This window comes from Lactuca virosa, chromosome 6 (assembly GCF_052849685.1).
Source record: "Lactuca virosa cultivar CGN04683 chromosome 6, Lactuca_virosa_CGN04683_v6, whole genome shotgun sequence".
Lineage (NCBI taxonomy): Eukaryota > Viridiplantae > Streptophyta > Magnoliopsida > Asterales > Asteraceae > Lactuca > Lactuca virosa.
Window position 1 is genome coordinate 230,990,205 of NC_136431.1, and position 144,179 is coordinate 231,134,383.

General features: G+C 38.9%; 1 non-coding gene across 1 annotated transcript; it reads left to right on the plus strand.

Moving 5' to 3' along the window:
- The first annotated feature begins 90,284 nt into the window (after nucleotides 1-90,284).
- Nucleotides 90,285-90,391, plus strand: LOC145122958 (small nucleolar RNA R71). Its single transcript, XR_013714841.1, has one exon. It is a non-coding gene; the product is annotated as a small nucleolar RNA R71 (small nucleolar RNA).
- Nucleotides 90,392-144,179: the final 53,788 nt, after the last annotated feature.

The window sequence follows — 144,179 nt, forward strand, 5'->3', positions numbered from 1 at the left end:
TTGTCATACCGAGATCTCTTGTGCTCGATTTTGGTCAATAGAGGTCAATCGTGCTCACGGCCACTTCAAAGTCAAATTGATGCAGGATTTTGTCATGGCTGCTATACCGATAATCCAAACGACTAAGTTTGTGATGTCTGACCCCAGGAATTTCACATTTATCGGGTCCATTCCGAAGGAAATGTTTGTGAAGGTTCCTCAAGATAATGTGATTGTGAACGAATATCGGAAGTTACCTTCATATGGTGTTCGTCCAATGCCGGATGAGTTACGAAAATTGATTACTGAGGGAAACAAACCGAAGAGGGGAGGCAACCGAAAAGCAAAAGATGCTCCATCTGAAACAGTTAAATCCCCAAATAAAATCAAGAAGCAAGCTAAGAAACCAAGATCTCCATCTCCGGTTGCTCAGGAGGACTCGGAATCAAGAACTGTCACAGAAATTCGAGAGGATGCTACAATTCAGCATGCAGAAGAAGCCACTGTTGCTACTTCGGAACCAACTCCTACTAAATCAATTCTGAAGGTATCATCTCCAATTCCTTTTTCTGTTCCTCTTACAGATGCCTTTCAGATAAGCACTCCACCATCCTCACCCATCACAACTACCATTCCGATATCCTCCATCCCTTCATTACCACCAAAGATTTCTATTGGAATTTCACTTCCTCAGATCTCTGTCCCTCTATCCTCTCCCATTTTTACAGATTCTACTACTCTTCCTACTTCATCTGTTACTAGTGTTGGATTAGGTGTCAAAGCCCATAACTATAATTGGTATGTACTTGACCCGAGAGTAGCATGGTCCATTTGGGTTGCATATCATCAGGACAATTTGTTAGGATGGACTTTTGAGAAAAGTTTATTTATGATTTATTAATATATTATAAGTTCTAATATATTAATATGAAATCATATGATTTAATTAGTATTGATCAAGAATTAGTTTGGAACTAATTTAGTGATCAAAAGAGACTAATTAAATCAATGGGGACTAATTGTGTAAATTAGTTATATTAAATGTGTTGGGCCATTGATCCATGTTGGACTAAGTTTATGTATGGATACATAAAGAGTTGGGCCACATGAACCATGGATCATAAATCCATGGGTATGGGTTAGGGTTAACCCATGACCTTTGGAATACCATATATAAATATGTTACTCCATAACCAAAATCACCACTTATGCTCTTGGAGTTCATATGGACGGTTTTGGTGTATAAAGATTCTCTCTCAAAATGTCATCCTTTGTCCATGGTGTGTTGTGATTCCATTTGAGGCATCCACACTATTGGTGCTAAGTTCTTAAAGGCCAAATACATCAAGGATAGCAAGCTACATAAAGAGGTAAACTCCTAACTAGTGTTTTATGTTGTTTATATCATTTGTATGCTAGTTGTAGGCTTAAAGATTTGGAAACAATATTGCATGTATAATTAGAGAAAACATAGATCCAAAGCTTTTAGGGTTGTATGTGCACCATAGGATGTTGTAGTATACTAAAACCCAACAGTGGTATCAGAGCCTAGGGTTATTTTCCATCATACTTGATGCTACTTGTTTTCAAAGCTTGAAAAAATCGTTTTTTTTGGATTCTGCCTGATGACCACGAGGTGGTCAAAATTACCACGAGGTGGTGACGGGTCTGGCAGATTTTTGGATTTCTTGGCTTAATTTGGATTTGGATTATTACTATAAAACTTTTTCTTGATAAAAATTCAATTTTATGTTGTGAAAATAATTATCCTCATCGAAATAAAAGATAATTGTCATAGTTTCAAGATTTTATTAGTTTATGTAATAGACTAATTTCTTGTAAAATAGTTGATATGAATTATCTTGTTATTATGAGTTTAATCTAGATGATGGAAAATTTATTTGATTATTATGTTAATTGAAATATTTGATCTTAATGGTTTTTATGAACTCCATAACTTGTCCTCAAGTTATGGAAAATGAAGAGTTTTTTCTTTTAAAAGTTCATTTAGATTCATAGGTTATGAAAAAATGAAATGTCTAATTTTAATGTCATCATAAAATAGTTTTATGTCTTCCATAACTTGTCCTCAAGTTATGGAACTTGAAAAGTCTTCCATAAAAACCATATTAAACTCGTAAGTAAAGGAAACCAAGAGTTTTTGAATTGTTCAAAACTTACCCTCAAGTTTTGAAATTTGTAAAGTCACCCCCCATGTATACTTTAATTCCAACCCTTAGAATTTTAAAAGTTTAAAATTCAACCCTTATACTATTATAATATTGTAGGTTTAATATTTATATGTACGTATAAGAGTAAGTCAGTCTTACCGCTAGTATGCCTCATTCACAAAGCCGGTCTATAAGGGGGGTATGTCACACCCCCAAACCGGAAAGGGGTGAAACGTTCGGGGGTGGATGACGTCATATGTAGTATCACAACAATTGCATCGTAGTAATCATAGTAAACACAACCATAACATTAAATACATACATGAAAAGGTATTTACATCTGTTTGATTTTTGTTCTTATACATCAAAGCATAAACAAAAGAAATATACGTGACTCTATACGCTCCGTCTTCTCAAAACTCCAGGAAGTACCTGTCTACTGATTTACTGAGAATACAAGTAGTTTTGAAAGAGTATCAGCATAAAGCTGGTGAGTTCATAAGCGAGGTTTTTGTAATGAAAACCTGTTGATGACTCTTTTAAAATGTTCGCATGTTTCTAAGAAAATCCAATATTTTCTATAGTAAAAGTGTGATAATATCAGTTCTATCTATGACTACTCAGTTCTTGCTAGCCATGTATAAACCAATATCGAACAGACAGTTGACTATGTGGATCTGACCTAAGCCCACAACCAAACAAGGTACAGGAAATAAGGCGGAAACCACACATTCCACAGTCTATCGAGTATTCTCCATACGTAGCCCTGATGCTTAAACTAAGGAATTATAGATTTAACTATGAATGTTTGTTACTGTATACTGTTGTTGTATAGGAAAACGTTAGTTTGTATGTCTGGTTAATATTAATCGTAGTATGCGTGTATTCTTTTACAAAAACCTTTGTATAGTATGTTCTGTTTGAAAACCCTGACTACCATCAGTATGTATAGTAGTTTCATTACTTCAAATAAAACTAATAAAGAATGAAATCCCGTAAACAAAGGTTAATTTATACTATTGTGTGTCGTATAACCAGGCTTGATATGACCTAGTGACCTTTACGACGTTCTTCAAGTGTCGGTTAAATGACATTTGTCACCCCAGACATGCCTGTCTAACTGTAACTAGCAGATCAGGTGTGGGATTGTCACTCCCGAATAGATCTATTCGCAAATCTCACGCTCTCCCTCCAGGAAACTCTGGTTATACTATGATAGGATTTAATTCAGTATACCTAAGGGTACAGTTTGAAGTAGAGTCTCACAATTCTGTATAATCTAGTTTACGTGTAATTCTGTATTGTTCTCTTGTATTTGAATCGGTTGTGTACTGTATAAGGTAATAATTATACTTAAATAATTATTAAATGTTGTACTCTTGTAGTAATGTATATCATAAACTAAATCTGTCATAGTTTATATATTTACCCATGTATGTAATCTGAATTGGTAAAAGCTATGTATTGAATTCCCCAAACTATACCCATTATAGTTTCCTTGAAATGTTAAGTACTTGGTTTGTGAATTGTTTTGAAAATTATGCAATTAGGTTTCCAAGGTAAAAGTGTCCCTTATGCTCAACATAGTACAAAAGGGATAGAATATCTAAACATTTTATAAAACGTGGAAATCATTTGACTGTATCAATTGCATAAGTTTTAAACTTGTTAAAATCGTTTGTGTTTGGCTTGTATTCCCCCCTGAAAACATTAAAAATCATAAAAGCGTAGGGGTATGAACTCGCTGTTAGTTGCGTACAAGTGTCGAATCAACGAACTGGAATGAAGACCCTCGAGTTGTAGTTTGTGGCACTAAACGGAATCCTAATAACAATTAAATACATATATGTATCTAAATTAGCGATTTCGTTAAATAAAGTGTTAGAAAAACACTTGCTTTCAGTTAAGGAATGTTACCGAGACTTGATTGAATCGAGGAAAGTGGGTTTTTAGTCTAATGCACCACTTAGGAAGTGTTTACGGCCGTGAAGGGAGTTTACGGCCGTGAACGGGCTTTACGGCCGTGAATGGTCTACGGCCGTGAACTGCCACTCGAAGGGTGTACGGCCTTTGAAGGTTTGAAGTGTGTACGGCCGTGAACTGGTGTACGGTCAATGAAGATTTGCAGACTTGAAGGGTGTACGGCCGTACACTCAAGAACAAGGTTGCTGGAATCGATGAAAAACGTGTTCTAGATGCTCCAAATAAACTCCCAATGACGATTCTTGATTATTTTTGGAAGGATAAGGGTGTTTTAGGGGTGTACGGTCAAGAGTTTAGAGAGAAAATGAGAGAGTGTTCGGCCAGAAAAGTGTAAATGAGGGGTAGGGTCTCGTATTTATAGGGGTTTTCATGGTCGGTGGTGGGGTCCACCTAACGTTGGCCGTAAATGAGGGTACGGTCATACACGGGTTTACGACCGTAAACTCACATAGGCCGAGAACCGTTTCATTTTTCAAGAATATTTGGGTTTTTCGCACGATTTTGGTTCCGACTCGTATAAAAATTTAATTATATAAAACTAGATGATTTTCTAAACTAAGAAGTTTGACGGAAACTTAATAAAATTCAAATTTTATTAACGGAAATCGGTTAATAGGAACGGAAAAAAGGTTCGGGTTGTCACATCATCCCCCCGTTAGAGGGAATTTCGTCCCGAAATTAGGACACATAATACAAATCATGGACTCGGAAATAGATGAGAGTACTTCTGTTTCATTGAATTTTCGCGCTCCCAAGTGAATTCAGGTCCCCGCTTGGCATTCCATCGAACCTTCACTATCGGGATACGGCTTTGTTTCTTTCGTTTGACTTCCCGATCCATGATTTCTACGGGTTCTTCTACGAAGGGTAAGTTGTCGTCTAGTTCGATCTCATCGAGGGGTATCACAAGTGTATCATTGGACAGACACTTGTTTAGGTTCAACACGTGGAAGACGGGATGTACGTTGTTAAGTTCTCGTAGTAGGCGAAGTTTGTATGCTACGGGACCGATCCTAGCGAGGATCTCGAATGGTCCTATGTATCTTGGATTCACCTTTCCACGCTTTCCGAAGCGTATCATTCCTTTCCAGGGTGAGACCTTCAAAAGAACACGGTCACCAACCTAGAACTCCAAGGGTTTTCATCTCTTATCAGCGTAGCTCTTTTGTCTATCTCTTGAAGCCTTTAGTCGTTCCCAGATTTGTACAATCTTTTCAGTCGTCTCTCGGATGATTTCTGGGCCTGTGAGAGTGCTATCGGGGACTTGACCCTTGACTAGCTGCGTGTCACCCACCTCAGCCCAACACAGAGGGGATTTGCACTTACGGCCATAGAGGGCTTCGAACGGCGCAACCTTGATGCTGGTATGGTAGCTGTTGTTGTAGGAAAATTCGACCAAGGGCAAATGAGTGTCCCACGACATGCCAAATTCAATGACGCAGGCTCTCAACATATCTTCCAATGTTTAAATGGTTCTCTCACTCTACCCATCTATCTTTGGATGGTAAGCAGTGCTCATATCCAACTTAGTTCCAAGAGCCTTCTGCAGTGACTACTAAAATCTCGAGGTGAACCTGCTATCTCGATCGGAGATAATAGATACATGCACACCATGAAGGCGGACTATCTCTCGAATGTAGATTCGTGACACTCTCTCCATTTTGAAGTTTTCTTTAATTGGCAGGAAGTGGGCGGATTTAGTTAGTCGGTCGACAATTACCCAGATGGCATCGTACCCACTCGGAGACCTGGGTAACTTAGTGATGAAATCCATCGTAATCCTTTCCCACTTCCACTCAGGTATTTCTGGCTGCTGGAGTAGACCTGAGGGCTTTTGATATTCCACCTTCACCTTGGCACAAGTCAGGCACTTGCCCACGAAGGTAGCGATCTTTGCTTTCATGTTCGGCCACCAATAGAGCTGTTTAAGATCGAGATACATCTTATCTGAACCTGGGTGAACGGAGTATCTAGTCTTGTGAGCTTCGTTCATGACAACCTCCCTGTAACCACCTTACTTCGGGGTCCAGATCTGGGTCATGAAATAGTAAACTCCGTCTCCCTTGACCTCTAAGTTCTTTCCCGTTCCCCTCAAGGCTTCGTCCGACACGTTTTCTGGTTTTAGGGCTTCCAACTGATCCTCTTTGATTTGAGTGGATAGATGGGAATGGATGGTCATTGTCAGTACCTTCACTCTACAACCTGAATACTCTTTTCGGTTGAGGGCATCCGCTACCACATTGTCCTTGCCGAGATGGTAGCGTATTTCGCACTCATAATCACTGAGTAGCTCTACCCATCGCCGTTGTCACATGTTCAACTCTTTCTGATCGAAGATATGTTGTAGGCTCTTATGGTCGGTGAAGACAGTGCACTTGGTTCCGTAGAGATAATGTCTCCAAATCTTTAACGCAAAGACCACTGCTCCCAACTCTAGATCGTGAGTTGTGTAATTGACTTCGTGTATTTTCAGCTGTCTCGAGGCATAGGCAATAACCTTTCCTCGCTGCATGAGCATACGGCCTAAGCCCTGATTGGATGCATCACAGTATACAACGAAATCCTCCGTCCCTTCGGGCAGAGACAAGATAGGTGCGGTGTATAGGGCTTGCTTCAATTTTTGAAACGCAATGTCTTTCTTTTCTCCCCAACAAAAGGGTATACCTTTCTGAGTCAGGGTGGTGAGAGGATTAGCAATTCTTGAGAAATTCTGGATAAACCTGCGATAATAGCCAGCGAGACCCAAGAATTGACGAATTTATGTGGGCGTGTTCGGTGCTGACCAATTCTCAATCGCTTTGATCTTGGAAGGGTCCACGTATATGCCTTCCTCGCTAACCACGTGACCAAGGAAAGTTACCCTTCTGATCCATAATTCGCACTTTGAAAACTTTGCATAGAGTTTCTCCGCCCTTAGTGTTTCTAGCACTAGTCTCAAGTGTTGTCTATGATCTTCCTCTCTTCGGGAATAGACAAGTATATCATCAATGAACACTATCACGAACTTGTCTAGGAAAGGGCGGAACACCCAATTCATCAAATCCATGAATACCGCCGGTGCGTTGGTTAGACTAAAGGGCATTACTACAAACTCGTAGTGTCCATAACGAGTTCGGAATGCTGTCTTGGGAACATCATTCTCATGAACTCGCAACTGATGGTACCCTGATCTTAGGTCTATTTTGTGAAGTAACTGGCTCCCTGAAGTTGATCGAAGAGTTCGTCGATTCTGAGTAAGGGATAACGGTTCTTGATGGTGAGCTTGTTCAGTTCTCGATAATCAATGCACATCCGAAAGGATCCATCCTTATTTTTCACGAATAAGATGGGGGCTCCCCAGGGTGAGGAACTTGGTCTTATGAATCCTTTGCTGAGTAACTCATTGAGCTGGCTGGATAACTCTTCCATTTCTGCCGGCGCTAAACGGTATGGGGATTTAGCTACAGGAGTGGCTCTGAGGATTAAGTCGATACATAACTCGACTTGGCGCTTGGGAGGGATTTCTGGAAGATATTCGGGGAAAACATCAGGAAATTTGCAGACTTCGGGGATGCTCTCGAGGTCCTTAACTTCCTGCTTTTCGTTAACGACATGAGCTAGGAATGCATGGCACTCCTTTCGCAGATATTTCTGGGCTTGAATGCAGGAAATGATACGAAGGTTTGAGCTGAGTTCATCACCGTAAACTATGAGAGCTTCTCTCGAGGGCAGATTGAGGCGAATGTCTTTTTCAAAACAAAGGATATCGGCCTGATTGGGGCTCAACCAATCCGTACCAATGATGACATCGAAGCTTTTTATGGAAACCGGCATAAGGTCGATTGGGAAGGAATGATCGTTTAGGGTAAGGGTACAGCCTATGAATATGTCGTTAGTGCTCTCTTTCTTTCCGTTAGCCATCTCGACGGTAAATGTTTCGGTTAAAGGTTGGGATTTACACTTGAGTAGATGTTTGAATGCATGACTAACTGTCACAACTGGCAAAATTAGGCTAAGATGAGAATTCATGAGCAATATAATCTCCTTGTATAAGCCCAAAAGACGATCCAGTAAGCCAAATCCAATCATTTTGGGCCTTAGCCCAAGAATTGTTGGTCCAAATCCCTTATTGGACCAAGACTTCCTTATTAGGCCCTATTGGGCCGATAATTTCCCCTCTTGGTCTTGTTGGGCCGAACACACCTCAATGAGCCTTGTTAGGTCGAAAAACCTCTTATGGATGCTCCTATTGGGCCGAAGACCCTAAATGGGCCAAGCTAAAACCCGAGAACCCTTTCTTTTGGGCCACTCTCTTTGGGCCGATCGGTTAGCCCATTTAATTAAATAAAAAAAACAGAGTTGACTTTTGTTGCCACCTCCATATTATACTCCATGTATCTAGACTATTGTCTCACATACACCCAAGCAATTATTTTACATGTATCCATGCATATAGATCTCTTAACCACCATGTAATACTTCCATTCTCTCCCTCTCTCCTCCTTATCTTGGCCGAATTCACCACTCTCCCTCACCACCATTTTTCATTACAAAGTTCATTTATCTCCTCTCAATTCTCAAAGAATTCCTTCATTACACTACCCCAAAATCGTGAGTTGTGTGTGTGATTTCAAGAGGATTTTTCTTCAAGTTTCCCTCCCTTGAACACCCATATTTTCAAGATCTCTCCAAGTTGTTCAAGCTAGACTCAAAGCTTCTTCTTCATCTCCTTCTACACTTAGAAAATCCCCAAGGTGAGTTCATACCCCCTATTTTCAGTTTTTACTTTGTTTTGGGGGAGAATACAAGTTGTCTTGTGTAGATCTATGTGTATATGCATGACTATGTGTGTTTTACATGATTTATTTGGTGATTATGTGTTGCTTACCTCATATCTAAAAATATGTTAAGAATATGAAGTTTACCACTTGGATCTTCATAAAAATCTTGATAAAAGTATGTGTTATCACATAAAATACATTTAAATTAGTAGATCTGGGATTTATACACTTAAAATAGTAAAAATGAGTGTGGTGTTCCAAGATCTATACACTAAACTCATAAATCAGCCCCTCATAGAAAAGTTTTGCTCCAATCTCGAACTGTTTTGACCACCTAAATTATAATATTTTTTCAAAACTGTTTTACATGCAAAAAGTTCAGGTTTATACCTTCAAAATGACTACTCTCACGTTTTCATACGATTTTTCTACAATTTTTGGCGAATTTTACAAAACTGCCTATCAGATTTGAAATAATTTCGGACCAGCCTGTTAAGGTGAGCAATTTCACACTTGTTAGAAGCAATTAAAAATTATTAGAAAAAATTGTGAACAAAGCAGACAAAATTTTCAAACTTCCAGAATTTACGGATCCAAATTTCGACTTACGATGATTTTTCTACTAATTTTCCAAAAACTAGGTCCGAAAAGCTCAAAACCAGAAAAATGTGTATTTTCACAACAATCAAACCAAAAATGGTATTTTTGACAAAAATGTGTTAAAAATGTTATTTTACCAAAAATTAGTCATAAAACCAAGTTTTGAACATAATGGAGACTAAAGTGTTATTTTTACTAAGATTGGGCCTTAATTGTAAATTTTTGACTTATTGGGCCAAGAGTATCATTTTTTACAAAAGTGGTCCTTCTAACACCATTTGGCAAATATTTGATATAAAACGAACATAACAATAAGAAAATGGGTTAAACACGGTAATTACTTTCGTATTGGACCTGAAAATAATATACAAGTTTAGTGGGCCTTAGTTGTCCCTTTACAAGTATATTGGGTCTTGATATACTCATTCACTTTTGGGCCTGAAATAGAATATACATGTTTAGTGGGCTTTAGTGTGCTTTTACATGCTTAGTGGGCCTTAGTGTCCCTTTGCGTGTTTAGTGGTCCTTAGTGTCCTTTTACATGTCTATTGGGCCTGGAATTTACATTACATGTCATTTGGACCCTTGATGTCCATTTACATGTCAATGATTCCAAAAATTTATTAATTATGTTTAATAGTGTAATTCCATATTCGCGTAAGTTTTGGTAAAGACTCTAGTGAGATTTTTCGGTTGACACCTATCGAGTGTACGATCGTAGCCTGTAGTTATAGCCAGAGTCTCCTGGAGGGAGAGCGGGAGTTTGTGTATATATCTATACAGGGGTGACACCCCACACCTGAGCTGTTCGCTACAGTTAGACTAGGCCAGTCTAGGGTGACAAACTTTTATCTTATGATTCTTCGGCGTTTATTAAACGTCACGACAGGTAAATTTGTCATTATTATATATGGTTATAGCGACTCACTTAGAGAATAACTCCATTATAAATTTACGGAATACTTCATCAATGTCACATAGTCTTTGGCGATTAAGACTGCTTCGGTTTTTTTTATAATCAGGAAATATCGGATTTTCTGGAGAAAACATTTAACTAAACAATATCTTCTACTCATATCGGAAAATATAGGATTTTCGGGAATGTACTTTTTATACCTTGACACACATGCATTAATATAAGATCGAACACAATCTTCATAACTCATTTTTTTTAGAAAATATCGGATTTTCTGGTGTTACAAAACTATACAAAACTGTTTACTTAAACATGCTTATGAACTCACCAACATTATATATGTTGACCCTTTTCAAATTAACTTGTATTCTTAGGAGACCGTTAAACAGGTGGACTTAAAGAATTTGACAACTTTTTGTACTTGTTTTGCTATTATATACATTCTGTGTTGGCATGTAACTTATAACCCACTACTCGATGTAAGAAATGATGGTTGTAATTTTGAATGTATGATGATGGTGTTTGTTACGTTTCATTTATATTCATTGTGATGATATACAATTGATAGTCACACGAGCCCTCGGACGATTCTGCCGTCCGGTTCGAGAGTGTGACCCTAACAAAACTCTTCTCCGCACCATAATCGAAAAGAATGCATGCATAAGAGTTGTCAAGGAGGAATGTACCCATAACAACGGTGGGATAAGCAAATGATTCCTCCTGGCCCATCGCTAGTACTCTCCATGTGTTGCCAGCTGTTGTTGCCTTGGGGCAATTCCTTTTGAAGTGCCCAACCTCCCCACAGCCATAACAGGCTTGACCAGCGCCCGCTCCAGGAGCCTGATTGGTTAGTTGGACTGGTGTTTTGTAGAATCAAGCTGTGTGTGCCTTCTTACCACAGCTGTTGCACAACAACTCCCGGCACTGCCCATGATGATGGAAGTTTCACTTGTCACACCTTGGAAGGGTACCAGCATACCTACTGGCAGGTGCTTGGGTGGTTGGAACAGTAGCAGGAGTAGTAGCAGCGTGGACTGCCATTGTTTGTTGTTTCTTGGAGGGCTCCTACGAAGACTGCCCCTTTCGTTTGTTCCAAAACTTTTTCTTCCCACTACTCGCCTTTGGTGGTTCAGGAACGGCTGTTACTTCATCAAGATCAACCCCGTGATCTATCAGGGTCAGTGCCAGGCACTTGGCGCTGTCAAAAGTAGAAGGCGTAGCAGCCAAGACATTCCCTTGAGTTGGGGGCGTCAATCCCCAAATGTACCTATCTATCTTTTTGCTTTCTGGGGTGACCATTCCCGGACATAGAAGAGACAGATCGCAGAATCTAGTTGTGTAAGCGGCAATGTTGGAACCCTTCATCTTCAGGTTCCAGAGCTCGTGATCTAACTTCTGCATCTCGCCCCTTGTGCAGTACTCAGCAAGCATGAGTTCTTTTAAACTTTCCCAACCCATGGCATTCGTTACCGGCAGGGTTAGGGATTTGACTCGACCATTCCACCAGGTTAGCGCTCTGTCGGTGAAGGTGCAGGCTGCGAATTTCACCTTGTTTGCCTCGAAACAAGCGCAAATTTTGAAAATGGATTCGATCTTCTCGAACCATTGGGTTAAGGCAATGACTCCTCCATTTCCGTCGAAGGATTTGGGTTTCACATTCATGAAATCCTTATAGGAACACTCCTTTTGATGTCCCTGATCGCCAAGATTCTGGGGATGAGTACCACCTCCGGATCCGCTAGCCCCACTGGGGTTCATTTGCGCCATTGTTGCAGTTACGGCAGTTGTAACTGTTGCCTGGAACATGACAGGATCGAACTGAGGAGGTGGTGGCGGCGGAGGGTCGTTATTCTTCCTGCTGGGTCTCTTTCTGGGAGCCATATTTTTCTAAAAATAATCAGGAAGAATAGGATGGTAAGTCCCCTAGATCTAAAATCAAGAGATATGAAACAAGATATATCTCAGCCTCATAGATAAAGTGTTCTACTAAGCGATAAACAGAGAATGGTTACCAATGCAAGTAAACTTATCGCTAGGAAGAAATAAGTAGCAACACTTGGAATGAATCTCTATACTGTATTCGGCTCTAGCTAAAATACTCCTATTGTATTTTAAGTTGTATGTCCTGTTCTATCGATATCTTGATGTATATAGCTTGGAAAGTTTTAGGCTTGCTGCAACGCCATGATCACTCCCAGACACATGTTGGTCATGTCTCAAATAAATATAGTTGATCAGGCTATATTGATCCTAGACATGATTACATAACGATCCAGGTTTAACCGCAGTGTCCAACATCCAAATACTTTTGTTTTGTTTTACTTATGATATTGTTTCTGGTACCTATGTATACTTGTATACTTCTTATAAAATACTTAAATTTTAAAAGTATACTTTTAGTTCAGAGCACTTCGGCCCCTTAGTGTTTATGGTTGTATACCATGTAAGGTTTGGTATACTTAGTTCACTATAAACAAGAGCTCTTATACCAATCTGTCACACCCCCAAACCGGAACGACGGAAACGTTCGGGAGTGGATGACGTCATATGTAGTATCACAACAATTGCATCATAGTAAACACAACCATTACATTTAATACATACATGAAAAGGTATTTACATCTGTTTGATTTTTGTTCTTATACATCAAAAGCATAATCAAAAGAAATAGACGTGACTTTATACACTCCGTCTTCTCAAAACTCCAGGAGGTACCTGTCTACTGATTTCCTGAGAATACAAGCAGTTTTGAAAGAGTATCAACATAAAGCTGGAGAGTTCATAAGCGATGTTTTTGTAATGAAAACCTGTTGATGACTCTGTAAAAATGTTTGCATGTTTCTAAGAAAATCCAATATTTTCTATAGTAAAAGTGTGATAATATCAGTTCTATCTATGACTACTCAGTTCTTGCTAGCCATGTATAAACCAATATCGAACAGACAGTTGACTATGTGGATCTGACCTAAGCCCACAACCAAACAAGGAACAAGAAATAAGGCGGAAACCACACATTCCACAGTCTATCGAGTATTCTCCATACGTAGCCCTGATGCTTAAACTAAGGAATTATAGATTTAACTATGAATGTTTGTTACTGTATCCTATTGTAGTATAGGAAAATGTTAGTTTGTATGTATGGTTACTATTAATCGTAGTATGCATGTATTCTTGTACAAAAACCTTTGTATAGTATGTTCTATTTGAAAACCCTGGCTACCATCAGTATGTATAGTAGTTTCATTACTTAAAATAAAACTAATAAAGAATAAAATCCCATAAACAAAGGTTAATTTATACTATTGTGAGTCGTATAACCATGCTTGATATGACCTAGTGACCTTTACGACGTTCTTCAAGTGTCGGTTAAATGACATTTGTCACCCCAGGCATGTCTGCCTAACTGTAGCTAGCAGTTCAGGTGTGGGATTGTCAGTCCCGAATAGATCTATTCACAAATCTCACGCTCTCCTTCCAGGAAACGCTGGTTATACTATGATAGGATCTAATTAAGTACACCTAAGGGTACAATTTTGAAGTAGAGTCTCATCATTCTGTATAATCTAGTTTACGTGTAATTTTGTATTGTTCTCTTGTATTTGAATCCATTGTATACTGTATAAGGTAATAATTATACTTAAATAATTATTAAATTCTGTACTCTTGTAGTAATGTATATCATAAACTAAATCTGTCATAGTTTATATATTTACCCATGTATCTAATCTGAATCGGTAAATGCTATGTATTGAATTCCCCAAACTATACCCATTATAGTTGTTGGATTAATGTCTAAGTCCATAACTATAATTGGTAAGACTTGACCCGACCCGGCATGGTCCATTTGGGTTGCATGGCATCATGCATTTGGATAGACTATAATGAGAGAAATAACACTTAAGGTTGGTTAATATATTATAAGTTCTAATATATTAATAAGGTTATTTAATTAGTATTGATCAAGAATTAATTTGGAATTAATTAAGTGATCAAAAGGAGACTAATTAAATATATGGGTTGATTGTGTAAATCATTCATTCTTATATATGTGGGCTTGTGATCCAAGATTCCTTATGTTGGACTAAGTCCATGGGGTGACCCATGGATACTCCATGGAGGTTAAAATCCATGGAGCATAAGGAATGCGTAAAGTTATGAGTTACATGGTGTAACCCTAATAGCCACCATATAAAAGAATCCCATGGCTCAAGAAATCGTGCACTAATGTGTGAGTGTGAGGGCTAGACGATTTCAAGGAGTGTTCAAGTTTCTCTCAAGTTATTCCAAGTGTATTTGGTGTTGTGTGAACCATTTGAGGTGTCACACTTGGGGCACTAGGCACTCAAGCTTCATGAAGACATTCTACATCAAAGAGGTATGTATTCTATCTTGTTATATTTATTATTTTGTATGCTAGATTAGGATAATACTTTGGATGTTCATAATTGTATGTATAATAGAGAAAACATAGATCCAGGGTATTTAGGGTTGCATGTACACTTAGGAGTGTTAGAATGCTCATAACCCAACAGTGGTATCATAGCCTAGGCTTGTTTTCTTGTTATACTTGCAAAAGTAGCTGAAAAAATCGAGTTGGATGCATATATTCGATTGTTTTGGCTGGAATTGGACTAGGAACATTACCCTAAGATGTTTTTGGACTTATAAACTTGTTTTTGATGTGGTAATGTTCATGCTAATCCAATTTCTAAGATAATTGTCATAATTTCAAGATTTGTATTAGTTTGTATGTTCATGCTAATTTCTTGAAGATTGATGATTTGAATTATCTTGTTCTTATGAGGTTCTTAGATTAATAGAAAAGTTGTGTGAAATAGTTGTTTTCAATCCATTTTAATCTAAGAGTTGATTCCAATGTGTGTTTTTGTAACTTGTCCTTAAGTTATATGAAAAGTCACATTTAAGAATCATAAAACTCATAAAAGTTGGCAAAGGTTACAAAATGAAGAGTCTAGTTGTAATTAAATGGTTTTATGACTCCATAACTTGTCCTCAAGTTATGGAGGTTCAAGAGTCTCTTCATTAAATTAAAAAAAAAGTGTAACCTTAATTAGTTCCATAAGTTACAATAAAAAAAGTTATTTTTTTATTAATTAGTTTAAAGTAGTTTTAATTAAAACTACTTTAAACTCATAAGTTATGGAATTAATTAGTTTTGAATAGTTTCAAAACATGCCCTCAAGTTTTGGAATTTGAAAAGTTTTCACTTATGAATACTTTAATTCCAAGTTAGCCCTTAGAATTTTAAAAGTTAAAATTCAACCCTTATACTTTATAATATTATAAGTTAATAATATTTATATATATGTATAAGAGTAAAGTCAGTCTTACCCTTAGTAGGCCTCATTCACGAAGCCGGTCTATAAGGGGGGTATAAGGTTACTGCCTATAAAATGGCAGTTTAATGGGTGTCCACTCTCACCCACCGCTTCCTTGACTGGTGGAGGGTCGTTAGCCGAACGGGTAGGACAAGGACTATAATTCTCCTTTCATTAAAAGTATTAATGATAAATACTAAGTAACTAAACTCTTATTAATACCCAATCTTAGTTACTTAGGAAAATGTGAATTTGGTGCTAACCCATGAAATTACACTTTGCACTTTGCTTAAGTCGTTAGTGGAGCGTGTGTGGTTAACCGGCACACTAACCTGGACTTAACAAGGTAGGCAAAGGGTAACTTAATATTTATCATAGTATCGGTGGAGCGTGTGTGGTTAACCGGCACACTGATTAAGGGGTAAATATTAAGAGTACCAAGTATATTTGCATGTTTATTCACACCTTGTTTTGTGATCCTCGGCATCCCAGTCACAAAACCTGAAGGGCACACTTTCAAATCCAATTAAAACCTAATAAATTATTTCGTTTTTCATGGTGGAATTTGGTGAATCGTCATTCACCTACCTTCAAATATTTTATAGCTTGGATTACGGCATCCCTCTTCTAAGTTATAAAATAGTTTGTTGGGTCCTAGCCTTAATATTTCATATTGGGTGTCATATTAAGGACTTTAAATCAACTATCTTGAATATCTCCCAAAAAGATGTCTGGTCTAGACATTTATGATCTTCCCAAATCTCTTGAAACAAACTTTCCTAAATGAAGATGATGTCCCATGGATATCATACTTCTTTCACCTCCTCCAATTATTCTCCCTAACCCACAAGTTCCTAAAAAGTTTAAGGTCACTCAAGCCCTATTGGCAAGGCAAGGTCTAGGTGTGATCACATCTTGGAGATGTAGTCACATATTGACAAGCCGGGAGAGTTGGGTGTCAAAGTCTTGAGAAAGTTGGTGGCTCAACTACTTTCTAAGTCACATAGTGAGTTCTTTTGGGAATCCTATGAAACAGACTAAGACAAGACCCTTAATGATCTTATCTACCCTTCTATTATATAAGAAGTCTTCCCCGGTCGGGAATCAATCATACTACGATCGTCAAATCCTACGCTGTCAATAGAACTGTTGCTAAGATCAACTTCCTAAAACGCTATGGACATTGACAATGATGACATTGGATATCCAGTAAAGCTCTCTCTTCCCAATGGAAAGGGATCGGCCATAGTCAACTCGGTTGACCCAATGGTAAAGAGAGAGGCGAAGTCTGAGATAGTCCCATTATCAAGGGTCCATAGGTAACTATTGCCAAAGGAAGGGGCATTGCTTACGAAGCTGCCAAATTTACCTAAGGATGTTAAAGTCAATAAGTTTGGCTCTACTTCAGGTAAAGTCCATTGTCTAACTCTATTAAGTACATGCTGATTCTGATCGCGAAGATGGATTTCAATCGCATGGTTCGGTGATCAGAATTTTGGGCTATTGCTTAAGAGTTATGATATTTATATTGCTTAGGAATAGATAACAACAAGGTTTTCATATGGATTGTAAGGATAAGTTTTTCCGCAAAGTTTTAAAATAAAAGAAAAAAGTTTTGATTTTATTTATTTTAAGTATCCTTACAATGGCATTTGTGAAAAGTTGTTGCTTATAAGATTCCATTGATAGCAATATTGGAAAAATGGATTTGATTCTTTCGGTTGTGGTAGTGTCTAATATTACCAAATAAGGAAAGATTCTCATCACCCAAGGTTCAATTGGACCGAAACTTGGAATCATGCAAGTTGTATAGTATGATGAATGAGAACTTTCAGCTTGGAAAATTAAGACTAATTCCTTATGTGAATAAGTGAAGGACTAAAGGGATCGAGTACACATTCTTGTGCACTGGTCATGTCCACCACAAAGCTCGTTAAGACTATTTGATTTACTAAAGTTTAGTAAATATGGTTATACTTACAAGTTTAAGTATAATTCTGAAACATTGGAAAAGTCTCAATGTATGGCAGAACGAATGGGAAGAATCAAATTAGGCAGAAAGATAAAAGTTTCTCAAATCTGAAAAGATGGGAGAGTACTTTAGTATCATGTTTGTGGTCATCTTAAGGATTTAGAAATCATATCACAATTAGTCCTCTAAAGGTAATCTTAGTGCATTCTTATGACTAAGAAGATGAGTCATGAATTGTTGAAATGGTTAGATCAGGAAGATGAGTCATACTTCGTTCCAAAACAATTCTTAGAGTCATACTCCAAGATTGTAACTTGAGTGATATATCTTAAAGAAAGGTTTAAAACACTTGTCAAATGTAAGAGTAAAAGTGTCCTACTCTTGTACATTTGAAATTGGTAAGTTGTGATGTTTTGGATAAAACAAAGACCAACTAAGGCCAATTGTGTGAATTGTTTGTTTTGATAAAGAATCCGCACTATCTCTTGAATATTTGGCAAGATAGTCTTATATGTCAAGAGGATAGTGGGAGTCTTAAAGATCCTAAAAAGAATTTCAAGAACTAATCAAGAATAAAACCTGAGGTTCTTCACTAGCACACGACTTGAGGTTTATAACCTACCATGTTGACATATTCTGTGCCCATTCCAGTTAAAGTTGGCTTTGCATAGGAGTTCTGAAAGTTCTCAATTGGTTGCATAACAACTTGGAAGCAATGGCAGGCCCTGTACTGCCAGGTGGCAAGAATTTAAGATTGCACAAGTTTAATCAATATGAGTTTGGATTTGTCACTAACCTTGTCTTGTGATTATGGTTTTGACAAATTCACATGGATAAGAACACATACACTATTAAATCTAAGTGTCATAAGGTTTCTCTCCGATTCATGAAAATGATGGTGAGGAAACACTTTCACTAAGTAGATTTTAGCTAGATAGCAATTGTGATATTTGCATTCTCAAAGTCGTTAGTGGAGCGTGTGTGGTTTACGGGCACACTAACATGGACTTGTGAGAAGTGGCAAAGGTCTAAACAATTGAGACTATGATTACGGCATCCCTTTTCATAGTTCTAAAATTGTTTAGACACACATGTGAGCTATCTAAGAGAGGTGTATGATTTTGATAAAGTTTTATCAAAACAATCTAGTATCAGAAATCTGAACTTTGGTAAGAAAGTCAGCTGATTTCTGAGTACATGTCAAAGCTAGTGGGAGCATAAGTGTTATGCTAATAATCATCATGTTAGTGGGAGCATGATAATTATGACAAATGTTGCAAGTTAGCAATGTTAATTATAGAAAACAAAAGTTTCAATTCGTGAGGTTGCAGGGGTTGAAAAAGTTGTTTTGCTATAATTAAGGGAGAGGAAATTATACTTCATTTCAATTCTAAAAGCTTAGATTGAGATTTTAATCGTATTTAATCAAGGATATATATATGAATTTCATGTTGGAATGGCTCAACATAAGGAAATTCTATATATGGGTCCATTATTTGCCTTCTAAAATTCGATTATGATTACGACATCCCTTTTCATAATCTGAATTTTGAGAACTTGGCAAATTGAAATGGAAATATTATAGCAAAAGACTGGTTTAGTCTTTATGTGAGACATCATGAATCGTGTCCCATATGCTTCGGATATAGGATCGATTACATGTGCTATATTCATCCTTTCTAAAAATTTCCAAATGCCTGGGGCATTATGAAGGGAAAAGGTCTAGAATTGGATATGACTAAAATGATTAAGCAATTGTCGAGGACAATCTAAGGTTTACCAAAGATTCGTTGCTCAAGGACAGTTGGAAGTATAAGGTTAATTATGGAAGGACCATATTGACATAATCTGTAAGGAGGCAACTCTTGTTCAGAAGTGATAGTCAAAATGGAATATGGAAATGTTTCAAAGTTAGAAATTATTCAATCTGTGTAAGATTAGGAAACTTAATGAAAGAAGGATGTTTCCAAGGAGCTGATCTCCTTTGGAATGCTCTGTAATGATTGTTGTCAAGTCTTTCTGACTTCGTGCATAATCATTAAGAGGATCAATGCATATAAGTTTAGAATCTAACAGATTTCAGTAAATGGCATGAATTTGGAATTCTTGCATTTGCAATAAGGATTTGGGACTGTGAAAAGAGGATCATTGGAGTGATGTTCAATTGATCTATTTTACAAAGTAAAGATCATAGACAAACATAGTATGCATACTTGGTGTATGGCATGACTAGTGTTTAGAAAACATAGTGTACATGCTTGGAGCATGGGACAACTATTGTTTTAAATTCAAGTATAAAGTTGATAAAACCGAAACAATGAATAATGAGTAATCAGTATGGTGATAAATAAAAGTGTTTATTTATATTCATAGGGTTTGATACCATATTTGACTCATTTATTCTTGTGTTTCACTTTGCATGTTTTGACTTCCAGAATAACTAAGTCGCTCTTCCTGAATGATTAAGTTATTCAAACCATCCACAGTCGGTCATATGTTGGAAGTAGATATGAATCAAGACTGTCATGGGTTGGTTTGTAGAAGTCCAAGTTGGTGGACAAAGTGGTGCTACAACACTCATGAGTGCTCATAAGTTCTGAGTATTGGATTCAACCCGCGCTCATTTGAATCACTTCATGGATTTTATCACGAGTGATCATGAGACGATAATATCTTATATTCTTCAAACCTAGAGATATGAGTTGTTACTATGAGTTGGTTATACATTGATTGCACGAAAACGTATTGGTAACTCGATGTTATAAAACGTGCCTTTGTGTATGATTCAACAAGTAGTAGAACAAGCCATATGAGTCGAAGTTTATCCATTCCTTTTACCTTCGGGATAAAAGCGATATATGTGGGCCCCTCGATGATTTAAAGATGATACATGTGAGTGCTTGGCCAAGCCAGGACTGATTTGATTTGTTCAATCAGTCAGTCATCATGAATCGGAAATCGGGAAACAACAAATGGACAGAGAGAATGATTGATAATCCATGTCTCAGTCCATATGATATCTAGAATGGAGGAATATATGATCCCTTATCTAATGGACAAGTCATTGACAAAGGTCAGAGTTCATCGACAAGGTCAGAGTTCGACAGAAGCTTTTGAGAGCTACGATTGCTGATCGGTTCCTGAAGTCATACGCAATAATAGTTTTAGACTTATCCAAGTGGGAGACTGTTGGATTAATGTCTAAGTCTATAACTATAATTGGTAAGACTTGACCCGACCCGACATGGTCCATTTGGGTTGCATGGCATCATGCATTTGGATAGACTATAATGAGAGAAATAACACTTAAGGTTGGTTAATATATTATAAGTTCTAATATATTAATAAGGTTATTTAATTAGTATTGATCAAGAATTAATTTGGAATTAATTAAGTGATCAAAAGGAGACTAATTAAATATATGGGTTGATTGCGTAAATCATTCATTGTTATATATGTGGGCTTGTGATCCAAGATTCCTTATGTTGGACTAAGTCCATGGGGTGACCCATGGATACTCCATGGAGGTTAAAATCCATGGAGCATAAGGAATGCGTAAAGTTATGAGTTACATGGTGTAACCCTAATAGCCACCATATAAAAGAATCCCATGGCTCAAGAAATCGTGCACTAATGTGTGAGTGTGAGGGCTAGACGATTTCAAGGAGTGTTCAAGTTTCTCTCAAGTTATTCCAAGTGTATTTGGTGTTGTGTGAACCATTTGAGGTGTCACACTTGGGGCACTAGGCACTCAAGCTTCATGAAGACATTCTACATCAAAGAGGTATGTATTCTATCTTGTTATATTTATTATTTTGTATGCTAGATTAGGATAATACCTTGGATGTTCATAATTGTATGTATAATAGAGAAAACATAGATCCAAGGTATTTAGGGTTGCATGTACACTTAGGAGTGTTAGAATGCTCATAACCCAACAATAGTTTGCTTGAAATGTTAAGTACTTGGTTTGTGAATTGTTCTGAAAATTATGCAATTAGGTTTCCAAGGTAAAAGTGTCCCTTATGCTCAACATACTACAAAAGGGATAGAATATCTAAACATTTTATAAAACGTGGGAATCGTTTAACTATATCAAATGGATAAGTTTTAAACTTGTTAAAATCATTTGTGTTTGGCTTGTATTCCCCCCCCCCCCCCCTGAAAACATTAAAAATCATAAAAGCGTAGGGGCATGAACTCACTGTTAGTTGCGTACAAGTGTCGAATCAACGCACTGGAATGACGACGCTCGAGTTGTAGTGTGTGGCACTTAACGGAATCCTAATAACAATTAAATACATATATGTATCTAAATTAGCGATTTCGTTAGATAAAGTGTTAGAAAAACACTTGCTTTTAGTTAAGGAATGTTACCGGGACTTGATTGAATCGAGGAAAGTGGGTTTTCAGTCTAATGCACCACTTAGGAACTGTTTACGGCCGTGAATGGGGTTTATGGCAGTGAAGGGAGTTTACGGCCGTGAACGGGCTTTTACGGCCATGAACGGTCTATGGTCGTGAACTGCCTCTCGAAGGGTGTACGGCCTTTGAAGGTTTAAAGTGTGTACGACCGTGAACTGGTGTACGGTCAATGAAGATTTGCAGACTTGAAGGGTGTACGGTCGTACACTCAAGAACAAGGGTGCTGGAATCGATGAAAAACGTGTTCTAGATGCTCCAAATCAACTCCCAATGACGATTCTTGATGATTTTCGGAAGGATAAGGGTGTTTTAGGGGTGTACGGTCAAGAGTTTAGAGAGAGAAGGAGAGAGTGTTCGGTCATAAAAGTGTAAATGAGGGGTAGGGTCTCGTATTTATATGGGTTTTTGTGGTCGGTGGTGGGGTCCACCCAACGTTGGCCGTAAACGAGTGTACGGCCGTACACGGGTTTACGGCCGTAAACTCACATAGGCCGAGAACCGTTTGATTTTTCAAAAAGATTCGGGTTTTTCGCACGATTTTGGTTCTGAATCGTATAAAAATTTAATTATATAAAACTAGATGATTTTCTAAACTAAGAAGTTTGGTGGGAACTTAATAAAATTCAAATTTTATTAACAGAAATCGGTTAATAGAAACGGAAAAAAGGTTCGGGTTTGTCACAGGGTATAAGGTTACTGCCTATAAAATGGCAGTTTAATGGGTGTCCACTCTCACCCACCGCTTCCTTGACTGGTGGAGGGTCGTTAGCCGAACGGGTAGGATAGGACATTAATTCTACCTTCATTAAAAGTATAATGATAAATATAAAGTAACTAAACTTTATTAAATTCCCAATCTTAGTTACTTTAGGAAAATGTGAATTTGGTGCTAACCCATGAAATTTCACTTTGCACCTTGTTAAGTCGTTAGTGGAGCGTGTGTGGTTAATCGGCAAACTAATCTGGTACTGACAATGTGTGGCAAAGGGTAGCTTGATGTTAATCATAGATTAATGGAGCGTGTGTGGTTAACGGGACATTGATTAGGTGGTTGTAACATTAAGTGTACCAAGTAAATTTGCATGGTTATTCACTCCTTGTTTGTGATCCTCGGCATCCCAGTCACAAGCTTGAAGGGCACAATCGAGATTTAAACATGCCATTGAATAGTTCAATGAATCTCAAAAGATCTAGGAGTTTCAATTCATTTAAAACATCATGTTAAATTTCATTTTTCATGGTGGAAATTGGTAAATCGTCATTTACCTACCTTCAAATATTTTGTAGCTTGGATTACGACATCCCTTTTCCAAGTTATAAAATATTGTGTTGGGTCCTAGCCTTAATATTTCATATTGGGTGTTATATTAACGGCTTAAATAAACTAAACTTGAACTTCTCCCTCATAGATGTCTAGTTATGACAACTATGGTCTTCCTTATCCTTTTGGATAAAGCTTTCCTAATGAAGATGATATCCCAAATGGAAATCAAGGTGAAAGATTAATCCATTTGTTGTGCATTAATGGAACTGGAAATCATACTTTACTTCCTCCACCTCCTCCAATTATTCTCCCTAACCCACAAGTTCTTGAAAAGTTCAAGGTCACTCAATCCCTATTGGCAAGCATTGTCTATATGTACTCACATCTTGGAGATGAAGTCTCTTATTGACAAGCTGGGAGAGTTGGGTGTCGAAGTCTAAAGGAAGTTGACTGTTGACTGGGTTCTTCAATCACTCTCCGAGTCATATAGTGAGTTCTTTAAAGGACTACTATGTGACAGACCACGACATGACCCTTCTCGATCTTACCTATTTGCTTGTTGTTGCTGAATCAACAATGATTTGGGGCTTTGGTAAAGCAAATTTGATTGGAAGATCTACTTTCCAAACTTACATGGACATTGACAATGGAAAAATTGGAAGTCCAGAAAAGTCTTCTCTTCCCAATGGAAAGGGATCGACCATTGTCAACCCGGTTGACCAAATGGTAAAGAGAAAGGCTAAGTCTGAGATAGTACCATGTACCATTACCAAAGAGTCCATATGTGTCTATTTGCAAAAGGAATGGGCATTGGTTGCGAAGCTGCCCTATTTACCTGAAAGTTCACTAGGATGGTAAAAGTCAATAAATTTGACTATGCTTCAGGTAAAGTCCACTATCTAACTCTATTAAGTTCCTATTTGGAGATTCTTATTACATGATGTGACTAGGTCGCATTTTGATGTTTTGTAGAATCGAAAAAGGAGAGGAAGCTTAGAAGAAGAGTATGCTGAATCTGATAGCGAAGATGGATTTCGATCGCATGATTCGAAGATCAGATTTGTGAGCTGCTGCTTAAGAGTTATGATAGATTGCTTAGGAATAGATAACAACATATTTTCACTTGTATTTGCGTTGTAAGGATAAGTTTTCCGCAATTTTTATAAATAAAGAAAAATTTTGAAATTTATCTTATTTTTAAAATTTCCTTACAATGGCATTTGTGAAAAATTGTTGCTTATATGTTTCCATTGATAGCAATATTGGAATATGAATTTGATTCTTTCGTTTGTGGTAGTGTCAGAATTTACCAAATAAGGAAAGATTCTCATCACCCAAGTTTCAGTTGGATAGAAACGTGGAATCATGCAACTTGTATTGTGTGATGAATCAGAACCCTTAGCTTTGGGAAATTAAGACTAATTCTTTGTTCACATGTATATGTGAGTGAAGTGAAGGACTAGGGGATCGGGCACACTGGGTGTGCGCTGGTCAGGTCCGCCACAAAGAACGATAAGACTATTCGTCATGATTTACTAAAGTTTAGTAAATATGGTTATGCTTACTAGTTTAAGTATCATCCTGAAACATTGGAAAAGGGTCAATGTATGATATGACGAGTGAGAAGAATCAAATTAGTTAGAAAGATAAAAGTTTCTCCAATCTGAAAAGATGGGAGAGTACTTCAGTATCATATTTTATTATCATCTTAATGATTATGAAAAACCATATCACAATTGATACTCTAAGGACATCTTAGTGCATTTGTTTGACTAAGAAGAGGAATCGTGAATTGTTGAAATGGTTAAATCAAAAGATGAATCATACTTCGTTCCAAAATTGAGTCTTAGAGTAACACTCCAAGATCGAGCCTTGAGTGACATAATGTTAAGAATGTTTAAAACACTTATCAAATGTAGAGTAAAATGTTTTCTACTATTGTACATTTGAAATTGGTGAGTTGTGATGTTTTGGATAAAACAAAGACCAACTAAGGCCAATTGTGTGAAGTGTTTGTCTTGATAAGAATCCGCACTAACTCTTGAATATTTGCTTTGTCAAGGAATGGTTCTTGACAAGAGAATCTTATATGTCAAGAGGTCAGTGGGAGTCTTAAAGATCTTGCAAAGTTTCAAGAACTAATCAAGGGTATTGTTTATCACTAGCACACAACTTGAGTTTTATACCCTATCGTGTTGACATATTCCTGTTTCTGTGCCCATTCCAGTTAAAGTTGACTATGCATGTGAGTTCTATAAGTTCTCATTTGTTTGCATAACTACTTGGAAGCAATGGTAGGCCCTTGTGCTGTCAGGTGGCAAGAAGTTAAGATTGAACAAGTTCAGTCCATATGAGTTTGGATTTGTCACTAACCTCCTCTTGTGGTTATGTTTTTGACAAATTCACATCGATAGGAACACATACACCATAAAATCTAAGTGTCATAAGGTTTCTCTTCAATTCATGAAAATGATGGTGAGGAAACGCTTTCACTAAGTAGATTTTAAGGAGATAGAAATTGCAATATTTGCATTCCCAAATTCAATTATGATTACGACATCCCTTTTCATAATTCGAATTATGAGCAATGGCAAAGGTCTAAACATTTGAGACTATGATTATGACATCCCTTTTCATAGTTCTAAAATTGATATACACACATGTGAGTTATCTAAGGAAAGGTGTATGATTTTGGGAAGCTTAGATAAAGTCTTATCGAAGCATCTCGTATCAAAAACCTGAACTTTGGTAATGAAAGTCAATAAAATATTGATTTCTAGAAGTCCAGTTGATTTCTGGATACATGTCAAAACTAGTGGGAGAATAAGTGCTATGTTGATAAGAATATAATTATCATGTTAGTGGGAGCATGATTATTATGTTAAGTGTTCCAAGTTAGCAATGTTAATTATAGAAAACAAAAGTTTCAATTTGCAAAGTTGCAGGGTTTGAAAAGTTGTTTTGCTATAATTAAGGGAGAGGAAATTATACTTCATTTCAATTCTAAAAGCTTAAATTGAGATTTTAATCGAATTTAGTCAAGTATATATATGAATGTTATGTTGAAATAGTTCAACATAAGGAAATTCGATATATGGAAATATTAATTGCGTTCCCAATATTCGATTATGATTACGGCATCCCTCTTCATAGTCCGAATTTTGAGAACATGGCTAATAGAAAAAAATATAGCAAAAGACTGGTCTAGGATCACGTCTTTATGTGAGACATTATGAATCGTATCCCATATGATTCGGGTATAGGATTGATTGCATATGTTATAATATTTCTATGTGTTCTGAATTTTCCAAATGCCTAGGGCATTAAGAGGGAAAAAGGACCAGAACTGTATATGACTAAAATGATTAAGCAATTGTCGAGGACAATCTGAGGCTTACCAAAGATTAGTTACTCATGGACAGTTGGAAGTATAGTGTTAATTTTGGAAGGACCATATTGACATATTCTAAAAAGAGGCAACTCTTGTTCAGAAGTGATAGTCAAAATGGGAATATGGAAATGTTTCCATAAGTGGAAGTTATTCTTTAAATTTGTGTAAGATTATAAAACTTAATGCAAGAAGGATGTTCAAAGGAATGTACTTTGAATGTGAGACTTCGTTTCCATGGAATTGCTCTCCATTGGAATACTTTGTAATGTCTGTTGCCAAGTCTTTGTGACTTTTTTGCATATTCATTACAAGAGGATCATTGCATATAAGTTTAGAATCTAACAGATTGGCAAAGAATCTTGAATTGTTACATTTGTCATAAGGATTTGGAATTGTGAAATGAGCATCATTGAAATGTTTTCAATTGATTTATTCCACAAAGAAAGGACCATAGGTAAACATAGTGAGCATGCTTGTAGCATGGGACAACTATTGTCTTAGTTCAAGTATTAAGTTGATTATTTTAAACATTATACAATGAATAATGAGTAATCAATATGGCTCAAAAGTTTTGGGGCCATATAGGAATAGTATTATTCTTGTGTTTCACTTTACATGTTTTGACTTCCCGAATAACTAGGTTATTCAAACCGTCCACAGTCGATCATACTTTGGAAGTAGGTATTAAGGCAAGACTGTCATGAATAGGTCTGTAGTATGTCTAGATGTTTTAGACATAGCTGCAGTATTCATGAGTGCTCCTGGAATAAGATTCGAGTATTGGATTAAACCCACGCTCATTTGAATCACTTCATGGATTTTATCACGAGTGATCATGAGACGATAATATCTTATATTCTTCAAACGGAGACGTGTGAGTTGTAGTTGCGAGTCGATTGCACATTGACATATGTAAACGCACCAGTAACATGGATGTTATAAAACATCTCGTTGTGTGTATTTTGATGAGTGAGTACAAGCGAGCATTTGGGTCGAAGTTTATCCGTTCCTTTTACCCCATGTGGATTAGAGCGATATTTGTGGGCCCCTCGATGATTTAGTGATGACAACCCTAAGTGCTCGGCCGATTCTGGACTGATTTGATTTGTTCAATTAGTCGGTCGTCATAAATCAGAAATCGGGAAACAACAGATGGACAGAGAGAATGATTATAATCCATGTCTCAGTCCATATGATATCTAGAATGGAGGAACATATAATACCTTATTTAATGGACGTCATTGACTAGGTCAGAGTTTGGCAACGACTTTTAAAAGCTACGATTGCTAGTCGGGGTTTTGGAGTCATACTTGCAATAACAGTTTTCAGACTTATCCAAGTGGGAGACTGTTGGATTAGGTGTCTAAGATCATAACTATAATTGGTATGTACTTGACCCGAGAGTACCATGGTCCATTTGGGTTGCATATCATCAGGACAATTTGTTAGGGTGGACATTTGACAAAAGGTTATTTATGATTTATTAATATATTATAAGTTCTAATATATTAATAGGAAATCATATGATTTAATTAGTATTGATCAAGAGTTAGTTTGGAACTAATTTAGTGATCAAAAGAGACTAATTAAATCAATGGGGACTAATTGTGTAAATTAGTTATATTTATAAGTGTTGGGCCATTGATCCATGTTGGACTAAGTTTATGTATGGATACATAAAGATTGGGGCCACATGAACCATGGATCATAAATCCATGGGTATGGGTTAGGGTTAACCCATGACCTTGGGAATCCCACATATAAATATGTTACTCCATAGCCAAAATCACCACTTATGTTCTTGGAGTTCATATGGACGGTTTTGGTGTATGAAGATTCTCTCTCAAAATGTCATCCTTTGTCCATGGTGTGTTGTGTTTCCATTTGAGGCATCCACACTATTGGTGATAAGTTCTTAAAGGCCAAATACATCAAGGATAGCAAGCTACATAAAGAGGTAAACTCCTAACTAGTGTTTTATGTTGTTTATATCATTTGTATGCTAGTTCTAGGCTTAAAGCTTTGGAAACAATATTGCATGTATAATTAGAGAAAACATAGATCCAAAGCTTTTAGGGTTGTATGTGCACCATAGGATGTTGTAGTATACTAAAACCCAACAACTAGTACACCAGAAGTCCCTGTTACCAAGTCCGTTTCGGAGGAGGTACATACTTCTGGCATTCATGTCAACGCATCTGATACGGGGGCAAATGTCAACATTGGTGTCACTTCTGCACAGGAACTCCTCCCACTTCTCCTTTCAATGAGGCAGAAGATATTTTACATGGAAATGATCAGGAGCTCATGTCGGAGTTTGTGTTCAACCCCTTTACCATCAACCTCAACAGTGATGAGGATGATGCCCCCATGACCAAAGGGCAGTTTAAGCAGCTTAATGAAAAATTGGATTCTCTCTTAGAGTCTTCGAAATCTTCATCTTCATCCAACTGTGAGTACATGTTGACAACTCACAAATCCACTGTGGAGATGTTAACAAAAGAAAACGCCAAAGTACTTGAAGATTTTTCCAAGGCAATTAAAGCTTCCAAGCAGACCCTTTCCGAAATGACCATAAAGTCATAGAAGGATTTCACACTTCTTTACAAGCTGAGAAGGAGGCACTCTCAGTTGTACGTTCTACAATTAAATTCAATAATGCTGAACTCAACGCATCTGTTCTCACTAAGATTGAAAAGCTGCAGGAGGATTTGGCAACAGAAAAGAAGATCATGGATGATTTGGCTGAGAAAACTCAGAAGGCCAAGGTCCTTTCTGTCAAATTGAAGAATGATACCAAGCACATTGATGATCTTGAGACTGAGAAAACCATTATCAAAAGTTGTGTTTCTGAAATAAATCAATATCTGCTAAGGCTTATGGAGACTCGTGACTCTTTGTTCACGGTCTCAGTTCGACAACACCTCTCAGACAAACTTCAACCAGTCTTTGCAATACTTAATTAAATTCAAGGTGTTTCGGGAAGCGGATATCTTCCGAAACAAGGGGGAGACAAAGAACCTCAGCTAAATAAAGAGCCTCAACCAATGAAAAAGACTAAAGAGGAAGAACAAAAACCGAAGACTCAAACTGATCAGAAGGGTAATGAAGCTTATGCATCAAAAGGAAAAGAGAAAATGGTTGATGAAGAAGAAGAAGAAGAGCTTTCTGAATCTGAGAAGCTTGTGAGAAAGAAGCGTGACAAAGAACTTGATGATCTTCTGAATCTTCGAAAAGATTTAGAAGCACAAGAAGCAGAGGTTAAGAATGCGAAGATTATTCCTAAAACTCAGAAGACACTCTTTCCTCCATGGTCGATGGAACAAATTCAGAAAGAGGCCATTAACGAACCGAGCATCTATTCGCTTGAGCCTTCGATCTCATTTGATCTGAATAATGATGTGGAATCTCAACTTGATTTTACCATCACACCCAGGGCCATTCTGTATCGTTGCTTTGAGAAAATTGAAAAGTCTTAGATCTTAGATAGTGTTGTTAATCAAAACCTCTTCTCTTTCTATTCGAAGTATGCCAAGCCTCAGTACAAGACTTGGAGTTTGAATAAAATACGTGCTTTCAGACTCAAATCGCATGTTCAGACTGAAGACTTTCTAAACATTCAGTTCAAGGGGTTCAGGGGAGCTGATCAAATCGTGGACGAGCTTACTCTACCAGAATTGCCTTTCATGAATCCATACGATTGGATCTCATTGTTCTTGATTTTGATGAAGGATGAACAGATATGCGAGCCTATTGTTGCACATTTGAAGAGGATTATCATCTGCTACATTCATGAGATTGCGAAGATGGATGTAGACATAGCGTATGTTCTGAAGAAAAGGCCGATTTTGAAGCTAGAAGAGGAACCAAAGGACCTTCACAAGCTAAAGGTTGGAAAAATCCGAAAGGAGTAATGGAGTGTATTGTATAACCGGAAGGAAGGTAAAACATTTCAAAATAGCATGTTCTTTTACGAGACAAACCTTTGTACTCTTCTTCTAGTCTAAAGACTATTCTTTCCATGACTGAAGCTTATAACGCGAACTCTGCTGCTGATCTGGAGTGATTTTCGGATATGATCAAAGGGTACCTAGTTGTCCGAAACACTCTTCTGAATTTGATGTCGAAGCTGTTTAACGTGGAAAAGCAAAGACGGCCTTGAACACTCCTTCTGAATTTGACACAAAGGGGGAGATTTTTGGGTTTAATAGTATTGTGTAAAATGTTTGCATATTATAGTTTATTTTATTCCGGTTTGGGCCTGTCCGTTCTTGGTTTAGCTTTCTAGTCTAAGCCTATATATAGTGCATGCATGTAACATTAGGGTTAGCGTTTTTCAACCCTAATTGGCGTTAGTATGCTCATACAGAGAAGTTCTTGAGAACTCTTCTAGATTAGATTAATCAAAGCAATAGGCACACTTTTGATCTTCATTGTTGTCTTTAATTCACATCATTATTATAGAATCTATCGATCTTAATTATTATTCTCATAATTGGTATATTAAGGTTCATGATAGTGTTGTCGTTCATAGTATGTTACATTCAAAGTATATGACATATATCCTTTAAGTTGCATGTTCCCTTAAGTGTTAAATGAAATTCTGCTTTGAAACATATAAAACCCATCAGTTTTAAACTATCAACTAATCACTAAAACTAATGTCATCTCTTAGCCCAATTCTCCTAACATGCATGATGTGTTTGACCTTGCTCAATGTGTTACTAAAAGGATCAGTAGGATTATCTTGTAATGATATTCCATTCACTAATAGATACCCATCTTCAAATCTATGTCAGATATAATGGGATTTTCTCTCGATATTCTAGGACCTTCCATGATATGTCGAATCTTTGGTTAAAACAACCACACCTTCATTTTCACAAAGGAGTTCCATTGTTTCCTCAATAGTCGGAATGACCCCAAGATACCCGATGAAATTCTTCAACCAAGTTACTTCCTTCAACGATTGACTCGCTGCAATGTATTTTGAATCACAAGTAGAACCAGCCATCGATTTCTACTTCGAACTCTTCAAGTTACCGCTCCACCATTCAATAAGAATACCGAGCCAGATTGAGAAAAAAAGTTTGTAACGACCCAATTTTTCAAAAGAAATTTTTCATTTTAAATTAGCCAAAACACTTTTCCATAAACCTCGAAATCCAAATACAATTGTTTTCAAAATTCATAACAACTACATTTTTATTTCAAAACATCAGAGTGTCCCATAAAACGTCCGAGAGAGAGTGAACATCGCGCCATCAAGCCTTGCCCTTGCCCTTGGGCTCAGATGTACCTGAAACAAATCCACAAACTGTAAGCTAATGCTTAGTGAGTCCCCCAGAGCATACTCCACACACAAACCACATAACACATATCATATTAGCTACAAAGCTACATATGTCACATAAGCCATGCATACTAACATATAAGGATGTCGTGGGCTCCTCCCAGGGTCTTGTACCTTCATGCCATGGGCTCTACCACATGGTCTTATATCCAACTGCTACGGGCTCCGCCGGGGTCTTCCATGCAATAACATACATAATCACTAGCATATCATATATCATAGAACTAGCTATCATACTACATAACTCATACATAAACATACAAGGAGGTCGTGGGCTCCTACCAAGGTCTTATACCATCATGCTATGTGCTCCCCCATGGTCTTTACCTAGGAATGCCACGGGCTCCCCTACATGGTCTTATATCCAACTGCCACGAGCTCCCTCCGCGGTCTGCCATGCAAATATCACATAATCATTAGAATACCACTTAGCATAAATCTAACTATCATACCACATATCTCTATTACAGCTAGTGTACCACATATCATAATATGGGTCGTCCTTGGTGCCGTAGACCCATTGGTATGGTGAGAAGACTCACCTTTCGTGTGTTGAACTGTCAAGCTAAGATCAGATATATCCCACACACTGCTCCTCCTCAACTGCCTATAACCAACATGTGATTAACTTGTCATGATCCCGGAATACCGTAAATACCCTCAAAGTCAACCCTGGTCAACCCTGGTCAAAGTCAAGGTCAACAGTCCATGTTGACCTCAACTCATCGAGTGCATCCAACAACTCTTCGAGTTAGCTATATGACTTGTCAACTCGCCAAGTTACCTTTTCAACTCGTCGAGTTCCTCCCGAGTCCATTCCATGGAATCCCGCATCAACTCCCCGAGTCATCCTAATGACTCTTCGAGTTCATCAACTATCCAGAAAACCAATAATTCATTCAGACCAAATCCTAATCCTTCACTGCACCCAGTCAGAACTTGAAAACGGGCAAACCCTACCCCGACTCGTCGAGTCAGCTAAGGACTCGACGAGTTCCTTCAGTCCCTTTCATGTTCAGCCCTTTTCAGTGGGATCTATGATCCCAAACTTCAGATCCAACGTCCCCTAGTGCAGATACCACGTAAACTTGCAAACTTTACGTGCATGTAAGGTCCTCAAAGGCTATAACATCAAAACAAGGCTTCCTACAAGGTTTTAGTGCATGGAAAGTGGCTAAGCTACATAAAATGAGCAACTTTATATCATTAGGGACCTAAAGAGGTCTTGATCTAGAACCATATCCTTGTGATAAGTCCAGATCCGAGTTTAACTCCATTTTGCACCAAAAATGGCCATTTACTTCCAAGAAGAGGGATCTAAGCAACTAGAGATCAAGGTAACGACTTTATACCTCAAGATGATGGCCAATACAGAGTAGATGTCAGTTCTACTGCTTCTCTCCTTACTCCTTATTCTTCAAGCTCTAAAATCCTTCACAAATACACCAAAATTGCTCACAAAAGCTCTTTCTCTCACTCAAGAAGATGCAAGGTCCAACTAGGATTTTCTCTGGCTAATAGGGTGGTAAGGGAGGTCACAAGAGGCGGATTATGTTCCTTAAATAGGGTGCAAACCCTAAAAATTAGGGTTTCTCTTTAGAGCTCCTACTCGTCGAGTCGGGGCCTTCCGACTCGTCGAGTAGAATCCAAATCCTGCGTCCTCATAATAGTTTCTACTCGACGAGTTGGAGCTCCCTAACTCCCCGAGTCCAAGCACAAAACCCTAGAATTTAGATAAATTAAATAATACCTGGAACAGGTGTTACAAGTCTCCCCCACTTGAACTAGACCTCGTCCTCGAAGTCTGTTGGCCCAAACAAGTCTGGGTAGTGATCTCGCATCTCATCCTCCGGCTCCCAAGTCCACTCGGAGCCCCTGCGGTGCTGCTATTGCACCTTCACCAGCTTCACTTCCTTGTTCCGAAGAACCTTGGTCTTCCTATCTAAGATTGCAACTGGCCTCTCAATGTAGTTCAGGCTCTCATCCACCAGAATGTCGTCCAGAGAAATGACTGCGGCCTCGTCAGTGACACACTTCCGAAGCTGTGACACATGGAAAGTGTTGTGAATCTCGCTAAGCTCATCCGACAGATCCAAGCGATAGGCCACCTTGCCCACCCGGGCCAAAAGCCTGAATGGTGCTATATATTGGGGCCCTAGCTTGCCCCTCTTCCGAAACATGATGACTCGCTTCCATGGTGACACCTTTAGTAACACAAAGTCCCCCACCTGGAACTCAAGGTGCGATCGCTACCAGTCAGAATAACTTTTCTGACGGCTCTGCACCTGTTGTCCAACCTCGCCCCAACAAACCGGGGTCCTACACCTCCGACCATACAACATCTCAAACGGGGGTCGGTCGATACTGGCATGGTAACTGTTATTATATGAAAACTCTGCCAGTGGAAGGTACGTATCCCAACTCCCTCCAAAATCCAACACACATGCCCGCAGCATATCCTCAAGTGTCTTCATCGTCCTCTCACTCCGGCCATCTGTCTGGGGTGGTACGCCGTGCTAAAATGCAATTGAGTGCCCTGTTCCTCGTGGAACTTCTTCCAGGACCTAGATGTAAACCGAACATCCCTGTCAGAGACTACCGACACTGGCACCCTGTGTCTAGCCACCACCTCTCGCATATAAATATCAGCCAACTTCTCAGCGAATATACTCTCAGAGATCGGAATAAAGTGGGAACTCTTTGTCAATCTATCCACAATCACCCATATGGCGTCCACACCCCTCGTCGTCCTCGGTAACTTCGTGATGAAGGCCATAGTGATCTCTTACCACTTCCACATGGGAATGGGTAGCGGATGAACCTTGCCATGAGGCCGCTGATGCTCGGCCTTGAACTTCCTGCAGGTCAAGCACCGCTCCACAAACCAAGCGATCTCCCGATTCATGCAGGGCCACCAATAACTCAGTATCAAATCTCTATACATTTTCGTAGCCCCCAGATGTATAGAGAACTTGCACTTGTGTGCCTCCTCCAATATCTTTTGTCTCACTCCTCCAGTCACCGTACCCACACCCGGCCAGACTGTGTCAGAACGCCACGACTATACTTAACAAACAAAGGATATTGTCCCCGAATCCGCTCTATCTTGCAATTCTCCTTCTTCACCCCCTCGACCTGAGCCTCCTTGATCATATCCAACAATGAGGAGATCACCTTCATCCTCAAACAAACGTTCCCAATCGGGGAACCTGCCACCTTGTTGCTGAAAGCATCGGCCAGCACGTTGGCCTTCCCTGGATGGTATAGGACCTCATAATCACAGTCCTTCAGCACGTCCAACCATCTCCTCTGTCGCATGTTGAGGTTCTGCTGATCCATCAAATACTTCAAACTCTTGTGATCAGTATAGATGGTGCACCACACTCCATACAAGTTGTGCCTCCAAATCTTGAGGGCAAACACCACTGCCCCCAATTCCAGGTTGTGAGTGGGGTAATTCCCCTCATGAGGCTTCGATTGCCTCGAGGCGTAAGCCATCACATGCCCCCTCTGCATCAGTACCACACCTAACCGTGAGATCGAGGCATCGCAATACACGACTAAATCATTCAACCCCTCAGGTAGTAATAGAATCAGAGCCTCACATAACCTCCGTCTCAGGGTCTCAAAAGCCAACCAATGATCTGTAGCCCATCAAAATGTCACATTCTTCTTGGTCAAGCGGGTCAAAGACACACCAATCTTGGAGAAATCCTGGATGAATCTCCGATAATAGCCCGCTAGACCCAAGAAGCTACGGATCTAGGATGCATTCTTCGGTACTTCCCACCGCATCACTGCCTCAACCTTGGTTGGATCAACCGAAATTCCTTCTTGGTTGATGATATGCCCCAAAAATTTTACCTCCCGCAGCTAGAAATTGCACTTGGAGAACTTGGCATACAGCCTCTCCGCCCTCAGGGTCTCTAATACCTCTCTTAGATGCTGCTCATGCTGCTCCTTGGTCTTAGAATAGCCCAGGATATCATCAATAAAAAAGATCACCGACCGATCAAGCATCGGTCTACACACTCTGTTCATGAGATCCATGAACGCTGCTGGGCATTGGTGAGCCCAAATGGCATCACCACAAACTCATAGTGCCCATACCGAGTCCTGAAAGCTGTCTTCGATATATCCTCATCCCGAATCCTCATCTGATGGTATCCCGACCGAAGATCAATCTTGGAAAACCAAGACACACCCTGCAGCTAATCGAATAAATCATCGATCCTCGATAACGGATAACGGTTCTTCACCGTTAGTTTGTTCAGCTCTCGATAATCAATACAAATCCTGTGTGACCCATCCTTCTTTTTCACGAACAGGATCAGAGCTCCCCACGAGGAACTACTTGGTCGGATAAACCCCCGGTCTAGCAGCTCCTGAAGCTGCATAGATAGCTCCTGCATCTCAGGAGGTGCTAGCCGGTACGGTGCCCTTCCTATCGGTGCGGCACCCGACACTAAATAAATGTGAAACTCCACTTGCCTCTCCGGAGGCACTCCTGGTAACTCCTCGAGAAAGACATCTCGAAATTGCTGTACCATAGGCACACTGCCCACATCTGTCGTAGTCTCAACCCTCGTATCCGATATATAAGCCAGAAATCCCATACATCCCTGCTGTAGAAATCGCCTAGCCTCGCAGCTGAATAGAGGGTTGGTCCATGCGAGGCCCTCTCACCGTGAATAACCAGTTCTCCCCCACTTGGGGTTCGAACCCTCACCAACTGGCGCTCGCTATCGATCATGGCACCATTCGCCCCTAACCAGTCCATCCCGACAATCATCTTCAGCCCTCGCAACGGTATGGGGACTAGATCAACACGAAACCTCTTCCCAAGCACATTCATGATATAGTCCTGATACACCCTCGCAACACTCACAGTGTGGTCATCCACAATCTCCACCTCATGCGGGGAATCCAATGTTCCCGGCGCATCCCGAAACTTCTTGCTAAGCGCAAGAGACACAAACGATCGGGTAGCTCCCGAATCGAACAAAACATTAGCCGACATACCATTGACCAAAAAGGTCCCTATACAAGCACAATGTACACATAAGCAATGCAAATAAACATAGAGTAGAGGAGAATAAACACGTACCAGCCACAACGTCTGGCGCTGCCGTAGCCTCCTTGGTAGTCAACTGAAATGCATGGCTCTTCACCACTGGAGCATCCTCCTTAGCAGGGTGGCCATCAGTAATCCTCATCATGGAGGGCGCAGGCGCCGCCACTGCTCCACCGCTACCTGCAATTTCGCGCAATCAGCCTTTTCTATGGCCAGTCTGGTTGCAGTGGAAACATATCAGGCCCTTCTTCGGGCAATCCCTGCTCAAGTGACCTTGCTGGCCACATGCGTAAAATCCTGAGCCTGCTATCCGACAGGCCCTACTATGAGACTTACCGCACCTGGCACACCGGCCCCGGCCCTGCTGGCCCCTACTGGAAGTATCTGAGGTCTTTGGCTTTTTATCCTGGCCAACCGCTGCCTGTACCTGCTCCGGCTTCCGCTTGGTGCAGAAATCCAGCTCCATCTCCACCTCATGGGCCTTCTCCACAATCTCATTCAGGGTTTTACACCCTGTAAAGCTCACAAATTCGCGGATATCATCCCTCACCATGGAATGATATCTCGTCCTCCGCATGTCCTCATCGCTAGCATACCATGGGATCAACAATGCTCGCTCCCGAAACTTGGCGGTGATCTCCGCCACAGTCTCGGTGGTTTGCTAGAGCTCTTGGAACTCCCTCAGCAACCGATGCACCTCAATAGCAGGTGAAAACTGCAAATCAAGTCGCCGAACAAACTCGGGCCATGTCATCTCAGCCACACCGGCTGCTCCCACCTGACTAGTCACCTCGCCCCACCAGTCTCAGGCTCTGTCTCTTAGCATACAAGAAGCGAAACCCACCTTTGCCGCATCCGGGCAAGAACTCGTGTGTTGGGTGTTATTGATATCCGCCACCCAGCGTCGGCTAACAATAGGGTCCCTTACCCCTAAAAACTCCAGCGCTATGCACGCCTTGAACTCCCGGAATGAGGGAGTTCGGGCCCCGACCTGGGCCGCAACAATCTCGGCTATGAATGACCTGAGCCTCTCCTCCATAATGTCCAGCATGCCCTCCTTGACCGTCCTAAAGATCGTTGGGGTTGCGTCAAGGATTCCCTTTGTCACCTCGGCTGCAATGAGCTCGCGCAGCCTCTCATCAATGGGCTCAGTACCGCTGCCCGATCCGGATCCAGATCCTGATCCTGATCCCCCTGATCCAAATCGTGTCACCGCCATGTTGAACTGAAATGTCATAAATCATCATGCCCTCCTTGACCGTCCTAAAGATCACTGGGGTAGCGTCAAGGATTCCCTTCGTCACCTCGGCTGCAATGAGCTCGCCCAGCCTCTCATCAATGGGATCAGTACCGCTGCCCGACCCGGATCCAGATCCTGATCATGATCCCCCTGCTCCAAATCGTGTCACCGCCATGATGAACTGAAATGTCATAAATCATAACGATCAGGATATCTATATAGGGGATCTTCCCACACCGGTTCTCCTTAGAGCTGTCAGATCTAACATTGGTTCGGGTACAGGTCATGTGCTTTCAGTAGTACGGGCCCAATACTACCTTCCACACCTACCTGTACCTTCCCCTAAGCTCTACCTGATAACTTCAATTCGTCCGAAAATAAATCATATCCCACAGACTACCACATAACCCAAATCCCAGGCTATCTTAAGATTTGTTCTACCCACATCAATCAAACAATTCATAACAGGTTGCCTTTATGCATGCAATTTATACACATAAAAGGATCAAATAGACTTTCAAATAATAGATTCTACCCTAGGACCACAACCAAACGAGGAACAAGAAATAAGGCCAAATCAATCATTCTAAGGCTATAAGCTCCTAACCGTATACAATTTTAAAAGCATCCACACAATAAGATCCATACGATTATCATAGCTCAAATATCACTATAACATGGCTAGCATATTGGGGAACTACTTACTTGGCTCGGATGATCATGCGCTTTGCACTCTCCCCGTTTCCAGTCTCAAAAGTTTTTAACTTTTATTTTTGAAACCAATTTTACCATTTCCTTAGTTTGAGTCCTGACACACCCGAGAGTGTGCCCAAATCCCTCAAACCAAGGCTCTGATACCAACTTGTAACAACCTAATTTTTCAAAAGAAAATTTTCATTTTCAAAGGAATATAAATATCCTAGTCCAAAGGAATATAAATATCCTAGTCCAAACAAAGCAGGAAATGAAATTATGTTGCTAGTCATATCAGAAGAATAACAACAATTTAATAAATCAACCCTAACATCACTATCAAACAAAAGTACATAAGTTCTAATCTTGGTAACTAGCAATGAATGACTATTCTCCATGATCAGGTTCAATCTTCCATACTCGACATCCTCACTTCTTTTTAAACCATGCATATCAGTGCCATTGTAAAAACCACATCTCGTATTAAAGGGCCAAGTAGTAGCACCTTATGTGTTATTTATATGGATAGTCTACATAAATGATGAAGAACCATATGGCTTGATCTTTCCTTATTTATAGTCTTGCAGGTATTTTGGCCAACATCTTTTCCAATGCCCATTTCGCCACAATGAGAGCAAGTGGCATCTTTAGGATCAATGACAACTGGAACATCAAAGTTGGATTTTCCCTTTGACCTACTACTAGACGCTACAACATGGGCTTTCCCTTTCCAATTGGGTTGGTCATTTTCCTTCTTTTTCTTTCCTTTGCGATGATTGACAGCCAGGACAAGATCGGCTGTTCTAGTAGGGATATGAGACTTTTTCATGCACACCACAGCAATTTGAAACAACTTATGGAGTTGAATCAATGTCATTTTTGCGTTGTTCAGGGAATAGGTCAAGATGAACTGATCAGAACTAGTAGGTAAAGACTTTTGGACCATGTTAATGGCCTACTCCTTATCGAGTATTAAGTTTCTCCAGACTTTCCACATGCCTCGGCATCTTTTGTACATGTGCACATACATAATATCCTTCCTTGAGCTTACATCTCGTTAAGGACTTGATGACTTCATATTGTTCTTGTCTTCCCTTGTTGTGGAACATTTTAACAAGAGCCAAGTTCATTGTGTATGACCAGTAGTACTTATAGGACTTTTTAGGCCTGGTACCATAGTTGCAATCATGATGCAAACGAACTTGGTGGCATCATCAACATGTTTTTTTATGAAGAGCTAGTTCTTCAGGAGTAGCAGTCAATTCATTGATCTTGGGAATACGGATATCGAGAAAATATTCCTTGTTCTCATAACAAATAATCATCTTCAACTTGCGCATCCAGTCCATTTAGTTTGGACCAGTGAGCTTTTCCTTTAAACAGAATCGATAAGAGAATGAAGTTTGAAATTGGAGTAGAATTTTGAGTAACAGAAGCATCACCATCTCTAGCCATCTATAGTAAAAGAGAAATTTTAGTTTGTTGATTAATCCTTAATATTTTAACCCAAATTAATATTCAACACTAGGATCCAAAATGCAATTCGAAATGAGAAGATGGATGTCGTAATCTAATTCAGAATTTATTAAGGTAGGTAAGGCACATTACCAATTTCATTCTAGTATGAAATTCCTAGATCTTTTGAGATTCATTGAATCTTATCAAAAACATGTTTAATCTCTGATTATTCTATTCTATTTGTTACTAGGATGATCACAAACAAGATGTGAATCACCATGCAAACCAGCATAACACACTCGAGGTCATTTTAATATCACATTCATGTGTCGGTTAACCATGCTCGCTCCATCAACAATTTGATTTTCGAGTTGTGCCACAATTTCATATTTCTAGTCCCAAATTAATGTGTCCATTAACCACACACGCTCCCCTAATGACTCATAAAGAAACGATGCACGTTTTCATGGATCAGCATCCATTTCACATTTTTTTTAAAAGTAACTAGATTCAGATTATGTAAAGGTTCTATTACTTTATTTATTATACTTATAATATTATTTATTTCCTATCAATACCATTCGGCTAACGACCCTCTACTATACAAAGAAATGGTGGGTGAAAAGGACACTCACTGAACATTCATTTTATAGGCGTTCCCTTATACCTCTCTTAGAGTGCGGCTTCGTGAACGATGCCTACTATTGAATTGACTGACTTAGTTATACGTATAGTATTAAAGTCATATATATATATATAGGCGTTCCCTTATACCTCTCTTAGAGTGCGGCTTCATGAACGATGCCTACTATTGAATTGACTGACTTAGTTATACGTATAGTATTAAAGTCATATATATATATATATATATATATATATATATATATATATATATATATATATATATATATATATATATATATATATAGAGTGTATTTTCAATAATTCAAAATTTCAAGGTTTAAATTTAATTATCCGAATTAACTGTTATTTAATCAATCCTTTAAACCCTTTTTATGATTTATTTTTATCTTTTAATTAACCACTTAATTAAATTATTTAATCAATATGGATCTAATTTTATATCTTTTGATTCACCCAACATTATTGAAATCAGATTTTAACAATTAAAACATCATATAATGACCAAAATAAACCCTACAATCAAATTAGTCAAGCAAAACACCAAAAAGTGAAATTCTCAAAAAGCATGACGTGCCTTACCATTTATTTTTATTTTTTATTTTTTTTTGAGTTTCATCTATTATGCACTTTTCATTTTAAGACATGGCTCTAATACCACACATGGAATTTATAGGTTACAAGTTCTATGTACATGTGGAAAAATAACTTAAACACTTAAGGGTACATGCAACCTAATGGATCTAGGTCTTTACACATTAATAGCAACATTCTATGAAACTATAAAACCCTATGTTATAAACGAAAGTTGCTAGTTGGGGTTAGATACCTTTGATATTGTTATAACAAACAATAACCTTAATTCCCTTGTATAATTTCAAAAAACTTAGCACCAAAACTATGATGCATATAATGGCTCACACCCGAACCCTAGAAACTAGAAGACAATTGAAGAGAGAGGTGTAACATTCATAAAATTCCAAAAAAATTTAAACTTTTTCAAACCAACCAAAATCATAATTGTTTATATCGTAGTTTTCAAAACATGTTCATGATCAGAGTTATTTCCAAAATCACAAAAAACATAACATGAGGAGGTGCACGATTACTCATTCGCCTTTCCGTGATCCTCTGAGGTACCTGAAGCATAATCCAAAACTGTAAGCCCAAAGCTTAGTGAGTTTTCCCCTAAAGTACCAACACAACACCAAACCAGAATAATACAATAAACAGCATGCATACAGAGCCTTCAATCTGACTGGAACGCCCCACCGGCCTACAGTCTATCTGGTATGCTCACAGAACCTTCAGCATGACTGGTACGCCACTTCGGGCCTTTAGCCTATCTGGAACGTTCTCCAGGCCTTCGGCCTGACTGGTACGCCCCACTAGCTTTCAGTCTATCCGGGATGCCCTAGGTCTGATGGCCTTCAGCACAAAGCGGGTCCGCCTCAACTCAACCACTCATACCCCGTGTCGACACACACGCATACACACACACACACACACACACACACATATATATATATATATATATATATATATATATATATATATATATATATATATATATATATATATATATATATATATATATAACAGATAATCATGCAGTTAACCAGCCAATAACAAATAGACAGATCTTACAGATCACTAAGCATAACATCATCCTATCTACCAGGATACAGATCTAACATATCACTATAATGCACAATCATGCAATAACAAGGATAACCATCCAAAGGGGCCACCTTTGGGTCCTTCAACCCAAAAGTACAGTGAGGAACACTCACCTCACAATGATGAATTGCACAGAAAACCTCCAGCTGCTGGCCCACTAAAATCCCGAACTATCACAACAAATAAACATCCAGTTAACAATTGAATTACCATCCTCGACTAATGACCCAAACTTAAGGTAAATGGCCACTTTACCCAATCCATAATTGGGCTAAGACCCAAGCCCAATTCTTGATCCAAAAGCCCAAAATTATACAGGGCCCATCATTGGCCCAGTTTTCCAAATTGGGCCCAAACTTCCTATTGGGCCTTATCCTAAGGTCTAACTCTTGACTTGGCCCAAAACACTCATATTCAAGTAGATCAATAAGGGCCCAAGCATTCAAGCCCAAAAGGTGGCCCGAAACTCGAAGCCCAAACTCTAAAATCCAACAGAAGGCATACGTGGGTCGTACTCATTCGGTACGCAGGGCGTACACCGAGCCTAGCATTGACCCATAACGGTGTGGCTGACCGAGTATGCGGGGCGTACTCCTCCTTTCGAGGCGCGTACCCTCGCAGATCCAAAAGTCCCATTTTGTGCTTAATGGCTTAAGTACTTAAGCCCAAACATCAGATCCATGGTCCAAATGCACCATAGAGTCATAAAGTCTCCAACTTTATGACTTTACACGTCCAAAAGTTCTTAATACAAGGTCTTAATCCATTAAGACCCTTCTACCAAATGTATGGGACACTTCTACCTATTGGGACCTCATTTTTATGATTAAAGACCCCTCCAAGGGTCTGAAAGGATGACTCAAAACATCCTGAACATGCCATGCTCAAGATGGAGCATTTGGGACCAAAAAGAAGCATAAAAAGAGCCCAACAAGAGATCTATCAATTAAACCATAAAGATATGAACTTTATACCTTTAGATGATGGAGAAGGAAGCCAAACTCCCAGATCCAAACCTTGCTTCAAGTTTCCAACCTTCTTGATGCACTTCCTTTGTCTCTAAATCACCAAGAATATACTTTAGAGCTCTCACTCTCACTCAAGGGGGCTAGGGTTTTGCATAAACAACTCTAGGACTTGGAGGCTGAAAAGATAAGGGCAAGTGGTCTATAATGATGTTTAAATACTCCTCAAACCCTAAAATTTAGGGTTTCACCCGGACACTTGTACGCCCAGCGTACATATGTGTACGCCCAACATACTAGGGCATGCCCTAGTACGCTTATCGTACTCACATGTAAGCTCAGCGTACACCTCCTGCCCCAAAATTTACCATTTTGCCACTAGGGCTTCTTAGGGCTAATTCCAACCAAATCCAAGGACCAAAAAGACATAATTAAAAACCAAGGGAAGGATTTGAAAATGCCTGAAATCCAGGATGTTACAAGAGGAGGGAGAGAGGATTTTTGGAATTCTCTTGGTCACAAGTGTAGGCAGAAAATAGAAGGGTTAGAACCCTTTATATAGTTGCATGGAAATTCTAGAAATTCTAACGTACCAAAAATACCAGTTAAATTTTCATTTTTAAACCATCAATCCATGTAACCAATTGTTCCAAAAACCAATCAAAGTAAAAGGTATCTTTCAATCATCAAAGTAAAACAATAATAATTAGTGTGGAAAATCCATCACAGGATGCTATGCAGTCAAGCTGGGATATTCCCATTGGAACTAGAAGTACCTGAAAAGGTTTAAACCACAAAACCATAAGCACAAAGCTTAATGAGTTCCCTAAAATACCAAATACTGTACGTAACATCGATCCCCGCCCACATATCTGGCACCGCCCATCATAACGGGCCCCGCCCAACATACAAACGGGCCGATACCAACATACTAATGGGCCCAGCCTAGCACACAATGCAAGAGTCACACAGACAGATAACATCCTACACAGTATAGTGAGAAGAGTCACCTTGCTGACGTATTCAACAACTAACAACACTCACGGCCAAGGAACAGGTGCTACACACCTCATAAAAAACCATTCCAGGTAATCCCTTAGTCTACCTTCTAAAACTAGAAATTTCACCAAAAGTCAATCCATGCCAAAATCCAACCGTCAAAGTCAAGTCAACAATCAACATCACCAACAACCGATACTCACGTCGCGACCAACCCATGGTCACGTCGTGACTAACAACTCAACCCTGATCCAAAGAATCTGTATTCAAACAACTCAACCGCGATCAATACCATTGTCACGTAGTGATCGCCATCCCTTCACATCATGACAAAGTCCATCCAAAATAATTGGGAAAACTCATTGTCACGTCTTGACCCACATATGTTCATGTCGTGATTACAGCAAATTTGGACAACATAATGCTTTATGCCCCTAATCCATTAAGCCATCCATTCCAACATTCCAAAGGACCTTCTTAATCCAAAAAGAAATTAAAAAGGGATGCCTTGTAGACATACATGTCCAACACATGTCTTGATCTCATACTAGGTCAAAATGATGCAGAAATGGAACCAAAAATCACATGAATGTCTTCATAACTTAGCTAAACTTCAGATCCAACAAAGACAACCCTAAAGTGACCTCAAGGACCCATAAACATGCAAACTTTATGGAATTCTTCCATACAAACTCCCACAACATGAAGAAAAAGGGACAAGAAGCCTTGATCTAGAAGCTAACAACCTAAAGTTTGGATCTTGAACACTTACAATGGTCCAAAAATGGCTTAAATACACACTCCAAGCTTGCTAAGAGAATCTCAACACGGCAAGCACTTCTTTTTTCCTTCCAAGAGCACCAAAACACCAAGAATAAGTTCACAAATGAAGATGAGGGTATTAGGGTTTTCTTCAAGGTTCTATAGGGTGATGGAGACTATAAATGAAGCCATAAATCCAAGATTATGGGTTTAAATATGAAGGAAACCCAAAAAGATCATGGGCTTGGGCTGTAGCCATAGTCACATCATGACCATGCTCATCTTACGTCGTGACATCTTTCCGGATACGTGTTCTTATCCTGGACACGTCACATCGTGACTTCCCTATGGTCACGTCGTGACACATAGTTTTTCCAAAAAACCATTCCTTTGACTCCTTTATTCCCTACGCTGATCCATTTTGGAAGACGGGTGTTACAAATCTCCCCCACTTAAGCTCGACTTCGTCCTCAAAATCATTCCTTGCAACTTACTCTACTACACCATCCGACCTTATCTGAACTACCTGAATCAAAAACGTAACTGAGAAATCACCTTAATCAGATGACCACCTTTCGATACTACTACATGACCGAATATTAGCAGAAATCACGCGTCTCCGAAGGAACGGACATTCTTGTGCGTTACCATCCAACAAGGAGAAGGTCTGACTACTATGCCCATAATTTGAAAACTTAAGCCATGCCTGACTTCCACACAAACAGAAATATTCAAGCTGCACTCATAATGACTCTAATCCGCAACCTGAACCGACCAAACCCCTCTGACCCTTCATTATCTCACTAATAACTGAGAAACAAGATCCTTGACTATTCGCCGTTGCCGACAACCTTGCCCTCAAATACGAAGGCGGCTCCCAACATGAGCCCCAACCATTGATGCTACCCCAAAAACATGCATTACGTCTTGCTGAGCAAAAGTACGCATATGCGATCTATCTCCCTAGTTCCACGCTGACCCTCTAATACACTAGAATACAGAATCCCAAACTGATTGCTGATCCTGACTACGCCACACACGGTCGCACCTCAAGACTCCAACCAAGAGTCCAGCTGACAAAGGCTATCCTAGCTTAACCGTTATCATGGCTCAGACAATATACTTCGCAACTCGGGAACCTATCAATCTAACTATAGAAACCATGTCCTAAAACCGAGGATCATCCCCTTGACATACTTACCCCTAGTCCCTGACTAGGATCACTACCAAAACACGCAAAATAAATTCTCAGAACATCCCGATCATGGATTTCAACAAATTTCAATACAAATTCATACCCAAAAGACACCGTATACACACTTGACTTTCTGCAAAGTCAACATTAGCCCACTGCTTTCGTGAGCATAATATCGGTCAATGAAAGAATCTCACATTGCATCCAAAATGCCATGCCAACCCAAGTGTACAACCACCAAGCAAATCCTTCAATAAATTTACCACGAACTTCTAGGTCTGAAGTTTAAAGATCAATATTCAACATTGGTAACCAGACTCCTACTAAACGTCACTCAAGAAAATGGGGGGAGGGGGTCCACAAATACATACATTCAACAAGTGCCCTCTGCTGTACAACTAGTTCTTCCCTCCAAAACAAAATTTTCTATCTCCATTATCCACCCAGCTGGTCAGAAAGCCTCCCAACCACCAAAATGTTCTAACACCCAGCCATGCCAAAAACTAACTATCTGAGACCAAATAGTCTCAAACATATGACTACCGGGTCCAACCGACATGATTCATACACTCACTGGTTCAAGATACGCCGTGACATCATCTAATTCACTAGAATGAGAAGATCATAAAAGATACTGATCTTCCCATCATTCCAATACTAGACTGGAGACTCACAACCAACAACACATGCCCTGAGCATAACCTCGAACGTCTGAATGGTCCGCTCACTCAAGATAACATAACCAGATGGGCCTCTCCCACGGGTGTCACCCAAGCTAACATAACCATACGGGCTTCGCCCACAATCAAGAGTTATACAAACCTAAACATCACCACAACTCTAATAGACCTCATGCCTTAACACAGAGCGGCAAAACAACAATAATGGGTCCAGCTCAACCCAAGCTAATGTTGTAATCCTCCCACAGTCTTACCATCACCATCGTTTTAGCCTAAATCATCCAAATGGATGCTACAACTATTTTGTAGTACTACAACACTCCGAAGATTGCCATGGTCCCACCCCATGGTTTTGCCAACAATCCAAGAATTTTCCAACCAAAATAAGCACGAGCTAGAACCCTATCTTGCTTGAACCAATCAAAAATTTGGGCCGCGCTTCGACCCTAAAGCCTTACTTAGACCAAAAACAGGTGGAGACGTTTCCATACAACCCTCAACCTGAACCTAGACAAGAACCCATAATATGTAGTTGTCGATGCTTCATATCTTCAGACAAGACAACTTGATTCCTCAACATTCTCTCCCCTGATTACAACTTACCAATGAACATTATTCCTGGCATAAGCTTCGACTCAACCCACAACCAGAACTAGCTCTCCTCTTGCACTTAGATATGAAACTCCAAGTTGACATGCACTTAGAAATATTCCCATTAATCCAAAACGATTTCCCCCACTTGGATTCAGCTACACCTTGACAATAGTATAACAATTTAATTTTTCAATCCAACGTGAATCTCACGACTTTTAATCTTACATCTACAACTGACATTACTTAGCATTATAGAATCCGATGCGTCCCTTGATCAATGTTGATGCAACATTCGAGCTCCAATTATTGTTGAACAATTTCCATCTGAAAGTGCATCAATTAGGCCCTGAAGTTGGTTGATAAATCAACGACAACTCTTTCTCTACCAGAGATAGCGTTCGGTACAACAGGATAACCAACCCTTCAACGAACATCCAACCTGAGTGACTCAAGCATCTTCTAACCTAATATTCGGTGTTATAGAAATGAACAACTGGTCACAATGATATCTTCGCCTAACAGCTTCCGATGCTAGGACCACACACACATTCGTGAAGGCATGATCCTAACAGCAACTGACCCTACACTCACGGTCTGACCAATAATTTATTAACTCGCAACCATGAATGATGTTGACTAATCTCGAATCTAAAAAAATCTAATGCACTTCCACTACAACTTCCTCGGATTCATTGCACTAAAACCATAAATATCAATGTGGCAGCTGATCCTCCAAGCAGAACACCCAGTCCTCCCCCAAATAGGGCTCAATCAATCATTAGCCAACATCTACGACGTCGAAGTCTAAAACCGGCTCATCTAAATATCCTCTAAACATGGATCTCGGTATGCAGAATGGCATATAACAACACCACACTTGGTAATAACTAGACAATCGTAAATAAACCCTGAGCCTTAGGTGGAGACTTAACACCTCGAATAATACGTCACTTACACGTAATCACATAATCATAAATAATAAAATAAAGAAGGAAATGAATACAATACGTACCGGCAACAACATCTGGCGGAAGCTGGGCCTCCTTGGCCGGCAAGTAAAATGATCGGCTCCTCGCCACTGGAGCCTCCACCCTGCCCACGTGGTCATGAGTAATCCTCAGTGTAGCTGGAGTAGGTGCCCTCACCGTTCCACACGTCAATCACCGTTCCACAAATCAGACTCAATCCCTGAGGACAATCCCTGCTGAAATGACCAGTCTGGCCACAATTGAAGCATGTCCCCCCCTTATCACTGCAACTCCCCTTACAAGACCTCCCACACTTAGTACAATGACCTCGGCCCTGATGGACCCTCGATTGTGAATCGATAGTCCTAGGTCTCTTTTCCTAGCCCACCACTATCAGTACCTACTCTGGCTTGCACTTCGTATGAAGCTCTAACTCAATCTCCCGTTCCCGTGCTCTAACAATCATGTCTTCCAGGTTCTTGCAGCCCGACATTCTCACAAACTTCTGAATGTCATTTCTGAGCATTTTTTGGTACCTCGTCTTCTCATCTCCTCATCAGCAGCATACTACAGAACAAGAAAGCCTCTCTCCCTGAACTTAACGGTGATTTCTGCCACAGTCTCTATAGTCTAGCAAAGGTCCTTAAACTCCCTCGCCAAATGTTGCACCTCTATAGTGAGTGCGAACTCAGCCCTGAATCTTGTCACAAAATTAGTCCAAGACATGGCCGCCACGACCTCAACTCCAAAATAGTGACCAACCTCCTCCCAGCAGTTGCGGTCTCCATCCTTAGAAGGCAATATTAAAATACCACATTTGATCCCTTAGGTCAGAAACTAATCCACTGAGTATTCTCTATGTTAGCAATCCATTGTCTACTAGCAATAAGGTCCTTTTTCATGAAAAACTCTTGGGCACCACAAGCCTTGAACTCCGAAAAGAGAGAGTCTGAGCCCCGACATGACATGCTGTAATCTCTAGATGAAAATCCCCAAGTCTCTCATCAAGCAGCTCCATGATCCCTTCCTTGATAGCACCAAACATCACAGGAGTCGCATCCAAAATACTGAGAGTGATCTCATACGTAACAAACTCACGTATCCTCTCATAAATCGGCTTAGCAAAAAAGCCTAAAGCTGAACCAAAACCTCATCCTCTAATGCTCATCACCATGCTGAAAAAGGAACAATACAAATGATCAAAACATACTCCAATGAATCCTTATTCTATAGGCTTCTTAGAATCCTTGTTACTTTCCTTGAGTCGAGTACGGATTTTGTGCTATTAGTAGTATGAGCCAAATACAACCTTCCACACCTCTCTATACTTTCCTTAAGAATCATCCTGAATCCTCTAAGTCAGCTCCTTATAAAAATACTCCCAAAATCTGCTAAGCAGCACACCATTCGCACTAAAGAACTTCGTAGGTTCTCTTAGCATTCCCCACCTTACCTTGCCATCAGCTGCTGAAAGACTCCTACTAATGTCATTTAACTACTTAATGAATGAAATTACATCCAACAAAACTTAAATAATCTTTTGACTAAAAGACCCAATGCTACAACGATTGGACTCAGACAAGAGATGCATAAAGTTATTTAACCTTTACAACACATAATTTAACGTATTCATCTAATAGTTAACCCACACCAATATGAGCCCTATAAAGCACAAAGCAAGGAACATTCAAGCAGTAAAACCCTATAAGACACATACATTAAAAGACATATTTCCTAATAGCCATCACTCCTAATAGGAATTCTAGCATGCAACCCTAAACAGATCCTTAGTCTAACTTCTAGCATGAAAAACATTCTAGAACACATATAACATATCAACATGTGTGGCTATTCTATGAATCACTTACTTGAGCTCGACTGATTGCACACATCACACCTTTTCTTTGTAAAAATCTTTTTAGAAAATTTATTTTCTGTAGAAAAGATTATGAATTCCTCAGTTTGAGTTCAGACACACCCGAAAGTGTGCCTGAATCCCTCAAACAAAGGCTCTGATACCAACCTTTAATGTCCCAAAAAGTACTAATAAAATTTTCACTTTTAAAACATCAATCCATACAACCAATTGATCCAACACCAATTAAACCACAAAACCGTAAGCACAAAGCTAAGTGAGTTCCCTAAAATACCACATACCATACACAACTTTGGGCCCCGCCCATCATAACGGGCCCTGTCTAGCATACAAACGGGCCCCACCTAGCATATAAGCAGTCCCAGCCCAACATACAAATGGGCCCAGCCTAGCATACAAATGGGCTTATCCCAGTACCCAATGCAAGAGTCACAAAGACGGCTAGCATCCTACATAATATAGTCAGAAGACTCACCTTGTCTACATAATCAATATCTAATGACTCTAACATCCAATGAATGGGTGTTACACACTTCCAAACAAATTATTCAAGTTAAACCCTTAGTCTACCTTCTAAAACTAGAAATTTGACCAAAAGTCAACGGTCAAAGTCAAAGTCAACAGTCAACATCACCAACAGCCGATACTCACATCGTGACCAGCCCATGGTCACATCGTGACTAACAACTCATCCCCGATCCAAAGAGTCCATATTCAAACAACTCAGCACGCGATCGAAACCGTTATCACGTCGTGATGGTCATGCCCTCACATCGTGACAGAGTCCATCCAGGCTTCTTGGTGGTATCGTGGGTGTTTTTGGTGGTAAGTTTTATGTGCTTGAGTAGAAAGAGATAGTGGTGGTGCCTTGTTCTACAGAGGCGTCACCTTTGCCGTTTACAGGTTCACTCTTTGTTGATCTTGATTTCGGTTTTGTGTTTGGGGGTGCGCTGGGCTCACCTGGAGGTTCTTTCCAGCCTGAGAAGCCTTCCTCGATTGATGAAATAGGAACTTCGTCTCACTCCTTGTCTTTCGGGGCCTATGCTCCGGGCTGGGCGATTACTAGGGATTCCTTACTATCGGAAGACACCGCCGCCCAGGAGTGGAGTAGTTATGCTCATCCCCTCGGCTATAATGAGTTCTCTTGCGGGTCAGTCAAGCGCTCGTATGGCCGATGACCTTTGTTATGACGCGGCTCTGACTTTATGCCTTATGGTTGTTGCTGCCGACCGCGGTTGCCGCGCTGACATGAATGAGAAGTAGTTGAAAGCATTGTAAGGTTCCATGGCAAGCATGAGGGAGGAAATCCATGATATAGAGACTGAGCGCCAACTCCTTTCTGAGCAGAACTGTATTGTGGCCTTCGAGAAGGCCGCTTTGGACGATCATGTGGCCACTTTGGACGACCAAACAGAGCGACTCGAAAGCCAAGTGATTTCTTTTACTCGAGAGAAAGGTGTGCTAGCAAGTGATTTTGTCCAGGTACAACGTCAACTGGCCCGTGTTCGTGTTGATGGTGTTGTCGCTCGAGGTGGTTTGCAATGGCTGCTGGATAAGGGGGTGGTTCGCGTAATTGATAAAGTTATCGAGAGCACGGAATTTGCCAAAGGGATCCAGGGTGTTTGTGAGGCATGTGATGTCCTTGTGTTTAAAAAGAGGTAGCAACTAAGTGGTTGTTCCGCAAGTGCCGGTGAACCTGAAGTTCCAGATCCTGGTCATGTCGCGAGAAGTGTTGAAGGGGTGGATGTTGCTTTATCGTCCCTTGCTGAGACGGATTTCTCGGGCCTATTTCGCTTGGGGAAGCTAGATTATGACGGCTTCCACCAGTTTTGTCGCAGGCCGAGTCCGGGAGGTTCTTCCTCAGACTCCGAGGGCTGATTTGTGTTTGGCCATTTTGTTCGTTCTGTAATGTAGTTTCCTTTATGTGTATAGTAAAAAACACTGGTTGTTAATAACCATAAACAGTGCATTTTGATTTGTATTTGGCATGGAAGTGTTCTCTTCCCCTTTTTTTGTGTATGTATACACATATTTTGAATTGTCCTTTGGTATCTTTAAGGACAGGCTATTCGACGTTTCTGCTATAATTCTTTTCTGCACACTCCCTTGTTCTAGGGTTTGCGTTAATCGGCTAAGGTGTGTTTTAGACGTCGTATAGCTGCTACTATTAAGCCATATTCCGTTGACTTGTATGTTTAATTAGGCTTATTATGTTAAGCTATGAAATGTTAGTCAATGCTGTTGACTTTATTGTATAGTTTAGCTACCAATACATTGGCCGAGATTGTCACCTCAAGACCTTTTATTGTTCAATTTTCAGGGGAAAGGTTATGAATCTTTCAGAACCCCTTGTTCCATGTCAATAATTGGGATTTATACATTCTCAGCTCTGAGATGTTATTGGCACATTATAGGTAAATATTATGACTCTTTTAAGACCTACGGTTGCATCCTTGCATAGATTTTGCTCAAGTAGCGTAGGTGATCAGCCTTTGTTGCATCTTGGAAAATATGCACAACCTCTATACTTTGTGTTTTTGCAATTGGTTAAACAGAATTCTGGAAAGCTCTTTCAATATGTAAGTTATATTATATCTAGAAAGAAAAAGAAAGAAATGAGACAATAGACCCTGAATGTCTAAGTGTCAGTGCGTATGCCCGGTCTTCGCTTCGGCACCTGGAGTATGGTTATCTTGTGCTGAGTTTGACCATACTCCTTTTTCTAAGCCTCCGCTTTATTTTTTGATTGAGTGCTCTGCTATGTCTACCTCATTGCGGTTGTGTCTCTTTGCCTCATCTGCTGCAAGTGCTTATTGATAGGCCGGGGTTTCCTGTCGTTTCTACCATCAGTGCCCACCGTGAGAGAGCTGAATTTTGATGTTCATACTTTGGAGTTGCTTGAACTTTCCCTTCTTCTCGACACAGTGCAAGATGCAACCGTGGGAAGTACCTCCCTACCACCTGGTGAGAGTACCACCCGCGCTTTCTTGCGTGCCTATCAACCTTACGCTTCACACTATTGCTTGGGATGTCGTTTGGCGCATCAGAGGCGCTTGTTGGTTTTCTTCTATAGGAAGGCTTGTGTGGTAGAATGATTGGCACTCTTCCTCTAGTTTTGGTGCTCCTGGTGCTTATCTCCTTCATTCCACGAGATTTTGGTTCATGTTCTGTATCGGCCAAAATGTGCTTTGAATCTCGAATCGCTCTTTGGATGGGCATGGCTCGGCCGTCGACTGTGGGCCAGGCTGGTGCCCTCGCCTGCGAGTAGGCACTTTTCTGGCTTGCGATTTTCGCTTCATACTCTTGCTAATTAATCCTTAGGTCAATGCTTGTCTCCTTCTGTGGGAGAGACGTTGTGAGTCAGTTGAATACATCTCTTTGTCTTTTCCAGGGCTCGTGGGTCAGCGCTCGTGCTGCTGCAGTTCTCCGTTGTGGATCTTCCACCTTCTGGCAACTTTCGCTTCGATGCGATTGGGTTTGTTGCTTTGTTTCTCGCTGGGTAATGCGTCTGTTAACTGGCTTGGTTGCTAGTACCGTTGTTGACACATAACTCATACTGAATTTGAGAATATCGTGGAGAGTAGAAGGAATTGCTTGTAGCTGGAAAAGTGTTGGTTAGCCTAGTAAAATATTGTGTTCAGTCGGTCGATCAATAATCAAGAATTCCGGCACCCTTGTTATCTGTGTTGCCCCATTATGACCGATCAATGTAAACGGGAGCTTGACTGTTCCTGTTGGCCAGATGTCGTGACCGGTGAACCCAACTAGCGGTCCCTGGCGTGGTGGTCGGAGGTGATTTTTCCATTCAATTGGTAACTACCGGAGGCAGTGTTCGTAGATCATGTTGACCCTACTTCCGTTATGGATGTGTACTTGTTGAACACGGTTTCGGCTAGTGAAGCCGATGATGTGCAATGGGTCATTTGGATCTCAGTGTTCTGGCCTGGGATCATTCATTGAAAATGCTATGTTGAGTTTTTTTTTATGATATACCTCTGCGCCTACATGCTGGTTCTGGTGATTGCTGCATGGGTGGCGCGCGGTAATGGTGAGTATCTTTGCCCGCCGGTCTTGGTCTTTTCTGCCATCCTTTTGGTTTTTGAGTTGGTGCTTATCCTCATCAAATTTTTCCCGGAGGTCCTTTGCTATGTCGACTACGTTCCCCACTAGTTGTTTCTCATCGATCTCCAACTTCAATATCGTGCACTCGTTGGTATCATGCGTTTTGCTTTTATGATACTCACAGAACTTGGTCTTGTCTTTGTTCTCCTTTGTTGGAGTCTTATTGATTGCATGGACATCGTTATGACCACTCCTGCTATCATCCATGTTGAATGGTCTATACCTCCGTGACATGTGTCTGGAATGGAGGTTGTGTCTCTGTTGGTTTCCATCTTGCCTCTCTTATTGGGTTGTGCTCCGCCGGGACACCATTTCCTCCTGTTTGAGATATGCGTTAGCTACAGCTTTGAGATTGGCTTCCTTTCGCTCATCCCCTTCGATTTGTCGCAGGTATTTTTCCACACAGAACTTGAGTTCGTCCCTGGATCTAGGAACTATTCTTTGCATCTTCCTCGATAGGGGCCCAGGAAGCAGACCTTGGGCGAAGGCGCCTGTCACCAGGAACTCTTCATGTCCTGGGACATTCAAGGTGGCTAGCATGAATCGGTCATAATAGTCACGGATCGATTCTCCTTCTTTTTGCTTGCACGCCATCACTGAGTTGGCGTCCCCTTTTCCTTTCCTCAATTGCATGAAGTTGTTGAGGAAATGGTATTTCAGCTGCTCAAAACTCGAGATACTACCCGGCCTTAGAGGTTTGAACCACTTACCTGCGTTTCCTATTAAGGTACAGGGGAACTATGTGAAGGTGAAGCGACGGTCCATCTTAAGAGAAGTCATCGTCCATTCATAGGTGTCGATATAGTCATCTGGGTCTGTAGTGTCGTCGTACTTTGGAATGTTTGGTATCATCGCAGTGTGCAGGATCTCATACTGCAAGAGTTCATGGCTGAAATTGGAGCTTACGCTTCGCATGGGATTATCCATGTATGAGTACGGCATACCACCATAAGCCATGTGTTGTTGCATCTGGTAGGGGCTCGCGTACATCTGGTTATGCATGGCCGCCTGCGAGATGTACGTTTGATATTGCGGTAGGTTTGGTGGAAATCCAAAGTGTTGGATTGCGTATTGCCCTGCCGGGGGAGCCATGTATGAGATTTCTCCTATGTACCGTTGTGTGTACGGGCTGAACGGTTGAGCGGCTGCCATGAGGGGGTTGAATTCAGATGCTACTGAGAACTGAACACCGGATCCATAAGAGTTGGATCCCTGACTGGTCGAGGTCTGCACACTTGTTAGTTGCGGCAGAGATAGTGCAGGGATTGAACCTTGGGTCTGTTGTACAAGCTGGTTGAAGATTGGCGGTTGTTGTACGAATAGCGGCGCATGAGGTAACCTTGCCATGATGGCGTGTGGGTGGATCATCGGGGGATATTGTGGTTGCGGCGGAATAGTGTGAGGGATCCAGGTTCCAGCGCCGGAAGTCTGCGGGAAGGATTGTTGTTGCGAAATGGGTATCTCTGTTTGTTGCATTGCGATGATTTGTGGAGTTGTGGTTACGATTGCCACTTGTGGAGTTGAGCTAGCTGTTGGGCGCCATAGACCAGCTATGTAAGTTTCCACCGTTTCAGCTACAGAGCTGGGTGGTGTTTGTGAGACCGGTGTGCGGTTTGAAACATGTTCTTCCTGAACGGAAGTTTTCCCGCCATCTAGTGACTGCATTGGACGCAACGGACTTCTCTCCGTTGTTCCTTATGTCACTGGGATGTCGCCTACCATCGTTGCTTTCTGGGTTTGCTTCGTGGATGTATTGTTCGAGAGATACGCCCTGATGGCGCCAAATGTTGTGATATGTTGGAGAGGGTTGAGTTTGGATTGTAGATGATATCCGTGCCAGTTTCTTCACCTGATATCACAGTAAAAAAGAGTGAGATGATCGTTAGTCGACGTCCGGGAGGAATTCCTGGGACGAAGCTCCGACAACCAAGTTAGTATGAGGTCTAAGAGAGGTAAGGATAGATCACAGGAAAAAGAGTTATGTCCCCTTCTTTGTGAGGAAGAAGGATCCTTTTATACCTGTTTAAGAGGCGTGTGCCCGTCAACTGATTCTGTTGAGCATTCCCTCGTGAGGTGCGACGTGGCAGAACCATACTGGAGGATCCCCCATCACGTCTTTTGCCTCGTCCCCTCATTGGCTAGAGGGGAATATTTTAATTATTATGAAGATCGTGGCTATCGTCGGAAGGGCAAGTGGAACTCTCTGATTGGTCCCACGTTTGCCAGGGTGTAATTCCTTGGAGAAGAGATTATGACGCGACTCTGCACCTTAACTGCCACACCAGTGATCTTCATGTTGGCGAAGGCCCGACCTTGGCACTGGACTGGGTCCGACTGGGTTCTGACCAAGCCAATCCCGATGTTAGTTTGACTGCTCCTTTTTTGACGTTCTCCCTGAGGGATACGTTGACACCTTGTAACTCTAATTAATTCCAATTGACCCAAAATTAATTCCAATTTAATTCTAAATTAATTATAATCAATTTCTAATTAATTTATTAACCCTACTAAATTAACAATTAATAAATCATTTCCTTTTCCTACAAATATCATTATATATAAATTCTAGTTATGAGGGCAACCTAAAAAGGACATTGCTTTTAAATAAGAGAATGTATAAAATTAGCTACGACCTTTGTAAGGTCGAACCTTATAATCTGATGGGTCAGACACTATCACACACTGACCGCCAATGTCAGTGCGTTCCTATGAAGACCAACGTTAGTGTGTAACCTTTATACAATTTAGCTTGCATTTGTAGTTATAGTAACTTTAGCTATTAGATGACGAATTTGATATCTTTGTGATTAGGATCAGTCTATATTATAGGTTAGATACAATCTCATTAATATAAGGATTTTTGTAATTATCTTTCTATGTATTCTTGTAATAAGGTTTAACTGTAGTATCGCTTTGTGTGTTGCTTTGTGCTGCTCTGTGCATCTATGCTCTTGGTGAAAAGTTTTCTCAGTGAAAACCATCTTTGTGATAATATTTTTTCTTCATTGTAACTTGTTTGTATCCGATCAAACGAACCTACAAGGGGTATCAGAGCAGGTTTTCTCATACATTTAAGTTGTCATGTCCTCACCGTATAAATATAAATCCTCTTTGATTGTTTCATTTATTCTTTTCTTCTTTCAAATTTTTTCATGTACTATGTTTCTTGAATTAGATGTGAAAGTTAATTCTAATCTGCAACTCTACTCTATGATACAAGGATTAAACCATCTCATGTTGAGGAGTCACTCACTGTCACTGATTCATGTTGATTTCAACTCAGCGTGATTGAGATATCATATTTCTTTCCTACAAGTCTTCTTTAAAGAACTTGACGACTCAATGTGAAATACCACACACTGATGAATGTTTGATCGTCTGTGCCAATGGATAGACTATGTACTATAGTTTATCACACGCACCAACCCATTCTTACCATACTTTCTTCTTTAAAGTTTCATGATTCAGTTTATGATACAAGAAACTGTTGAAAACTTGACAAATCTGCGTTGATGGGTATATTCAAAAATTAGTTTCAAAAACAAAAGATTTATGTAATGGAAGACTTATAATTTTGAATAACATAAAAAAGTTAATCCCAACAAGGATCATGTTGCAAGTTATACAAAGATTTAAACATCAACCAAAGAAGAGATGACAAAATAACAACCTTTGTATTTCCTTAGGTCCTCTTCGGAGGCTTGGAAGTTGATGAATAATGATGAACTTAAGAGACACCAACAATGAATCAACTTGATGTAGAATGCTAGTTCTTTTGTATAAAACTCCTAATCTCTTAAGATTTATGTTCCTACCAAAATAAGAACATAAAGAGAGCATAAGCAAGTATGAAAGACTCAAAGTCTTGAAGAAAGTGGAGAGATTAACATGCTAGAAGCATGTTACATTGGTAAACGTCTAGCAACATTTCACTGCCCATGACAAAATATGACTTTGTGTCATTCTATCAATGCCCGATTCCCAAAAAGATTCAGGTTACAATTGGTGTATATAAGGTAATTTTATCACTTATCCCTTTGTCACAGACATCATGTTAAACATGAGACATGGATCGCAATCAATCTCATATGGTGTTCAACTTTTGGTAAGGCACCTTAGATGTCTAACTCTTAAGACATAAGAGGAACAAATCCCATCTTGACTATATAATCCTCTTGCATATTTCATACCATACCTGAAAATGGATTTTATAACTGCCCGGTTAAGGACCAACGTTTGACCATATCTAAGCACAGTCCTCGCTACACGTAAGTCCCACTATGTATCTTAGGTGTTAAGAATACAAATATAGTACCTTTTAATCAAGTATCATTCACGATAGCGATCCATGAGATGATCTTGATGCGGTTCAGTTTAATACCAGTTCTCTGACAAGTACTTACGAAACTTGGTTACAACCCATTGCCTACCTTCATCTGGTGAAATTCAACTAATCCAACTCATATTAGTCTTACTTCATAATTGCTACCACAACTATAACCGACTATGAAACCTTAGAATAATAAGATTATTTATGGATTAAACATGTAAATATTGAACACAAAAAGTATTGATGTTATGATCATATCCCAGTATATCAAAACACTATATAATAGTCGTTGTTACAATGTTCCAATATCCAAATACTAAATCCAAACCAAAAACCCATTTCTAGAATAATAAAGTCATATAGTTGAAGTGTGACCATTCATACTTAGCTCAGAAGAAGGACTTTATTAATGGGTTCGACTAAACTTAATTTGTGTGAATTCTGCGAATACTATCATCTCAATATTTGACTTTACTCTTGGTATAGTTAAATATATTGGACTATATGATTGGTGTTATTTCGTAACATAGATTCTCTTAGCTCGATTAAGTATACTCTCAAAATCGCAAAGATTTCAATGTGATCCCGGAATGGCTGAGATCAACATAGTTTTTCAATGAACTCATTCATCCAATCATATTAGATTTCAACTTCAAAAGTAATGCATTCTTATTTTGTTGTAGATTCTGTCATTTTGTTTTGCTTCAACCTCAATCCAACTAATCTTACTCTTTATCCCACAATTAATTCATAATCCAATTATAATTCATAAGTATATACATTCTTTTGGAAATCAGAATCTTATGTAGCTCTTTACATGAAGATTATATTCTAAACTATACATTCCCTTAGTGCTTCTAAAGTACTATTAGAATGTTCCTATAGTTATCCGGTGACTTAACCATGTATTTAATTGGCATGTTATGATATGCTCATAGCATGATCATATACCAGGTCTTATGCATAATATGGTATAAATGATGGATTCATTTGTAATCAAATCGACTCATTTCAGCTAGTTCAAACCTATAAGGTAGATCCTTTTGAGGTTGGATCAAACTTAATGCCATGTGACAATACCAAGATTCCTACAAAGGAATTTTGTATCTTGATCCCTTTCAATATATTGTCCATATATGAATAAGGATATAAAACTTTTAATATTCATTTTATCTATCTTTATACATTTTACATTCCAAGAATATACCTTGTTGTCAAACCCCCAAACCGGAATGGCGGAAACGTTCAGGGGCGGAGGACTCATGTTTAGTATCACAAGACATGCATCATAGTAATCAAAGTAATAAACAACCATTTCATTAGAAAGAAAGTGTTTACAAAGTATGTGATTCACATAACATAGACTACAAGGTAAATAACAAACAAGACATGAAGCTATTATGCTCCATCTTCTGAATCCCAGTGCGCGTACCTGTCTACTGGTTTCCTAAGAATACAAGTTATTTTGAAAGAGTAGATCAGCATTTAAGCTGGTGAGTTCATAAGTATTTTAGTGATGTAAAGTAAGTTGAAAGTTCTTTTTAGAAAAGTTCGCATGTTCCTCCAGAAGATCCTATATCTTCTGAAATGATGAAAGTTAAGTAACAATGGCTCTACAATCCTTTCTATGAGTGCTAAATGGATACAAGTTATATATAAAACCCAGAGTAAACAAATAATCAGTTGTGTGAATCTGCCCTAAGCCCACAACCAAAAAAGGAACAGGAAGTAGGGCGGAAATCACACATCCCATGGTTTGTTAGATCTTCGTTATATATAACCCGGGCGCATTCATTTGGTACTCACGGAGTTAACTGTAATAGATCCTTTATATTTGAAGAAAACATTCTTTAAGAATAAATCTTACTTCTTTAGTAAAAATGGCAATCACAATAGTTACTTCTATAATCACTTAGTTTACACTAGTTATATATAATCTAATACCGAACGGATAGTTAATTGTGTGAATCTGCCCTAAGCCCACAACCAAACAAGGAACACGAAGTAAGGCAGAAATCACACATCCAACTACCTATCAGATATTAATGATATATAACCCTTGTGTATAAACTATGGTATTATAGAACTAACCACTTAAGATCCTTCACGTTATACTGGTTTTATTAAATGGATTAAACCTTTTACTGATAAGTTTCTAGTTTAGTTTACTCAATGTTCTATTGTTTGGACGACTACTAGAAGTAATGATATTCTGTACTCTTAACGCCTCAGTCGACACTATTGCGAGTTTTGTATATTTTTGTGTGTTTTATTTATTATTGTCCTGAACTTTACCAATGTCCCCTTTGTAAATGATTACATCTTGATAGTTTGTAATATCACCTCGTGCTTTCTAACTCTGGTACGTGTAATCGTACCTTTGTTGGTGCTACCCGGTAAGATATGTTAGTATGTAATATCACCTCGTGCTTGCTAACTCTGGTACGTGTAATCGTACCTTTTTTGGTGCAAATCCGGTAAGATATATTAGTATGTAATATCACCTCGTGCTTGCTAACTCTGGTACGTGCAATCGTACCTTTGTTGGTGCAAACCCGGTAAGATATATTAGTATGTAATATCACCTCGTGCTCGCTAACTCTGGTACGTGTAATCGTACCTTTGTTGGTGCAAACTCGGTAAGATATGTTATTACCTTAAGTTGTTGTAAACAATGAGTTAAGGTTACGATGTCTTCCTAGGATACTAGGGATATCGTATAAGTGTGTAAATCAACGCGAAAATTTTTTGCTGACACATCCCTAAACCCAATTCTTGAATGTACTGAGCTTAGAACCCTTAAACAGACTCTAAACAATGCTAACTGATAGCTGAAATGAGTCTGACACACGGTTGAATTGAATGGCTGGACTTACGAGGCAAAAATTTTTGGGTTGTCACATCATCCCCCCGTTAAATGGATTTTCGTCCCGAAATTAGAGTTTAACCAATATTCATGGATGAGGTGGAAGGTACGGATACTCATGATTCATCCGATTCACTCGATTTCTAGGGAAATCAAGTCCTCAGAATATACGTTAGAAGGCTTTCGCCACGAGGTATGGTTTCATTTTCGTTCTTTGGGCTCCACTGACTAGGGTTTCCAAGGGTTTCCTTCACTGAACTGGATTTCTACGGATTTCTTTACCAAGACGAGGCTTTCGCCTACATCGATCTAATCGGGTGGAATAATAAGAGTTCCGACGGTCAACCGCTTTTTCAAAGCTCTATAGACATGTGAGGATAGGATGAAATGCATTGGATTGCTTAGATAGACGAGACCTGTAAGCTGTTAGGCCAATTCTATTTAAAATCTCACATGGTCCTAAGTACCTTGGATTTAACATTCCATGCAACTAAAACACATGATGCCCTTCTAAGGTGAAATACCCATTTGACGTGATCATCATCCTGGAGTTCCAAAGGTTTCTCTCTTATGGAAGGCGTAGCTTTCTTGGTTGGTTCTAGAAGTTCTAGGTCGTTTTTGGATTCGTACATTCTGCTTGGCAGTTTCCCTCGAATGGTTTCTGGATCGGCGAATATGTTGTCTGACATTTGGCAACTAGCTAGTTGCATGGCACCTACCTTAGTCCAGTGCAGAGAGGTTTTGCGCTTGCGACCAATGAAGGTTTTCGAACGGAGCAACTCCAAATGCCAGTATGGTAAAGGACTTAACTAGGTGGCAATTGGGTATCCAAAGCTTTACCAAGGTCAATCAAATGCATTTTCTGCATAATCCCTAATGGTTGGATCGTCCTATTATTCCGTCTGACGTTTCATGGGTGGTAGGCTATGCCCATGACTAGCCTAGCCCTCAGGGATTTTCTGAAGTGACTGCCAAACTCGGAAGGTGATTTTATTATCTCGAATGGAGATAACAAACATTTGAACACCGAGCAGTCTAACTAATCCCTCGGACATGCGTTCCATCAGCTTTTCTATTGTGTCCCTTTTCTTCAATTTGCAAGGAGCGTGTGGATTTAATCCGTCAATGGTCACTCAAAATGATATCGTGTTCGTCTGTTGCCTTGGGAAGCTTGACTATGAGGCCAAACGCAATCTGCTACCTCTGATTTGCAGAATACCCACCCGTAGACCTGGCAACTTTTCCCTAGTGTCCATGATAGGATTCATACTTGGCCCATCTATCATTTCTTCGTGTATACGAGTCGTATATAATTAATATTAGTAAGACGGTCGGATGTGCGACTCTTCCCCAGGTCCACAACCAAACAAGGAACAGGAGATAGGGCGGAAAACACACATACTAAATATGCATAATCTTAATTATATACCACCCTCGTGTATACACTTATTAGTGATAGGTGGGCTGTATTCATTTTTAGCCTCGATGCTTGAACTTGATCCGCTGGACGAGTGGTAGTTCGGGAAGGTCTGCTGATTATACGGTGGTAAGGTTTCGGAGGGCAAGGTACTCTTCGCACGAGTACTTCGGGGTTTAGAATACGAGGTAGACGATTCTGAAGTCTGGGTCGGACTGTCGTTACGAATGACGAGGGTTTCGTGAATTTGACGGTCAAGGCGATAGAAACATATGAACTTAGTATGATGAGGACCACGCCAACTCATGACGAAAGATAGCAACAGACTCTTTACTGAACAAAAGTTTGGCCGATTTGAAAGAAACGTCTGTTATACGATGATGTACCCCTAGTGTGCTCGACAATGTACTATGTGTATACTTTCTAGTGCTTTCTGTTTTCTCCTTGATGTTAACACTTCTACGTATCGTACCGCGATGAATGAGTACATACTGTCAAAGTGCCTTGATAACTAGTGTCGATACTTTATACTACGATCCTCCTTGGTACCACTACGATCGCCTGGAATATACAAGTTATGAATAATTAAGATGAATTAGACAGTCGATTGAGTAACGCTGCCTCAAATCCACAAGCAAACAAGGAACATGAATTAAGGCGGAATCACTCACTCTAAGTCTTTAAAATCTTAGCTATGCACAACCCTGATGTACATACTAAGCCATCATAGCTTCTCTGAACGGATCTTTTAGTTCTCTTGAATATTGTGACTTGTTCCGATAAATGAGTTATTATAATTACTTTTAAGTGTTTTCCCCAAGTTTTAATCTTATATAAATATAAATTAATTTTTAAAGTAATTCTTATTTTATTTCGAAAACGTACAGCTGCTCGCTGGCGACTCCGGGGTTGATTCTCCTGCGGTGATCATCAGAATTCGTCCATCCGCTCCTGAGTTCTTTGTTATCGGACAGTCCCTCCTATTGTGTCTATTCTCACCACACCCATAGCAGGCTTGGTTTTCTTCAACTCCGGGGACTTGGGAGATCGGTTGAGTCGGTGCCCTGCAGAAACGGACTGTGTGTCCCTTTCGGTGGTAGTTCAGGCACTACATTTCCCAACATACTCCGGTGTGGTGATAGTTGCACTTTCCACACTTCGGGAGAGTTCCAACATATCGACTGGCAGGTGCTGGAGTAGCAGGTGTTGTGGTGGCGTACATAGTACTCGTTTGTTTCTCCTACGGGGTTTCCTGTGTTGTTCGCTTCTTCTTCCTCTTGTTCCCCGACTTCTGTTTATAGTCCTCTCCCTTTGATGGCTCGGGAACGGGGACTACCAGGCCATGGCGGACTCCATGGTCAACTAGTCGCTAGGTCAGGCGTTTGGCGCTATCAAATATAGTTGGGTTAGAAGACAGTACATCTCCTTGAATCGGGTCAGATAAACCCCAGATGTATCTTTCTATCTTCTTGCTCTCCGGGGTAACCATCCCGGGGCATAGTGCTGCCAGGTCGCTAAACCTGTCAGTGTAGGTCACTATGTCTGATCCGACCATAGTGTGCTCCCACAGTTCTTGTTCCAGCTTTTGAACTTCGCCCCTCGGGCAGTATTCTTGCAGCATCATCTCTTTTAGGTTCTCCCAACCTATTGAGTTAGCCAGTGTTAGGGTCAGTGACTTAACATGGCTATTCCGCCATGTCAGGGTTCTGTCGGAGAAGGTGCAGGCAGCAAACTTCACTTTGCTCCCTTCTGGGCACCAACAGATTGCGAGACCGAATCTATTTTCTCGGACCATCGCATTAGAGTGATGACTCCACCATTTCCATTAAAGGATTTGGGTTTGCAGTTCATGAAGTCCTTGTACGAACACTCCCTAGGGTGTCCGTGAGTAACTCCGGGGTTGGTTTAGTGGGTACCGCTACCAGATCCGAAGGTACCACTTTCGCTGAAGTGAGCTAGAGTAGTTGCCACTGCGGCGGATATTGCTGCTTGAAGAGCAGCAGGATCGAACTGTAGAGGAGGTAGTGACGGTTGAGTTAGAGTTATCGAAGTAGTGCGCTTGTTTGATCTACGAGGAGGCATCTTTGCTAAAATAATACAAAGATGAGACGGAATAAGTCTATAGCAGTGGTTTCTAAGCCAAAAGTTGAAACACAAGGTTATCCTAGTTCTGAGTGTATCTGGTTCTGACTTTCATAGGGTTCTGGAAACAATTCATAAAGGAAGTCTATACAAAATAAACTTTATGAATCAGAAGTGGCTATCCTCGAATGAATATCTATGAATTGAGTAACTGTTACCAGTTGCACGAAAGAAAATAATCCTAACACATAATGTGAGCAGTGTCTCCACTATCTTATTAAGTTAAACAAGATTATTATTAATTAGTGTGACGCATACGACGTTTTGGTTTCTCTGGCTGATCACTTCTTGGGAATCTCTCCTTGTTTCTCCTTGTCTCATCTACTGACTGCTATGATGGAGTGGTTACACCTATCCGGGTTTGTCGTGCGAGAATGGAAGTGTCTAAGGAATCTATGAGATTAAGGGTAACATCATGGGGCGATCCTTACTGGGTCATCCTATAATTGTGGAATGTATATAATTTAAGATTAAACAGACCTTCAAATAAGTGATCCTACTCCAAAACCACAACCAAACAAGGAACAGGTAGTGGAGCATAGATCACAAATTCTAAGTCTATAGAATCTCAATTATATAAAACCTTGGAAGTATACACTCCAAAATTATAGACCTATCCGTAAGGGTCTTCTAAATTATCACAAAAGTTATTTATAGTGCCTAAAATACATCTATAGTACTTTAACATAATTGACTTGGTATGTTTTAAACTTGTCGTTTGTTTTATAGTATCATAAAATACTCCCATAATATTCTAACTTTTTGTTCTGATCCAGAAGTCCCTTGAATAGAGCTTGGTAAGTTTTAAGGCTGTTGCAACACCACATCACTCCCAAAAACATGTTGGTCATATCTCAAATGAATATAGTTGACCAGGCTATATTGATCCCAGTTATGATTACATAACTGTCCAGGTTTGACTGTGGTGTTCATCCTTTAAATACTTCTGTTCAGTTCTTCTTGTGATACTTGTTCTAGTATGTATATATATGTATAAGCATGTATGTATACTTTTATAAAGTATCGTTATATTCTTAAAATATATTATTAATCAGAGCACTTAGGCCCCATTGTATTTATAATTGTATATCTTTTATCGGTTGATATACTTAGTTCACTATAAACAATGCTCTGATACCAATCTGTCACACCCCTAAACCGGAACGGCGGAAACGTTCGGGGGCGGAGGACGTCATGTTTAGTATCACAAGACATGCATCATAGTAATCAAAGTAATAAACAACCATTTCATTAGAAAGAAAGTGTTTACAAAGTATGTGGTTCACATAACATAGACTACAAGGTAAATAACAAACAAGACATGAAGCTATTATGCTCCATCTTCTGAATCCCAGTACGCGTACCAGTCTACTGGTTTCCTGAGAATACAAGTTATTTTGAAAGAGTAGATCAGCATTTAAGCTGGTGAGTTCATAAGTATTTTAGTGATGTAAAGTAAGCTGAAAGTTCTTTTTAGAAAAGTTCGCCTGTTCCTCCAGAAAATCCTATATCTTCTGATATGATGAAAGTTAAGTAAAAATGGCTCTACAATCCTTTCTATGAGTGCTAAATGGATACAAGTTATATATAAAACCCAGAGTAAACAAGTAATCACTTGTGTGAATCTACCCTAAGCCCACAACCAAACAAGGAACAGGAAGTAGGGCGGAAGTCACACATCCTATTGTTTGTTAGATCTTCGTTATATATAACCCTCGCGCATTCATTTGGTACTCACGGAGTTAACTGTAATAGATCCTTTATATTTGAAGAAAACACTCTTTAAGAATAAATCTTACATCTTTAGTAAAAATGGTAATCACAATAGTTGCTTCTATAATCACTTAGTTTACACTAGTTATATATAATCTAATACCGAACGGATAGTTAATTGTGTGAATCTGCCCTAAGCCCACAACCAAACAAGGATCAGGAAGTAAGGCGGAAATCACACATCCAACTACCTATCGAATATTAATGATATATAACCCTTGTGTATAAACTACGGTATTATAGAACTAACCACTTAAGATCCTTCACGTTATACTGGTTTTATTAAATGGATTAAACCTTTTACTGATAAGTTTCTAGTTTAGTTTACTCAATGTTCTATTGTTTGGACGACTACTAGAAGTAATGATATTTTGTACTCTTAACGCCTCAGTCGATACTATTGCGAGTTTTGTATATTTTTGTGTGCTTTATTTATTATTGTCCTGAACTTTACCAATGTACCCTTTGTAAATGATTACAGCTTGATAGTATGTAATATCACCTCGTGCTTGCTAACTCTGGTACGTGTAATCGTACCTTTGTTGGTGCTACCCGGTAAGATATGTTAGTATGTAATATCACCTCGTGCTTGCTAACTCTGGTACATGTAATCGTACCTTTGTTGGTGCAAATCCGGTAACATATATTAGTATGTAATATCACCTCGTGCTTGTTAACTCCGGTACGCGCAATCGTACCTTTGTTGGTGCAAACCCGGTAAGATATATTAGTATGCAATATCACCTCGTGCTTGCTAACTATGGTACGTGTAATCGTACCTTTGTTGGTGAAAACTCGGTAAGATATGTTATTACCTTAAGTTGTTGTAAACAATGAGTTTAGGTTACGATGTCTTCCTAGGATACTATGGATATCGTATAAGTGTGTAAATCAACGCGAAAAACTTTAGCTGACACATCCCTAAACCCAATTCTTGAATGTACTGAGCTTAGAACCCTTAAACAGACTCTAAACAATGCTAACTGATAGCAGAAATGAGTCTGACACATGGTTGAATTGAATGGCAGGACTTACGAGGCAAAAATTTTTGGGTTGTCACATCATCCCCCCGTTAAAGGGAATTTCGTCCTGAAATTAGAGTTTAACCAATATTCATGGATGAGGTGGAAGGTACGGATACTCATGATTCATCTGATTCACTCGATTTCTAGGGAAATCAAGTCCTCAGAATATACGTTAGAAGGCTTTCGCCACGAGGTATGGTTTCGTTTTCGTTCGTTGGGCTCCACTGACTAGGGTTTCCAAGGGTTTCCTTCACTGAACTGGATTTCTACGGATTTCTTTACCAAGACGAGGCTTTCGCCTACATCGATCTAATCGGGTGGAACAATAAGAGTTCCGACGGAAAACCGCTTTTTCAAATCTCTATAGACGTGTGAGGATAGGGTGATTTGCATTGGATTCCTTAGATAGAAGAGACTTGTAAGCTGTTAGGCCAATTCTATTTAAAATATCACATGGTCCTAAGTACCTTGGATTTAACATTCCATGCATCTGAAACACATGATGCCCTTCTAAGGTGAAATCCCCATTTGACGTGATCATCATCCTGGAGTTCCAAAGGTTTTTCTCTTATGGAAGGCGTAGCTTTCCTGGTTGGTGAAAGATGAAGATGATTTTGGAGGATTTGGATGAAGAACTTGATGATAGTTGAGAGAGAAACTCGAGTTCTTGACTTGGAAACTGAAGAAATGACTAGAAATGAAGGGGATGTCATATATATGGAGGTGGCGTACGGCCAACATGGGTGTACGGCCATACACTCATGTGTACGGCCGTACACTCCCTCTGATGGAGTGTTCGGCTCGATTTCAACGCGAAAAACTTTAGCTGACACATCCCTAAACCCAATGCTTGAATGTACTGAGCTTAGAACCCTTAAACAGACTCTAAACAATGCTAACTGATAGCAGAAACGAGTCTGACACACGGTTGAATTGAATGGCTGGACTTACGAGGCAAAAATTTTCGGGTTGTCACACTTGTCCTTCCTAAGTTTTAGATTTTATAAACACATTACGAGTCAAGGTGAAAAGGCATGGCATGGTCAGAATGTAATTTCTCATGACTAAGTTTGTCTCATTCATACCTTGTAGTTTCTTACTAAAATGATGATTTCAATATTGAGATGTTTTCTTTATATCCACAAGTGGATCTCAAGCTCTACACAATTTCTTAGGATAGCATGGATTAAGAAAACCACTAGGCTAATCTATATAGATATCTTTTAGTAGATTTCTGTTAAGAAAAGCAGTCTTTCTTGAAATCTATTTGTTATATCTCATATTGAGAATATGAATTTATAGTAAACGGTATCCTTGTTGATTTAATCATAGCTACTTATGAAAAAGGTTTGATCATAGTCACTGTCATGAGTATGAAAAGGACCATAGTCAATGGCATGAGTATGAGAAAATCCCTTTTATAAAAGTCTTGCTTTAAATGTCTATGGTTATCCATGTAATGTATTCTTCTAGAAGAATTATTTACTCCTTTTAGCCTTGATATAGAGAGGAAGTTCAATCAAGACCATACTTAATTTTCATACATGGATTATATCTCATATTCATGACTCTAAGTCATTAATCAGATTCGAGATCAGACATAACATCTTGGAATTTTATGGATTTTTTAGAAACCATCAATAAAAGCTCATTAATGAGAGATTCCACATTTCTCAAGTCATAGATGATTTCTACCACTAATGTGAATAATTTGTGTTTTTGAATAGCTATTATTTAAGTTTAACAATCCTTGTTAAAACTAATGCCAACTTTAACTACATCAGGTAATGGTTCTTGAGTTGCTTCAAGTTTCATGTACCTCTTACTCGCTTTCTCATTAGAAGCTTGCTTTCTGCTAACTCAGTTATCAGAGGAATAAGAAAACTTATTCTTTGTGGGTTTGCATATAATAATCTAAGCCACATTTAGAGTATTATACAAATATGTATCTAGTGGATTTTAGTTTTAAAAGCTTTAGTCCAATATAGGCTTTAAATCCACAAAACATTTAATAATATAGGGATGAAGCCTTTCCATACAAAATCTTATGAAGAAAATGTTATATCTACTAGTTAGTTAGTGTTTGTACTTATGTTATAATTGATATTTTTCTAGGTCTTATCCCAAGGAAATAAAAGGAGGACATTTATACCGATTAGAAAGTAAATCGTACCAAGTAAGATTTAATTTAGCATTTATTATCTTTAAAGCTTTAGATAGTTCTTACCGGTTTGTATCTCAATTTTATATTTGAAAACTTAAACAAATGTTTCATAATTATTCTTTACCATGTAAAATATAATTGAAACTACTATAGTTATTAATAAATTCGACTATGTATCTTGTGCTAAATATTATACATTTATTAGAAAGGAAGTCATACACCATAGTGTATAGTTTCTTAATAATTTATTTTCTCTATTACTTAGTGAAAATATCATTAAGAATCTTTTATATATAAATAAGATTCACATATGTCAAATAAACTACATTATTTCCCTTCAAAGATTGCTTTCTAGAAGTTGGAATATGTGAATGTCATTTATATAATAAAGATAACAATGTCAAAGATGGGTTTGATTTGAAGCAAGTTTAAGTCAAAAAGTATTTTGCATATAGAACATGTTATTTATAAAACATTGATATTTACTCTATAATTCATATTAAGAGATCTAGTCTCATAAAAAGAATTATAATCATTTCCGAATATGAAGGTGATCGTTATGAAAAACGATTTAAGTAAATAGTCAATCATTTATAAATTAAACTGAGACATATATTTAGACAAGCTAAATTAATCATTTATAAACAAACATTTTTTTAGATTACAAGTACATTATGATCGTAGCATAATTAATAACCTAAACTCTGGAGTGTAGTTTCAACTTGATTGTGCTCAACCGGTTACTTAACGGTAAATATCTGCAAGCATTTACAAATATTAGATTAACATTTAAGTACCAAGTACCTAAGTGTTATCTGAAAAGTATGAGTTCTATCTTGTAGATACCTGAAGTACTAGTCTCTTCCAGACTTTCTTTCCAAATAAGAGGAGCATATCATCTTCCAGTGTGTCTCGTTTCTCCATAAAAGAAACAAGACCCATCTATGTGGGCCTTATTAGATTTCTTTGGCTTAAAGATGTTCAGTCCATCAAACATGGGCCTCTGAGATCATACAAGGTGATTCCTTTTCGCCTTGAACTATTCCTAGTTTGATGTTAGAAACATCATTAGCATCACAGTGATGCCTTTACCAGGTGTCATGTTCAAGTCAATTGCTCAAAGAAAATAGTTTAGGAATAGGACCTTTAAGAGTATACAATTTCATATCTCTCACGATATTGTCTCTTAAAACATGAACCCATTCATTGAAGTTGTATCTAGTGAATGTTATTGTTTCATTAAGTCATTAAAGAATAAAACACAATTCATGGTAATGAGAATCGATTCTTTAACTACAAAATTTTAACAAAATTCATTTAGTATTTTCAATATATAAACCTTTGATAATTAATACCCTTTTAGTTTCAAAAAACATTAATTATCAAAGTCTAGGATCCAAGTTGCAAAACCAATAAATGGTTAGGTGACCTTTATCCCATTTATTTGAATCCAACCTGGTAGATATCGATTATCAATTATATGTTACTATATAATTCATAGATTTATGGGATCACTAATAACAAATTTAATTAGACATGTTTGATCACATCTATGCCTCAGAACTCTCTTTCTTGGGTGACCTTTATCACAAAAGATTTCCGATCAAATCATCTAATTTGAAAAACATGTGTAATCGGCCTATAACTTGGTTATAGAAATTGTGGAGACACCCCGGTCATCAAAAGATAACACTAGGCGGTTAGGTGACCTTTATCCCACTAGTGCATACAAGAGATGTGCGAGTGTTCTTCAAGATCAATTGCATAGATTTGAGGGTTAGAAGGGTCTTTTATTTGTTTTATAATTCTAGTTTTGAAAACATGTGATATCATGGTTATTACATGCATATAGTAAACCATGGTACCAGTTTTCAAAAAAAATCATTTTTAAAGGTTCTATATAAAAAGCTAGTTTTTATATAACTTTAACGCGATTCAATTTTAATAACTCGTATTGAGTTTGAGTACATTTAAACCTTTTATCTCTTTAATAAAACTTTAATTTATTACTTATATATTTGGAGTTTGTATAAGTTACAAAAATCACCATTTTAAAACTTTTATTTGATTATTTCAAAATTTGATGTTATTATCGTTTTTATAAAACCGGATTTTATTTTAAAACAATAACTTGTTACATCTGATGTCCACATTATAAATTTTGAAAAACAAACTCCATGTGATGTTTATTTTGTCCAAAAATTATTCTAGCATGTTAAAAACTAGTTTATCAACCACATATAACAATTGCATAAAATAAACAACACAAACATGCATAAGAGTAAATGTGCATAAACATAACCAAGTAATGAGATTTTTTGTGAGCCAACACAAAAAATGCCAAGTCCATTCCTAAAGGGACATTTTAAGGGACCAAAATCTTCTTGTAATGTTTTTGTAGAAGCTCCCACTAGAGAAAACACTCATTGGTTGCAAAAGATTGGAAAACCTTCTTGAAAATAATATTTCAGCAACTGTCGCTAAAAGTCCAACAACCCTAAAAAACAACATTAGTGACATTTTTCAGAAACTATCACTAACTTTCAACATGCTCTTAATTTCGAAAATTGCTCTTTGGTCTTCAAAAAATGGCTCCAACTTCATTTCTTGTTACATTTTTGTACAAATAATTTATTTCTAACAACTAATTTATTACTTACAAACTTAAACCAAGAAAACAAATCTATTTAATTTATTACATACCATATGAATAAATAAATTATCAAACCATTTTTATAATAAAAACAACAAACACAACAACATAACACAATGGTCTTTGGCTAGTTTATGCACATCATACATATCAACATACAAATTAAACAACCTTTATTTTTCTAAGACAACTTTAAATGATAAAATATGCATGAAACTTTTTTTCAAATAAAAAAATAACAATTATAAAGTTGTCATATAAAATATGTATGAACTTGTTTTTATACAAAACCAAGTTATCCACATTCTCCAAAAACTAAGATTTCCAAAAATCAAAAAATCTAACCAAACATGCAAGGTGGCTCTGATACCATTGTTGAGTTTTTATTCAAAAATTAGTTTCTAAAACATAAGATTTATGTAACGGTAGACATATAAATTTTGAATAACATAAACAAGTTAAACCCAATAAGGATCATCTTGCAATTTGTAGAAAGATTTAAACCCCAACCAAATAAGAGATGAAGAAATAACAACCTTTGCAGTTCTCAGGGTCCTCATGGGAGGTTTGGAAATTGATAAAGAATGATGAACTTAAGAGACACCAAAAATGACTAAACTTGTTATAGAATGCTAGTTATTTTGTATAAAACTCTTAATCTATTAAGATATAAGTTCTTACCAAAATAAAAACATAAAGAGAGCATAAGCAAGTATGAAAGACTCAAAGTCTTAAAGAAAGCGGAGAGAGTAACATGCTAGAAGCATGTTACGCTTTTGCATGCTTAAGACCAAAAGAATGAAAGCCTCACTCTCATGTATATAGCATACACAATACTCATGGGTCTTTAACCATTAAGCACCAACGCACCAACTAGCTAGATGGTTCCCCATGCTTCTTAATACCTTACATTAAATAAGTCAAAACTCCATGCCTTACTTTTTCTTTCATTATTTCGAAAATAAGAAGGCAAAACAAGACAAAAACTTTTATATTTTATAAACCAAGTTTAAAAAATATAAATTTTAACTTTTTGGTACAAGAAAAAAGAATTTATCTAGTCCAAAATGTTGTGCATGACTTATTAATTCATACCATATAAATTACGTAATGTTATTTGCTAATGAAAATTCATATTTTCATGAAATAAATAATTTCCAATTAATTATAAGAGTTTATTGAATATTTATTAAAATCAATTTCTAATAAATAATTAATTAAATCATGTTGTTGTGAGTGTGACCCATTAGTATCATATGTTAATTAGCAATATCACTTTAATATGATTTTTGAGCATACAAGATCCTTCAGGTATATCATGTACCGTGATGTATTACATGCACATACCCACTCTCACCCTAAAAGACTTCTATAAAAGAAGTTAAGGATTCACTGTATTTGTCATACATTGATAAAACTTCGATACTCTATGCCGATGTGTACATTTAAAAACCAAAATGTATTATACGCATCATTATCTTCTTGTCCTTATTCTTCTAATAAAATATGTTCATGATTAAGTGTCTCAAGCCAAACACTGATGAAACCCCGCAATACAATGTCAAGGATTTATTTCAAAATCACATGCTATCAAGAGACATCACTATCTAGCCTATCTTTCCACTGCACCTCACAACATGCTGATTTCTTCCGCTTCAAATCGTGATATGTTGATTTATACTGCACTACTCGCTGATGAAAATAGTGCATCTTACATCATAATTACATAAATGATTTATACTAGAACCATAAAATGTAAGTAAAAAGGAAAACAAATATATTGGGATTCACCAAAAACTTCATATCATAAACATATTTGAGAAGTATGTGGTGAATGCTAATATATTCAATTTCGGTAACCTTATATTTGGTATCAATTTTTTATGGTAAATGTCATTGATTCATCGTAAATGGTTTATAAAGAATATCATAACACCCAAACAACAGAAAAGACACAAAGAGAGTAGAATAATAAGAACCGGAAATCATAAGTAGACTATGTTATCTACTCACCCCCCCCCCTCCAAAAAAAAAAACCATCAACGCAACTACGCCGAACAAACACCTGTACTACAAATTATCAATGAGCTCTTTTTGCTTATCGATTGAATTTTGAAGGATTAACATAACATCTACCAAAATCTTCATGGTATGAATTTTAGAAACATGTAGATTCTTGGAGAAGTACTTTTGTAATCATCTGTTTTAATGAAGGTCACACAACTTCAACAAATTTATGATAACTTCCTTCAAAACTGTCTTTTGCAATACCCCGTTCAAGCAATTTCTTAACAACTAGTGTAGTCATGTTGCTTGCTTAATTCCTGTAAAATATAATTTTTTTTATAAAAGAAGAGAGTAAAAGATTAAGAAGTGAAAATGATAATTAAAATTTTGGTATATTATATTAGATAATGAAGTGAGAAGTCGAATAGATTTATTGCGAAATAATAATTAGCCAAATAGATTCAATTGTAGATAATAATTGCCAATTTTCAGATAAGACATTCTAGAAACTGAAAAAGAGTATAAATAATTACTCCATCCTATATCACATGTTATTTGCTTTTACAATTGTAAATAATAACATGGGAAAATATGTAGATTTCTTTACTCATATATATGATGTAAGAAAATGTTCATCTATGCGGTTCTATATGGAAGAATATCCGGCTCCAATAAAGTTACACATAATAGTAATAAGTAGTGTCTAACAGTTGCAAAATAATAAAAGTTTACAACATATGATGATTTTTGAATAAATATTATATAAATTGTTTCAAAAAAACCATACTGAAACCATGACAACAAACACTCAAAACAATTTAAATTGTTTTAATTCTTTCCACTATTTCGTTTTTACCAAGTACCATATTCAAACGGGAAAAGTTATCAATAAAAAATACATATGTGTTTCCTCCTTTGAGCAATCCATTAAACTTCCATATCATGCTATCTTCATGTGTACCATATACACACATCCCGGTCACGACCAAACAAGCATAACACATTAAATAACAGAGATACACTTTTGAAAATATATCAACAACACAGACATATGTTTTATACCCTTTTACCAATCCATTGACATATCAGGCTCCTTTGAGAAATCCATTTACATATGCATTTCAACATTTCATACATCTGTTGGACTTCCATATTGTAACAACCGTCAAATTTAGGTCAAAAATTTAACTTTTATAAAACCATAATTGGGATGTACCAAGTGGTAGTTATCGTAACGAGGTTTCCAAAAATATAAAGAACACTGAAATCCGAGTTATAACGAAGAAGTTATGACCAATCGAAGATCCGCAACAAAACCGGTAAAATACTGTTAAGGGTAAAATACGAAATTTCAATAAAATACTTTCAACCTTAGGTATCTAAATGAAAGTTGTAGATATCCCAAAACCGTAAACATACATAAAAAGAACGCCCAAATCTGACTTCATATGAGGAAGTTATGATTTTTCGAAGTTTCGGACATAGCAGTAGACAGCTAAAAACTCGAAAACGAGATCGAGCGACTTTTTGCCAACATGACCTAAACAAGAATCAAAGATCTCATCAATGGTATTTCAACGGTAAAAAGTCTGACGAAAACGGACATCGGATGAAGAAGTTATGGATTTCTAACAGAGTTTTCCTGTCCCGGCCTACTAAAAATAATATATTAAAAATAAAGTCATAATTAGCCAACAGAGTCTAAACGAGAGTTGTAGAGCATCATCTCACCTACGCGTGGATATAAAGAACGTAGAAAATGGAGTTCGTATGCGAAAGATATGAATTTCTGAAGTTCGAGGCACGAGTTTCGACGCTGTGTCAGATTTTTCAGATTTCACGATGTGAACACTAAAATTCACGACGTGAACAGTCTGACTGACCATTTCAGAGCCACTTGACGATGACGCATGCCATGAGCGAATCGAGACAAACTCACGACGTGAATTGGCAAAACTCACGACGTGAACTTCGATTTTTAGCCTATATATAGAAATTGAAGCCTTTCGAGTTTGGCTGCTCATTCCTATTCTCTCTCCCACTTCTACTCTGTGTTAAGCATCCCGAGACCACCCCGAAGCCCCGATAACAACCCTAGCACACGATGCAAGGCTCGAAGTCCCGAAGTTCCCGAGGAACTTGCTTCTTTCCAGTCAAAGTACTGCATCTCATTTAGGAAAATATAGGTTTTTCCTGCGTCAAATTACAAACTTCTTATAGTTTTGTTTACTAATAAAACTATGCCTCATTATTTTAAGTATGACATATTTACTTACAAAATCAAAGTCTTGGACATTTGAGACTACTCTCCGCTGTTAGGAAAATATAGGTTTTTCCTGGTTCGACACCTTCATTATATACAAACAAAGATTCATAACTCCTTTTATGAGAAAATATCGGATTTTCTGGAAACATATACATATAGTTACATATTGATATGACTACTTAGTGGATATGTTTGGGTTATATACAATGAAGATTTGATAGACAGTGGAATGTTTGATTTCCGCCTTATCTCCTGTTCCTTGTTTAGTTTTGGACTTAGGGAAGATTCACCCAATCGACTGCCGGTTCAAGTCTTTGAGTTTATATAACTTATATGCACTAAGTAATCATGGTAGTGAAAACATCAATCTTTTGCAATACCTTTCATGTTGCTTTTATAACTATCATATGGAAATTGTTAACATGCAAAACACCTCACAACACAACTTTACCCTTATGGGATACAATATGTTTTATAAATGAAATACATTTTATTTATACATTTGCATACTACATTATATCAAGGATAACCATTTCAACTATAACACCATGTAGTTACAAGTAAATATAACTCATCATTATGTTGTTATTAACACCGTCGAAAGGATAATCTTTTCATACAAAATCATATAAATTATATTGATTATACTTTACAAATCAATCCACTTTTTCTATCATACAAGGTTATAAATAAAAATCATTATTTTTATTTACTAAAAGGTTTTTCATATGTTACTAGTGAACTTATTGTTAGCGAATCATCTGTGAGACAGCGGCTTTGTTTACTAATAAATGAAAGTCCATCACTTATAACCAGAGTCTCCTGGATGGAGAGCGTGAATTTGTGTATAGATCTATACGGGACAGACAATCCCGCACCTTGACTGTTAGCTACAGTCGACCCGGGGTGACAAATGTCATTTACAGTAAGGATATCCATCAAATTAGCATGGTTATAGGAACTCGCAACGCGGAAACAATGACTCTTAGTAATACGCAACTCAATCAAGCTCAAAGGGATAATAACTATATGATTACTTCGTATTTACATTAGGGTTATATATGGCTTTTACTTGATAGACAGTGGAATGTTCTATTTCCGCCTCATTTCCTGTTCCTTGTTTGGTTGTGGACTTAGGGCAGATTCACCCAATCGATTGCCGGTTCAAATCTTAGTTATATATAATTCGTAGGAACTAGGTAATCATGATAGGGTATTATCAACACATTCAAAACTCAGGGTAAACACATCTTCAATTAGTTTTACTTATTAATAAACTACAAGATACCGAACTAAGTATGACATATTTACTTACAAATCATAGTCTTGGACATTTGAGACTACTCTTCATTGTTAGGAAAATATAGGTTTTTCCTGCGTCAAATTACAAACTTCTTATAGTTTTGTTTACTAATAAAACTATGCCTCATTATTTTAAGTATGACATATTTACTTACAAAATCATAGTCTTGGACATTTGAGACTACTCTCCACTGTTAGGAAAATATAGGTTTTTCCTGGTTCGACACCTTCATTCTATACAAACAAAGATTCATAACTCCTTTTATGAGAAAATATCGGATTTCTGGAAACATATACATATAGTTACATATTGATATGACTACTTAGTGGATACGTTTGGGTTATATAAAATGAAGATTTGAAAGACAGTGGAATGTTTGATTTCCGCCTTATCTCCTGTTCCTTGTTTGGTTTTGGACTTAGGGCAGATTCACCCAATCGACTGCCGGTTCAAGTCTTTGAGTTTATATAACTTATATGCACTAAGTAATCATGGTAGGAAATAACATTGGTCACTTTTCATATACAAATTCAAAGTATCATATATCACTCTTTAAACGTAAGAATCAAATATATTTTGTCATCAATGCTAAGGGCTACACTTCAAGCTATTAAGAAAATATAGGATTTTCTGTAATATCATACGAACATTTTCAAGAAACAATAAACTTACCTTCTAAATCAAATACTTATGAACTCACCAACTTAAATGTTGATACACTTTCCAAATCACTTGTATTCTCAGGAAACTAATAAGCAGGTACTCGTACAAGTGTCAAGAAGATGGAGCATAGTAGCTTCAAGTCTTAGTTTTGGTTTTCTACTTTTGAAATCAAACAATCTACGTTATGTAAACGATGTAAACACTCTATTATCAATACAATGGTTTTTGTTGCTTTATTTACTATTTTACATTTGTTATGATACTGTACATGACGTCCTCCGCCCCCGAATGTTTCCGCCATTCAGGTTTGGGGGTGTGACAGATTGGTATCAGAGCATTGTTTATAGTGAACTAAGTATATCAACTTATAAAAGATATACAACTATAAATACAATGGGACTAAAACACTCTTACCAAGAGTTATACTTTTAAATATAAAAATATTTTTGTAAAAGTATACACGCGAACATATATACAAGGAAAGTATCATAATTAAAACAAAACAAAAGTATTAAGATTGTTGAATAGCACGAGTAAGCCTTGGAATATATAATCAGGTATGGGATGAATATAGCCTGATCAACTATATTTATTCGAGAGGTGATTAGCATATGCCTAGGAATGGTCGTGGTGTTGCAACAAGGTCTAAAACTTACCAAACTTTTCATACAAAGAAACTTAGGAACCCCTATGAACAATGGTATGCTTTTCCCAGTAAAATATATATATAGCTTAACTTTTTACTAAAATCTAGTACCGAATAAAAAGTAGTTATAAATTACTTTCACGTCCAAACAATCGCTAAACGAAGTACAATTTTCGCAGTAGTAATAACAAGGATAAAATAAAATGCACTGAAAACACATACGTAGAATGCAGTATCGCGTTAACGAACACTTTTTCCTAATCATCTTAACACCTGTTACAAGGAGAAGTTCCGACATCGCCATTCGACATGGATGGACTTGGTCCTCACCATACCAGCTCCATGTGCTAAGGGAAGACCCTTCGTCGTAACCGACAACTATCGAAACCCTTTCTATCTGTAATGACAAACCCAACTCCAACTCCCAAATCCACTCTCATTTCAAAATGTAAATTTCGGGACGAAATTCTCTCTAACGGGGGGATAATGTAACAACCGTCAAATTTAGGTCAAAAATTTAACTTTTATAAAACCATAATTGGGATGTACCAAGTGGTAGTTATCGTAACGAGGTTTCCAAAAATATAAAGAACACTGAAATCCGAGTTATAACGAAGAAGTTATGACCAATCGAAGATCCGCAACAAAACCGGTAAAATACTGTTAAGGGTAAAATACGAAATTTCAATAAAATACTTTTCAACCTTAGGTATCTAAATGAAAGTTGTAGATATCCCAAAACCGTAAACATACATAAAAAGAACGCCCAAATCTGACTTCATATGAGGAAGTTATGATTTTTCGAAGTTTCAGACATAGCAGTAGACAGCTAAAAACTCGAAAACGAGATCGAGCGACTTTTTGCCAACATGACCTAAATGAGAATCGAAGATCTCATCAATGGTTTTCAACGGTAAAAAGTCTGACGAAAACGGACATCGGATGAAGAAGTTATGGATTTCTAACAGAGTTTTCCTGTCCCGGCCTACTAAAAATAATATATTAAAAATAAAAGTCATAATTAGCCAACGGAGTCTAAACGAGAGTTGTAGAGCATAATCTCACCTACGGGTGGATATAAAGAACGTCGAAAACAGAGTTCGTATGCGAAAGATATGAATCTCTGAAGTTCGAGGCACGAGTTTCGACGTTGTGTCAGATTTTTCAGAGTTCACGACATGAACACTAAAATTCACGACGTGAACAGTCTGACTGACCATTTCAGAGCCACTTGACGATGACGCATGCCATGAGTGAATCGGGACAAACTCACGACGTGAATTGGCAAAACTCACGACGTGAACTTCGATTTTTAGCCTATATATAGAAATTGAAGCATTTCGAGTTTGGCTGCTCATTCTTATTCTCTCTCCCACTTCTACTCTGTGTTAAGCATCCCGAGACCACCCCGAAGCCCCGATAACAACCCTAGCACACGACGCAAGGCTCGAAGTCCCGAAGTTCCCGAGGAACTTGCTTCTTTCCAGTCGAAGTACTGCCCGAGTTTAGTCTCGCCTTCTTCAACTCACCACTTCTATCAGGTGAGTTCATACCCCTACACTTTTCTAAACTTTTTATATGTTTTATAGGGGGGAATACAAGTAAACACTCGGTTAATCCCGAGTGAAAACATCAATCTTTTGCTATACCTTTCATGTTGCTTTTATAACTATCATATGGAAATTGTTAACATGCAAAACACCTCACAACACAACTTTACCCTTATGGGATACAATATGTTTTATAAATGAAATACATTTTATTTATACGTTTGCATACTACATTATATAAAGGCTAACCATTTCTACTATAACACCATGTAGTTACAAGTAAATATAACTCATCATTATGTTGTTATTAACACCGTCGAAAGGATAATCTTTTCATACAAAATCATATAAATTATATTGATTATACTTTACAAATCAATCCACTTTTTCTATCGTACAAGGTTATAAATAAAAATCATTATTTTTATTTACTAAAAGGTTTTTCATATGTTACTAGTGAACTTATTGTTAGCGAATCATCTGTGAGACAGCGGCTTTGTTTAGTAATAAACGAAAGTCCATCACTTATAACCAGAGTCTCCTGGATGGAGAGTGTGAATTTGTGTATAGATCTATACGGGACTGACAATCCCGCACCTTGACTGTTAGCTACAGTCGACCCGGGGTGACAAATGTCATTTACAGTAAGGATATCTGTCATATTAGCATGGTTATAGGAACTCGCAACGCGGAAACAATGACTCTTAGTAATACGCAACTCAATCAAGCTCAAAGGGATAATAACTATATGATTACTTCGTATTTACATTAGGGTTATATATGGCTTTTATTTGATAGACAGTGGAATGTATGATTTCCGCCTCATTTCCTGTTCCTTGTTTGGTTGTGGACTTATGGCAGATTCACCCAATCGACTGCCGGTTCAAATCTTTGAGTTTATATAACTTATATGCACTAAGCAATCATGGTAGGAAATAACATTGGTCACTTTTCATATACATATTCAAAGTATCATATATCATTCTTTAAACGTAAGAATCAAATATATTTTGTCATCAATGCTAAGGGCTACACTTCAAGCTATTAAGAAAATATAGGATTTTCTGTAATATCATACGAACATTTTCAAGAAACAATAAACTTACCTTCTAAATCAAATACTTATGAACTCACCAACATAAATGTTGATACACTTTCCAAATCACTTGTATTCTCAGGAAACTAATAAGCAGGTACTCGTACAAGTGTCAAGAAGATGGAGCATAGTAGCTTCAAGTCTTAGTTTTGGTTTTCTACTATTGAAATCAAACAATCTACGTTATGTAAACGATGTAAACACTCTATTATCAATACAATGGTTGTTGTTGCTTTATTTACTATTTTACATTTGTTATGATACTGTACATGACGTCCTCCGCCCCTGATGTGCACCGAAGTACCCACTAATTTTAATATTTATAACCTAACAAACTTAGACTAACTATGCACTTATAGGCAGTGTACCTAGTTAGATTACAGTATAGCTTAGGTAAGTCGGGTGTCGATCACAAGGAACGGTGTTATTAATTAATCTATTCACCACTAAATTAATCTATTTATTAACAAGCTAAAAAAAAGGTTTTTATCCGATTTTGCAAGATCAGACTAACTTAACTCAAATTCAATCAATAATTAAAAGACACTCTTATCTAGTTCGAATCCACTTCGTCCTTATGGTTAGCTAATGATTATGGATTATTAAGTTTGGTTGTTATTATATTAGTAATTTAGGTCTAAATTTACCAATAGTTAATTAATTCATGTAAAGCTATGTATGGTCACACACAATTAAACACAGAATCAATTATGTTATGAATATGCTATGTAAGATTTATCATGTAAACACAATTATGATCATAATCTATGTTCTCTAGCACAGCAAAGTTAATTACTTCAATTACTAACTAAGATTTTGGTCGATCCTAGCTCTAGCAATTCAATGTTCACTAAATTACTAGGTTATCAAGTTCATGCAGTTAATGGTCACTAAGCTACACATAACACGAATTTAAGCAACTTAAAGCAACAACATAAGCATGCTAGGTAACAATAAAGCAAACACGAGCAATTCACCAACTAAATAAATCCATATAAAATTATGCTATTCATAAGTTTGAAGCTTCATCTAGCTAGATAAGAGTAGCTAGATTCAGCTGCTCATAGTAGCAACTAACATATAAACACAACTCAAATAAGAAAACATGTCTATAAGCATCAAACAAGTAAACGAATTATGAACTTTTACTCTTTTTGGTGTTGAAAACCCTTTTCCAAGACCTTGCTTCTGCTGTAAATCGCCTCCTGGAACCTCTTCCTTTAGCCAAAAGTCCCCCCAATCGTAATGGAGAAGGATATATATATTTTCTGGAAAATCACAGTTCGCGTCGTGAGAATTTAGAATTCACGTCGTGAACTCGAGGTAATCGTGATCGTCAATGATGCCTTCACCCGGATGCTTATCTTCTAACTCTTTCCACTCACGTCGTGAACCATAAAGTGTTCACATCGTGAGTACGTCTTTTTTGGGTGTTTTTCTTGTCTTTCAAGCCTTCAACCTCCAAAGTTCCATCCTTTAACGCTTTTAGTCCCTTTTCTTCAAAATGTCTTCTTTTTGGTTGCAAAATATAATTTAACCTTATAAGTACCATTATTCTATGCAAATGACCAAAATATATATAAAAATGTACTTAAATATTGCCTAAAAATATGTATAAATATGACAATATCAAAATACCCCACACTTAGGCTTTGCTTGCCCTCAAGCAATTCTACTTATTTAAACTCAAACTTTTATCACTAACATCACATAGAACAATCCAATTCTAACTCAGCCATTATGCCAAGACCTCAACGCATGCATTTGTGTCTAAAATTTTTCCTAAGTAACCCCCCATACTTTAAATACTCACAATCTTCATAAACACTCGCCCACTTCTTTCGAACAATGCTCATTTTATGCAACCCTCCGAATCCATCCCCAGAATTCTTACTAGCCTCAAAGTATTTTTGTAAAGCTACCCAAGCATACATAAACTAGAGAATTACAACTTTTTAGAAGATACCACAACTTTGGAGCTCCTGAATTTTCCTTTTCTTTAATGTTTGATCTCTTACTTTCTTTGAATTCACCATCTTTGTGTAATTTTGATATCTTCAACTTTTGAAACTTCAGAATTTTCGATCTTTGATCTTCTTGCTTTGATACTTTTATGCTCCAAAATTTTTTCAATTTTTCACTTTTTTGGTAATTTCTCTCTTTTTTTTTACATGTATAACTCACTTTTTTTTTATATCCCTCAAAAACCTACATGCTTAACCAAATGCGCTTAAATTCAACCTTTATTGGCTAAGACATAGCTTTCATGGATACATTTCAGGTTTAGGCTGCTAAACATATTGCATCCCTCAAACTAAGCGAGGTTATGTTTTTGTTCCATGATTTCACTAAAATAAGGGAGGCCACAAATGCACTATAACGTGTATTGGCTCAACTAAACATTTGAGCTCTTATCGGATCATCCCAATGCAACCCTAGCAACTTATGTTTAAATTATTATTACTAGATTCAATTATTAGATTATTATTTCAAACCTACGCCTAAAATTTAAAATTTAAAATTTTTCTCTAGCAATTTACTTTTTCTACCGCCTACCCCACACTTATTTCATACAATGCCCTCATTGTATGCTTAAAATAATATAAAAATTAAGAGAAGGGAGAAAAAGGAACAGACTCCCCAGGGATAGTGGCGTGATCATCTCCAAAAGTGCGGATGGAATGTGCATCTTGAATACAGACCTTGAGAAATAGAAACTTGGACTTGAACTTGCGAAACCAGCCATCAATAAAAAGTTCAATCTTCAAAAAGAATGGTGCAAGCCTCCAAATCATGTAGACAATGTGGGAAAGCATACACCACATTGTATATTAGAGAAACGACGTGAACAATTGATGGTTCACGACGTGCAATCGCTAAAGCGCGCATTCTGATTTTCCTTGAAACCTTGGTCACGACGTGAGAAATATTGGGTCACGACGTGAATCCTGGGTTAACCAGAATTAAAACTGGCTTCTTCCTTATAAATAGATCTGCTCCACTCAACATCTCAACGAATTAAGACCCTTCTAAATGCAATGTATTTTGACGACTCTTCTAACTATAACCTCTCTCTCGACTCACCCCACACTTATTTCCAACTGTGGGTTTCGACTTCCAACTTTTAAACTTGAGCGACAGTTGCCTAAACGACCACGACTCTTGACTCGACCTTACTCCTTCCCCAAAACTCCTGAGCAAATTGAAAGTTAACAACCAAAGAAGAGCAAAGTAACATAATATCTTAATAGTTTTACAATCCAAACAAATTTAAAAACAAAAATAAAACTAAACCAAAACGAAAATAATAAAACTAAAAGAAACGATCAATCATCCTCGTCATCCTCGTTCACCCCGCTAGTGCCCGCTCCGTCACCTCCATGTCCTCTATACTCCGTCCACCTCGGGCAAATTGGGTAGTGATACCCCAAATGTTGCGGCTGCTCCACCCCAAAGTGTCGGACGACGTTCTCCATGGTGCCCCCAATCCAGTTGACACTCAAAGATAACTGGTCAAAATAACCAGCCATATCACCCCCAAAAGGTGCCCCTGCCATGGATGCGGGTGGATGCATTGGTTGCCCTCTTTCTCCCCTTCCTCTTACGTTCCTGCGCCTCGGCCTCGGTTGTGGTGCAGGTTGGTCGGTTGGCTGCTCATCACCATCATCATTATCTTCAAGAATTCCCCAATGTGTCCCATAATTCTTGACCACCTTCATTGTCTCTAAATACCCCATACTAAACTCGTGCCCCTCCATGCATGTCAAAGAACGAGTGATGCCGGGAACAAGGAGGCCATAAGATCGGGCCAAGTGCGTAACAAAATGCCCTCCACAAATGGGGCTCACGGGACGGGCACTCATAGCATACTCTGCCAAGTATCGGGCCAAGAAATACGAGATGTTACAACACACGTCGGGCTGTAAAATGCTCCACAAAAAGAACAAGTTGGCCTTAGTAACCTTATCACCATGGCGTTTGTGGTGAATAGAAAATGTGATAAGGCGATGGATAAGGCGATGTATCGGTGATTTGATGCTACTTTCGGGGGATACACCGGAATTGAACACACCGGTCGCGATATTGCTCCAAAACTCCGGTCCTGAAACCCCATCCGCATAACGACATGTGGCGTCCCTCAAAAATAAAACAAACTCATGAGTCATGGTCTCATGAGTCTCGTATAACCCCATTCTGCGTGAAAACTCCACCAAACTGCACTCCCGATATTCCCCTCCTAGACGAAAGACCAAAGCTTGCGGGAAAGTAGGATCTTGAACATTCTCATGGAATGTCACCGCTGAAAAGAATTCCACACATAGCTCTTTATAGACCTGCTCTTGGATGGCAAACAAATTGTACCACCCCTTGCACGTGAAGGAAAACCCATCCCCCAAAAATATCTTAGTAAGGTATTGAGACATCCGATCCACCAGCCCAACCTCCCTCAACCGTGCCCACTAAGTAGTGGGGGCAATAGCAAATTCCCGGTTGTAAAACCATCCCAACCGATTGTTCCATCGCGTATAGATATCCCGGGGTGTAGTTGTTGGAAAGTGGTAAAATGGATGTAAGCCCGCTACTCCAGTTGGAATCTCTCTTCTGGGAGCCATTTCTTAGATGGAAGTATTAGGTAAGCAAAAACGAAAATCGAGAGTTGTCGGCCAAATCGGAACAAAAGGGGGGGACCAGATTTGTTGTTTCACTTCGTGAGGAATAAACAAAAGGGTCAAACTGGTTCTTTACCCTTTAATCTGTGGTCCCGTGTTTTTTAAAACTCACGTCGTGAGTCCTTAAGGACTCACGTCGTGAGTCCTGTCTGGGCTTAATATTAGGCCATGCATCCCTCATCAATATTGGATTAGTCTTGGGCCAATTAGTTTAATAGAAAATGGGCTGATACACATGAGTGGTAAATTATCCGGTTTATTCAGAATTCACGTCGTGAGTTCCCAACGGTTCACGTTGTGAATCCTGTACGAAAATTATTTTTATTTTGTCTATTAACCAAATTCTTAATTATTACCACTTCATTTCTAGGGATCCCACACTTAGTGTTTTAATTATGAATAAAGTGATTTGGATGATATGATCTATGTTTCTAAACTAGAATGCAAAAACTAAAAAGAAAAGAGAAAAGAAATTGCAAACCAAACTCAGGTTGCCTCCCGAGAAGCGCTTCTTTTTCTTGGAGTCATTAGCCGGACTCCTTGCCTCCTACGTTGAGTCATCCGAAGAATCCACCACTAGGATCTTTTGTTCCTTGAAACGCCTCTTGTAAGCTTGAACTCGTCTTTTATACGCCTTTTTCGAATTTTCCTTTTTAGCTTTGACCTTGTCTTCATCAAGCTTGCGTTTGGTCCCTTTAGTGCCCAAGTTTTCTTCATTCTTGATCTCCATAACATTCTTCTCTTCTTCCACCACTGTAATTTTTACTTTAGAAGTAACCTCCTCTTCATCACTCGTCATCTCATCATCTTCCTTGCTCACCCAAGAAGTTGGACTTGTGTAGGCAATGACTTCAACTAAATATGAAACAGATGCTCTTGGTTTTGTTCTTTTAACTTGGTGAATTGTTGTTATTTCTTTTTCCATGAGCTTCTCTAATTGTTCAAGTTCATTGTCTTCATCAATGTTGAAAACCTCTTCTTGAGCATGATTCCTTTGAGAGCCATCTTCGATCCCAAAAATTTCCTTTTCATTACCAACCCTCAAGGTGAGCTTAGACTCCCGAATATCAACAAGAGCTCCAGCAGTGTTTAGTAGCGGGCGACCAAGAATAATCGGTACCTTGGGATCTTCTTTCATGTCCAATACCACAAAGTCTATTGGAAAAACGAATTTCCCAATTTTTACTAAAATATCTTCCACAATGCCCCGGGGCTGTGTCACTGAACGGTTTGCCATGTGAATAGTCATCCTTGCAGCCTTCAACTTCTGAATATCTAACTTCTGATAAAATGAATAAGGCATCAAATTTATGCTAGCCCCAGAATCGGCTAAAGCATAAACCTTCATGTTGTTCCCAAACTCACATGGAAGAGTGAGGCGTCCAGGATCCCCCATCTTCTTAGGTATTTCCCCCAACACCGCTTTTGAGCTTTGCTCACTTAGGATCACTTTAGAATTCTCCTTTAATTGGTGACGAGTGTCTAATAAATCTTGTAAGAGCTTAGTAGAATCTGGAATCTTCGCAAGTGAATCAATAAAAGGAGTATTAATAGGAATACCCTTTAATTGTTTGATAAAGTCAAAATGTTCTTTCTCTAATGGACTGAGACTAGCTCTAGATGGGAATGGCAAAGGTGGTTCATAAACTGGAACAAATATGGAATTTTCCTATTCAGACTGAGCCCACGACATGAGCATAGCGGGCTCACGTCATGAACTTGGTGTTCCAGCAGCTTTTTCATTTTCGAGCTTTGGCTTCTTTGGCTTTGGATCGGGCTGTTGTGGCTCCACTTCTAATGCTTCTAGGAACTCAGAGATGGCCTCTTCTTCAGTATCTATGGCCATTACGTGAGATTGGGTCTTCTTTTCAGGATTTTTCGGGAACATCTTCTCGTGAACCAAAGTGGTTAGTTGACCAAGTTGCACTTCAAGGTTATTGATGGAGGCTTGTTGATTTTTTATTAAAGCTTGCTGTTCTACCATCATTGCGTGATGATTCTTCATCAAAGTTCTTTGTTCATCAATAGCAGAATCAGTAGCCTCGTGTCTCTTTTCTGAAGCTTCCATAAACTTAACTAACATGGTCTCTAAATCGGGTTTTTTCTCAACTGATGGCTGCTCCTTTTGGTAGAAGCCTCGGCTTGTTTGCCTATACTTCTCTTCCATTTGCTTCTTGTATTCTTCATATGGCAGCCACTCTTTCTTCGGTTTCCTCCAGTCTTCATCATACTTGTCCCCACTCGAGTAGCATACTTGAGCCTTTTTATTCCCATACTCATCCAAGTTGCAGTCCTTGGTCAAGTGTGGACCATTACACCGTTCGCAACCAACTCTTATAGCATGAATTGATTGGTCCATTTGTGTTAACCTCCGGTCCATATTATTCAACATAGCCATCATAGCTGCTATTTCCTCAGTTTGTGCACCTCCACTGCCCTTGATTCCATCTTGCCTAGGGTTGTGGTACTCACGAGAGTGCTTCGTGAATTCTTCAATCAGCTCCTTGACCTCCCTTGGATTTTTCTTTGTCAAAGGTCCTTGAGAGTCAAGGAGTTGTCTTGTCATAACATTGACCCCATCATAGAAGATTGACATCTCTTGTTGAACATTAAGATCATGTTGAGGGCAATTTCTGATCAAGCCTTTGTAACGCTCCCATGCTTCGTATAATGACTCCCCCGGTTGTTGTTCACAGTTGGCTATTGCCTTCTTGAGTTTAACTATCTTGGATGGTGGGCAAAATTGGTCAAGAAACTGCTCACGCATTTGAGCCCAAGTGGTGATCGTACCCGGTGGAAGTGATTTTAACCACTCTTTAGCAACTCCCTTAAAAGTAATGGGAAGCATCCTGAGCAAAACGGTGTTTCTATTTACATTTGGGACATTGAAATAATCCGCAATGTCATTGACTTCATCGAGATGCTTAAAAGCATCCTCATGATCATTCCCATAAAATGGGATATCCTTCAGCGCAGTCAAGATGTGTCCCTTCAGCTCGAATGTGGCAGTGGCAGGTATTGCGGGTTGGACTAAACCGGGACCCACATCCTCTCGGATTCGCTTCTTGTAAGCTCCCATAGACATCTCCTCAATGTTTGCCATTTCGTCCTCTTGTTTGTCTTCGGGCTCACTCGCAAATATTCCAAATTCTGGGTCTGACTCGTATTCTGATTCGTGTGGATTAGAAACTGGACCAAGTTCTTCAACTTTCCCTTTGTCCTTTGGGGTTGAACTTAACTCTCCTGCCTTCTTTCCTATCTTCCTTGAAAATGCTGATTTTAGTTCTTGCAAGGATGTCTTCTTTGGCGTTTGATCTTCCTTCGCGTTCTTGTTCTTATTTTTGTGAAGGGCTGACTCCGGATCTTCAAGTGGTGGCACCAAAGGCGTGTTAGAGCCTCTGGTCATGAACTCCTGCAAACTAAACAAAATAACAACGTAAAAACGAACTAAAATAGAAAAATAAACTAAAAACTAAAGAAAACAAAAATTTACAGTTCTCACGTCGTGAATCTGTAAGATTCACGTCGTGAGTCCTGTAACATATAAAAAAATTCAAACTTTGATGGAAAATTAACTTTTTGCAGGTTTTATCCCACAAAAAGGATCGATTAACCCAAAGCAAATAAATAAATAATAAACTAAGCCGTTCCCCGGCAACGGCGCCAAAAACTTGATGTGCACGGAAGTACCCACTAATTTTAATATTTATAACCTAACAAACTTAGACTAACTATGCACTAATAGGCAGTGTACCTAGTCAGATTACAGTATAGCTTAGGTAAGTTGGGTGTCGATCACAGGGAACGGTGTTATTAATTAATCTATTCACTACTAAATTAATCTATTTATTAACAAGCTAAAAAAAAGGTTTTTATCTAATTTTGCAAGATCAGACTAACTTAACTCAAATTCAATCAATAATTAAAAGACACTCTTATCTAGTTCGAATCCACTTCGTCCTTATGGTTAGCTAATGATTATGGATTATTAAGTTGGTTGTTATTATATTAGTAATTTAGGTCTAAATTTACCAATAGTTAATTAATTCATGTAAAGCTATGTATGGTCACACACAATTAAACACAGAATCAATTATGTTATGAATATGCTATGTAAGATTTATCATGTAAACACAATTATGATCATAATCTATGTTCTCTAGCACAACAAAGTTAATTACTTCAATTACTAACTAAGATTTTGGTCGATCCTAGCTCTAGCAATTCAATGTTCACTAAATTCCTAGGTTATCAAGTTCATGCAGTTAATGGTCACTAAGCTACACATAACATGAATTTAAGCAATTTAAAGCAACAACATAAGCATGCTAGGTAACAATAAAGCAAACACGAGCAATTCACCAACTAAATAAATCCATGTAAAATTATGCTATTCATAAGTTTGAAGCTTCATCTAGCTAGATAAGAGTAGCTAGATTCAGTTGCTCATAGTAGCAACTAACATATAAACACAACTCAAATAAGAAAACATGTCTATAAGCATCAAACAAGTAAACGAATTATGAACTTTTACTCTTTTTGGTGTTGAAAACCCTTTTCCAAGACCTTGCTTCTGCTGTAAATCGCCTCCTGGAACCTCTTCCTTCAGCCAAAAGTCCCCCCAATCGTAATGGAGAAGGATATATATATTTTCTGGAAAATCACCGTTCACGTCGTGAGAATTTAGAATTCACGTCGTGAACTCGAGGTAATCGTGATCGTCAAGGATTCCTTCACCCGGATGCTTATCTTCTAACTCTTTCCACTCACGTCGTGAACCATAAAGTGTTCACGTCGTGAGTACGTCTTTTTTGGGTGTTTTTCTTGTCTTTCAAGCCTTCAACCTCCAAAGTTCCCCAGCAACGGCGCCAAAAACTTGATGTGCACGGAAGTACCCACTAATTTTAATATTTATAACCTAACAAACTTAGACTAACTATGCACGTTATAGTGAATTTGTGGCCTCCCTTATTTTAGTGAAATCATGAAACAAAAACATAACCTCGCTTAGTTTGAGGGATGCAATATGTTTAGCAGCCTAAACCTGAAATGTATCCAGGAAAGCTATGTCTTAGCCAACAAAGGTTGAAGTTAAGCGCCTTTGCTTAAGCATGTAGGTTTTTGAGGGATATAAAAAAAGTGAGTTATACATGTAAAAAAAAAGAGAGAAATTACCAAAAAAGTGAAAAATTGAAGAATTTTTGGAGCATAAAAGTATCAAAGCAAGAAGATCAAAGATCGAAAATTCTGAAGTTTCAAAAGTTGAAGATATCAAAATTACACAAAGATGGTGAATTCAAAGAAAGTAAGAGATCAAACATTAAAGAAAAGGAAAATTCAGGAGCTCCAAAGTTGTGGTATCTTCTAAAAAGTTGTAATTCTCTAGTTTATGTATGCTTGGGTAGCTTTACAAAAATACTTTGAGGCTAGTAAGAATTATGGGGATGGATTCGGAGGGTTGCATAAAATGAGCATTGTTCGAAAGAAGTGGGCGAGTGTTTATGAAGATTGTGAGTATTTAAAGTATGGGGGGTTACTTAGGAAAAATTTTAGACACAAATGCATGCGTTGAGGTCTTGGCATAATGGTTGAGTTGGAATTGGATTGTTCTAGGTGTATTGCCATATTTATACATATTTTTAGGCAATATTTAAGTACATTTTTATATATATTTTGGTCATTTGCATAGAATAATGGTACTTATAAGGTTAAATTAGTCGTGAAACCCACTAATTTTAATATTTATAACCTAACAAACTTAGACTAACTATGCACTTATAGGCAGTGTACCTAGTTAGATTACAGTATAGCTTAGGTAAGTCGGGTGTCGATCACAGGGAACGGTGTTATTAATTAATCTATTCACTACTAAATTAATCTATTTATTAACAAGCTAAAAAAGGGTTTTTATCTGATTTTGCAAAATCAGACTAACTTAACTCAAATTCAATCAATAATTAAAAGACACTCTTATCTAGTTGGAATCCACTTCGTCCTTATGGTTAGCTACTGATTATGGATTATTAAGTTGGTTGTTATTATATTAGTAATTTAGGTCTAAATTTACCAATAGTTAATTAATTCATGTAAATCTATGTATGGTCACACACAATTAAACACAGAATCAATTATGTTATGAATATGCTATGTAAGATTTATCATGTAAACACAATTATGATCATAATCTATGTTCTCTAGCACAGCAAAGTTAATTACTTCAATTACTAACTAAGATTTTGGTCAATCCTAGCTCTAGCAATTCAATGTTCACTAAATTACTAGGTTATCAAGTTCATGCAGTTAATGGTCACTACGCTACACATAACATGAATTTAAGCAACTTAAAGCAACAACATAAGCATGTTAGGTAACAATAAAGCAAACACGAGCAATTCATCAACTAAATAAATCCATATAAAATTATGCTATTCATAAGTTTGAAGCTTCATCTAGCTAGATAAGAGTAGCTAGATTCAGCTGCTCATAGTAGCAACTAACATATAAACACAACTCAAATAAGAAAACATGTCTATAAGCATCAAACAAGTAAACGAATTATGAACTTTTACTCTTTTTGGTGTTGAAAACCCTTTTCCAAGACCTTGCTTCTGCTTTAAATCGCCTCCTGGAACCTCTTCCTTCAGCCAAAAGTCCCCCCAATCGTAATGGAGAAGGATATATATATTTTATGGAAAATCACCGTTCACGTCGTGAGAATTTAGAATTCACGTCGTGAACTCGAGGTAATCGTGATCGTCAAGGATTCCTTCACCCGGATGCTTATCTTCTAACTCTTTCCACTCACGTCGTGAACCATAAAGTGTTCACGTCGTGAGTACGTCTTTTTTGGGTGTTTTTCTTGTCTTTCAAGCCTTCAACCTCCAAAGTTCCATCCTTTAACGCTTTTAGTCCCTTTTCTTCAAAATGTCTTCTTTTTTGCTGCAAAATATAATTTAACCTTATAAGTACCATTATTCTATGCAAATGACCAAAATATATATAAAAATGTACTTAAATATTGCCTAAAAATATGTATAAATATGGCAATATCAGCCCCCGAATGTTTCCGCCGTTCATGTTTGGGGGTGTGACACATATCGTGTTATCCTCATGAGTACCATTTACATACTTTCCAGTCACGATCGAACAAACAAACAAACAAAACATATTAAAGCAAAAAGAGCACAAAACTCAATTATCTAGCTAATGCTTATGACATATGTACCATTCTGTTTAATAAATAAATAAATAGATGAAATCAATAATTGAATAATAGCCCTAAAGCCATAATAATTTATCAGTGTTAGCCATGGGAAGTTAAATGATATATTTTTGGAATTTTGGGACCTATATTGAAACATTTGGACTTGATTTGTGATGAATTTTGGATGTTTGGGGCTGTTTGGTAATTTTTGGGCTTAGTTAGATAAAGATGTTATGGAGAGGGACCAAACTTGGAAAAAATGATATATGTTTGAATGACACACGGGATAATGCGGTGCCCCATTCCCCTCGTTTTTTCGATGCAGCCCTAAACCTAGTTTCACTTTCATTAGCCGCCACCATTGTGGAGCCTTCTCAACCGCTGCCGCTTAGTCGAGTCCAACCGCCACCATTCCACCTGCTACCCCACCGTCAAGCGCCACCACAACAACCCCGCTTTCGGTGACGTCGTGAGCAGCCAGGAGAACCACCGAAGACAGAGGAACATGTTGTGGGCGTTGATGCGTGGGTCATGAACGACTGGAAGCTCTCGGTAAGCTAACTGCAAACCACCTCTCCTTTCTTTTGTTCTTTCTGTGAGTGTGACGTTGGGTACGTCTTTGATGCCGCTGCCGGCCTTGGCCACCGTTCCTGTTGATTCCGGCCTCGTCAGCCACCAAGTTGGTGGATGAGGGTTGTGGTCTCGTGTCGTGTATGTACGTGTGTTGCTGCTAGAACCCGTGAAGCATGTGGAGGAGGTGTTAAGTTGGCCGGAGGTGAGGCGAACCACCATGACAGCCAAATATGGTGGCTGCCGCTAAGCTTCCTTCTTTTGCCGCCACCAACCACTGTGAGGAGGTGGCTATGTGTGTGATTTAGTGTGTGTGTTAATGATGTTCACCTTGTATGTGTGTTTGGATAATGGAATTATCCCTCGAGCCGCCGCCGTGTGCGGGTGGCTGCCGCCGTGAACCACCGTCGCCAACCACCGCCCGAGGTGGCAGTGGGTGGTGCCCGGCCTAGTGAAACCCTAATTGACCTAAAAACTTAACTTTGGACCTTTTGACATGTGTTTGGGTTGGAAACCCTAATTAGGGTTTAGAAAACCCTATTCTTGGAGACTTTTGTTTGGGACTTGTTGGGACCTGCGTTTTTGACCATTGGATTGGAATTATGAATTATGTCTGACCATATTGTATGTTTGACATAGTAGAGTGATGGAGTTAATGGATTAAGTCCTTAATGGGTTAAGTGTTCTTAATTAACCCTAATCTTCATTTTATGTGAAAACCCTAATTGTGTTGGGCTTCGAGTTGGGGTCTTCTTTTGGGCTTTAGGGTATGGCCCATGTAAGGAGTTTGGGCCTAATTTGGAAAATTGGGCCATAATTGGGCCCTGGTTGATTATTTGGCTTTTGGAACTTTAGAGTGTGATTTTGGGCCTTGGTCTTGGACCAATCTAGGTTAGGGTAAAATGGTTTTTTTTATCCAAGTATGGATTTATGGTTATGCCTTGGAACCCAATTGTTAATTGGGTGTTGTTGTGATGTTGACAGTTCGAAGGCCTGTCACCCAGCAGCCAAAGATTTATCTGTGGGACTTTGACAGCCCGAGCTGAGTTTCCTCACTGGTTTAGCGGGTCTAAGGCACCAAGGTCGACCCTGGTTTGTTTATGTTATTATACTTGCTGTCTGTGTGATACTTGTATATGTATGTTTATTGGGCGGGGCCCGTTATGTGAGTGTGGGCGGGGCCCGTATCTCATTATTATCCGAGTGTGGGCGGGACCAGTTATTCGAGTGTGGGCGGGGCCCGTATCTCACTATTATCCGAGTGTGGGCAGGGCCCGTATCTCTTTTGGTCGGGGCCCGTTATATGATATGTGTAGCATTTGGTATGTTAGAGAACTAACTAATCTTTGTGCTTACGGTTTTCAGTTTATGTTTCAGGTACTTCGGTTTTCAAATGTAAGAGGTCGGGATGGTTGCAGGGCACACACCACATATTTCCTCATTATGTGTTTTACTCTAATTTAATGATATTTCGATGAATCTTGTTTACATTGGTTTTATGGAAATGATATGTATTAATGATCTAATTATTTGATAAACGAAAATTTTATGTTGTTATTTTTGGGGATGTTAAAAGTTGGTATGAGAGCCTTGGTTTGAGGGATTCGCGCACACTCTCGGGTGTGTCTGAACTCAAACTGAGGATTTGTTAGAATTTTTCAAAAAGAAATATGTTTTAGAAAAAAAGGATTTTTCTAAAAGAAGAAAGAGTGTGGTGCATGCAATCAGCCAAGCTCAAGTAAGTTTTCCCAGAATACCATGTATGTTATTTGTTATGCTTTGATCTGTGAATCTGTGGAATCGCGTGCTAGTTAGGGCAAAGGATCTGCTCAGTTTTTGCATGATAGAATGCTAGGAGTGATGCCTTTGTATGCCTATTTTATAAGCTTGTAGACTTTCATGCTAGTTCTAATTATCCAATGATAGGTTGGCCTGATATGTGATGTCTAGTAGTCTAGGAAGCATGGGATGTTGGGTTGGGTTTGGTTGGTATGCATAAGGCAATCAGCAGCAAGAGTGGGAACTTCTAGTATGAGTTGTAGCATGTGGGATTGAATGACTGTGATTATTTTATGGATTGGAGTGTTACTGCACTAATACTGTTTTCTTTGTGCTTTGTGGAACTCTTAGGTGGTGGGAGTTAGCTACTAAGTGAATATGTCAAGTCACATGTGACAAAGGTTGAATAATCTCAGAGTGATGGATTTGACCCTGTTGCGCAGCTTCTGTCTGAGTCCAACCGTTGTAGGGATGAGTCTGTTACTCGAAGGATTATCTAAGCTTTGTTGCATGTGATTGTATTCATGAGGTGGGTGATTGACATTATAGGGAGTTCCTCAGCAGCTGATGATAGGGTGAGGTCGGGAACCTAGGAAAGCCTAGGGATTGCTTCAGTGGGTTTCATTGCACTGGTTAGCGAGTGTTTGGTGTATGGATTTGAGAGGGTGAGTTAGAGGATTCGGGAGGGTTCTCGTGGAAAGTATGGATAGGTGTGGATGGTAGTATTGGGCCCACACTACTGAAAGCACATGATCCATACTCGAATCGGGAAGAGTCTTGGAGAATCTAGGAAGCCTGTGGGATGAGGATTCTTAGGTATACATGGATCTTTTGCATGTTCTTTGCGGTATGGTGTTGAGCACTGAGGAATGGGGTTTAGGTTATGGTTCCGGCTCAGGTGCAGGTACTGAGCCAATTGATGCGCGGATGTGGGAGTTCATCTCATCGGAGATTACTCGTGATATTTTGGAGTGGACCCCCGGTGGTCTTCGGTTCAGTCAAGGTAGGGCAGATGGGGGCTCATTGGGAGCCCAATGCTTGGAGGATCTTATGGTTAGTTCTTGTCATTTGGGATCAGAAGGGAGTTCTGTACCGTGTACATAGGAGGAAGTCATGATTTCTCCTGATGCTCCTGCGGGTATTTCATCTTCTGTCCTCTCCGGGGTTGATATTGGGAATTGGTATTAGGTTGGAATTCTGATTGGGTTGCGTAAGCTATATCTCGGGTCGATTCTTTGCTATTTTCTACATTATATTATCAAGGATTGGGATATGCCATTTTGCATGTCGGGAGTCTTCGATGAATCTTCAGATGGTCGTATCTTGTAGGGTGGGTTCAGCATGTTCTGTTGTTGTTCCGGGTCTTTGTCGGGATCGATTCAGTAATATTTCTTGGAGGATCTTGGTCGTGGTTAGTGGGAAAGTTCTCCAGTGAATTCAGGGTTCAGTGGTTCTATCATTTGTTGGGGTATGATTGGCAGTTTCCTATGGGAGAACTTTGGAGTTCAAGGCACTACCGTTGCTAGGACAGGAACGGTAGCAGGAAGATAGGGGTGTCAGATGCGTGAATTGTTTGATCATTGGATGTGTCAAGGGAATTGTATATTCGCATGGACTGAAGTCGGTTAGAGTTCAATGATTCCTTGAGGATAGAAATTAGAGTGGAGGTTCGCCAGTGCATGGAAGGGGTTATGGTTCTTAGTCGCAGGCATAGGAACTCAAGGAATTGGTATGGTATCATGGGGGTGATTTGGATCATTAGACTAGTTAAGGTCTCGAGAGTATTCTTCCGGGTTCCAGCAGTTGGGCAATCGTTGAGATTGGCTAGGATTGGAATGCTAGTTTTGGTAAGCGCCGTTCATAAGAAGTTCATGTTATATGAGGTTTGACGAGTTGGGAATCCATCAGACTTATGGGATAAAAGAGCTTCAACGAATCTAAGTGGGGGAGAATCGTTCAGAAATTTCGGGAGTTGGATCGGGTGTGGAACTAGGGTAAGTTTCGTATCCTGGTCAGAAATAGAGACGATCCAAGTGGCTGTTTAGATTGAGGTTGTATAAGTGGGAGTTCAGGGAACTCCTAGCAGCTGGTCGGCATCCTCTTGTTATGCATAGTAGGTTGTGGATGGATCCATATCGAGGGACGTGTTAGAGCCTTGCTGCCTGTTCTTGTTTGATGAGGCTTTCAGAATTCAAGGTATGATCCTAACACCTGGTTAGATGTGGGTTTCAACTCAGGTGCGTAGAGTGGTGATTTTTAAGGTGTGGTAAGGCCATGGGTGGTAACCATGGTCGATTTGAAGTGTTGTAAGACTGCGATGGGAGTGTAGCATTCACCAGGCTGAAGTAGACGAACGATGGAAATGGTCATAAGTGTAAAGGGGAAATCAATTTGTCCTTTAGCACGCTGGCCAGGTCTGCCGATAAGTATTTCTCTATTTGGGTTGAGGACCGTTGGGGTCCGTAACGGAGTCAGGTCGTATACCTCTAGGTGGTTGGGACCCATGAGCAAGGCAGGTATGTGATATATATATATATATATATATATATATATATATATATATATATATATATATATATATGGGTGGGACCCGTGGGCGAGGCCCGTGTGATTTTGGAAAAACAGGTGAGACCTGGTCGAGACCGTTGAGTCAAGGATTTGGATATTGAGTCGCAGGATCAGGTAGTGGTCAGTGTGTGACGCAGAGATGTTTATAGGCTGGGTAGCCTTGTTATTTGGACTCTTGGGAACCTGGTGGTTGGAGCAGGTGCGAGACTGGTGGTCTCAGCATTGATTTGGGAACCTTTATATCTCCGTCTAGCAAGGGTTGTCGTTATCAGAAAGTGTTGGGTGAAATGCTAGTGCGGATCTGTGGATCTTGGTTTATGGGTTGAGTATCGGGTTGGTTTATGGGTAAGATCTCGAGTCGGGTATCACGAGTGTTTTGTGCAGAATTTTCGTTTGCGTGGGTTGAGGATTGGGGTATCTTTATGTCGAGGGCATCGATCGAAGGGTTCAATGGTAATGAATGGATTTAGTTTTGGATGATAGGTCAGCTCTCGTGATTGTGTCTTGGATTGGTTCTATTGGTAAGAGCATCAAGATAAGTCAGGGTGGTATTATTAACTTGCAACTCTATTATGGAGTAGCTTGTTACTCTGAGGAGATATCAGGTCACTTGAAGTTGGGTTTGGATAATCTCAGAGTAGATGATTTGATCCTATTGCGCAGCTCTCATCTGAGTCTAACCGTTGCAGGGATGAGTCTCCTACTCGAAGGATTATCTGAGCCTTCTGTCAACTATAAGTGTCCTGCATGGATATTTGGTCTGTGATTCCGTTTTCTAGTGGGAACCTCAAGTTATTAGAAGTTGATTACTTAGCTGGGAGACAAGTGGACGAGTATCATCAATAATAATTCAGTACAGACGGTCTATTAGGGAGTCATACCATCTTGAGACTTCAGATTTCAGATTGAGTAAATGTGATTATGTTGCAAGGAATTCGTTCATGGTTGGGTTGTAGAGCCCTGCGAGGGTTGGTTTCGGTTGCCTTGGGATGGCTGGGGTATGCCCGGAGTTGTAGTCGTGTTGCTCAAGTTATTTGGAGTGTCGGGAATGGTAGTGAATGATTTCGAGGACGAAATCCAATTTAAGTGGGGGAGATTTGTAACATTCCGTTTAATAAATAAATAAATAGAAAAAATTATTAATTGAATAATAGCCCTAAAGCTGTAATAATTTATCAGTGTTAGCCATGGGAAGTTAAATGATATATTTTTGGAATTTTGGGACCTATATTGAAACATTTGGACTTGATTTGTGATGAATTTTGGATGCTGGGGGATGTTTCGTAATTTTTGGGCTTAATTTGATAAAGATCTTGTGGAGAGGGACCAAACTTGGAAAAAATGAAATATGTTTGAATGACACACGGGATAACCGGTGCCCCCTTCCCCTGCTTTTGTTGATGCAGCCCTAAGCCTAGTTTCACTTTCATCAGCCGCCACCATTGTGGAGCCTTCTCAGCCGCCGCCGCTTATTCGAGTCCGACCGCCACCCTTCCACCTGTCACCTCGCCGTCGAGCGCCACCACAACATCCCCGCTTCCGGTGACGTCGTGAGTAGCCGGGAGAACCGCCGAAGACCGAGGAACGCGCTGTAGGCGTTGATGTGTGGGTCATGAACGACCGGAAGCTCTCGGTAAGCTAACTGCAACCCACCTCTTCTTTCCTTTGTTCTTTTCCGTGAGTGTGACGTTGGGTACGTCTTTGCTGCCGCTGCCGGCCTTGACCGCCTTTCCTGTTGATTTCGGCGTCGTCAGCCGCCAAGTTGGTGGCTGAAGGTTGTGGTCTCGTGTCGTGTATGTACGTGTGTTGCTGCTAGATCCCGTGAAGCATGTGGAGGAGGTGTTATGTTGTCAGGAGGTGAGGCGAACCACCATGGCAGCCAACCATGGTGGCTGCCGCTAATCTTCCTTCTTTTGCCGCCACCAGCCACCGTGAGGAGGTGGATGTGTGTGTCATTTGGTGTGTGTGTGTGTGTCTGTTAATGATGTTCAACTTGTATGCGTGTCTGGCTAATAGAATTATCCCTCGATCTGCCGCCGTGTGCGGGTGGCTGCTGCCGTCAACCACCGTCAACCACCACCGCCCGAGGTAGCAGTGGGTGGTGCCCGGCGTAGTGAAACCCTAATTTACCTAAAAACTTAACTTTGGACCTTGTGACATGTGCTTGGGTTGGAAACCCTAATTAGGGTTTAGAAAACCTTAATCTTGGAGACTTTTATTTGGGACTTGTCGGGACCCGCGTTTTGGACCATTGGATTGGAATTATGAATTATGCCCGACCAGATTGTATGTTTGACATAGTAGAGTGATGGACATAATGGATTAAGTCCTTAATGGGTTAACTGTTCTTAAATAACCCTAATCGTCATTTTATGTGAAAACCCTAATTGTGTTGCGCTTCGAGTTGGGGTCTTCTTTTGGGCTTTAGGGTAAGTCCCATGTAAGGGATCTGGGCCCAATATGGAAAATTGGGCCAGATATGGGCCCTGGTTGATTATTTGGCTTTTGTGCCTTCAGAGTGTGAGTTTGGGCCTTAGTCTTGGACCAAACTAGGTTAGGGGTAAAATGGTCTTTTTACCCAAGTATGGATTTATGGTTATGCCTTGGTACCCAATTGTTAATTGGGTGTTGTTGTGATGTTGACAGTTCCGGGGCCTGTCATCCAACAGCCAGAGATTTATCTGTGGGAATTCGGCAGCCCGAGGTGAGTTTCCTCACTGGTTTAGTGGGTCTAAACCACCAAGGCCGACCCTCGTTTGGTTATGTTATTCAACTTGTTGCCTGTGTGATACTTGTATGTACTTGTATACGTTTGTTTATTGGGCGGGGCCCGTTATGTGAGTTTGGGGGGCGTATCTCATTAATATTCGAGTGTGGGCGGGGCCCGTATCTCATCATTATCCGAGTATGTGCGGGCCCCGTATCTTATTGGGCGCGGCCCGTTATTAGAGTGTGGGCGGGGCCCGTATCTCACTATTATCCGAGTGTGGGTGGGGCACGTATCTCATTTGGGCGGAGCCCGTTATATGATATATGTAGCATGTGGTATGTTGGGAACTCACTAAGCTTTATGCATACGGTTTTCAGTTTATGTTTCAGGTACTTCAGTTTTCAAATGGAAGAGCTCGAGATGGTTGCAGGGCACACACCACATGTTTCCGCATTATGTGTTTTACTCTGTTTTAATGATATTTTGATGAATCTTGTTTACATTGGTTTTATGGAAATGATATGTATTAACGATCTAATTATTTGATAAACGAAAATTTTTTGTTGTAATTTTTGGGGATGTTACAACATATTTCCTTGAAATATGAGAATAAAGTTGATTTTAAACACATTTCAAATAACTACCTCATGTTGATGAATTTTAGCACCTTCATGCACACATATTGCCTCCACAAAGCAAAACAAACTTTATTATGATGTTCCATACAAACAAAAACGAACATATCAACAACCAATGATAAATAAAGTAACAAATTAATAAAAAAAAGTTAAACAACCAATACTCTATCCACACAAAGCAACATAAACTTATCGTTTGTTGAACAGATTGTCCAACAGACCTCATTTATACACCCAAGAAAGACCGGTTACAATGGAAAATGGATGATCAAACATTGCAAATTAACGGAAAAAAAATTATAAAGACAACCCAACAAACAACCATTCTCAATCGAATGACACATCAAAAAATGACCCCTTACCAGAAGCATTTTTCGCATATAGCGTCGAATTAGACATGCCATATGGCCGTGTGTAACACTCCAAATCAGGTATTACACTTTGGACCCTTGAAATGGAAAAATATGGCATAATGGTCCCTTAGTACGCGGGGCGTACTCCAGGAGTACGCTTAGAGTACTAAGGATATATGGTCGCGGAGGGTGGTCGCGTACGTAGGGCGTACCAAGAGGTACGCGGGGCGTACGCGACAGTAGAGCAAAACCCTAATTCTCGGACTTGACACCTATTTAAACACCCTTAAGCCTCTTGGAACAAACCATAATCAGCCTCCACAACCTAATTTCTCCCTTTTACCTCAGAGTTTCCTTGTGAGAGTGTTCTTGAGCATAAAAAGGGTATTGTGGTCATTTTAGAGTTTATTCAAGAAGAAATTGCTAATCAAGCTTGGAGTGGCATTGGGCTTCAAGAATCTGCATCGAGTTCACCTTGAAGAGCTTCTGGAGGGATAAAGTCTTGATCTTTCCATCTTATTCATTAGATCTAGTTAGGATTTTCCATATTGTCCCTTTTCTTGGTTCTTGGACCTTCTCTTGAGAGTTGAGCAACTCCAGAGACTGAAATGGTTAGATCTGAGATTTGTGAGTGTGCTAGATGCATAAAGGTGATAGCTTGAAGGTTATCAAGACTCCATGCATTAGTTTGAAGCTTTATATGAAGTCCTAATGTGAAGAATGAAGTTTTGAAGTCCCATATAGCATGCAATGCCCTAGGACGTCTTAATGAACTCAGATATGATATTGGACGTTAGAACATCAAGTATTAAGCACTTAATGGAAGTAGGTGCTTAATTTGCTTGTATGTTGGGCGTAATATAGCATACACGGCACATACAGCTCAGGGACTCAGTACGCTGAGCGTGCAGGAGTGGTACGCAGGGCGTATGCACTCAGATGGGTTTGGGCATGTTTTGGGCTTGTAAGCCCTTTGGGCCTTAATCAGTTATTAGGCTTGGTCATGTTTTGAGTTGGTGGTCCAATTTATTAGTTTTGGGCCATGGTTGATATGGTTGAGACTTATTGGGCCATGTGGCCCATTAATAGTTTTGGACGTGGACTTTGGGCCCATTAGCAATGGAAGACTCTTGGGCCATTATGAAAGGACTTTGGTACTTGGGTTCTTTAGTTAGATTATAGTTAATCCTAATTTTGGGTTAATGGTATTATTGGTCAGTGCGGGTGGTTTCGGACTGTTAGGCGAACAACTTTTGTGTTCAGCAGACTAAGGTGAGTCTCCTCACCTTACCAATGGGTCTAAGGCACCAAGGCCGGCCCATTCAGTTAGTTGTAGTGTTTATGGTGGATTCACTACTGATATGTCTGGTATGCATGTATATGAGAATGTGCTAGTACTTATTAACTAGATAGGTGAAGACCCTGGGGAGAGCCCGTGGCAGTTGGATACAAGACCATGTGGGGGACCCCATGGCAAGTATTTAAGACCATGTAGGGGAGCTAATGGCACATAGGTATAAGACCCTGGGGGGAGCCCACGGCCTCCTGGAGTAAGACCCTGGAGGAAGTCCACAACATCCCTATATGTGTATATATGTGTTATGTAGTATGATAGTTATTTCTGTGATATATGGTATGCTAGTTCACTTTGTGTTATTTGCATGGAAGACCCTGGGGGGAGCCCGTGGCAGTCGGATATCAGACCATGTGGGGGAGCCCTTGACATCCTAGGTAAAGACCATGGGGGAGCCCATGGAATGTAGGTATAAGACCCTGGGGGATCCCACGACATCCTTATATGTTTGTATGCATGGCTTATGTGGTTTATGTAGCTTATATAGCTAGTATGGATTTTTTTGTTTATGTGAATTGTGTGGGATATGCTCTGGGGAACTCACTAAGCATCAACTTACAACTTGTTGGTTGTTTCGGATACTTCAGAGCCAAAGGGCAAGGGCATGGCTTGATGGTGCGGAATGCACTCTCTGGCATTTTATATAGGGACACTCTGATATTTGAAATAAAATGTTGGTGTTATGTATTTTGAAAACAATTGTCATTGATATTTCATATTTTATGGGAATGTTTTGACTATTTAAAAACGAAAAATTTATTTGGAAATTTGGGTCGCTACAAGTTGGTATCAAAGCCTTGGTTTGAGGGATTCGGGCACACTCTCAGGTGTGTCAGGACACAAACTAAGGAAATGGTAAAATTGTTTTCAAAAATCAAAAGTTAACAACTTCTTATAATGGAAAAAAGAGGAGAGTGCAATGCACATAATCGGCCGAGCTCAAGTAAGTGGTTCCTCCAATATGTTAGCCATGTTATACTGATATTTGGATTATGATAGTCGGATGGATTTTGCTATGTGTATGCTTTAAAAATTGTATACGGTTAGGATCGTATAGCCTTAGAACGATTGATTTGGCCTTATTTCATGTTCCTCGTCTTATTGTGGTCCTAAGGTAGAGTCTGTTATTCCAAAGTCTATTTGATCCTGTTCTGTGTATAATTTGCATGCAGAAGGAAACCTGTTATGATTGATTTGAGTTCTGATCTGATGAAATTGAGCAAATCTTAGGATAGCCTAGGATTTGAGTTATGTAGTAGCCCGTGAGATATGTTTTGTTCTGGGACAAATTAGAGTTATCCGGTAGAGCTGTGGGGAAGGTACAGGTAGGTGTGGAAGGTAGTATTGGGCCCGTACTACTGAAAGCACAGGACATGTACCCGAACTAATGTTAGATCTGGAAGCTCTAAGGAGAACCGGTGTGGGAGGATCCCCTTTTGGATATCTTGATTATTCTGTCTTATTGTATTTCAGATCAGGATGGTGGTGACACGACATCGAGCAGGGGGATCAGGATCCAGATCTGTGTCGGGCGACGGTATCGAGCCCATCGACGAGAGGCTGGGTGAGCTTATTGCAGCCGAGGTTACGAAGGGCATCCTTGATGCTACCCCAGTGATTTTTGGGATAGTCAAGGAAGGGATCATGGAGATCATGAAGGAGCGGCTCAGGTCTTTTCGAGCCGAGATTACTGCGGGCCAGGTCAGGGCCCGAACTCCCTCATTCTTGGAGTTCAAGGCGTGCGGAGCGCTTGAGTTCTTTGGGGTCAGAGACCCCATAGCTAGTCGACGCTGGGCGGTAGACATAGAGAATGGCCAACGCACGAGCTTTTTCCCCGATGCGGCTAAGTTGGGGTTTTCCTCGTGCATGTTGAGGAACCGAGCCATGGATTGGTGGGAGGAGGTGACTAGCTAGTTGGGAGCAGCCAGTGTGGCTGAGATGACATGGGCGGAGTTTTTCAGATGCTTTGATCTAGAGTCTACATCATCAATTGAGGTGCAACGGTTAGAGAGGGAGTTCCAGGAGCTCCAGCAGACCATTGAGACTATGGCGGAGATCACCTCCAAGTTTCGGAACGAGCACTGTTGATCTCGAAGTATGCTACGGATGAGGATATGAGGAGGACGAGGTATCATTCCATGTTGAGGGACGATATTCGTGAGTTCGTGAGCTTTACAGGGTGCAAAAGCCTGAATGAGATGGTGGAGAAGGCTCGTGAGTGGGAAATGGAGTTGGAGCTTCGCAGCAAGCGGAAGTCAAAGCAGGTTCAGACAACTGAAGGTCAGGCTAAAAAGCCTAAGACCTCAGATTCTTCTGGAAGGGGCCAGCAGGGTCGTGGCCGGTGTGCCAGGTGCGGTAAGCCGCATAATGCGGCTTGTCGAGCAGCAGGCTCGGGATGCTACGCATGTGGCCAGCCAGGCCACATGAGCAGGGACTTCCCCAAGAAGGGCTTGATTTGTTTTTAATGCAACCAGACTGGCCATAAAAAGGCCAATTGTCCGAGGTTGCGGGGGAAGGAAGAGCCGTGGCGCCGCCCTCACCCGCCACAATGAGGATCACTGATGGCCGCCCTGCCAAGGCGGATGCTCCTGCGGTTAAGAGTCGCGTGTTTCAGTTGACTACCGATGAGGCTCGGGCAGCGCCAAATGTCGTGACTGGGACCTTTTCGGTCAATGGTATGTCGACTCATGTTCTTTTCGATTCGGGAACTACCCGATCGTTTGCATCTCTTGCGCTTAGCAAGAAGTTTCGGGATGCCCCGGGAACTTTGGATTCCTCGCTTGAGCTTAAGATTGAAGATGACCGCACTGTAAGTGTTGCGAGGGTGTATCGGGAATGTTTCCTGAATGTGTTTGGGGAGAGGTTCTATGTTGATTTGGTTTTGATACCATTGCGAGGGCTGAAGGTGATTGTCGGGATGGACTGGTTGGGGGCCAATGGGGCCATGATAGATTGCGAGCGCCAGCTGATGAGAGTTCGAACCCCAAGTGGGGGAGAACTGGTTATTCATGGGGAGAGGACCTCGCAGGGGCCAACTCTCTATTCGGATGCGAGGGCTAGAAGACTTCTTCATCAGGGATGTTCAAGATTTTTGGCATACATCTCAGATACGAGGGTTGAGCCCATGACAGATTTGAGTAGTGTACCGGTCGTACAAGACTTTCAGGATGTCTTTCCTGAAGATTTGCCAGGGGTACCTACGGAAAGGCAAGTAGAGTTTCGCATTGATTTGGTGTCGGGTGCCGCTCCGATAGCTAAGGCACCGTACCGGCTAGCTCCGCCCGAGATGCAGGAGCTGTCTACGCAACTTAAGGAGCTGCTAGACCGAGGGTTTATTCGTCCAAGCAGTTCCCCGTGGGGACCACCGATCCTGTTTGTGAAGAAGAAGGATGGGTCACAGAGGATGTGTAATGATTATCGAGAGCTGAACAAGCTAATGGTGAAAAACCGTTATCCGCTCCCGAGGATCGATGATTTGTATGATCAGCTGTAGGGTGCGTCTTGGTTTTCCAAGATTGATCTTCGGTCGGGGCACCATCAGATGAGGATTAGGGATAAGGATATACCGAAGACAGCTTTCAGGACTCAGTACGGACACTATGAGTTCTTGGTGACGCCATTCGGGCTCAACAATGCCCCAGCAACGTTCATGGATCTCACGAACAGGGTGTGTAGGCCGATGTTGGATCAGTCGGTGATCATTTTTATTGATGATATCTTGGTCTATTCTAAGACCAAGGAGCAGCACGAGCAGCATTGGAGGGAGGTATTGGAGACACTGAGGATAGAAAGGCTTTATGCGAAGTTCTCGAAGTGTGATTTCTGGTTACGAGATGTGCAGTTTTTGGGGCACGACATCAACCAAGAGGGTATTTTGGTTGATCCAGCCAAGATTGAGGCAGTGATGCGGTGGGAAGTACCAAAGAATGCGTCTGAAATTCATAGCTTCTTGGGTCTAGTGGGGTACTATCGGAGATTCATTCAAGATTTCTCCAAGATTGCAGTTCCTTTGACCCGCTTGACCAAGAAGAATGTGACCGTTCGGTGGGGCCCGTACCAGCAGTTGGCTTTCGATACCTTGAGGCAGAGGTTATGTGAGACCCCGATTTTGGCACTACCCGATGGGTTGGAGGATTTGGTAGTGTATTGTGATGCGTCTATCACAGTTTTAGGCGTTGTTTTGATGCAGAGGGGGCATGTGATCGCGTACGCCTCGAGGCAGCTGAAGCCTCATGAGGCGAACTACCGCACTCACGACCTGTAATTAGGGGCGGTCGTGTTTGACCTCAAAATTTCGAGGCATTACTTGTACGGAGTTCGGTGCACCATCTTTACTGACCACAAAAGCTTGAAGTATTTGATGGATCAGCAGAACCTTAACATGCGGCAGAGGATATGGTTGGATGTACTGAAAGATTACGATTGCGAGATCTTGTAGCATCTAGGGAAGGCCAATGTGGTGACCGATGCTTTGAGCCGCAAGGCGGCAAGTGCTCCGATTCGAGACGTTTGTTTGAGGATGACAGTGATCTCTCCATTATTGGATATGATCAAGGAAGCTCAGGTGGAGGGTTTGAAGAAAGAGAACTGGAAGATAGAGCGGATTTAGGGTCAGATTCCCTTGTTTGTTCGGGATAGTCGAGGTCTTCTGACATAGTGTGGCGGGTGTGGGTACCGGTATCCGGTGGAGTGAGACAGAAGATCTTAGAGTAGGCACACAAATCCAAGTTCTCAATTTACCTGGGGGCCACAAGGATGTATAGGGATCTGAGGTTGAGTTACTGGTGGCCCTGCATGAAGCGGGAGATTGTGTGGTTCCTGGAGGGGTGCTTGACCTGCAGGAAGGTCAATGCTAAACATCAGAGGCCCCACAACAAGGTTCAGCCGTTACCCATCCCTATGTGGAAATGGGAAAAGATCACCATGGACTTCATCACGAAGTTACCTAGGACGACGAGGGGTGTGGATTCTATTTGGGTCATTGTGGACAGGTTGACGAAGAGTGCCCATTTTATTCCGATCTCTGAGAGTATCTCTGCTGAGAAATTAGCAGATATTTATGTGCGGGAGGTGGTGGTCAGGCACGGGGTGCCAGTGTCAGTGGTCTCCGATCGGGATGTCCGTTTTACATCCAGGTTTTGGAGGAAGTTCCACGAAGAGTTGGGCACTCAGTTACATTTCAGCACTACTTACGACCCTTAGACAGATGGCCAGACTTAAAGGACAATCCAGACACTCGAGGATATGCTTCGGGTATGCGTGATGGATTTCAGAGGTAGTTGGGATATACACCTCCCACTAGCAGAGTTTTCATATAACAATAGTTATCATGCTAGTATCGACCGACCCTCGTTTGAGATGTTGTATGGTCAGAGGTGCAGGAACCCAGTTTGTTGGGGTGAGGTTGGACATCGAGTCATGGGAAGCACCGAGGTGGTGCTCAATACTACCGAGTTGATTCAGCAGGTGTGCGACAGGTTGTGGGTCTCACAAAGCCGTCGGGCGTACTCCAAGAGTATGCTTAGCGTGGGGGGAGCCCACAACCTCCTAGAGTAAGACCCTGGAGGGAGTCCACGACATCCCTAACCAATGAAAGGGACAATATGGAAAACCCTAACTACATAACACAGGGTTTTCCATATTGTCCCTTTCGTGGGGGGCGTACTACATAACACAGGGTTTTCCATATTGTCCCTTTCATTCTTCACATTAGGACTTCATATAAAGCTTCAAACTAATGCATGGAGTCTAGATAAAGCTTCATTCTACACATAGGTATAAGACCCTGGGGGGAGCCCACAACCTCCTAGAGTAAGACCCTGGAGGGAGTCCACGACATCCCTATATGTTTATATATGTGTTATGTAGTATGATAGTTATTTCTGTGATATATGGTATGCTAGGTCACTTTGTGTTATTTACATGGAAGACCCCGGGGGGAGCCCCTGGCAGTCGGATATCAGACCATGTGGGGGAGCCCATGGCATCCTAGGTAAAGACCATGGGAATGAGCCCATGACATGTAGGTATAAGACTCTAGGGGAGCCCACGACATCCTTATATGTTTGTATGCATGGCTTATGTGGTTTATGTAGCTTATATAGCTAATATGGATTATGTGATTATGTAGATTGTGTGGGGTATGCTCTTGCGAACTCACTAAGCATCAGTTTACAGTTTGTTGGTTGTTTCAGGTACTTCAGAGCCTAAGGGCAAGGGCACGGCTTGATGGCGCAACATGCACTCTCCGACATTTTATATGGGGACACTCTGATATTTGAAATAAAATGTTGATGTTATGGATTTTGAAAACAATTGTCATTTGAGATTTCATATTTTATGGGAATGTTTTGACTATTTAAAAATGAAAATTTTATTTGGAAATTTGGTTCGTTACACCGTGAATTGCAGACCTTTCGACAACTCAGCAAAAGTCTTCTTAAGTTGTATAGGATAAAGATGTTTTTTTATGCACTGCATAGCAATGTCATATAGGCTACATAGAACATAAGAGTACATATAACTTAATAATCACAAAATATTTTCAAACATAGTTATAGAGAACATATACTCTTCGATATGTACTCACATTGCTTCGTTGTTATGTTCTCCATACTTGAAGTCAAATAACCATCTAAACACTACCTATTTAATACTATAATGAGTTTATCAAATAAATAAAATACCATTACTTAATGGTTTTACAAATTTTATGATTTAGACATTCATTTTATGCGAGCACGTGTGTGTGTGTGTGTATATATATATATATATATATATATATATATATATATATATATATATATATATATATAAAAGAGTTATGGATGCAACTAGGCATGCACAAAAAAACCGGTTCAAGATCCGAACCGGTAAACCGGTTTACGCTGAACCGGTCCACAATGAACCGAACCGGTTTGAGAACCGAACCACCGGTTTACACCCGTTCGAGATTTTAGTCGTTGAAACCGGTTTAGAACCGGTTTATATCGTGTGAACCGGTTTGGAACCGGTATGGAACCGAAGCGAACCGGTTTAGAACCGATTGAACCGGTTTAGAACCGGTGTAACCGGTTTAGATAGGTTCGATTAATTTTTTGAGTGAACCGGTTTGAACCGAACCGGTTTGAGGCTGAACCGGTTTTGCTTGGCTAGGGAGTGAACCGAACCGGTTTAAAGAACCGGTTCAGTTTAAAAAATGAACCGGTTTGTGCATGCCTAGATGCAACTAGAGGTCTATAGTCCAAGAAGAGTAAAAGTTACAAATAATTCACCTTTATAAAGTCAAAAATCACTATCTCAATTTGTCTTGGAATTGGGCCCGCCCAGGTTCTGCTTAGAAGGAAAATATATGTGTTTTTTTTTCTCATTTTTGCATTGCACATTACCCCTTATGCATCGTACTCTACTATAACTTACCGAAATGCTTCTAAAGGGTAAATTAAGACCAAGTAACTTATATTTTAATAAATTACATCTAATTTACTTAATTACTTAATAATTAAGAGGTAAACACCTCAAGAGATTAAAGGAAAAGCTCCTCGAAGCATTAACACTCTTAAAAAGTTATGAAACTCTATTAACCTCCAATTTCACCAAGGATAATAATCAAAACATCATAGAAAAATATTTAATGGCTCAATTAATCATGAATCTATAGCTTGGAATTGATATTCCATCATTTTATTATTCAAAACTAGAATTTATACTTTGAAAGTTAAATACTTTCCAAATTACCTTGTCAAACTTTTATAAAATTAAATCATTAATTCCAAACAATATCATAAATTTAAATGATTCAAAAATGACTATATAAATCATATTTAAAGTTCCAAACCACAAATGAAGCTAAATGTGAACATTAAAACTGAAATATGAATTCATTGGCTATCCTTATAGTGATTTGATGAATTCAATACTTGGATATGGTTTTAAAATCACCGATGGAAATCACCATTAATAGCGTTTCAAAACTCCAAAACCTTTGCCAGCTCCATATAAACCACGATATATAAGATTTACATGAACTTTGAGAGTTAGAAGCTATAAATGACATTTAATCATAATTAGATCCTTCTAACTACAAGAGAATTTGGATTTGGTTATTACACCAAATGATAGTTCGAATTTAAACTATAAAAGGGTAGGGTTTATTTATCCAGTGCTCTTAAGTGAAGATTCAAGCTTAATTCTTCAAGTGTTCTTCAAATCTCACTTAAATTGATTCCTTTAGACCTCAAATCTTCATGAAAAGATCTTACCAACTCTCCCGAACACATTTATAGTTAGAAATTGGGGTATCCTTACAAAATTTTGGGCTAGTTGGCAATTCTAGTCCTCTATGCCACTTATTCTTTCATTCAAAGCACCAAATGACCTTGTTATTTAGTCAACACTTAAAGTTTTCAATTCAACCCCATCCTTATAATATTATTAACATTTTAGTCCCAAGATCAAGTCAATGCTAGCCAACACTAATTTAGACTAAATAACTCTTTTAGCCCTTATTAACATCTTGTTTATCTCAGATCCTAAATAAATTTTCAACATTCCTAATCTAAACAGGAATAATCTAAACGAAAATTGTAGGAGACTCAAATACGAATGCGTGGATATAAAGATTGTTAAAATCCATGATCGTATGAAGAAGTTACGATGTTCAAAACACAAGACCAAAACCAAACCAAAAGAACTAAGTAACCAACCAGCCGATGTCGCAGTGACCATAAGCACGAACAACCCCAAACACCTTATTAATTATTGTCCCGCATAATATATCGTGAGAAAAACCAAAAAAATTGTCATAATACATATATATATATATATATATATATATATATATATATATATATATATTGAAACGGAACGGATAATCTAATCTACTCATAAACTATTCGTTAATTCCACTTATGTCCACAACGAGAGTTGAACCATCATCCTCAATGAGGGAAGACAACACTGGATACCGCTGGGCTAGAAGTATTTGTTTCCATAACATCATTGCATTATTGTTTGCAATTACTAAATTTTGAAGGGCCTCATCTTTTGTTTTTGCACCGAGTCTCAAAACGACATAGGAAGGCCCTGAATAGAATTTAAACTAAAGATCATATGTTTTTTTGTGAATTAAAGTTACTCGAGTCAATATCCAAGCAGACTAAAATGTCTCAAAATCCTTGGAAGCTTTGGAACCACCATGAATGAAGGGCAATTTCCCGTTCTTTTTCCAGTCGATGCCCTTTTTCCAAATCCCAACCCCATATCTGATCCTTAAACCAAAATGAAGTAAAAACTCCAAACCCAGTTACAAAGAAAAATCGAACCCATATCTAACGTTCCAACATAGATTCAGCGTAACCGTGCGACATGAGTAAAATACATGAACAAAGGACACATAAAGAAGATGATCGAAAGCTTATATTTGCTGGACGAGAAGTAGAGTAGACGGTCGTGATGGTGGTGCCGACTTGACAAAAGGAAGTGTTTGTTATGATTGATATTTTCCGATAATGTGATACTTCTCATTAATTGATACACACACACGTCTATATCTATATATCTTATAAAGGAAGCATTTTTCCTTGATTCTTATGCATTTGAAACCCCCTAATTTAATTAATATCACTCAAAAGACTTTTTAATAATGATTTTTAATTGATTTTTCAATGTAAAAATAACATGAACAACATCAAACATAACAAGACCAAGTATAAATACGGTGAATAATAGAAACATCTTTGTCATATTTTGTAAGGATTAAGGACCTTTAAAGAAGAAAAAAAAACTTTTATGTGTGTATTGCTTTTCATATAAATTCAATATATATTTTTTTGTTTTTACCAACTGTTCAATGTATGGTTGCTTCTGGTATGTCACATGTTATATTCGGGGTAGAAACTTTTGCATAAAGATGCACCTAATTTCATTCACTACAGGTACTAAATTAATATTTGATTCATGCATACACAAACAAATCTTGCTGATCATTTTAAATTCTTTGAATAGATTTGGTTTTCATCATCATTCCTTCAATAATGGAAATTATTTCTACTTTCACTATTTGACAATTCCATATGTATCCATGCGTGTGAGAATTTTTATTTTTCTTAAGATTTTTTGTTAAAACCATTTTAATATTTAAGAATATAAAAAAAATGGAAAACAGTGATATATTTATCGTTGGCATCACAATGTGGATTTATTGAACCCTAGAAGATACTAGAAAATTTGAAGTCATATTAGCAAATGTATTGCTACATATAAATTGTTTTACATGTTAATTGGTCTTAGTTTCCATTAAAGTCATGATTTCCTATTTGATCATATAAAATATCACATGTGAACTAAAGACAGGTCATGCATATTTTAATGTTGTACCGGTACAACCAATATCAATGAGTTTCCATGCTCCTTTTCAAGTCATGAGAAGGTAATCCTTTTAGCTTTCATTTTTTGTATATATACATTTAGTCTCAACCAAGCATTTTTGTGGAAGGGGTGTGTTTGTATTAGTCTCTAATAGAAATTAGATGTTGGTATCCTGACTATGCCTATGTGGTTTTAGTTTGCCGATGTTAGAATATGAAAATTAATATAATGCATCGATATGCATTTGACAAATAATAAGTACATGACATTATTTACTTAGTCGATATTAATAGATATAAATGTCACTTTGTGCATTTGCAGTTGCGTAATCTGGATTGAAGCAGAGCAATAGAGGTGTGTGGTGATAAACAAACATAGGTTTCGTAGTATTTATTGGATGTTTTGGATTTGATAGAAAAGAACCCATCAAATACAAAAAAACAACATTAAAATATTTCTAAAAATGAAAATGTTGTATTTTGAATAACATGTAATATTAGGGTAAAATATGAAAGGTGTTATGATATAAATATCAATAACATATATTAATTTTAATATTTATTTGTCAAAAATTTAAGTAAGTAATTTTACGTTGCGCAACGCGCGGCTATTCGCTTAGTATAATAATAGAGAGCTGCTATACAAAAAGCCCCCAAAATGATACAACATAAATACATAAGTATAACTAATGTCTAACAATATTGATAGTATTGATAATCGGAGTCGCAAGGAAACGTGTTGGCATGAAAGAAAGCAAATGTGCCATCTTCTATAAGTCACGTTCGCCTCATTCCCTATGAACTATAACTTTCGAACGACAAGGGCAACACAAAATCGATGATCTATTAAGGTAATCGGTAGAGCAGAAAAAGATATTTGATAGGTATTCGAAGACGACTCGGTTTTAAAGAGGAAAAAGGAAGCGATGGGAGAATCGAGAAGGTTGTTTGGATGCAAAGAAGTAAAGTGGAAGCCGATTATTAGCTGAATAAAGGGGTTAGCCGATGAATAGTACCGGGCTGAGTCGGGTACTGTTCATAAGTCAGTTCCCTTTTTATTGTATATATAATATAAGATACAAAATTTGTAAATCAAATTAAATTGTAGATGTGTTATCTAGTCGGAACTATGTAGTTTATAACTTGGTGTATGTGCGATTTGATTTTATATGTACACATGTGTCATATGTTTTGTGTATATATGTTTGTATCTGATCTGTTATGTGGTTTTTGTGTGTGATATGATATGTCGTGTGTAAGGAATCATTAAACAAATGAAATTAGGTTGTTATAATTTATAAATAAATGAAATATATTGTTATTTAGTTATGAAATAGAAATGCTTATACTAGGCAGTAGGCATGCTTTGTTGCTTAGTAGTTATGAACAAAATGGAAGTATTTTTCTATTTCACAAATAAAAATAAAGTATGTTTGTATTTCACAAATAAATAAAAGTATGATACATTTTATGATTCATGTTCCAAACTTGAGGGATATTTGTGTTTATGACGGTGATTATTGTTTTGGATAACCATGTGATTTCTATTTTTTTCAATATTTTTTGTATTCCACTAATATTGGTCTAATTCCATTTGTCATGAACTCCTGATATGAACTCACTTTTGGTTCGAATATATAAATTGAGTTCATTTGTGATAATTGTTTTTGGTTACCATGAGATTCAAAAAAATTTATGCATGTTTATTGTATTTTATAATGCGGGGGTAAGATTAGATATGAGTTAAAAAATGAATGAAAAGGGCGGGTAAATCATTAGTAAATGAGGTTGAATGCCTCAAATGTGCCCTTAAAGACTGATGTTGTCATACACGAGGTATTAGTTAGAAGGTTGGAAGTGAGTTCACTTATTACAAGCCGAGTACCTCGACGTCACGAACACAAATAGCAATAAATCCAAGTTTCCTAGCACTAACTCAACATTTAACTACATAGTTGCAACATATGCAACAACATTATGTTCGAGAACTGCTGGCTCGAAATTCCAACTACCAACTACATCATCGACACAATTCCACTTTCATCCCTGTCGTGTTCAAATCAATCTGAATGATCAAGCAAATGATGAAAGTGTTGACCAACGAGCTCCTAGCGATGACAATTTGTTTAGTTTTTAATCAATTTTGAACAAATGTTCTGCAAAATTTTGAATATATTAAATTTGAATAGGTTTGTATTAGACTTAAATGGAATTGTATGAAATTTAAATATTTTCAATTAGATTGGTCTGTTTTAAATTTTTGTGATTGATAAATAGTATACAAAAATAAATAAATCTGTATATAACCTATTTCGACCACATGTGATCGTAGTAGATAAGACATATTCCGAGAACAAATTGTCACCATGATTAGTATTTAAACATTTTCTTAAAAAGTTGATGTCTACAAGAAAAATGGTCATCGTGACAACCGAATGTCTTGTCCTGACAACAAATGTTGTTGCGGGAGGTTGTTTTGGTTGAAGTGAATAGATTGTTAGATCTTTATTCTAAGAGAAAATTACACGAATAGTCCCTGTGGTTTGTGGTCACTTGCACGCTTGGTCCCTAGAAATATTTTTTAACTCGGACCGTCCCCGAAACTTTAATTTGTTACCCGCCCAGTCCCTCTCTTAACTTTTCCGTCTGTTTAGGTGTTAGTAACTCCCATACCGGGGGCATTTTTGTCCTTTCGCCATTGCAAGGCCTCTAAAACCCACCTCGTTCATTCTTTTTCTTAATTTCTTCTTTTCACTTCTTCATTTCGTGTTCTTCTCCTGGGCTTGCGATCCAAACGAAGGGAAAAAGGTGCACGTTCCTACTTTCCGACAGCACCATGCTGTTGCTCAGGTATGTCTGTGAGTTGTAATTTTAACAGACATAAAAGCAGCCGGCGACAGACGTCCGCAGCCGGAGCTGCTCGAAGAAGAGAACCCTGAACTATGAAACGGAGCGGCAGTCTCTCATTCTGGGCGGCGTGTGTGCTGGCTTCTAGTGACAGTTTCTGGCAGGCCATCAACCGACAGAGTAGCTCCCAATCGGAATCTGTCAGCCATGGATGTGCCTGTAAAATTACGATTACAAGGTTTCGCATTTGAGTTCGAACTTCTGCTTCAACATTTTAGAAATTTCTATGACTAAATTGAAAAAGATTTCGTCCCTCTTTATATGATTGCAAATATTACGTATAAGAAAATCTTTATCCTGAATTTCTAACAATTTCGGTCTCAATTTTGACTTTAAAAGTCAACTGTACCTTGAGATATATATCTATTGCTCGATACATTCCGTCATCGATTGACCTTGCAAAATCAGTGACAGTAGCAACCAAAGATTGAAACTTTTCGAGCTTTAAGTTAACATCGGATGCCACCTCAGCAAGATAGTTGTCGATGAGATTAGCCACCATCGTCACGGGTATAAGCGAGTGAGAATTCCTGATTAAATCATCATCATTGTCTTCTAAGCAACCCGAATCAGTAATTTCACTTCCATCTTGATCGTGATCTCGATCTGCAACCATGAAATGATCAAGCAACCCGACCCGTCTTTCCAAATTCTGAAGGCACAAAGGGCTACAATGACCACAAATAATGAAGGGGGTGCGTTTTAGAGGTCTTGCAATGGTGAAAGGACAAAAATGCCCCCGGTATGGGAGTTACTAACACCTAAACAGACGAAAAAGATAAGAGAGGGACTGGGCGGGTAACAAATTAAAGTTTCGGGGACGGTCCGAGTTAAAAAAACATTCTAGGGACCAAGCGTGCAAGTAACCACAAACCATAGGGACCATTCGTGTAATTTTCTCTTATTCTAATCTTCATACAACTCTACCAATTTTTTTTAAATGAAATATATTTTTTATAATTAAAAAGGTTTCTTTAATTGTCATTGAAGAGATCAAATTGTCTAAACTAGCGTTTTTCTAATTTAAATGGTAAATCCTAAAATAAAGGATCAATAAATTCCTAATGATTATTTAACTAGGTAGATATTTTATACTTATAAAAAAAGATTAAAGGAAATACAAAACCATATAGGACTCCCAAATAGATGACGACTACATTTTTTGTTGATGGTTTCGGACATAGCGACACTCTGCTTAAGGTGGTGTACCGGTCTTTATACAGTTGCATAATAGTTCAGATGTAACGCATCGTAAGTCTGATTCTCCTAATATAATCATATTGTTCATTGTATTATTTTTCTTCATCTTGTAAGGTCACGTCTCTCTTTAACAAAAGTGAAGTTATGCAGTTAACAAATGTTTTGTTGACAATTGACCAATGTTTTAAAATTCGGTTTTTTAGTTGAACAGGTATGGTGATCGGTTCCCGGTTCAACCAGTTTAACCGGTTCGACCGCCGGGTCAACCGGTTTCTATAGTTTTCATGTTTTTTCTTATTTTTTTACACATACATACATATATAAATCATGAATTTGATGTTTACAAATTCAAACATTAAAAATACACATAAAAATAAGTTATAGATGAATCCAAATATATTAAAATAACACATAATCATAAGTTTTAATGTTTTATATCAATCCATATACGTCAAAAAGAAAATAAAGTATATTACCGTAACGAAATATAGTTTTAAATGAATACAAACACATCAAAAAACTCTATAACATTTATCATATGTTTTTATTTAAAGAAAAACTAAATAGACATGAAAAAAATCACCGAAGTTTATTATGTAAATTGTTTTTTTTCATGTATTTTTATTCGATTTAACCGGTTCAACCGGTTTATTTTGACCGGTTCAACCGGTTTTTTCTAAAAACCGGTCGGTTCACTCCGGTTCAGAAATCAATGTAAAACCAGTGATAGTTGAACCGCTCCCTCCCCCGATTCCCGGTCCAATCTGTTCGACCGGCCGGTTCAAACCGGTTTTTAAAACATTGCAATTGACAATGAAGATATGTATGTAAAGCATGAATTATATGAAAAATACTAAAATGACACTAAAAAGAGTAAGGGTATTACATGTAGCCTATCATGTTTAAATATCTTACCGAATCGTTGTACAAGAAAATTAACAGAAATTAAATCGATATGATTATTTAAATACTATTTAAAAAAGTGAAAAACTTATTCTTAATATAAATGGAAAAATACATTTATAATACACTTTTTTTTATTACATCAATATTTTTTTTTGTCAACTTAACTATTTTTTTCTAAGTAGTTAAATTGTTATATTTGGTTTGACTTGCTAGAAATAATTTTTCTTTATAGTAAATTTAAATTTAACAGATTACCGGTATACATGACATATCATATGGCATAACTAAGGAATACAAGAGTGAACACCTAAGTGAATATGTATATCTCATAGCAAATATAAGTTCTTCCTTCAAATAAACCAACATATTTTATTTATTTATATATAAGGACAAAACTTGAACATATTTATAAGGACAAATTTTAAATACATTCTAAACATTAGTTTATATCATAAAAAGAAATAAGTGTATTGAGATGCTTCTTTTCCGCTTCAAAATATTCCTAAAACCTCTTTGATACAACCTATTGTTATGACAAAAGTAAACAAAACGAAAATAGACAAACAAAAACATAAACAAATCGAATTTATATAAATCAAAGATTCATAAATAAGAATACATACTTGAATGTTGATGTATACAACAGAAAATAGAAACTCAAAATTGTAGATTGAGGCATAGAATTGTAGTATCCTAAAACATGAATTTCACTGGTAGGGATCTGTCAAGAGGATACAACAATCAACCAATATCTTCTCTTGATTCTGACGAAATTCACTATGTTCCCTTCATTGTTTGTGAATACGAAATTATATGAGGAATATGTGTGTGGTTTTTCTGGACTCGAAATCTGGTCTTTGGTGATGTATTTATAGATATACATTGACTGTTTTTCCCTCCAAAAACTGCTAACCGAAAATAACTATCAAGACAGTTAAAATGAATTTAATAGATTTTTAATATAAAATAAAAGTCAATATATATATATATATATATATATATATATATATATATATATATATATATATATATATATATATATATATATATAATGTAATTAGTCATGGAGACCCCAGGAGCCCCAAGGCCCAAGGCAAATCTTTTGACCATTAAATATATATATTAATCTAAGTCTTTCAAGACCAATTTGACTAGCCCAATCACCAAATCCAACCAAATCCCTTTAGTCCAAGCCTTTGATCTAATTAGTAAACAACTAGTAGGAGGCTTTTTAAGGGTGTATAAGTTTCCTCTTTCTTCCAATGTGGGACAAGTCCCATAGAGAAAGTTTTCCATTTAACACAGTTCCAACAATACCCCACATTTTCTATTAAAACTCCAAAAATACCCCACATTTGGATAGAAAATAAGAGAACTTTGATATTCAAATAAGGGAAGTAAGATATGACATGCATCTGAATAGGTGTTGTAAAACTTGAACCTTTCATAGTGAGTGCTACTTGGATCTACTTTGTGGATAGTGAACTAGAGTCTCGAACTAACCACTTTTTATAGTAGAATAAAAAACAAGAAGTATCACACATGTCATATCTAAACATAGATCATTTCTTACCGTTGTGCTCATTTCGGTCGTGAACAATCCTTTCTTCATGAGACTTTTAGAGAGCTTAGCCATATCAGCTCCCAAAGATGCGACCTCACATCCATCTCACATAGATAATGCTAATCTGGAGCAATCCATACCATTCCACTATAAAAGCTATCAGCATTATTAAGAATAAATATCCATCCCTATATCATCAACGGAGAAACACAAAATAATTATCATAGGAGTGAGCATACCTTTGTGTTAGTGCTTCTTTGAGTCTTCCCCAACTAGTTTTCCTATTGAACCTAGATCATGGGATCTCCAATGTTGCTAGGTTAGGTTTCCGCCAGGTGACTCATTGTGTTGGCTTTAAACCCTTTCCCCTCAATGTGAAGAGAACTTGCTCTCTACTAAGGCCTTTTGTCAAAGGATCAACTATATTTTCCTTTGACTTTATGTAACTAATGGAAATGATTCCATACTTCAGCAAGTCTCTTATTGTAATATGTCTGTGCCTAATATGTCTCGACTTGCCATTGTATATCTGACTTTGTGCTCTAGTAAGAGCAGCCATACTATCACAATGTATGCCAATGGCAGTAACAGGTTGAGGCCACAGAGGAATACCTTCTAGGAAGCTTTTAAGCCATTCAACTTCTTTAGCAACTTTATCTAAAGTCACAAACTCTGCTTCCATTGTAGAACGACTATTCACAGTTTGCTTAGATGATTTCCAAGAGATAGCGGCTCCATCAAGTGTGAACACATATCCACTTGTGGATTTTGCCTCAGAAGTATTGGAAATCCAGTTTGCATCACGATATTCTTCTAGTATAGGAGGATACCTCGTCTAATGCAATCCATAATTCATTGTATGCTTTAAATATCTAAGCAGTCTTTACTAATGCATACCAATGATCTTTCGAAGGATTGTTGGAGTAACAACTCAATCTACTTACACTATAATCCAAGTCCAGTCTAGTACAATTCATAATATACATTAAGCTACCAAGAACTTGAGTATATTCTAACTGAGCTACACTATCACCTTTATTCTTCTTAAGATGACTTGAAGGATCAAAAGGGGTGACTACCGGCTTGTCATCATAGTGTCCAAACTTCTTGAGTACACTTTCAATATAATGGGACTAACTAAGAGTATAACCATCTGGTCTTATTTGAACTCTTACACGAAGGAACACATCTACTACTCCCAAGTCCATCATGGAAAATGAGGAGTGTATCATTTTCTTGGTTTGAATGATTACATCCAAATTAGTACCCATTATAAGCATATCATCCACATACAAGCATATGATGACACAAGCATTCTTGTATTGTTTGACATAAACACATTTATCACATTCATTAATTCTAAATCCATTACAGAGTAATGTGTTGTCAAACTTCTCATGCCATTGCTTTGGAGCCTATATTAGTCCATAAAGTGATCTAACTAACTTACAGACTTTGTTTTCTTGACCTTTAACCACAAACCCTTCAGGTTGATTCATGTATATCTCTTCATCTAGTTCACCATACGAGAAGGCAGTTTTCACATCCATTTGGTGTATTTCCAAATTATGAATGGCTGCAATTGCTACTAATGTACGAATTGATGTAATTCTTGTAACAGGTGAATATGTGTCAAAGAAGTCTTGACCGTCCTTTTGACGATACCCTTTAGCTACTAAACGAGCTTTGTACTTCTCAATGGTACCATCAAGTCTAAACTTCTTCTTGAATATCCATTTGTGCCCAATTGGTTTTTGCCCAGGTGGCAAATCTACCAATTTCCAAGTGTTATTCTGCACAATGGAGTCAATCTCACTTTTGATTGCCTCTTTCCAAAAGGGAGCTTCAGAAGTATCCATAGCATCCTTATAAGTTTGTGGTTCTCTATTCACTACATAGGTCATGTAATCAGGTCCAAAATCTTTGGCTATTTTTCCCCGTTTGCTTCTTCTAGGTTCTAAGTTCTCTTCTTGAACCTTTGAAGAACTCTCTTCATTTGATTATAAAATTTTATCAAGAATGGTTTCATTCAGTCCATCATCGAGAGGTCTTTTCCTAGAGTAGGTAACCTTTTTCCCTTTATCCTTAAAAGGAAAAATATTTTCAAAGAATTCAGCTTCCGCTGATTCCATGATGGTTTGGTTATGCATATCATCAACATGTGATTTATACACAAGAAACCTATAGGCTGCACTATTCATGGCAGGGCCAAGATAGATGCAATCTATGGTTTTTGGTCCAAGTTTAGTCCTCTTAGGAAGAGGTACTTGTACCTTAGCAAGGCAACCCCACACTTTCATCCTTTTGTAAGAGGGTAACCTCCCTTTTAATAGATGATAGGGTGATTTATCACACTTTTTATGAGGAATTCTATTAAGTATTGAATTTGCTGCAAGACATGCTTCTCCCCACATATTATGTGGTGCTCTAGAAGTAATTAACATTGAATTAATCATGTTTTTCAATGTTCTATTCTTTCTTTCTGCCACTCCATTTTGTTGAGGAGTGTATGGAACAGTTGTTTGATGTATAATACCATTTAAAGAACAAAATTCAACAAAGTCTTTGGATTCATATTCTCCTCCTCGACCAGACCTTAGAATTTTGATCTTTTTGTCAAGTTGATTTTCAACTTCAGCCTTGTAGTTGTTAAAAGAATTCAAGGCTTCATACTTGGCATTTAACAAATAAATATAACAATACTTGCTGCAATCATCTGTTGAGAGAAAAACTTAGAGACACACTTGAACAAACGTTAGAACAAATATATTGCGGAATAGTTAATCTCGAAGGATCTAAAAGCTCAACAATAATATTAATAAGTTAGAGTTAGATAGTTAGAGAGTTAGTTGCGGAAAAGTTAAGATATAGAAATGACAACAATTGTTATATCAAGAATACACATAAGTTGATTTATAACGAGGAATGCATTCAATCCAGGTTAATAAGGAAGATCAAACTTAGTGATTAAGTCACAGAAGACTTGCTCCGAAGAGAGGTTATAATCAGTTGTATTCTAGTAAGATTTGAGAGTAAGAGGTGATGCGTAATTAGATAGAGAGATAGAAAAGATAACTTCAGAGAAGTGTATTCAGAATAGATAGATGCGTGTAAGTATATTAAATACAAAGAGAACGAGCTCTATTTATAGAGACTCATGAAGTACACTAGATTACCTCTCTAAGAGTAGCCATGCAAGGCATACTGGACAATAGAGAGTGTTACAATAAAAGACAAGTAAAGTAATCTAGTTAAGTGACTGCAGTAGGTAGAGACTCCGGATGCGGTTGCTGAAGAAGGAGCTTGACTGCGGGTGCTGGATGGCTGCGGTAGTTGAAGTTCAAGAGGGTCACTTTTTATGATTCAACAATTTCCCCCTAAGTGACCTCTTTAACTTTTGTTCAGCTATCAAGTTTGAGGAACTTGATCAAGATCCACCAAAACTTCCTGATGTTTTCCAACCAGATGATTCTTCTTAAGATCTCGAACTTGACTTCTGCGGTAGTGTGCTTCGATCTTTCAACTGCGGTTCGGTAGATGTCAAGTTGCTTCTTGGTGAGGCGATGTATGGCAGTCATAGGAATGAAATATTTGACATTATCGATCTTCCTTTTGAAAATGACTCCAAGTTCAGGAAAGTTGGTTGCGCCTAAGGATCTTTCTTGATAGCCTTCGGTAAGGCATTGGTGCAGGGTTAAGTGGTGGCATATCAAATTTCTTGGCAATGATGGGGTAGATGTCTGCGTCGATCTTGGCAAAATCACAGACCGTTTCCTTCAAAAAGGTATTAGCCCTTTCAAGCGCAATCTTCATTTTCTGGTGCTTCTCTGACTTGTTCTGGAACACCTTGGCAATGAGAAAGATTTCTTCCGGATTCATACAAGGGAAGTCTGCTTGGGTGCAGGCATAGTCATGCTCCCTTCTAGTGAGGGTATACTGGATGTAGTCAGCCTTTATGAACTTCCGAATCTTGTAGTTCTTGACTGCGGATGGTCTATCGTTAGACCATATTTTCTCAATGGGAGAGGCATGCTTAGCATGAAAAAGACTAAGTCTCTCAAATTCTATTGGCAGTCTTTTGTGATCTGGAAGGCTGCGGTCGAATTGCTCAAATACTGTGAAGTATTTGGCATTTGGAGATATTGGGACATCCCAGTAGCCATCAGTAGGGGGTTCAGCATAAGTGAGGTGGGGTCTGTAATCTTCGTCCAGCAGTCTGCGGTGAGGATTGATCCAAGAGTTTATCAAGGATTCGTCTATCATAGTATCAAAACCGCATTCTCTCCATATGAGCTCTGCAAGTTTGGCTGCCTTCCAATCTTGTTTCCTTTGGGTGGTGGCAGGAGAGTCATTTGAGCTTGGAGAGGACATGTGCTCAGCCAGGTTTTTGAAGTGAGGGGGAGTCTCTGGTTTCTCAGGAGTGACCTTCTCTTGTGGTGGAGTGTTATGAGGTGGAGTATGATGAGATGGTTGCGGTGTAGGAATTTTTTCTGTGATGATGGGGGGGGGCTCTGATGTTGTGAGATGGAATGATTGGAGTGATGGACTTCATCTTCACTGTGATGGACTTCATCTTCACTTCCCCCTCTTGAGGAATGCAACGGAGGAGCTTCCTCAAGCCATTTTCGTAGGCCATCAACCTTGGCAAAAACATCTTCAAATTGAGCTTTAAGGGCATCGGCCAACTGTTGATTATTGGGAATAGTGGGGTTGAAGAGCAGCTTGTGAATGTCCTTGGTGAGCTGAAGAATTTCGGGACCATGGAAGTTGGAGGACAGGGATCGTTGCAGTCTGTTGATTGTGGCTTGAAGAACTGAGATAGTGGACTTATACGCAGTGTGAGTCTCAACTATCAGTTTTTGAGACTGTGTGGCTTGATCCGCAATGGCTGCTTGGAGATCCTTTTTTATTGCGGTCACCTCAGAGATGAGGCGTTCCGCAGCAGCCATGAAGTCCTTGTGATCTGCTTTGCAGTTGTTGTCAAGGGACCGAATCCCCATTTGAACTTTGAGAGAAATTCTCTCAGCAGCCAAACGCTCACGTGTTTCCAGGCGTTCTATCCGTTCGATCAGTGACTACGGTCCGGGGGGGTCTTCTGGTTACGGTTGGGTTGGCTTGACCGCAACTAAGATTTGATCAACTTTTGCTTGTAAGCTCAGAAACTCCTTTCTCGTGACCGCATTCTTCTTCTTTTTCTTCTTCTCTTTGGGTTTAGAAGTTGAATGGTGAGAGCCACTTGATTCCTCTTCTTCATCGAACATCATGAGGTCATCATCAGAGGGAGAGGGCTTGTTTACTTCCTGAATGTCATCATCATCAAGACCGAAGGTGGGAGCAGAACTGACTTCTATTGCGGTTCCTTCGTCTTGTGATTCATGAACTGTTGGAGTTGGAATTGGAATTGGAGTTGGAGTAGGAGTTGGAGTTACTCTGGAGGGGCCTGCACCTTCACCTGTTGCTTGAGCTTGGAGAATTGTTTCAGCCATCTCGGTCATCCAGTCTTGAATCTTTAGAATGGTGGCTACGGTATTGGCATTACTGATTGCGTCTGCCCAATACTTGAAGGGTCCAGTTAATGGTTTGGTCTAGGCTTTCATTGTATTTTGTTCAGTAGGAGTCTGTAATACAGTTTGTGAGTTGTTTATGTGTCTTTGGTCAGAATGTGTGTTTGCGACCGTAAACAGAGTTTACGGCCGTAAACACGTTTACGGCCGTAAACCCAGTTTACGGTCGTAAACCCTATTTGCGGTCCTGTCTAGTATAAATAGCAGAGGTGTAGGTCATTGTCCAGTTGTTGATGCCATTGCGTTTACAGAGTGTTCCATCGAGTTGTACCTGACGTTTTTCTGAATATAAACGTGTGCAAGCTCGATTTCTTTTCTTCTTATTCTTCTATCTGTGATTGTTTGTTGCTTGATCATTGGTAAAGATCCTTTTCAGGACCTTACAATTGGTATCACAGCAAAAAACCGGTGTCAAAGCTTCATTCAATCGAGATTTGGGCTGCTTAAACTAATATTCTTATCGTTCGAAGATTGGTTTTAGTGTTTTAGTGGTTAAAGGAACTGAATCTACTGCAAAAACGTGTTTTTGAAGGCTTTCTGGGAGTTTACTGCCAACCGTAAACCCTTTTTACGGTTGTAAACTCAAGATCTTCAACAACCGTAAACTGTGAATCTTGAAAAACCATAAACCAAGCTTCATTAACCGTAAACGCTTAAACCGTAAACGTACAAACCGTAAACTCATCAACCGTAAACGTAGTTTACGGTCGTAAACAGCTCAACCGTAAACCCAGTTTACGGTCGTAATCACTTATACCGTAAACCAAGTTTATGGTCGTAAACTCTTCAACCATAAACCCAATTTACGGTCGTAATCATCATCAACCTTAAACTCTTTTGTGACTTCAATATGCTTTAATTTTAAATGGAATCTCAAAGTCAAAATCATTTTCACGAACTTGATACTGTCATGGGCACTACTACGCGTATTCCAAGATTAATGTCTGCAGATGGTTTTCCTGAGTGGAAGTACAGAATTGAAAAATACATTAAAATGAAGGATTTCAAAGTCTGGAGAAGCATTCTTAGAGGCCCTGTTAGAATCACTATGACAGTCGGAGGCCAAGTGATTGACAAGGCTGTTGAAAACTACACTGATGAGGAGTTTGAGAAAGTTGAAGAGCAGGAAAGGGCTTTAGCCACTCTAACCATGACATTATCTCCTAATATTGCTCAAGGGTTCCGAGAGTACACTTCAGCTAAAGATTTGTGGGAAGCCCTAATTGAGGTATATGAGGGCAATGAAGATATGAAGGAGAGTCGCCAGGACATGTTGAGACAAAAGTTCAATATGTTCAACTACATTCCAGGAGAGACTCTTGAGGCTCAGCTGCAGCGGTTCACAACTCTCACCACTGACATGAACATATCTGGGATTTTCTTGAACAAGTCAGAAATTAACAAGAAACTTCTAAATGCTCTTCCTAGATCATGGGATATGAATGTTGTTGTGATTAAGAAGACCAAGGATCTAAACCGCCTCACTCTTGCTGAAATCATGGCGATCATCAAAGCTTGTGATATTGATGACAAACAGAGAGAATTAAACCATGTGAACTCGTACTCTACTGCAAACCTTGGAATCTCATCCAACAATGCTCTCTCATCAATCATGACTTCCTCAGGCCAAGTGTTCGCTGCTCAACAACCTCAGATTCAAACCTTTGCTGCTGCATCATCCATTCCACAAAGTCAGCCATTTATAACTCCACAAGTTGTTCCCTCTCCAAATGTGCCTGTTGTAGCATCTTCCTCAAACACTAAAGACACTGATGAAAATCTGGCTCTAGCCACTGGGCTTGTTAACTGCTACAATGCCTTTGTAGCTGGAGAGCTTCCACCTCAGCTGTCATTTGCCGACCTGGATCAGATTCATCCTGAAGATGTGGAATAGATGGACATTACATGGCAGATTGCTATGGCTGTTTTCAGGGCCAAGCAGTTTGCTAAGAAGATAGGGAAGAGCAACTGGGGCATGAATGCTGACAAGAAGGTGGGATTCAACAAGGGCATGCTGTGATGTTTCAACTACCACGAGCCGGGTCATTTTGCTCGTGAGTGTCCAAAACCAGATCGTAGGACGAACAACAACAGGACGATGGTTGTAGTGGGAAACAACCGTGCAGGTGGTGCAGTTAATGGTGAAACTGCTATGGTCGCTCAGTCTTTTGACTGGGAGGACCAGATTCAGGCTTTGAATATCTCAGGGCCAGAAAATGCTCACCTAGCTCAGATTGATGATGCTTCCTTGAAGAATGATGCAGTTGATCCCGAAGCAGAAATGATGGAGCTGCAGTTTGCTCTAATGGTGTCTTCTACTTCCGAGCCTAGGAAAAGTGAGGTAAATCTACCGTCTTGTTCTCAGGCTTGTAATGAATATGTTAAACTTCTTCATGATGAAATTCAATTATTACGTAGAGAAGTAGAGGACCTTAGATATGAGGGTTATCAGCTTAGGAAAGGACAGAAACCCCTTAAGGCCCAGTTAGAGACAAAAATAAAGGACTTTAAGAGAATTCAAACAGAATACAGTGAAAAGTGTGAGCTTTATGATTATGTTACAAGACAAAATGATGCGCTAATTACCGAGCTTGATACATTAAAAAGACAATTTGAAACTGCAAATTTTGATTTTAGAAAATTTGATGGATCAAGCGAGGTAGTTGCCAACATGATCGATCAGTGCATGCAGTTCAAACGAAATCAGTCAAAGGGTTTAGGATATGATAGTGTACCTCCCCCTTATAATCATACATATCAGTATCAACCCCTATCCAAGGATGAGATTGCCAATGAACCGTTTATGGTTTATGGCAAGCCATCTGGTTTCGTTTCAGGAGGATTTATTAATGTTGAAAGTACTGACATTTCTACTTCCCCTGCAGATCAACCATTAGATCAGGCACAGCTTGCAGCTGGAGAATTTGTTTCTGTTTCTGTTTCTAATTCTGATATTTCTGTTTCAAATGAAAATGTTTGTGATTCTGATGTTAAGACTGATAATGTTTCATGTGATGTTTCCACATCTTCTACTGTTGAACTTAATTTCTTTGATATGTTTGATGAATTGTTTGGTAATTTTGATGCTTGTGATTCTCATGAAAATCCATCAATTCCACAAGTCACACCATCTGAGGCACCCTCACTTATCTCACAACCTATTTCTCATGCATGTTCTTCTGAGAAGAGTAAGAGTGTCTGTCAAGAAAATAAATCTGAGAAATGTAGTACAGGTTCAAATAATAAACAGATTTGTTTTAATTGTGGTGTTGGTGGTCATATAGCTAGGAATTGTCAAAATAGGATCTTTGTGAACTATTTGTCACCAAGAGGAGAGAACGAATCTCGAGGAAGGTCTTTAATTAGAAAATCCTCAAGAACTCGTTCTCGAAATGATGATTGGAAAGATGATCGAAGCAGAAAAAGGGCTATTTTTCAAAAGAATAAAAAGGTTTTTACTAACAAAGCTCAAAATAGTTTGCCAAAACCGAACAAGGCTCCGCCAAGATCGGTTTCGTCAAAAAGCAATTCTGGATCTTCAACCACTTCGGGTAGAACATCCAGAGGCTCTGTGCAAACTCATAAGAAACCTATTTCAAAACCACCTGAGAATGTTGTAAAACCTAAATATCATTGGATGCCCAAATCAATTTCCAATCCATCATCTCCATCCTCTGAAGTGATTAGGAACGAGGATCCTAATTTGAAATCTTTAAAAGATAAATCAGAGAAAGCGAAAAGGAAACCCAGGACAGTGATGACCTGGGTTCCCAAATCTAAATGATCCCGCTCATTTTGCAGGGACAGTTGCGGAGGAATGTCGTCCGTCCCTGGTACGTCGACAGCGGCTACTCCCGGCATATGACTGGAGACATCTCCTAATTGAGCGACATTCAATATTTTAATGGGGGTTATGTTTCCTTCGCGGGAGGAGATGGTGGCAAGATCACTCAAAGAGGAACTATTACAAATGGAGTGCTAAGCTTTGAGAATGTCAACTTTGCTCCCGAGTTAAAGCACAGCTTGTTGAGTGTTTCCCAAATTTGCGACAAAGGCTATTCTACCCATTTTACCGATAAAGAATGCATGATTCTCAAGCCAGGCATTGTCATCCCGGAAGAGTGGATTCTCGTCAAATCTAAGCGGGATGGGAATGCTTACATTATTGACATGAACAGCAACATCCCTGAACAAGTCACTTGCCTATTTTCAAAAGTCTCCAAACAAAATGCAATGTTGTGGCACCGACGACTCGGTCATGCTAACTCAAAAAACCTGAATCGCCTTGCTAAGAATGAGATGGTCCGAGGCTTACCTGTCAGAGACTTTATTACATTTGAGAAGTGTGTGTCCTGTGCTCAAGGAAAGCATCATAGAAAACCACACCTACCCAAGCAAGTCAACTCAATCAGTCAGGTGCTCCAACTATTGCATATGGACCTATTTGGTCCGGTCAACGTCCTGAGCATCAACAGAAGCTCGTAGTGTCTAGTTGTGATCGATGATTTCTCTCGTTTTATGTGGGTCTTTTTCTTATCCAACAAAGCGGGGGTTGCTGATCTGATAAAGAAGTTCATTGTGATGATTGAAAAACAAACCAACAACCAGGTGAAGGCGCTTCGTACTGACAATGGAACTGAGTTCAAGAATGCGGTTCTTGACCATTTTTGCGCAGAAAAGGGGATCGTGCGTCAATATAGCTCTGCTCACACGCCTCAACAAAATGGCGTTGCTGAAAGGAGAAATAGAACTTTAAAAGACGCTGCAAGGATAATGCTTTGTGATTCAAAATTACCTGTTTTCTTTTGGGCCGAGGCGATTGACACTGCTTGCTACGTGAAGAATCGTGTTCTAATCAACAAAGCACAGATGAAGACACCGTACAAGATTCTCTATGGACACAAGCCTTCAGTCAGCCATTTCCGTGTATTTGGCTGCCCTTGCACCCTTCTTCACTTGGAATCCAACCCTAAATTCAATGCCAAAGCCGATGATTGTTACTTTATAGGGTATGCTGCGCGCACCGCGTATAGGGTTTACAACAAGAAGACTAAGCAGATTGTTGAATCCTATGACGTGCGCTGGTTGGAGGAGAATGAAACAGACGCTCGAGTGGGTCCTGACTGGTTATTTGATTACACATCGCTTTTCAAATCCTTAAATGTGTCTTCGGATGGCTCAAATGGATCCTCTTCTGGTTCAAAGATTGTTTCTGAAGACGAAGACGAAGAAGTTGTTTACAGACCTCCAACGGTTGAGGGGAGTCCTTTGCTCCATCTGAGGGGGAGTCCTCTGCTCCACCTCAGGGGGAGTCATGTGATCGACTTGATAGTCCAGAGTCTAAAGTTCAAGATGGAACTCCTGATGCTGATGCTACACCTCTTACCCCTATTGAAAGAGAGTTCATGTCTAGAGATGCTTCCGCTGTCAATCCAACGTTTATGGAACTACTCTTTCCTGAAGAAATTGCTAATGAGTTTGTAGCAGATTCATCCAATGTGGATCAATCAGAAAATGATGGAGGTTTCAACATTCACACTCTTCCTGTTTCACTCAATGATATCAGCCAAGACATTCCTTCAAGAATTCAACGCGATCATCCGATCGATAACGTCATTGGCCAGCTGGGTGACGGAGTTAAAACCAGAAGTCAGAGTGGAGATGTCAATGCATGTCTCTATTCTTGCTTTATATCTCAAATAGAGCCCAAGAACATTGACATGGCTTTGAATGAGCCCAGCTGGGTAGATGCGATGCATGAAGAGCTAAATCAGTTTGAAAAGCTCGGGGTTTGGAAGTTGGTTGAGTTACCGAAGGGCAAAAGGTCTCTTGACACGCGTTAGGTCTATCGTAACAAGCAAGACGATTCTGGTGTAATAGTGCGCAATAAAGCAAGGTTGGTGGTTCACGGGTTTCGACAAGTTGAGGGTCTTGACTATATTGAGGTTTATGCTCCCGTGGCTCGATTGGAGGCTATTCGTATCTTTCTCGCATATGCTTCCTACATGAACTTCACGGTCTACCAAATGGATGTCAAGACTGCCTTCTTGTATGGCAAGGTGAAGGAAGAAATTTATGTTGATCAACCCCCTGGGTTCGTTAACTCCAAGTTTCCTAATCATGTCTACAAGTTGGACAAGGCATTGTATGGGTTACATCAAGCTCCTCGAGCATGGTATGCGACTCTAACAAAGCATTTTCTCGAGCATGGATACTCTCGCGGCACTATTGATCAAACTTTATTCATCAAGCATGTTGGTAATGATCAGATACTAGTCCAGATCTACGTTGACGACATTATCTTCGGGTCTACCTGTCCACAGCTTTGCACAAAGTTTGAAGGCGTGATGAAAAAGCGGTTTGAGATGAGTTCACTGGGTGAAATAACCATGTTTCTGGGGCTTCAGGTCAAACAAAATTCAACCGGAATCCTGCTACATCAAGCTAAGTATGTGGAGGATATTCTTGAGAAGTTCGGGTTTCAAGACGCGAAACTTGCATCGACACCAATGGCTGAAAGACCCCTGCTGAATCCAGACATTGATGGCGAATCCGTAGATCAGACACACTACAGATCGATGATCGGATCGTTGATGTATCTTACTGCAAGTCGTCCCGACATCATGTTTGCAGTTTGTCAATGTGCTCACTATCAGGCTAATCCTAAACTCTCATCTTATTGCTGTCAAAAGAATTTTTCGGTATATCAAAGGCAGCCCAAAATTGGGTCTTTGGTATCCGAAAAATTCTGAATTTGATTTATATGCTTTTGCTGACAGTAATTATGGAGGCTGTGAGCTTGACAGGAAATCAACATCAGGAGGGTGCCAATTCCTTGGCGATAGGCTGGTATCGTGGCAGTGCAAGAAGCAGCATACCGTCTCTACCTCAACAGCAGAAGCAGAATACGTTGCTGCATCTGCCTGCTGTTCTCAAGTTATCTGGATCCAACATCAGCTGTTGGACTATGGTTTGAATTATCTAGAAACCCCAATTCACTGTGATAATGAGGCCGCAATTCATATAACTAAAAATCCTGTCCAACACTCGAAGACCAAGCACATTGATATCAAAATTCACTTTACCAGAGATTGTTATGAGCGCTCGCTCATTAGGCTAGAACAGGTTCCCATTCGGATCTGTTCACCTAGCCTTTTAACAAAGCTCGATTCGATGTGCTTGTGGGATTTTTAAAAATGATTCGTTTTGAGGATTAAATTTTTGTTATTCATTAGGTTAGTTTAAATTTGCGCATTTTAGTGTTTTCATTCTCACCCATGCACAAATTTAGGGGGAGAAATAAACAAAAACCAAACAAAAAATTGAAAAATTAAAAAATCCAAAAACATCTTGTTTCTGTTTTATTTTTTTCAGAAAACATTCAAAAATCCAAAAACATTAAAAATTCAGAAAAATCAAAAATATTGTCGCTTTCAGTTTTGCGTGTTGATATAGTACTGGGAAGTGATATTATCAAGTGATAACACGCAATCTGAGTCTGCGTAATGTACCCAAAGTTGAAGGGTCTATGCTCTGGGTTTGATGCGTTGGTAGGCACGAAAGATTCTAAATGGACATGACTAGGCAGAGTTGAACTTAAGGAATTCATAGACTTGACAAATCTTGACCTAGTTAGATCCGTTTAGCCTGACAATACGACGCTTGGATAGGTTGAGCAGGGAGATATTGTTGGGTTTTGAGCAAACTAACACTCCTAAGGTGTTCATGCAACCCTAGAAACCTTGGATCTATGTTTGTCTAAAATGCATTTAAAATAATTTTCCAAGGTTGATAACCTATCTAGCATACATGGGGTACTTTTAAACATAAAAGATACTAGAAGAATTACATACCTTTGTTTGTGAGTTGATTCCTTGGGAGTTTGAGAGCCAAGCACCAATAATGTGAATGCCTCAAATGGAAATCACAAATCACCACAAACTTGGAAAACTTATGAGAGAGCACTCTAATACTCTAGAAATCGGCCACACCTTATGCACACACACATAGTGTCTTTTCAAGCACTATAAGCCTCTTTATATAGTGTAGATGATTAGGGTTATGAACCATGCAAACCCTAATAACCCATGTCTTTTCCTATTCCAAGGATCCATGGGTTAAAAGCTCCATGGATCATCCATGGACTCCCATTCAAGCTTAGCCCATTTCCTTATGAGTGTTAGCCCACACTATATAAGTACAATAGCCCATTATTTAATTAGTGACCTTATGATCACTAAATTAATTCATAATTAATTTAAGATCAATACTAATTAAATAATACAATTTCATATTAATATATTATAACTTATAATATATTAGTAGGCCGCAAATATACTCTTATCATAATGTTATCCATATAAATAGTTCGGGTGAAGTGCAACCCAAATGGACCATGCCGGGTCGGGTCAAGTATATACCAAATAAGTTATGGACTTAGACACCTTATCCAACAGTCACCCACTTGGATAAGTCTGGTAACTGTATTTGCCTATATAGCTTCAGGAACCAACCGGCAATCGTAGCTCTCAAAAACTCTGTTGAACTATGAAGCGCCATTTTAGATAAGTGATCACATAATCCTCTGCTCTCATGATATCAGCCGGACAAATACATGGAACAATGTCTTACTTATTGTCCAGCAGTTTGTTTCCCGATTTCCGATTTGTTTGACAAAGAACTTAATCGAACACATCAATTTAGTTCTGACCGGGCCCGGTACATAGGTCAAAACAAAATCATCGAGGGGCCCAAATATCGCTTCTATTTCTAGAAGGAACATATAAACTTCGACTCATATGCTTGTTCTACTACTTATTGAATTGCACACAAAGGCACGTTTTATAACATGTTACTGATGCGTTTACGTGCAATCAATGCACAACCAACTCATAGGTAACAACTCATATCTCTAGGTTTGAAGACTTATTAGATATTACCGTCTCACGATCACTCGAGATAAATTCCATGAAGTGATACAAGTGAACGTGGGTTTATTCCAATACTCATAACTTATGAGTACTCATGAATGTTGTAGCAACCATTGCTATGGCTAAACACCTTTAGTCATCTACAATCCCAATTCATGACAGCCTTGATTCATACCTACTTCCGACATATAACCGACTGTGGATAGTTTGAATAAACTTATTATTCTGGAAGTCAAAACATGCAAAGCTGAAACAATAGTAAATAATTGACAATGATAGCAACACCTTACTCATAAATAAATCACAACTTTTATTCATCATCAAACGTTGATTACATTTTACAAGTTTCAGTAATAACTATCTAATCTGTAAAACTAATATCGTCCCTCAGCCCGATGCGTCTCGCATGCTGCAAATGCTTCACCCTCGTCAGTCCCTTCATAAGGGGATCCACAGGGTTCTCATCCGACGATACCCTCTTTGCCACGAGGAGTCCCTCTTCTATCTTGTGTCTTATGAAGTGATATTTTCTGTCAATGTGTCGGGATCTGCCATGATCTCTTGGTTCCTTGGCTAAGGCAACCGCACTATTGCTGTCACAGAAAATCTCCATAGGCTCCTTAATAGCTGGTACAACTCCAAGGTCTCCGATGAAGTTCCTCAGCCATATCGCCTCCTTTGCCGCTTCACTCGCTGCTATGTACTCTGATTCACAAGTCGAATCAGCTACAGTCTCCTGTTTGGAACTCTTCCAAGTGATTGTTCCTCCATTTAAGGTAAAGACCCAGCCCGACTGAGAGCGGAAGTTATCCCTATCGGTCTGAAAGCTAGCATCACTATACCCTACTACTCTCAAGTCATCACTCCCACCAAGGGTAAGGATCCAATCCTTAGTCCTCTGCAGGTACTTGAGAATATTCTTTACCACAGTCCAATGAGCCTTGCCTGGGTTCCCCTGATATCTGCTGACCATGCTCAAAGCGAAGGCCACATCAGGACGGGTACAAGTCATAGCATACATGATCGAGCCAACAGCGGAAGCATAAGGTAATCGACTCATCTCAGCTATCTCATCTTCTGTACTCGGGCTCTGAGCCTTGCTCAGTTTGGCATTGCTTTGGATCGGTAATTCTCCTTTCTTGGAATTCTGCATGTTGAACCTTTTCAACACCTTATCCAAGTAGATACTCTGACTAAGTCCAATTAGTCTTTTACTCCTTTCTCTTAATATCCTTATCCCTAGGATATAGGCAGCTTCTCCAAGGTCCTTCATAGCAAATCACTTCCCAAGCCAGGACTTAACCTCCTGCAAGGTTGGGGTGTCATTTCCTATGAGTAGTATGTCGTCCACATACAGTACCAAAACGCTAACTATACTCCCACTAGCTCTGACATACACGCAGGACTCATCTTCACTTCTTGAGAAACCAAACTCTTTGACCTTCTCATCGAAACAAAGATTCCAACTTCGAGATGCTTGTTTCAATCCATAAATGGATTTCTCAAGCTTGCACACTCTATTGGGGTACTCTGCACTGACAAAACCCTCTGGCTGATTCATGTAAACATCCTCAGCCAACTTTCCGTTAAGGAAAGCGGTTTTGACATCCATTTGCCATATTTCATAATCATGAAATGTAGCAATGGCTAGCATAACCCTAATAGACTTAATCTTTGCTACTGGTGAAAAGGTTTCATCATAATCAATACCCTGAGTCTGAGTAAAACCCTTCACGACCAGTCGAGCCTTATAAGTGTGCACTTTCCCATCCATGTCGGTCTTCTTCTTGAAGATCCATTTGCACCCGACTGTCTTACGGCCTGGTACATTGTCAACCAAGTTCCAAACTTGATTGTCATACATGGACTGTATCTCGCTGTCCATAGCCTCCTTCCATTTAGCAGACTTTGGGCCTGCCTTGGCTTCCTTAACACTGTTAGTTTCATCCAGATTTACCAGTGTACTGTCACTGATAAATCTATCACCTTCCGTAGTAATATGAAATCCATAATAAAACTCAGGTGTGTTCCTAACCCTTGTGGAACGCCTCGGAAGTATAGACTCGTCAGCTGGATCAACAGGAATTTCCTCCTCAAGTTGATTGCTAGTGTCTGAGGTTCCTTCACCAATTGAGTCTTGAATTTCTTCAAGGTCAATTTGCCTCCCACTGTCTCCTTGGTTTATAAATTCTCTCTCTCGAAAGACCCCTCTCCTAGCCACAAAGACCACATTCTCACTGGGTCTGTAGAAGAGGTAACCAAAGGATTTTTGTGGGTAGCCGATGAAAATACACCTTTCACTTCGAGGTTCGAGCTTGTCATGAGTCTCGCGCCTCACGAAAACCTCGATACCCCAAATCTTGATATGGTCCAAATTGGGAACTTTCCCAGTCCACATTTCATGAGGTGTTTTGGCAACCTTCTTTGTAGGGACTAGATTAAGGATGTGGGCGGCAGTCTCTAAGGCATACCCCCAAAAAGAGATTGGTAGCGAAGCTCGACTCATCATAGAGCGAACCATGTCCAACAAAGTTCGATTACGCCTCTGAGCTACACCATTTAGCTGTGGTGTCCTGGGAGGTGTCAATTGTGAGACAATCCCACACTCCTTAAGATAGTCGAGGAACTCAGTACTAAGATACTCACCACCTCGATCGGATCGAAGCATCTTAATGTTCCTGCCCAATTGATTTTCTACTTCCTGTTTAAACTCTTTAAACCTTTCAAAAGTTTCTGACTTATGTTTGATTAAGTAGACATAACGATATCTACTAAAATCATCAATAAAAGTCACATAATAGCGATTAGCATCCCTTGTGGCGGTTTTGAATGGTCCACATACATCAGTATGTATAAGGTCCAACAAACCCTCACCCCTTGCACAAGCACCAGTGAAGGGTGATTTTGTCATTTTTCCAAGTAGACAAGACTCACAACTATCATCCGACTTGAGGTCGAACGACTCCAAGACTCCATCCTTTTGGAGCTGGCCTATGCGTTTCTTGCTTACATGTCCAAGACGACAATGCCACAAAGATGCTTTATCCAAGCTAGTAGAAGAATCAATACATAATACATTATTTCCTAAATTATCTACAACCGATATAGCTTCATACACACCATCACAAGGTAATGCTTTAAAATAAAGAACATTATTAACGAAAGCATTAATACTACCAAATTCATTATCAAAAGAAAAGGTAAAACCTTGTTTGTACAAAGCATGAAAGGAAATAATATTCCTCGCCATTTCAGACGAGTACACACATTTATTCAAATCTAACTTTAACCTACTATCTAGCAACAAAGTATAAACTCCAATCTTGGCAACAGGTGCAACCTTCTTGTTCCCCATGATTAAGTTTATCTTTCCGTGCTCCACATCCTCACTTCTTCTTAGGCTATGCAAGTCACAACAGATGTGAATACCACAACCTGTATCAAGAACCCAAGAATAAGAATATGGTGAGTTATTAGACAATATAGTGTAAATACCTGCATGGGATGGTTCCACTTTCCCATCCTTGACATCCTGCAAGTACTTTGGGCAGTTTCGCTTCCAGTGCCCCTTATTTTGACAGTAGAAGCATTCAGCATCCTTAGGGATGGCAAAAGGAGTGATAGAACCACCTTTGGTTCCAGATGAGGAGCCTTCAAGGGACTTTCCCTTGGTACCCTTCGAAGGGTGCTTCCTCTTCTTCCCTTTGCCTTGCCCGATAGCCAAAACAGGGGTAGTAGTAGGAGTAGGAGTAGTAACCGACTTACTCTTAAGACCACTTTCGGTAGTCTTCAAAAGTCCTTGAAGCTTACTGAGTGTGACTTCCTCCTTGTTCATGTGGTATGTCATACGAAATTGATCATAACACGAGGGCAAGGAGTGCAAAATGATATCAATTGCCAACTCCTCAGGGAAGTTCACATTCAGTTTCATTAGACGGTCCACATACCTTTGCATTTTCTGCATGTGGCTCGTGATTGGTTCGCTATCCTTCATACGGGTAGTGATCATGGAGGAGATTATTTCATACCGCTCTTGACGAGCACTCTGATGGTACCTTTCCATCAGATCCTGATGCATCTCAAAAGGGTAATAGTCCTCATAGGACTTTTGGAGTTCAGCTGTCATGGTGGCCATCATGATGCATGCCACCTTGGTGGCATATCTTTCATGTGCCTGATACTCAGCGACCTCCTCAGGAGTAGCAGTGGACTCATCAAGCTCCTTTAGCTCCTTATCGAGGACATATTCCTTGTCCTCGTAACGAGTGACCATCCTGATGTTCCGGATCCAATCCATGAAGTTGGAACCATCAAAGATGACCCTCCCACAAAGGTTCATGAGGGAATAGGAGCCAGTAGGGTTAGAGCCCGAAGCATTGTTGTTGGAAGACATCTGAAAAGAAGAAAACAAGTTTAGATTAGATATATCGAATCCTTAATAATACACCCAAATGCAATATTAAGGCTAGGATCCAACACAATATATTATAACTTAGAAGAGGGATGTCGTAATCTAAGCTATAACATATTTGAAGGTAGGTGAATGACGATTCACCAATTTCCACCATGAAAACGAAATGAATTATCAGGTTTAATTGGTTTTGAAATTCCTAGATTCTTTTGAGATTCATTGAACTTTTCAATGGCATGTTTCAATCTCGATTGTGCCCTTCAAGTTTTGTGACTGGGATGCCGAGGATCACAAAACAAGGTGTGAATAACCATGCAAATTCACTTGGTACCCTTAATATTATCACCTAATCAATGTGTCGGTTAACCACACACGCTCCACCGATCTATGATAAACATTAAGTCACCCTTCGTGATCCTTACTAGTCCAAGTTAGTGTGCCGGTTAACCACACACGCTCCACCAACGACTTGGTAAGGTACAAAGTGTGAATTTCATGGGTTAGCACCATATTCACATTTTCCTAAAGTAACTAAGATTGGGAATTTATTAAAGGTTTAGTTACTTTATAATATTCATTATACTTTTAATGAGAATTTAAAGTCATTGTCCTACCCGTTCGGCTAACGACCCTCCACCGATCAAGGAAGCGGTGGGTGAGAATGGACACCCATTAAGTTGCCATTTTATAGGCGACAACCTTATACCCCCCTTATAGACCGGCTTCGTGAATGAGGCCTACTAACGGTAAAACGACTTAATCTTATACATATATATAATAATTAACCATTAATGTTATAAATAGTATAAGGGTTGGATTTTAACTTTTAAAACTCTAAGGGTTTGGAATTAAAGTATATTAAAGTGTGTGTAACTTTACAAATTCCAAAACTTGAGGACACGTTTTGAAACTATTCAAAACTTTTCATTTCATAACTTATGAATTAAAGGTTCATAAAATGAAGACTCTTCATTTTCATGTAACTTATGTGTTTTAAGTGTGCATATATGAAAGTGACCTTTGGAAATCGATAACTTGAGGACAAATTATGGACTCCATTAAAACACATAAATGATCAAGAATTATCAATAAACAATTTAGCAAATAATTCCTATGATCTAACAATAATTCATAAGAACATGAACATCATATCAAAAATTCCAAGAACATATGAGCACATATTATCATGCAATTTTGATATAAGCCATTGTAAATGGATTAGCATAAACATTACACCATCTAAAAACAGGTTTTATAACACCAAAACAGTTTAGGGTAATGTTTCTAGTCCATTTCCAGCAGCAAAACTCGAAAATCTACATTCTGAGGCTTCTACTCGTCGAGTGCACGAACCTACTCGACGAGTAGGATGAATTTACTCATAGACTCGGCGAGTCCCCCCATGGACTCGGCGAGTTCATGCTGCAGAATGTAGAAAACTTGAGTTTTTCAACAAGTTTGCATCAAGTATCAAACAAACAAGCCTAGGCTCTGATACCACTGTTGGGTTTTGAGCAAACTAACACTCCTAAGGTGTTCATGCAACCCTAGAAACCTTGGATCTATGTTTGTCTAAAATACATGCAAAATAATTTTCCAAGGTTGATAACCTATCTAGCATACATGGGGTACTTTTAAACATAAAAGATACTAGAAGAATTACATAACCTTTGTTAGTGAGTTGATTCCTTGGGAGTTTGAGAGCCAAGCACCAATAATGTGAATGCCTCAAATGGAAATCACAAATCACCACAAACTTGGAAAACTTATGAGAGAGCACTCTAATACTCTAGAAATCGGCCACACCTTATGCACACACACATAGTGTCTTTTCAAGCACTATAAGCCTCTTTATATAGTGTAGATGATTAGGGTTATGAACCATCCAAACCCTAATAACCCATGTCTTTTCCTATTCCAAGGATCCATGGGTTAAAAGTGTTGGATTAATGTCTAAGTCCATAACTATATTTGGTATGTACTTGACCCGACCCGGCATGGTCCATTTGGGTTGCACTTCACTGGCACAATTTATATGGATAGTCTTTTGAGAATAGTATATTTATGATTTATATTAATATATTATAAGTTCTAATATATTAATATATAATCATATTATTTAATTAGTATTGATCAAGAATTAATTTATAATTAATTAAGTGATCAAAAGGAACTAATTAAATATGGACTCTTAGATATATATGTGTAGTGGGCCAAGTTCATTTAGGTTGGGCTAAGTCTTCATGGATAGTCCATGGAGCTTTAACCCATGGATCCTAGGAAATGAAAGGTCATGGGTATTAGGGTTTAACCCTAATCCTCCACACTATATAAAGGGTCTTATGGTTCATGAAATTAGGCGAGTGGCTAGTGTGGATACACTAAAGAGGACAATAGCCGATTTCACTAGAGAGAACCAAAGTATTCTTATTCTCAAAGTCTTCCAAGGTGTTTTGGTGATTTGTGATTCCACTTGACGCTTCCACACTATTGGGGCTAAGCTCTTAAAGCTTGAAGATATCAAGCTACACCAAAAAGGTATGTCATCTAACTAGTCTTTGTAGTATAGTTGCCTCATAGTATGCTAGTTAGGATTAAAGCCTTGGAAAGTTCTTATTTGCATGTATAATAGAGAAAACATAGATCCAAGGTTTATAGGGTGGCATGTACACCATAGGAGTGTTAGAATGCTCAAAACCCAACAATGGTATCAGAGACTGGGGTTGTTTTCTTGTTATACTTGCTTAAACTGCTTAAAAATCGAATTTTGGTGCTGTCTGCACAGCAGACTCGCCGAGTCCACTGATGGACTCGCCGAGTCTAAGGCAAAAAGCATCCAACTCGCCGAGTTGGACCCCCAAACAACATATATTCGACTGTTTTGGCTAGAAATGGACTAGGAACATTACCCTAAGTTGTTTTTAAACTTATAAACCTATTTTTGATGTGGTAATGTTCATACTAATCCAATTCCAAAGATAATTGTCAAAAGATTCATGTTTTGTATTAGTTTAAGAGTATTGCTAATTACATGGAAAAGTTTGTTGTGAATTATATTTGTTCATATGAGTTGCTTAGATTAATAGAAAAGTTAATTGAATAGTTGTTTTCAATCCATTTTAATCTAAAAGTTGATTCTAAAATGTGTTTGTGTAACTTGTCCTCAAGTTACATGAAAAGTCACGTTTAAGTTTCTTAAAACTCATAAAAAAATTGTCATAGGTTAGAAAATGAAGAGTCTTGTTCTCATTAAATGGTTTTATGACTCCATAACTTGTCCTCAAGTTGTGGAGGTTCAAGAGTCTCTTCATTAAATAAAATATGTGTAACCTTAGTTAAACTCATAAAGTTTCCATAAGTTATGAATTATGAAGAGTCACTTTCTTAATTAGTTTAAAGTCTTCCATAACTTGTCCTCAAGTTATGGAACTTGAAGAGTTTTTTAATTAAAACTACTTTAAACACATAAGTTATGGAATAGA